Source organism: Diabrotica virgifera, chromosome 6 (assembly GCF_917563875.1).
Source record: "Diabrotica virgifera virgifera chromosome 6, PGI_DIABVI_V3a".
Lineage (NCBI taxonomy): Eukaryota > Metazoa > Arthropoda > Insecta > Coleoptera > Chrysomelidae > Diabrotica > Diabrotica virgifera.
The window spans coordinates 195,012,745-195,156,923 of NC_065448.1; the positions used below are offsets into that span (position 1 = coordinate 195,012,745).

The 144,179-nt window shown below is 33.0% G+C and overlaps 1 protein-coding gene across 1 annotated transcript; it reads right to left on the bottom strand.

The window, feature by feature from the left end:
* Positions 1 to 638: 638 nt before the first annotated feature.
* On the bottom strand, positions 639 to 65,334 carry LOC114334503 (inositol polyphosphate 5-phosphatase E). The gene is made up of 8 exons (XM_028284553.2): positions 64,888 to 65,334; positions 55,942 to 56,062; positions 55,704 to 55,878; positions 48,768 to 48,925; positions 46,733 to 47,005; positions 24,725 to 24,951; positions 11,308 to 11,531; positions 639 to 838 (listed from the first exon to the last, which is right to left on the bottom strand). The coding sequence occupies exons 1-8, from the start codon at positions 65,119 to 65,121 to the stop codon at positions 724 to 726; spliced, it is 1,527 nt and encodes a 508-aa protein (XP_028140354.2). The 5' UTR covers positions 65,122 to 65,334; the 3' UTR covers positions 639 to 723.
* Positions 65,335 to 144,179: the final 78,845 nt, after the last annotated feature.

Consider the following 144,179-nt stretch of genomic DNA (forward strand, 5'->3'; position numbering starts at 1 on the left):
TCTGATTCTATACTGGTTTATGTTCGTGGCGAGGTCCGAAAATTTTTCTAAGTATTTTTCGTTCGAAACGTCTGAACTTTTCCTCGTTTACTTTGGTCGTGGTCCACGTTTCGCATCCATATGTTAGTACAGGTCTGACGATGGATTTATAGATTTTCATCTTGGAACTTCTTGTAAGATTTTTTGATTTTATAAGCTTATCCAGTGCGAATAGACAGCGATTTGCCGATTGGATTCTGTTTTTTTATTTCTTCAGTAACATCGTTGTCAGCTGTGATTACGGCCCCGAGATACTTAAAACGTTGTACTCTTTCGAAATTGAAGGTGTTGACCGTCACATTTTGTCCTATCCTGTCTCTACGTGTCGTTCTATTTATACACATATATTTCGTCTTCTCTTCATTAATCTTCAGCCCTACTTCACTTGTTGCCCCTTCCACCTTGTTGAAAATGTCTTTTTTGGATAGGATGGAGTCTCCAACGAGATCAATGTCATCTGCGTATGCTAGTAATAGCTTGGGACCTTGAACCGATAGCAGTTCTGTTTTTATTTCGGCCGACCTCATGGCTTTTCTCTAATACAAGGTTGAAAAGTAGTGGAGAATTTCTTACTTTGGCAATGTAAAAATTACTACATGTTAACAGAAAACATTTAATTCAAAATGGAATTTCAATATACAGCTAACATTTGGAACAATTTCATTAATATACTTTCATTAATACTTATTGTATGGAACATATTAATGTATTCGCTTTCGTACTATTTAAGGTAGTTGCACGTCTTTTCAAGCCTTCTAGATAAACTTCTCTATTAAATAATCCAGCTGCCAAAGGAATCCTAGAAGAAATACATTTAATTATGTACTGAATTTTTTATTATAAAATAGTTTAGTACAGAATTTTGAAACTCTTTTCTTGCAACATTTCTACATTATGCACTCTATTTAATGGGAATAAACCATGTTTAACTAAAATTACGTTAAAGGGTACATAACCTCAAATTGCTCGAATTTTTTGTGTATTTTATCAAAAACTATATTTCTTTTTTTTACATTTTTATGCAAGGTGCGCCACCTTCAAAAAGCCGAAAAACTTGTTTTTAGGAGTTTTTGGGGATTTCTCCCATTTTATAGACTTCAAGGGGTATTCCCATCTCGGCTCACTATAATCCTTTAGTCCTTTATAATACCCCAGGTACGTTTTAAAAACCCCCCAGATCGGCTCGAAGATTAACAGGTAGGTATTTGTACCTCATTAGTAGGTATAATAATAATTTTATAAAAATAAAAATGTATACCATTTTTATTCATTCAGTTGCGGTGCGAAACCAAAACTGTCTTAATTTTTACTCAGATCAGAGAGTGCAGCCAGCACTCTTATCGACGATTTCACCTCTTGTTAGAGGTTCATCAGAGACTGCATAGGCTGCTTTTCTCTGGCCCAGGTAAAAATTTTCGACATATCCATCTCCCACCGCAACTGACGAGATGGTAGTAGGTGCCTAGCGGCATCTGCTAAATAAAAGACTAAGTTTTTCAACCTAATAAAAATATTTGTAAATTAAATATTTTTAAAAGATTTTTAATTGAAAAACTTTATTGGCCCATTTCCTGGTGACAACATCCAAGGCTTCTACAATATGCAAGCCAAATGGATGCTGCAGTGAAGACTAAAGGGAAGGAATTCTACACTATGCAATTCACAACCCCCGTCTGCAGCGTGGTAAAGTTCCAACGGAAAATGGACCTAGTTACTCTATAGGAGTAATACTAATATAAAAATAAAAATGTATACCATTTTTATTCATTCAGTTGCGGTGCGAAACCAAAACTGTCTTAATTTTTACTCAGATCAGAGAGTGCAGCCAGCACTCTTATCGACGATTTCACCTCTTGTTAGAGGTTCATCAGAGACTGCATAGGCTGCTTTTCTCTGGCCCAGGTAAAAATTTTCGACATATCCATCTCCCACCGCAACTGACGAGATGGTAGTAGGTGCCTAGCGGCATCTGCTAAATAAAAGACTAAGTTTTTCAACCTAATAAAAATATTTGTAAATTAAATATTTTTAAAAGATTTTGAATTGAAAAACTTTATTGGCCCATTTCCTGGTGACAACCTCCAAGGCTTCTACAATATGCAAGCCAAATGGATGCTGCAGTGAAGACTAAAGGGAAGGAATTCTACACTATGCAATTCACAACCCCCGTCTGCAGCTTGGTAAAGTTCCAACGGAAAATGGACCTAGTTACTCCATAGGAGTAATACTAATATAAAAATAAAAATGTATACCATTTTTATTCATTCAGTTGCGGTGCGAAACCAAAACTGTCTTAATTTTTACTCAGATCAGAGAGTGCAGCCAGCACTCTTATCGACGATTTCACCTCTTGTTAGAGGTTCATCAGAGACTGCATAGGCTGCTTTTCTCTGGCCCAGGTAAAAATTTTCGACATATCCATCTCCCACCGCAACTGACGAGATGGTAGTAGGTGCCTAGCGGCATCTGCTAAATAAAAGACTAAGTTTTTCAACCTAATAAAAATATTTGTAAATTAATATTTTTAAAAGATTTTTAATTGAAAAACTTTATTGGCCCATTTCCTGGTGACAACCTCCAAGGCTTCTACAATATGCAAGCCAAATGGATGCTGCAGTGAAGACTAAAGGGAAGGAATTATACACTATGCAATTCACAACCCCCGTCTGCAGCGTGGTAAAGTTCCAACGGAATGCCGCTAGGCACCTACTACCATCTCGTCAGTTGCGGTGGGAGATGGATATGTCGAAAATTTTTACCTGGGCCAGAGAAAAGCAGCCTATGCAGTCTCTGATGAACCTCTAACAAGAGGTGAAATCGTCGATAAGAGTGCTGGCTGCACTCTCTGATCTGAGTAAAAATTAAGACAGTTTTGGTTTCGCACCGCAACTGAATGAATAAAAATGGTATACATTTTTATTTTTATATTAGTATTACTCCTATAGAGTAACTAGGTCCATTTTCCGTTGGAACTTTACCACGCTGCAGACGGGGGTTGTGAATTGCATAGTGTAGAATTCCTTCCCTTTAGTCTTCACTGCAGCATCCATTTGGCTTGCATATTGTAGAAGCCTTGGAGGGAATCCTTGGTTGTCACCAGGAAATGGGCCAATAAAGTTTTTCAATTAAAAATCTTTTAAAAATATTTAATTTACAAATATTTTTATTAGGTTGAAAAACTTAGTCTTTTAATAATTTTATCTTGGAATTATAGATTAGGAAAAATTTCTTATTAACATAAAAAAGATCCTACCCTCAATACCCCTTCCTTCAATATTGTACAGAAATTTCGGGTCCTTTGCCAATTTAAGAAACAGTTTCTCTTGGTTGGAAATGTGGGCCGTGGAGTCGATTTCGCTACTGATACATAGGATAAAACTTTGGGTACCTGCTACGCCACTGCTCATGTAGTCAAAAACAATTATTCCTAGTTGAAGGTACACTAATGTCACTGTTTTTGCACTATGTTTTACAAAGCACGACAAAATACAGAACGACGATACTTGCTCGACACGTCGTAGTGGAATCAATTTATCTTTCAATTAACTACTAGTTCAGTATCCAGACAAAATAGAGTATAATGATATCTTTAAAGCCAGTTTAACCAATTTGACAACAAATGATTTACATTGTGCAAAAAATCTGTATTATCTTCCGACAAAAGCTCGTCGGAAGTTACAATCAGCTTTACCAAAATACATTTAGGTGTAAAATTATTTGATAGTAACAATTAATATCACATGAGCCGAGCTGGTATATTCGACTTCAAAATATACAAAAGAAAGTTTTTTTATAGGTTATATATACCTAATTTGAAGTAATTGAGTCCTTTATGACATTCAAAAATGAGAGAAACATATTCAAACCCCACAAAAACCTGGTCATTTTTTTGGGGGTTGAACGTATTTTGTCCAACTTCTGAATGTCCTAAAGGACTCAGTTACTCAGCAAACAAAAAGTTACCAACGATGAGGTACCTTGGCGCAGGAGTAAACAAAAAGAACTACTAAGCACGATTAAAGAGAGGAAAATACAATTAGTCGAGGAAATGAAGCATTTTGGCTCGCAATTTTTTCGTCCAGCATGGATTTACTTGAAATTTTCACAGAAGGTAGGGAATAGTCCAAGGATCATTTTCTATATCATGCCGCTGTACGCTAAAACCTTGGGGGTGGTTGCCATCCCATCTCAGGGGTGGGAATTTGTTATTACATTTTAACCATGTAAATCGATGTAAAAAGTATTTCTAAGAAAAAAATGTTTTTTACATTTTCTTCGTAAAACTAATATTTTTCGAGTTATTCTCGCTTGAAAGTAACGGTTTTTCGTCGAAAAAATCCACTTCTTAGAGGGTTTTTTGAGAATACCTCGAAAAATATGCATTTAATCAAAAAAACTGCAGATAACAAAATTGTATCTTTTAGTAGCACAAACTAAATTCTTTTTCTATAATATCTTTAAGACCAATACAAACCGAGATACGGCATGTTAAAGGTTAGCTTTTCTCGTCAAATGCATAATTTGAAATATTCAAAGCCAAATAACGGGAAAACTTTGCATTTTCGAGGAAAACTTAAAGTATCTATTTTCAAGTATACAATTAAACCTTACAAAGAATAATAATAAAAAATTTCTAACATGAAAATAGAGCGATTTATGATAAAAAAAGTCGGTACCTGCTTTTCTCTACGAAAAAATCAGTGAAAATAACGCCCTAACTACCCTCCTAATTAAAAATTGGTCTTCACCTTTCTGTAATTCCTTGTATATTTGTATTGTCAATACACCCAATAGTCCAGGAACCGAAGCATTTCACCTCGCAATTTTTACAGAATGGATCGATTTGCTTGAAAATTTGAGGATAAGTAGTGGATAGTTCAAGGATCAAAATCTATATGATGCCGAAAGGCGCTTTTACCATGGGGTCGGTTTCCACCCCATCTTAAGGGTGGAAATTTTTTATTATACTTTGACTGCAAAAGTTAATAAAAACATTCATTCTAAGCAAAAAATGTTCTATACATTTTTTTGATAAAATTAATACTTTTCGATTTATTCGCTATCGAAAGTGTTAGTTTTATATAGAAAAAATCAATGTTTTTCGATATATACTCATTTACCATTCACTCAATTTTTGCCCTAGAAAAAATTTTTTCAAACCAAGTTCTTGGGAATTAAATAACCTACAATTTCATATTAAAACATTTTTTCGTATATCTGATGCTAATCTTTCTATTTTGAAGAAAATGGCATTTTTTACCAAACTACAAAAAGTCGTTATTCGCTTTTAACTCTAGTTTTTTAAAAACTAATCATTCTAAGCCAGTCAAACTTTTAAAATCTATTAATAATACATAAATAAAGAAGAATTAATAAGGCCAATGACTAAAAGCGAAGCTAACATTATTATGCTTCCAATTGGATTTCTTTTTTTTTTTTTGAAAAAAATATATTGATTTTTTAACCGTAACCTCTTTAATTTTTATATTCGAAAGTTTGTTAAAAAATAATTTGGTAGGTTTTTACAAGATCTATAAGACTGTTAATACCAAATCCTTTTAAAATCCTCAGTCGCAAGAAGCGGTGACTTTGAAAGGGTTGGTAAAGGTGATTTTTGCATGTTATTACAAGTTTTAATTGTCAATAGCTCACTCAATTTTTAACGTAGAGAAAATTTTTGCAAACCAAGTTCTTGTGAATTAAATAAGCCACAATTTTATATTGAAATATTTTTTTGTATCTCTGATGATAATCTTTCTATTCTGAAGAAAAAGGAATTTTTTACCAAACTTCAAAAATTCGATATTTGCGTTTGACTCCATTTTTTTAAAAACTAATCATTCTAAACCAGTTAAACTTCTAGAACCTATTAATAATACATAAGTAAAGAAGAAGAAATAAGGTCAATGACTAATTTTAAGCAGGGTGGTGATTAGGGGTTTGCTTTCAATCACTTTTTCGCTGAAAAATATAGGGTCTGACATTCTTTTCATTATAAGCCACGTAATTTTTGAGCTAAAGACTTTTTTTTTATTTCTGAGGATAGATATTTTTAAATGCTTCAAATTAGTTTAAACAAGTAATCCTCGAAAAATGCATAGTTTTCCCGTCTTTTGACTTTGAAACTACAATATTTAACATTTGCCGAAGAAGACCTAACATATAAAGTATAGCTTGATTACTATTGGTCTTAAAGAAAATTTAAAAACACGGTTTTGTTGTTTTTTTCAATAGGTACATTTTTTTAAGCAAAGTTGTTTTGATAAAACAAAAACTTTTTGAGTTATTTGCAGAAAACTGATTAAAAACATTAATTTCTTTAATATAAAACTAACACTTTCGATAGCGAATAAATAGAAAACTATTAATTTTATCAAAAAAATGTATAGAACATTTTTTGCTTAGAATGAATGTTTTTACCAACTTTTGCGGTCAAAATATAATAAAAAATTTTCACCCCCGACATGGGGCGGCAACCACCCCCATGGTAAAAGCGCCTTTTGGCATTATATAGATTTTGATCCTTAGACTACTTATTCTCAAATTTTCTACACTACTTATGCTCAAATTTTCAAGCAAATCGATCCATTCTGTAAAAATTGCGAGGTTTTGTCCTATTTTAAGCTTCATTACTTGGACTACAAGAAGTTTCACCTATTTAAAAGGCCAAATTTTAGAAAAATTGGAGTTTAAAGAAAAATTAATTTTTTGCACTTTTGTATTTTTCACGTTTTACTTCCAAATATCTCCGAAAATACTGGAGATACGAAAAAAATGATAGACTACTAAATTATAGCTTTTTAATAGCTAAAATTATATTGTGCATAGATTTTCATTACAGTGAATAGTTAGCGAGATATAGCTGTTTAAGGGCACCCAAAGTCCGAAAATTTAATTTTTTAACTTTTTCGGGTTATGATTGAAAATTATTCTCTGAAATCTTCTCTCTCCAACGATATATAACACATTATAGTATAAAATATCCATGGTTACAAAACTATTTGTTTTCTGAACGTCTGCACTCAACTTACCGTGTACCGGTAGCTTTATAGCCTATTAGAGTGTTTTATGTTTTTGCGATTTCCCGAATACTAGGTTTTTAACTTTTGATGTCAGATATCTTTGTTTCCTGAGACGATAAAAGGTCCAAATTTTTACAGTAATTGTAGATAGATAATATCTAGTCCCGCGTAAATTTTTATTGAAAAATGTACAAAAACAAGTAAAATAAAAAATAAAATCTAAACTTTTTTGGGTTTTTTTTTGTAAGAGTATTTTAAAATTTTTTAAAATAAATGTTTCTTTCACTCTAACTTTACAAAAATCTACGCGGGACTAAACAATACATGTAGTTTCAAAATAAAACAAAAATTAGGTCTCTAAGTGCTTTGGTTACAGAGCTATATGACATAATGTTAACATTGTCGTTAAATGGGACTTTGGGTGCCCTTAAAACCTCTATTTACGAGCAAACACCCCCTTATTCGAGCCCTTTAAACCCACCCCAATTAAAAAGTAAGGGATCTAACGGAATTTAATTTACACAGTCTTATAGTTCTTCAAAAATCCTACAAAACCATTTAAAAAAAAACGCGTTTTATAAAAGAGCTATATTTATAAAACGCGTTTTTTTTTCTTCGAAATATTCGAATAGTTCACTTGTGGAACATTTTCAATGCATGTATAATACCACAGAACTGGTTCGTATACTGGAAGATGACTTAAAAAACATGTGTATTTGTACTTCTACATATTTGTAAATTCGTATTTTTGTGTAAATAAATGTTTTTGTAATTCTTTAATTCTACTTTTTTTCTGTATAGATCTATTAAATTATCTACTTATAAAAGTTAAAATGTTCTTAAGGGTGGTTTTTAAGGGTTGAAATATTATGATATATCCTAAAGCATAAAACAATCATTCTTTTTAGCCAATCAAAACCAAATTTTACCCATATTAAAGTTTACAATGTTTTTATATAATTTTTGACAATAAGGGGTAGTTTACACCCCTAAAAATAATCGACGCCCTTAAGCATGTCATAGAATATGAAGTACAGGGTGAGATGATCCTAATCCCACATTTTAATGTAAATCGATGCAAGCTGAAATTATTCTTTTAGGATATGTATTTTTTTATATATAGCTCCAACAAGGGTGGTTTTAAGGGTTCAAATATTATTATAGTATATCTTAAAGCATAAAACAATCATTATGTAACTAATAAGAACCAAATGTTAACAATATTAAAGTTTAAAATGTCGTTTTATAATTTTTTACAAGTAGTTTTTTTAGGGGTCGTTTTCACCCTTAAAAAACCAAAAGCGTACAACGGCTCAATATAGAAAATGAACTAGAGGATGAAATGAGGCTAATCCCAAATTTTTGTACAAATCGATGCTGGACGAAAAAATTGCGAGGTTTTGCCATTTTTATACTATTAAGAGGCCAGAACTCATGGCTGAAGGACCTGAGGAGATGGTTTGACGGCTCATACACAGAAATTGTTCGTGCAGCAGTTTCCAAGGCTACAATTGCCATGTGGATCGCCAACCTTCGACAGGAGAGGACGCAATAAGAAGGTTTTGGTAAATAAAATTAACTCCTTGCGTCGCAAATTCCTTAGTGAAATGTGTTAGCATTTGGTTATAAATATTAAAATAAGTCACTAAAAAGAAAATGCCAACATTAGTAAGTCAATAACTTATGAAGCACACATAATTTATTTTTTAAACTACAGTAAAACCTCGTTATAACGGACTAATTGGGGGGACGGTATGTCCGTTAAAGCCGAAAGTCCGTTATATAAAAATAGGTTTAAAATCAATCAATCTCTTTTAATATATGCCGCAGTACTTTAGATACAGTGTACAAATCCCTAAGTTAAGAAAGGAATTAAGTTTTGTTTGGTACTTTTTTACTTCTCGACTTCATCTCAAAACTTTTTACAATATACTCGTTTGGTTGTCAAAATTATTTACTGATCCATGCGTTGAATAAGCTATGTATTTTTTGAAAAAAAAAAAACGATTCAATTAAAGTTATCATCTTGTGAATGACGAATATTTTCAGGCAGGAGTGTTGCTAAAATCAATAAACAATTCACCTCTTTCGGCGGTATTTCCGGTTTCTTCTCTTGAAATTTTCGCACTGCAGTTACAAATTCTAAAAAAAAACAATTTCTGAAAATATCTGTGGTGAACCATGCCTTATTAGAGCGATAATATGAAACGGGCAGATGATGCATTATATCTTTGACAGCTTTACATAGATTTACGAGATTTGCCAATAATTATAACAGTCAATCCATGCGATCGTCTTGAGTACAAACTAGTGCCGCGATCCTTTCCTTGCAATTTTTCTTCCAGAATTCGATTTTTCATATTTTTTTGCATTGAATTTTTCTTTATTCGATCGGATTTTTTGTCCGTTGTATCCGAAGTCCGTTAAATAGAGGTCCGTTCTATCGAGGTTTTACTGTACTTTTAATATCAGTACCTAAACTAAACATAACAGTATTTTTTTCGTTTTTTTTCCTCACGATTTACAATGGGATTCTTAACAAGAAAATTTTACTGATATGATTAGATGTATTTACTAATAAAAAATATTCTCAAGTTGAAGTTAATTTTATGTAATTCAATGAACCAACCTCCAATAAAGTCGTCTCAGGAAAGCACCGCAAAAATATTGACAATATCAAGACATATAATTAAAAAGGATACCTTTGTTTCTATTATTAAGTGACTAAACAAAATAATTTGTTTAATTTGTATTTTAAGAAGGATTTACAAGGTCGAAATAAAATCAATTAAAATGGTAGTTTAGTTCCATTAAATATCGTACTAAATTTACTATATTTAGATAAGTTAGTAATAATAGAAAAATATGATAAATGGTAATCCTAATTTTAAAGTCGACCCAGAAATTTCATCTTTTCTAAAATAATCAGATTTACCAATGATACGTCGATATAGTCGTCGAACCCTAAGATATGAGGTGGCTTAAGTAAGTAAGTAAGTACGTCGATAATAGTTTTATCTGACCCAAAATAATTCTGTTATGAATTCTCCGCCGAGTCGAATCCACTGAGCCATTTTTATCCTGAACCCGTCAACCTTACGTATGAACTTTTTCTGTTATCTAGTTACTTAATGAAAATATACCAAAATTTAAAATTGTGGTCTCCTGCCATTAGATATAGTAGATAACATACAAATACCACAAGAAAATGTATTGAGACCCATATTAAGCAATTTTCTTATCTTCAAGAACTCAATCGGTTAGTTCCTTTTCTTCTCATTATGCAATGGAAGAACATTGTCAAGATACGAAACAATTCATATTATTTGAAAAATCCTTATTTCTCCAAAAACTCATACTTGTGTTCCAGAAAAATTCGTTATATAAATTCGATGATATAAACAAAAGGAAGGCTACTTCTTATCCCCCACCTGAAATCCAACTCTGCACTGTTCACCTTTTTCGTCTCTTCGTGGCCCTTTCCTCATCAGGGGTTGGCGACCATCAATTGGAATTCCTTCTATCTTGTGCTAATCGTATAATTTTGTATTTTACTTATTAGTGCTGGTCCTCTATATATGTTAAATGCATATATTTGTGTAAGTATTTTACGTTCAAAGCCGGCAATCTCCATAACATTTCGTCAATGTTATTTTTCTGCTTATTGTTAAAACTTTGTTTAATCGAAAATAGGCTCTAGATGCAAGATATATTCCTCTGTTAATTTCTAGATTTTTGAATTATTCCAGTTGATTGGTTAACCTAGACATATAAGTTACACCTTTGAACATGTATGTTCCGATATGTAGATCTACATCTTTCGTGTCATTTCACATTCATATAGTTTGTGTTGGTTAACATGTAACTTCATTATTTAAATTACTGCTCCTAATTCTGAGACAACTTGGATGAGGCTTGTTTTTCTTCCTGTCATAATGTCGATGTTATTGGCGCATGCTATTAATTGTATACTTATATCATTTATTAAGCCCCTTGTTAGTAGTCCCGAATTCCTTGCAAGCCATTTAAAGAGCAATATTGAATAGGAGGCATAAGCTAAATCCTTATGATAATGTTTGTCTGCAAATCATGAAGTTTTCATCCGGATCTCATACAAAGTACCTGCCTTGGAATGCTACTCACCTTCATTAAGAGACTTGATAAAATTATGACATACATTTTAAATTGGTAAGTTTTGATATTGTTACCCAATTTTACATCCAATAATTCAAAAATTTATACTTACGTATCTAAACCAGGCCGAAGATGAGCTTTAAAGACTCCCCAGACAGGTTTATGATCGGAAGTTGTTATAGAAGGAACTGAATCGTATACCAAACATTGCAGGGGTGGATTTTCGAGAGCACCACTAAATCTCCGGCAGTTTTTTTGCTTGAATAATATTCGGTCTGTGTACGCAGGTGTTCGATTTTTAGATGATGAGTCGAAATTTTGTGTTCCCGGGTCATACTAAAATAAAAACAATGATACACTTGAATATTTTACCTGTAATAACTCTATCAACATCGATATCATTAATTATTCATTATATTTGCTGCCTAGCAAAAATAAGTGCTTTTGTACTCAGGTTAGACCAGGGATGAGACATGAGGCAGAGTGTCGAAATTGTACTGGGCCTAATTATTTAAAAAAACTTTTAATAAAAAAAATAATTATGACCGAATGGAACCCTCCGAGTGGCAGAATAATAATAGCTTATTTTAAGTGGAAAGTGAATAATAGCAGTGACCCCAGTGCTATGATATGAAGTTTCAAAAACAGAATTTTACACCATTCTTCGTAGAGTGTTAAAAAGAATAAACAAAAGAGATATCACAATAATAAGATTTTGGAAAACCTCAACAGGAAAGATAGCAGTGAGAGCAAACGACTGCAGCATTCAATCATGGTACTATTGACGATTAAAACGGAATCGGGAATCTTTTAGTAGACTTCTGCCATGACCTAGTCATCTCTGCAACATAACTGCCGTAAGATGACTACAGTTGCCCCTGACCATATAACCCAAAATCAAATACCAAGACCATATAGCTGTCAACCTCAAGTTAGGAGTGAATGCATATTGTAGTTTCCCTCTTGTCTACTTCATTTATCGTTCGTTTGCTTTCCAAATTGTAAAAAGCGCGGATTTAGGTTTTCATCAGAAAGTTGGTTCTAACGATGGAAGTTTTATGCCTGGTTGCAGCAACAAATCTTAAGCTCCAGCTTAGTCCAGCTCAGCTTATAGATAGAGCCGCTGCAAGTCTCAGTTAAGCTGCATCATAATTTTCGATTCTTATCTAAAGGCGCATTCTCACGGTTCGATTTTAGTTGATGAACTTTAGCGGTACCACTAAAATCGAATAATAATAATAGCTGTGAGAACAAATGTTTCAATTTTAATCGGTCAACTTTTGTCGATTCCGGTCAGATTGATCGAGTCAAACTTTATCGTTCAACTTGATATTTTTCAGACGAGTTGAATCGTCTTTGAAGCGTATGAACATTTGTTGGTCGACTTGAATCATTCTTGTCTGGGTAAATTGTTTTTTTTTTCATTTTATAATGGCTTTGGCTTAGCCAATTAGCCAGACTATTTGTTTTTTGTATGGTATTACAATAACAATTAATTTAATTATCTAAGCCTACTTATAATCTCAATTTACAGTGTGTTATAATACTCATGGATACATTTTTCAGTTTTGTGTGATATGTTTACAATTTTTAATTTTATTACCTAAGCCTTTTTAAAATTAAAATTTACAGGACGTTACATATTTGTAAAGACATTTTAGCGTCTGCTTATTGTTTGAAAAAATAATTTCATTTAAATTAATAGGTAAAGGACAATTTAGATCAACGAACTTTTCATACATTATTTTAATATTTTGTCTGTACTGTCCACACTCCAATATGAGGGGCTGTAGATCTCCAATTTTACCACAGGCGCAATATGGGTTATCACTGATATGCTGTGTTTGTATGCTGGGGTTAGTGCGTGATTTGATTTATTATATTTAATGTTTTTATAAATAACCTATTGGACTCATGTTTAAACCATCTCTCATTGGGAATTAGTGGTTGGCAATTTCTAAAATTTATTCCCGTTGTACTTTGGTTGTACAAACGTTGCAAATTTTTTTTGCAATTGTTTTTACTGATATTATCTATATCGGTTACTGGTAGAAGTATGTTGTTTATGTTTCGTTTGGTTAAAGCTGCAGATTTAGCTAATTTGTCGACTTCTTCATTTCCTAATATTCCAGAATGTCCTCTAACCCAACAAATAATAATTGAACCGCCCGAGGAAGTAATATCATAATATAGACTCTTAATTTCTATCTCAATGTGGTTTAGGTTTTTTGTCGATTTGATAGAAGTGAGTTTGTCCACAATGCTTCTACAATCGGTGAAAATGATATAACTGTCCATACCAACAGAGGCTATATATTTTAACGCAAGTAATAAAGCTGAAAATTCGGCAGTATATATTGAAGCTTCATTAGGCAATCAGCATGATTCTTTGTATTCAGAATTCCAGTGATATATTGCACATCCGGTTTTATTTTGAATTTTGGAGCCGTCAGTAAAAATATATTGAAACATAGGCCACCTGTCTTTAATTATTTCGTTGATAATACTGCCTGGAAGGTTTGAATCTATGTAATATGTTTGTATTACCTTGGAAAAGAGAGTTTCAGGAGGTTTAGTGTAAATTTGAGGTTAATAAAATAAAATTCAATTGTGGCTTATTTTCCATTGAAAATAGTTGATTATAAAAATGCCACAAGGAAATAGCTTCAGAACAACATTAAATTGGAGGTATTTTATTTTTGTACATTTGGTCTTCATACATTGTCAGTTTTCTGTAGCTTTCAACGTATATGGGGTTTTTTTAGTACACCAATATTTGTGGCTTAAATCTAATATATTCAAGTTACGAATAGCTCTTAAGTAGCTGACGTTTTTTGAGATAGCTCTAGCTACAAACTTATCTGTACAGAATTGTCTGCGTAGAGTAAGTGGTGGTTCCTTAGCTTCAATTTCAATAATAGTAATAGAAGTAGATTTTAAGTAACCAAGACAGAGTCTTAAACATCTATTCCTCTGAATTTCAACTCTATTAAAATATCCTGTTGACGCAGACCCATATAAATGACAACTATAGTATAGTCGAAAATTGGTCGAATCATTGAGCGATAGAATAGCAATGCAACATTCGGGTCAGCTCCCCAACCGGTTCTACAAAAAGCTCTAAGGATATTCATAGAATTTTCGGATGTCTTTATAATAGAATGAATTTGATCCTTCCATAACAATTTACAATCCAAATACGTCCCAAGATATTTAACATAATTTTTGATCGGAAATTCTATTTTACCTAATTTGAAGGTGCCTTGAGGAATTTGGCGTTTTTTTTTGATAAAAACAAATTTCAGTTTTTGTGGTTGATATGGATAAGCCTAGGTAGTCTACCTTGTCTACAAGGTAGAAGGACTCAAAGAAACAAACAAAAATAAAGAGTATAAAGAAAAGATAAGCATTAAACTAGAAAACAGACCAAAACATGAGAACCCAAATAAGGAGTGGGAAGAGTGCAGAGAAATCATAAAAGAGACAGCTAAAGAAGTATTAGGCATAGAAGGTAAAGAAAGAACAAGAACGAATGACTGGTTTGACGAAGAATGCCAGATTATAACAGACAGAAAAAACAGAGCATATTTACTGATGCAACAGGGGCACAGAACCCGACAAGCAGAGGAAGAATATAAACAACTACGCCAAGAAGAAAAGAAAACTCACCGAAGAAAAAAGAGAGAATATATGAACAAAGAACTTCAAGAACTGCAAGAACTAAGTAGATCGACAGAACCAAGAAAATTTTATCAGAAACTGAACAAAAGCAGAAAAGACTTCAAACCGAGAACGACGATGTGTAGATATAAGGAAGGTAATATATTGACAGAACAGCAAGAGATACTAAGAAGATGGACAGAACATTTTACGGAAGAGCTTGAAGGAGATGGGAGTGAGACGAACCCTGATATACCATTAGACCAAGCAGACAACAGAGAAAAGGGTCCACCAACAATAGCCGAGATTAGAACAGCAGTAGACAAACTAAAGAACAATAAATCACCGGGATCGGATCAAGTAGCATCGGAATTACTGAAGGAAGGAGGAGACGCACTACAGAAAACAATACATGAATTGATAACAAAGATATGGTCAAATAAACAGCTACCAGCGGAGTGGAATAGTGGTATTATTGTACCACTACATAAAAAAGGGAATCAGCTAGAATGTGGAAACTACCGTGGAATCACGCTGCTGAATGCAGCATACAAAATAATGTCCAACGTCATTTATGAAAGACTTAGACCACACGCTGAAAAAATAGTTGGCAGGTACCAAAGTGGCTTCTGTAGACAGAAGTCAACAATAGACCAGATATTTGTTCTGCGACAGATCCTCGAAAAAACAAGTGAACATAACATCGGCACACATCATCTCTTCATAGACTTCGAAAGCGCACATGACAATATAAACCGAGAATTCTTAATAAAAGCAATGAAAGAATTTAATATACCAACACAACTAATAGAACTGATAAAAGAATCTCTAAAAGTAGAAAGTAAAATCCGGATACAAAACGAACTAACGGAAACAATAGATGTGAAAAAGGTACTACGCCAGGGAGATGCTCTATCATGCATCTTGTTCAACATCGTGCTCGAGAAAATAATGAGGGACACAACAGTCAATACTCGAGGAACAATAATTAATAAAAGCGTGCAAATACTAGCATTTGCAGATGATGTTGACATAATCGCAAGATCAAGAAGAGAAATGCTAGGGGCATTCAATCAAATAGAACGAGCTGCACAAAATAGTGGCCTTAAAATCAACCAGAACAAAACAAAATATATGCAGGTAAGTAAAAACACAGAAATAAGGCAGCCACAAAATATAACAATAGGAGAATACAACATTGAGGGGGTAAAAAACTTTATATACTTGGGATCCCTAGTCACATCTGATAATAACGTAGCAGAGGAAGTGAAGAGGCGAATATTTATTGCCAATAAAAGTTACCATGGCTTAATTCGGCAACTAAGATCAGATAACGTCGCAAGGAAAACAAAATGCAAAATATACAAAACCTTAATAAGACCGGTACTCACATACGGCTCAGAAACCTGGACACTCACTAAAAGAGAGGAAACATTGCTAGCCACCTTTGAAAGAAAAATCTTGCGACACATATATAAGGGCACAAAAAAAATGGAATTTGGCGAAGAAGGTACAACTTTGAACTATACGAAATATACCAGGATCCGGATATCATAACATTCATTAAAATAGGACGGCTGCGTTGGATGGGACATGTAGAAAGAATAGAAGAAGGCGAAATACCAAACAAAATATTCAAACAGATGCCAGTTGGAAAAAGAACAAGAGGAAGACCGAAGCTGAGATATTTAGAACAAATAGAAAATGATATAAAAACCTTAAAAATAAAAAACTGGAGAAAAAAAGCACGAAACAGATCAGAGTGGAGAAGAATCCTGGAACAGGCCAAGACCCAGAAAGGGCTGTCAAGCCAATGATGATGATGATGGTAATCATTTTTTACACAATCTAATGTAAATTTACACATTTAATGTAATGTCAAATTTTTAATTTAAAAATGTTTAATTTAATGTAAAAATTTCCACAATTTAATGTAGCTAATGTAAATTAATGGGTACATTGTTATCGTTTACATTAACAAAATGAGTTTAAAGTGGCCAGAGAGTGTTATGTTCACATGTTTATATCCTTCTGTATCCCCCACAACAAGTTCTTTCTGAAACACCACATTAATCCCTTCTTTCAATCCAATTTCGTATCAAGAAACGACGTTTTTTATGTTCTTTATTCAACTAAAATCGAACCGTGAGAATGCGCCTTAAGCAATCAACGTGGTAATCTATTGTGGAAAGCTGAAAATTCATCTAGATGCGCATTCTCACTATTCGACTTTAGATGATCAACTTTGGTGCATCAAGTAAAATCGGTCAAGTTTGTTGTTCACACATTTCAAACAAAAGTGATGAAAGTAGATAGTTTAATAAAAATGGCGGTACATAGTTTAATGAAAAGTGTAGTTATACGCGAAAGTATAAATATTATTAGTAGCTTACTGATTCACCAACTCAGCAGAATTATGTTAAGACGAAATAAAGAACATAAGATACCCACAAGGAAAAGTTTTCCTGTAGTTGGCTGTTTACCATATAATACAAAAAAACGAATAAAATCCTTTATAAAGGGTATATATTTAAAAATCCTAAAAAAGGACTACATCACAGAACTAGTTTTCGATTGGATGACCAATCATCATCAGTGCTTACGTGATCTAACATGCTAACCACCAAAATACCATATTATAAAAATATATGGGTAAAAACCCTTTAAAAGTAATTCGTCAAGAAAACATTGATGAAATATGCGAACTTAAACATGGATGTTCAAAATATTCCATGTAATATGCTCTAGGTATCATCTGAGCTCTAACTCGACTTGTTCACATGACGGCAGTATGGTAACAAGTCTTTTTTTTAACATAAAAAACGTTACATATAATATTTAATGCATTTTCTCTAGCTTCTTTATTTTTGTAATACTCCAGTTTATAATTCCAAAGACAGTCATGGCTATGATATAATTCTATAAATCTGAACATAACACTTTCTGACCACTTGAAACTCATTTTGTTGATTTGAAGGATAACAATTTGCGGAGACCGCAGACTGATGAGATACGAGTGATTCCAGTCGACCAACAAATGTTCATATGCTTCAAACGCTATTTAACTCGTTTGAAAAATGTCAATTCACTCATAACTTGAACGATACAGTTTGACTCGATCAATCTTTTATCGAATCAACAAAATTTGACCAATTAAAATTGAATTGAATTGATACGTTCTCACAGCTATTCTCATTCGATTTTAGTTGATTCACTAAAGTTGATCAACTAAAATTGAACCGTGAAAATGCGCCTTAAGACTCAATGTTGCAACGCGTATGTTTCGTAAGCTGAGCTTAATGCACGTCTTAAGCTTAAGATCTGTTGGTGCAACCACACATTAGATTTTCGGATCTAAGACTTCTCATGGTGACAAAAATATGTCTTACTAATCTTACATTTAAACAAGTCGATAAATGGCTGACTTATCATGGTTAATCGGATTGTGGTGGGCTCTAGGTACTCGGACACTTTGAAACTCTCAAGAAAGATTGCCGGCGGACTCGAAAAATATTGTGACACTTACATCTTATTGCAGAATGAGAAATGAGAAAAGATTTGAGGATTTGATTATATTTATATTGGCAAAAAAACCTCGACCAAATAATGGCTTTAGACTGTAATTACAGGAACGCTTGGGTTGTTGACTCTCGGTAGTCGAAACATGCTAGTGCTGTTATTTAGAATATTTCCAAATAAATACCTAACGGGATTTTTTATTACGGTAGAAATTTTGTAAAGCAGATATAACATAATATCGTCAGAAAAATTCGAAAAGAAATGACTGACTATACTGGATGTCTTACCAAATTTAGTAAAATAAAAACATAAATACATTTTAACGTGGCGGTTTTTTGAACCGTTACAGACTAGACGCATTAATGCACCTGTATTAGAATAATTACATCTGATATTAGCTGATCTTTCATGTTGTTGTTTATTTGGGTTTATATGACTGCGGACACTAAATCCATTCGCCAATTTTACTATTTTTTATTTTATTAGTAATTTTTTCGTATATTATTCTAAAACTAATACTAATAATAATCTCTAATAAACAATTCTACTAATAAATAATTATTTTTGTATTTTTTTTATAATTTTTTATAATACATTTTTTTGCATTTTTTTAAATGATATTCTCAGAGTTCCACAGTAAAAACAGCAACATTTTTCTTTAGCCCTCTACTTAATTCGAAAGCTTTTTACTATGGACTGTCCAAGTTCGAAATTCATTTTTTTTTCTACATTTTTTTATATATTTTTGAAGTGAAAACTTCTTTAGGGACGTTGTGCACTTTCTTTGGATAGTTGAAAAAGCATTGAATTCGCGACCGTCATCGCGACCGTCATCGCTCATGCTATATATTATGTGTATGTATATATACATTGTGTAGACGTATTTAAATTTATAATAAATGTAAAACCTATTTACGATGGGGAAAAAAGATTAATTTCGCGACCATCATAGCGACCGTGATCTCTTCGGCGAAATAAATTTTGTATATATATATATATATATATATATATATATATATATATATATATATATATATATATATATATATGTATATATATATATATATATATATATATATATATATATATATATAATAGATGAAATAGAGAATGTGGAAAAATCCCCTTACGAACATTATATATATATATATATATATATATATATATATATATATATATATATATATATATATATATATATATATATATATATATATGTATATATATATATATATATATATATATATATATATATATATATATATATATATATATATATATATATACAGGGTGTCCCAGACTAATTTACCCACGCTATATCTCTTAAACGAATAGAGATTTTCGAATGGGACAAACGGTGATATATTCTACTTGTAATACACTTTAATATGGCGTACAAAAAAATCATCCCCTAAATATTCATCCCTTAGTTACAACCCCTAACTTTAATTTTTTAATAGCACCCTGTATATTTTTTTATAGTTTTGGATGTGGTCTTCTATCGTCTATTCAACACATTTTTTGAAAATAAAATCGGTTCGTAAATAACTAAGAAAATATCAGTTTAGTTTTGTTAATTATATGTCCCAGACTAATTTTTCACGGCTATATTTCATAAATGAACAAAGACTTTCGAATGGGACAAAAACTGATCTATTGCATTTGTAATACACTTGAATATGGCGTGGAAAAAAAAATATCCCCTAAATAAATATCCACTCACCAGTTACAATCTCAAACTTTATTTTTTTTTAAATAGCACCCTGTAAGTTAGGGATGAATATTTAGGGGATGAATTTTTTCTACGCCATATGAAAGTGTATTACAAATGGAATAGATCAGTTTTTGTGCCATTCGAAAATCTCTATTCATTTAAGAAATATAGCCTGGATAAATTAGTCTGGGACACACAATTTAACAAAAATAAACTGATAGTTTCTAGGTTATTTACGAACCGATTTTATTTTCAAAAAATGTGTTGAATAGACGATAAAAGACCACATCCAAAACTATAAAAAAATATACAGGGTGCTATTAAAAAAATTAAAGTTAGGGGTTGTAACTAAGGGATGCTTATTTAGGGGATACTTTTTTGTACGCCATATTAAAGTGTATTACAAGTAGAATATATCACCTTTTGTCACATTCGAAAATCTCTATTCGTTTAAGAGATATAGCGTGGGTAAATTAGTCTGGGACACCCTGTATATATATATATATATATATATATATGTATATATATATATATATATATATATATATATATATATATATATATATTAATTTATTATGTGTATGTATATATAAATTGTATAGAAGTATTAAATTTAAAATAAATATAAAACCTATTTTACGATGGGGAAAAAAGATTAATTTCGCGACCATCATAGCGACCGTCATCTGTCCGGCGAAATAAATTTTGTAGGTACAATATATATTTTATGTGTATGTATATATAAATTGTGTAGAAGTATTAAAATTTAAAATAAATGTGAAACCTATTTTTGGATGGTGAAAAAGGATTTATTTCGCGACCGTCATAGCGACCGTCATCTCTTCGGCGAAATAAATTTTGTACGTGTATTTATTATCTGTATGTATACATAAATCGTGTAGAAGTATTTAAATTTAAAATAAATATAAAATCTATTTTAGAATGGGGAAGAAGGATTAATTTCGCGATTGTCATCGCGACATCGCTTCGACGAAATAAATTTTGTACGTATATTATCATAATATACGTATAATAATAGTAATATTATCTATTTTCTGATTGAACTCACGAAATGTAAATTGCTTGTTGAAGTGAAAACTTCTTTAGGGACATTGTGCGATTTTTGGATAGGGGAAAAAGCATTGAATTCGCGACCGTCATTGCGACCGTCATCACTTATGCTATATATATTATTTGTATGTATATGTAAATTGTATAGAAGTATTTAAATTTAAAATAAATGTAAAACCTATTTTAGGATGGGGAAAAAGATTTATTTCGCGACCGTCATAGCGACCGTCATCTCTTCGCCGAAATAAATTTTGTACTTTTCTATATTACGTGTACCTATACATAAATTGTATAGAAGTATTTAAATTTAAAATAAATGTAAAACCTATTTTTCGATAGAGAAAAAGGATTTATTTCGCGACCGTCATCGCGACCGTCATCTCTTCGGCGAAATAAATATTTTGTACGTATATGTATTGAAGTTAAAACTTCTTTAGAGACGTTGTGCACTTTTTGGATGGGGAAAAAGTATTAAATTAGCGACCGTCATCGTTTCAACGAAATAACTTTTTGAAGTGAAAATTTCTTTAGGGACGTTGTGCACTTTTTAGATAGGGAAACAGTATTGAATTAGCGAACGTCATGGCGACCGTCATCGCTTCGGCAAAATAAATTTTTAAAGTAAAAACTTCTTTTGGGGACGTTGTGCACTTTTTAGATGGGAAAGAAGTATTGAATTAACGACCGTCATCGCTTCGGCGAAATAAATTTTTGAAGTGAAAACTTATTTAGGGACGTTGTGCACTTTTTGGATGGGGAAAAATTATTAAATTTGAATGGGGAGAAAGTAATAAATAAGCGACCGTCATCGCTTCGACGAAATAAACATTTGCAGTGAAAACTTCTTTAGGGACGTTGTGCTCTTTTTGGATGGAAAAAAGTATTAATTATCGACCGTCATCGCTTCGATGAAATAAATTTGTAAAGTGAAAACTTCTTGAGGGACGTTGTGCACTTTTTGGATGGGGAAAAATATTAAATTAGAGACTGTCATCGCTTCGACGAAATAAATATTTGAAGTGAAACTTCTTTAGGGACGTTGTGCACTCTTTCGATGGAAAAAGTATTAAATTAGCGATCGTCGTCGTTTCGATGACATCAATTTTTGAAGTGGAAACTTCTTGAGGGACGTTGTGCACTTTTTGGATGGAGAAAAATATTAAATTAGCGACCTTTATCACTTCGACGAAATAAATGTTTGAAGTCAAAAATTTCTTTAGGGACGTTATGCACTTTTTGGATGGGGATAAATTATTAAATTAGGGACCGTCATCGCTTCGACGAAATAAATATTTGAAGTGAAACTTCTTTAGGGACGTTGTGCACATTTTGGATGGGGGAAAAGTATTGAATTAGGGACTGTCATCCATCGCTTCGACGAAATAAATATTTGAAGTGAAACTTCTTTAGGGACGTTGTGCACTTTTTCGATGGAAAAAGTATTAAATTAGCGACCGTCATCGCTTCGATGAAATCAATTTTAGAAGTGGAAAGTTCTTGAGGGACGTTGTGCACTTTTTGGATGGGGAAAATATTATATTAGCGAACCTTCATAGCTTCGACGAAATAAATTTTTGAAATGAAAACTTCTTGAGGGACGTTGTGCACTTTTTGGTTAAGAAAAAATTATTAAATTAGCGACCGTCATCGCTTCGACGAAATAAATTTTTTAAGTAAAAACTTTTTTAGGGACGTTGTGCACTTTTTTATGGAGGAAAGTATTGAATTAGGGCCGTAATCGCTTCGACGAAATAAATATTTAAAATGAAACTTAGTTAGGGACGTTGTGCACTTTTTCGATGTAAAAAAGTAATAAATTAGCAACTATTATCGCTTCGACGAAATAAATATTTGAAGTGAAAACTTCTTGAGGGACGTTGTGCACTTTTTGGATGGGGAAAATTATTAAATTAGCGACCGTTATCGCTTCGACGAAATAAATTTTTGAATTGAAAATTTCTTTATGGTCATCACTTCGCTGAAATAAATTTTGTACATATATAAATTATGTGTATGTATACATAAATAGCACAGGGCATACGCATCGCGTATATCGTATATGATATAGGTACAGCACTTCTTTTAGGATGGGGTAAAAGCATTGAGCTCGTAATTTATATACTATAAGAAGTTTTCACTTCTGTCGGCACTCCCACGAGTGCCTTCAATTTTTTTTTAATTATTATTTTTTTTCTATTATCTTCTTTATAAATATTTTTTTATATATTTTTTTATATATTTTTTTATTATATTTTTTTAATATTTTTTAAATTTTTATATAAAAGTCTGCGTAACTTGGAACCATATGGGAAACTTTTTTAATATCAATTTTAAGAAAAAAAGTCATTCTTTATAAAGTGCTCTGCATAGTCTAAAACCTAAGAAATCATCAGATATCAAATTTTGTCAACAATATACGAGGTATGTCAAAAAATATGAATTTCGCTCAAGAGCAAACTACCTTTATATTTCAAAATATCAAAAAATTTTATTATGGAGTTATTTGTAATTAAAAACCATATTCAAATATGCAATAACAGCCTTCTACTTGAAAAAAAAATTCTGAAATTTTCCAAAATTACCGATTCCGAACATCATTTTCATTTATTAGACATGTAATAACTCTTTTATTAATAATTTTAGGGAAAAAAGTGATTCTTCATAAAAATCTGTGCATGGTCTAAACATCAAGATGCAACCATCAGTTATCCAAGTTTGTTAATTTTATACGAGGTGTGTCAAATAATACGAATTTAGTGCACAGATTTTTATGAATTATAACTTTTTTTCCTAAAATTATTAATAAAAAAGTTATTACATGTCTAATAAATGAAAATGATGTTCGGAATCGGTAATTTCGGAAAATTTCAGAATTTTTTTTTTCAAGTAAAAGGCTGTTATTGCATATTTAAATATGTTTTTTAATTACAAATAACTTTTCATAATACATTTTTTTGATATTTTGAAATATAAAGGTACATAGTTTGCTCTTGAGCGAAATTCATATTTTTTGACATACCTCGTATACTGTTGACAAAATTTGATATCTGATGATTGCATCCTAGGTTTTAGAGTATGCAGAGCACTTTATAAAGAATGCCTTTTTTTCGTAAAATTGATATTAAAAAAGTTTTCCATATGGTTCCAAGTTACGCAGACACCCCTGTATAACAATTTACGAGAAATATTTATTCTATATTTTACAATTACAATTTAATTACATAATTTTTTCATCGATTGTCATTTGTTTCGAGCTTCTGTCAAATGTTGTATAATCTGTGTATAATATTAATATACACGGATTATACGACATATGACAGAAGCTCGAAACAAATGACTGTGAATGAAAAGCCCTATAGTCGGTATACCAACTCATTGATTTCTAATGTTAATAAATAGTTTAAACTAATGGGTTGGTGGACATCAGTCAAAGAATACAGTGGATTTAAAAACATATTAACGTTATTAGAAATAAGAGAACAGGTCAAAATTTTGTGTTGTAGGTTACCCCACTGACCACAAAAATCATGATCTTTTATGAGATACTATCTTACCAAAAACTTACTTTGTACGTTGGTGGAAAACTAATTTTAGCTTCATTAAAGCCACGAAATGCTGCACCGTCTGCTAAAACCGAACAAAGTTGGTCGTGATGCATGTATCCATGAGGTAGATGTGCCGGTAGGGGAAAACTAGTATTGGATAACCACTCAAGTACTTTTGCTCTCGGTGTTGCTAATCTAAAGTTTAAATCGCCAAACCAGAAGACGTAGTCGAAATTCTGCGTTATATCTAAAATAAAAGACTGCTAATTAATGATTCGGTGTTGATTGATATAAATGTAAATGTAATAAAGTGTAAATGAATCAACAAAGTCAAAGTGGTGCCACTTCGGTATGCGGTCTACCGTCTAATATGTGGTCTACGGCAATTTAGCTGATTCGGCATGCGGTCTACGTACAAAAACAAATTAGAGAAACTATTACAAACATTACTATTTTATTATTACTAACAGCTTCACTGTTCAATTGGTAAATATACAAAGAGTCTACATTCTACCACATCCAATACTATTTTAATATTAAATATCATGCAACCGCAGTAAATATCGGTTTTTGCCTGAAAGGAGGAAGACCTAACCCTTCGGTCCAAACCCAACTTACGGGTATTAGAGTGAGAGAACCGCAGGGCATTTGACCGCTGCGCGCAATCACAACCCACCCTTTTTATTATCACTAAACGGTCTTTTCAGCGTTTTAAATTAACACTCAAGGCCCATTTCGTTGATTCAAGTTTATATAGGCAACCCAAATTACACGCCGCTAATCCTCGGTTCGGGATTTAGACAGAATAACACGTGAAGTGTGAAGTAAAGCACAAGTATGACAAGTCAAGTAAAGTATAAATATAAATAATAAATAAAAAGTTTGTAATAGTTTCTCTAATTTGTTTTTGTACGTAGACCGCATGCCGAATCAGCTAAACTGCCGTAGATCGCATATCAGACGGTAGACCGCATACCAAACTAGAAACTCTGCCGTAGACCGCATACCGAAGTAGCACCGTCAAAGTTTTTAATAATGAATCATGAAGTGAAGAAGTTTAAAATTCTTTAAATGTAATTTTGAGTCTTCAGATGAGTCCATGGTTCTTCACCCGTGCGTCATCATTTAAAGCATCCGAAATAAATTGGAAATTTACTCCACGCAACAGCAAGTGACAGAAAGTGGCTATTGCTCCGATCACGGATAAAATTTTACGTTATCAAATAAATAGAATGTAAAATGTTAGTTTGGCTTTAAAATTTTGGTACAGAATTACAGCTACTTACATTTGAAGTAGCTTAATAAATTCTTTTAAGGCTTGTGAGGTAAAAGTTTTTCCAGGCATAATCTAAAAAAATCAATAAAATATTTTCGTTTTGTAATTTCTTTCACTTTTGCGGAAACTTAAACAAAACCAGTCCTTAACTGTGTGAATGAAGTTAACTTTGTATGTAAATTAATGGCAAAATAACTTACCTACCATAAAATTTCATACTTCAATATAAAATAATGAAAACAACTGTTTGTGTATTATAAATAACTTCTAAATGCAGAAACAGGACAAAAAAAGCAAAAAATCCAACTGAGGGCTACAAGTAAACAAACCAGAAACGTCACAAATTGCACAATTGCACAAAATGTGAAGACGTTCCTAGGCGTCTTTTTGTACCTATATCTTTTCGATGTAGTGAGTCTAGAGCGTTCATAAAAACAACATGTGTCTTTATTTAATAACAGGTGGTAGCTGGTTTGTCTTTTTTCTAGCAATGATGCTAGATAAAAAGTATGTGTTTTATTTCAGCAGGTATTAATGACGGACCGGGTAAAGAACCATGAAATTGTAAAAGATTATTCTTGACGAAAAATAAACATTTCAAAATTCCACCTTGTATTATTGCGAAGACACCACGGCAAAAGTCCGTCAAATGGGGTCGAAAATTGTATGCCGGGTTTAATCCAACAAGGTTCGACACCAGTTCGACACCCACATCTCGAAGAGGTAATAAATGAAGAGGCGCAGAGGCGCTGTTGTCAAATCTACGGATTGAAATTAAATGTTTTCTTTCTTCTATTAATAAATACAATACAGTTGCAGGTGCATATTATGATTTATACAGGCTGTCCAGAAACTCTACCGACAAACGAAGACAGGAGATTCCTCAGATAATTTTAAGACCATTTAACCCAATTCCTCTAGTCCGAAAATGCTTCCTAAAGGAGCTAGAGCTATTTGAAGAATGCGTCTGGTAATTAGTTTTTCTTAAATATCTCCAGAACGCTTCTATTTAGAAGAACGAAAATTGGTACACTTATTTATCTTCCAGGGATAAATCGATTCCATTAATTGCAAATTTCTAGTACCGCTCATAGGCGTCCGTTTTGAGTAGGGCAACAGTTATATTATCGTATAACTTTTTTGTTTTCAATTTTTAAGCATTTTTGAGTCGGGATTATTAACATATAAGGTATTATAGTGCTAAGAAGTATTCTTACTTTAAGTCGATAGGGTACACCGTTTTCTAGAAAAATCGATTTGAAAATTTTTCGTTGTTTGAATATCAAGAAAAAAATTCAATAAAAAAACTATTTAGAAAAATGAAAATTGGTACATTTATTTATATTCCAGAGATGAATCGATTTTATTAATTGTGAATTTCTAGTACGGGTCATATGCGTCCGTTTTGGGTAGATCAACGGTTATTTTATCGCATACCTTTTTTGTCTTTAATTTTTAAGAATTTTTGACACTAGATTATTAAACTATGAGGTATTCTAGTACTAAAAGTTACTCTTGCTTGATGTTGGTAAAATACACCGTTTTTTTTTTGAAGAAATTTTTCAATTATTTTTCAAATTCAGGAAACGAAAAATTTTCAAAACGATTTTTCTAGAAAAGAGTGTGTCCTACCGACTTAAAGCAAGAGTACCTTTTAGTACTAGAATACCTCACAATTTAATAATCCAGTATCAAAAGTGCTTAAAAGTTAAAGGCAAAAAAGTTATGCGATAAAATAACCGTTGCCCCACCCAAAACGGACGCCTATGACTGGTACTAGAAATTCACGATGGATGGAATCGATTTATCTCTGGAAGATAAATAAGTGTACCAATTTTCGTTTTTCTAACTAAAAGCGTTCTGTAGGTACTTAAGAAAAACTAATTACAAGACGCCATCTTCAAAGAGCTCTAGCTCCCTTAGGAAGCATTTTTGGACTAGGTGAATTTAGTTAAATTGTCTTAAAATTATCTGAGGAATCTCCTGCCTTCGTTTGTCGGTAGAGTTTCTGGACACCCTGTATATGAAATAAAACTCACAAGTCACAGTGCAAAATTTTTTATTAATTAAAATGTAGTTTCGACAATTTTCTCATCAGACAAAAAAGATAGAGAGATAGATATCTTTATTTCAAATAGGTAACCTAATATACAAAAAAAGAGTTCTAACTTAAATAAATTTTTTAAATACATACTTATAAAAAAATCAATCAATAACAAATTGAACAACAAATTGAAATTAGTAGAATGTTTAAATAAATATACCTACAAGAATATTGCGTAAGTTCACTGTCAATTCCAATATCACTTTATATTCCAACGGAAAACATTTAATTAATTCTCAAAATCAATAACAAATTGCAATCAATTCAACATACAGTTCAACAACTAAAAAAAGTCAATAAAAATAATGTGCACATTCTCTGCCAATTCAAATATTAGTTTATATTTTTAAGCAAAGCCTTAGTTAAAACTTATAATTTTTTATTTTTTACTTGTAATAAAACAACAGAAATTACAAGAACTTAAGTTTTATTTTTCTTGTAACTGATTTGTTGATGATAGCAAAAAACAAATAAAACATTAATATTGTATATTAGTTAAATTTAGAAATCGATACCTTTACTGTAAATTGAATTAAATGGGGTTTTTTATAGATTTGACTGCAGCAAATTCTTTTATAATATCGTCAAAGTCAATTTTATTGACAAGCTCTTACTATCTAATATTGGCAAACCAGATAATCTTTCCTCTACCATAGTAGACCCCAAAAATTTTTAGTTAATTTTAATTTTGAAAATGATCTCTCACCAGAAACGACAGGCACAAGTAAAGTGAGGAGAGTTCTTAATGAAATAATAATATTTGGTAAAGATGAAGTTAGATATCTTCAAATATGTAGCGAAGATTATTAAGAGGATTTGACGGGTTTTATCTCACTAAATAAATCAGTTGTAGCAATATCCGCCTCCTTTTTTACTGGATCAGTTAGATTTTGTTGAAGAGCAAGACAGTTTTTTAAAAATATCATCGTCACTTAATGTAAAAATATCACTAAAAAACCAAACACTTAATTAAGTATTACTTAAGTAATTGATAAATTATTGAAAGTACTTGATCAATTATTCTAATACTGTCTACGTTTTATGTTAAAGGTATGTCTGCTATATCTATAAGATTCTTACAAATTTTAATTATATGATATTTGAATAGCTTTACAGCTTCTATTTTCTATACTACTCAACCATCTTGTAGCACTTAGGGGTTTCAAATTTAACTCAGGAACATGTAGTTTTATAATAGGTATTCCATCTTTTTGTGGAGGGAGAGAAAAATACGTAAAGTTCTTTTACAATATTAAAAAAGAGATGTTGAATCGGGTTTATGTCTTAGCGTAGTAAAACAAAACAATTAATAAAAAATAATAATAAAAAAACAAATTAAAAATATAATAAAAAATACAAAAAAATAAATATTTGTAAAAAAATATTTACAAGCAAAACAGTGTATTATTTAGGTAATCATTGTAATATGTTAGTTTGTTATGTATTTAGAGTTACAAATAATTCCTCTGATTGAAAAAAAAAATTGTTTTTAAAATAACAAAACGTCTGGCTGATTGGCTCGGCCAAGGCCATCAAATTCACAAAAAAAAAATATTAAAAAAGTTTACCATTTCAATTGACGCTTTAGCAGCATCATTCACCAATAAATCTAAACTATGTGCAGCGCGTGAAACAAAAAAAAATTCTGCAGTACTGCAGTATAGAAACTAGTTTCTCTGTGGTAAAATTGTAACAATTTTGTTGAATGCACGGTCACACACGATCAAAATTTTTGTCAATTAGTCAAATTCGACAAAATTGAACAACGCCGCAGTATCGTGAGTGGCCGGCTTTAAGAAAGATTTTAATTATTTTTTCGGTACTAACACAATATTTGATTTTTGAGATTTTTCGAGGTGTTCATTAAAAAACTAAAATTAAAATCGTATAAAAAATGATTCTCATTTAAGATAAAATTTTTTTACCAAACCTTCGGTCTCCCGCCCTTTTAGGGTTGCGCCCGCGTCCGTCGCACGCGTTGCACGCCCGGTTACGGGGGCACTGAATACAGAGATATTTAGATGTAAACCAGGATATCGATGGCTGCTTTCTAGATTATAACAATGCATTCGATATGGTGAAACATAATCCGTAAATAAAACTACTGAGAACAAAGAACATCGACACACGGGATATAAGAATAATAAATAATCTGTATTATGAACAAGAAGTTGTCATAAGAATAAATAATTCAAAAGGTTATAAAATAAAAATCAAAAGAGGTGTTAGACAGGGCTGTGTCTTGTCGCCATCACTGTTTAATGTATACTCAGAGAAAATATTCAAAAAAACATTAGATGATGAAGATATATTATAGACTTTTTTTAGTTGTTGAACTTTATGTTGAATTGATTATAATTTGTTATTGATTTTGAGAATTAGAGGTTTTTCTTAGGAATATAAAGTGATTATGGAATTGACAGTGAACTTACGCAATATTCTTGTAGGTATATTTATTTAAACATTTTATTGATTTCAATTTGTTGTTCAATTTGTTATTGATTGATTTTCTTTTGTTTATATGCAAAATTTTTTATTTAAGTTAGAGCTCTTTTTTGTACATTAAGTTACCTATTTGAAATAAAGATATCTATCTATCTATCGCTTTTGTCTGATGAGAAAATTGTCGAAACTACATTTTAATTAATAAAGAATTTGGCACTGTTACTTCGAATTTTATTTCATACATAAATAATAATAATGATGCAACCGTATCTTATTTATTAATACAATAAAGAATGAAATTTTAATTTTATTAAGTAGATTTGGCAACAGCGCCTCTTCAGTTATTACCTCTTCGAGCTGTGGGGGTCGAACCTTTTTGGATTAAACCCGGCATAAACTTTTCGACCCCATTTAGCGGACTTTAGCCGACCCCACATATTCTAGTTCCTCGAGATCAGATTGTTAAGGAGCTTTAAAAACCAAAAACATATATAGGGTGTTTCCCTAAAAATAAATATTATGGACTATGCTAGACTTGCGTGAATCATCATGTACATTTAAATGCATGTTTAAAAAGTTGAAATTTATATTTAAAAGTAGATGTGTCTCAGCGTTTTTTATAATTGAAATAAGGACACAAACAATTTTTTTCCATAAGTGGTTTTTACAAGTGATTTTTTAATAATCTCAAATTTTAAAGCACTTATTCAATCCGATTATGTATCTGTAAAAGTTTAAGAAATAATAATATGGAGTAAGTCAATTTTCACCACCATGTGGTCTCATGGTAGGCACCATCGGGCTTAAGGAAGGTAAATAGGTCCAAAAATACGGTAGTCACCTTAATGCATGGTTAGTACTATTTCCCATTTTATCTTACCAATGAAGATGAAACTCTCTTTGCCAGTGGTGAGAACGCAACACACCGTCATACCATAGAAGCTGATTTCTTACCTATCAGTATAAATATATATTAAATTTATTTCACCAGAGTATATTATATAACATTCTACTCACCATATTATCACTTTTTTTGTATTAAGTATTATCCAATTTTAGGGAGAATATGACATCTGAAAACAAAGAGATAGGGTTATTAGGATAATTTTAACGAAGACGAAAACGACATAAACCATTCAAAGCTTTTTAGGTTTTAAAACATAAATACATAGTGTCAAATTGGAGGGTATTAGGCGGTGTTGTGTAAATAAAAGGCTTAATGTACAGCAGTAAACCTCAAACAAAAAGTGTAAATAAAACTTTTAACTGTAATAAGAAAATACTTATAGTTGTTCCATTTTATCTTTTCCCATGCGTCACGATTCATTTTCAAACAAGTTAAATCAAAAGATTAATTGAAACGTACGTCGATATGTAGTATCATTGATACATACGTACTGTCAGTGGTAATAATTATCCAGTGGACGTATTTTATACAGTTATTTTATTTAAGTGTTTAATCTTTTTGCACTATTGAGAAGATTGATCAACTTCACATTAAACAGCCTGAACATCATACCGAGTATTACTAGTACAGAGATAAATATAGACTGGTAATAAATAAATTAAAAAAAAACAACCAAAAGGTAAACAGTAATCTCTATCTAATATATAAAGACTAAAAGTTAAATAACTTGAAAGACCAATAAATAATAAATTCAAAATAATAACCAACACTTGAGCTAATGACACTGTCACTTAAAATCATAAATTCAGAGTAAACAAAATAAAATACATCAACGAAATGCCATGTTGTTTATCCTTGTTTAACTTATTGTGTTTTCTATGGACAATGGACAACCGGCTTAATTTAGTTTCTGTGAATAAAAAAGAGACCTAGCATACAAAGTAATTCGTGAATAATTTCATGCATGGGAAAAGTTAGTGTGGAAGTACTATATAGGGTGTCCCTGAAAATAGTGCGTTCCTTAAAGGTATAGGTAGAAGGCACAATGTAGACCAAAAAATTCCTATAACATTTTTTTCTAAATTCAGCCGTTTGACCAAAAAACGAAAATACATTTTGATATGCAAATTGAAGTCTGGCAACAACGCGCAAGTCAAAAATCTAAAGATTAAAAATGTAGGTTTGTAGGTCAATTGTATCTGGTAGGTAAAGTAATGTAAATATCAACCAAACGATATCCACTTCTGCAGGGGTCTAGTTTACATTTGTTTACATTTTTCCACCCTGTAGGTGGTCGTCCCCTCCAACCAAGAATTTGGTTTGTTTGATGTTATTGACATTGAATATTTTGCGTAAGTGGTTATCTAGTTTTATTCTGTACCAAAAGAACGGGTATTTCTTATTTCTTAACAAGTAGGTATTTTGGGCATAAAACAAATATTATATCAGTTACTTTGTAAAGGATACAGAACGGGTAAAGGGTGAAATACTTTATGCATTACCCAGAACACTAAATGGAGACGCCTATAAATTTCTTGTAAAACATTTTGCCGGTACTTCTTGAAGTGACTTTGCAATCACGACGTGAAATGTGGTTTCTTCACGACGGAGCCCCAGAGCTGTGAAAAATCTTCTGGATATTGTCCTTTTCATGAGCATTTTTCAGTGCGTAACAAATGATAGGAAAAAGGGTAAGTCTGTGATAATACACATTTATGACATTTATTCTAACATGACATTTTAGTTAAATCTGACAGTTGTCACATTTTATTTTCAATTTGGAATAAAAACAAATCAAAAGTGTTTCTTGCATTTATAAAATGGTATTTTCTTTGATTTGTATAGTCTTATAAATTATACAGATTATATTTGTAATATCATTATCTAATAGAAAAAAATTATTTTTTTTTATTATGGCGCCATCTATCGACAACTAGAATAACTAGAATAAATGTTGTAAATGTCTGTAAATGTTGTAAATGTCACGGACGTGCCTTTTTTTCTGTCACATACAATTTAATGCGTTAGAAAGAAATCGAAAAACTGTGACGCACTGAAAGATGATCATGAGAAAAAGAATACCACTTATCCTCATCGTTGAATTGGTAGGGATGGACTCATTCTGTGGCTATCAACGAAGTCCCGAATTCAATGTACTGGATTTTTATTTTTGGGGACATCTGGTTTCTGCTGAAACAAGTCTTCAGTAGGAGAGGGGAAGTCTTCGATCTTGGGGAACTTTACAGTGACTTCGTGAAAACCTATGGGAGAATCGCAACGGACTATACTCAAAAATGGCCAATGAGTCAGATACACACACGACATCCGTGAGAATTAAGGTGGGGCAAATAAACTGTATGAGAAGTACCACCGTACTTCATGAAGTACGGAAATTTGCAGAAGACCAGAAATTGGACATTGTGTGCATGCAAGAAGCATACACAAAACAGGGTAAAATACAGTTTATGCCCCTTAAAGCACAAAAAGCGAGTATAGGCGATAATCCCATGGCAGTCACAGTACTGTTCAACAACGAGATGAAACTTTTCCTGCTGAGGCAGTTCAGTGACGAGCACTGCGTATGCGTTGAAGTACTAACTAAGGTTGGTAAAGTAATAATTGCAAACCTGTATTGTCAATTCAACGATGACATAGAACCTTACATAGAAAAAATGAGAGCGATATTTCTAGCATATAGAAATGAGAAAGTTGTGGTTGTGGCGGACGCCAACGCGAAATCAGTATTGTGGAACTCACCACAAACGGATGAGAGAGGCGCATTAGTTGAGGACATTATTAATGAACTGCAACTAATTGTGCATAATAGACCCGGGAATCCGCCAACCTTCCAGAACAGAGCAGGCGCAGCCAGCAACATAGATATCTCTATATCAAATGTGAAGGCAGCTAACCTGGTCAAAAACTGGAAGGTTGTAGAACATGCGACCACCAGCGACCACAACTTTATCGTTTTTGAACTTGCAAATACGGCAAATAGCACGTACTTGTCATCGAAGAAGAAGTACAATCTAGGTAAGGCAAATTGGGAGCAATTGAAAGCTGAGTTCTTGCCACCGCGTCCTATACTGAGAGGATGCAACGTACATGAGGAAGCCAAGCACTTAACAGCAGCAATAAGAGCAGCTATGGATATAGCAATACCGAAAGTAGCTTCCGCCAAATCGGTAACAAACACAGCTTGGAAGGAAAGCCTGACGAGATTGAGAAGCAGAGTTAGATTAGCGCGTAAGCGTTACCAGCGATGTGGAATCTATCTCGAAAGGCAGAGACTTCTGCAAGAATACAGAGACATAAAAAGTGAATATAAAAGGGAAATAGTGCAAACCAAGGCGAAGAGCTGGGAGATGTTCGTATCGAGAAATCTGGAACTGGACATGTGGGGTGTCCCATACAAAATCGTATCTAACAAAATAAAAAGCCCAATAATGCTTTCAACTTTATTGAAGGAAGACGGCTCGTTGACAGAGAGTTGGGAGGAATCAGCTGACATATTGTTAGATGTGTTGCTGCCACCCGATGACCTAGAAAACGAGACCGAAATACAAACTCAGATCAGAGAGGCAATGATACAGAGGTATGAGACGCCTGGCGTGCCAGTGACAGAGGAATTCACAGAAAACGAAATCAGAGAAAACTTAAGAACGATGAAGAAAAGAAAGGCCCCTGGGCCTGACAATATTCACGTTGAAATATTACAAGCTCTACATGAGCAAGTAGTACCCACTCTCGTGGCCTTATACAATGAATGTGTAAGGCAAAGAAAATTTCCCAACAATTTCAAACAAGCTGATGTTATAATAATAAGCAAAGGTGAAGACAAAGATCCTACACAGCCAAAATCCTACAGACCCATTTGTTTACTTAACACTATGGGAAAACTGTTCGAAAAACTGCTGTGTGCAAGACTAAATCATGTACGGAGCATAAACGGGTTACACCCTGACCAGTATGGATACAGGAGCGGGAAATCCACGGAAGATGCTATTAACAAGGTATACGAAATCGTCGACAGTAGTGAAGGAAAATATGTTGTGACAGTGTTCATAGACATTTCTGGAGCCTTCGACAATCTCTGGTGGCCTGCGTTCTTTGAAAGACTTCGGAGGATGCGGTGCCCGGGGGACTTGTACGGAAGCTTCAGAAATTATTGCCAAGATAGGTATGCGAGTCTGAGCTGTCCAAATGCCAAAAAGACCAGGCACATCACAAAGGGATGCCCTCAAGGTTCAGTATGTGGTCCCATTTTTTGGGATCTCATGCTGGAAGAGTTGCTTGGCGAAATGACTGTGTGTCCTGACGTGCTAGGGTGCATTGCTTATGCGGACGATCTCCTGCTAATAATAGACGCTGATTCGAGAAGGCAATTAGAAGGCAAAGCAAACGATGTACTACAGATAATTAGTAATTGGACATCGAAAGTTAAGCTTTCGATATCCCAAACCAAAACCGTTTACAGTTTGATAAAAGGTAGGCTGGAAAGAGATCCTATAATAAGGATCGATGGAAGGCCTATTAGAAGAACTAGTACAGCGAAATACTTAGGAATCGTTATTGATGAGCCTAGGCTCTTCAGTAAGCACATTACCAGCGTCTGTGAAAAGGCAACGAGGTTGATGCATGGCATAGCGAGCCTGGCGCAGAGGGACTACAGGGTACCGTTCCGTCAAGTAAGGGTTTACCTTAGCTCAATTCTAGCGTCCATAATAGGGTATGGAGCCAGTACGTGGGCACACAGGTTAAAGAACGTGAAAAATCGGGAAAAAGTGGATAGAGCACAGAGAGGCTTCCTTGTTAGAATGACAGGAGCCTTCAGTACAACGCCAACAGAAGCCCTAACAGTGCTCACAGGAGTTTTGCCACTTCATCTAGAAATTACCAGAAGAGGAAGTCAATATTGGCTTCGAAAACATAATCCTGACAAAGTAATCGAAATTCTGGGTGTACATGTACACACCAGAAATGAGATAAACAATGTAATAGAGAGGAAGAGGCAAAATGAATGGGATGCGTCTGTGAAAGGGAGAAGACTCTACCAATACATACCACGTTTGAATGAAATTCCACCATACTTCAATCCAAAACCTGGGTTAGTGCACTTCTTAACAGGTCACGGCCCATACCCTAGTTATTTGCATAGATTCAGCCTCAAGCAGGATGATCTATGTGAATGTGGACAGGTAGGAACACCCGAGCATGCGATTTTCGACTGTGACATTTACGAAGATGTCGGTGATTTAAGACAGCGATTACAAGCAAGACAAATAGCAGAAATTTTAAATGATGAAGAACTTTATAATAATCTAAACGACTTGACAGACAGAGTTTCCAAAAAACAACTGGAGCTCTACAATCAAAGAAGAAACATACAACGAATTCCCTAAAGCTTTTGTTATAGAAATCTTTATAAATTGAGAATTGTTTTTATACTTTCAAATTTATATTTCAAAATTTAAACTTTAACTTTACACTTGACCACGTAGGTGGATAGTAAGATAGCTAAAACTAAATAAATTAGACCTCATTGTTAAGCGAACTTGAGAGTTGGTAATTGGGTGCATTGCGGAACTCTCTGGACAAGGTTTTGGACTAAGGGTCTAATGGCTCACCAGAACCGCCGGAGGGAAAGCAATGCACCAATAAACAATTTAAAAACTTCGAGCGAGTTCGAACTACGAAAGTAGTTAGTAGGCTAGGAAGTCATGATAGCAGGCCGCACTCAAGGTTGAGGGTGAGCAGCTCACGTTTTGGGTGCGGGCTGAAATCATGACTGGGATAATTATTAACTTAGTAATAGATTCTTAGGTGTAGTTTGGCATGTTGTAGGTCAATGCTGCATGAATGAAGGTTTGACATCGCATGATGTACAACCTTCAAATAACTCTACATTAGATGATTAGGACCTACTATTTTATAGAATTAGTATTTAGTTAATTTGTAGTTAGATATTAATTATAAATAAAAAATTGTAACTGTTCAAATAAAATAAATTGTTCAAATTCCGGCTAGGATTAGATTCCAGATGCCTGGCCTTGTTATAAAAATAAAACTTGAAAAAAAAAAAAAAAAAAAAAAAAAAAACTTGTCACATACAATTTAATGCGTTAGAAAGAAATCGAAAAACTGTGACGCACTGAAAGATGATCATGAGAAAAAGAATACCACTTATCCTCATCGTTGAATTGGTAGGGATGGACTCATTCTGTGGCCATCAACGAAGTCCCGAATTCAATGTACTGGATTTTTATTTTTGGGGACATCTGGGGACAACAACTAGATTCGTCGTATCGATGCATGTGTTCGCGCAGGTGGAGCTCACTTTGAACAATTATTATAAAAATTATTGTCAATTAAGTACAAACATCTAATTTAATTTTAGATCACAAGTAAAAAAACTACTTGAACTAAATTAGAATTATTAAACGTTGTCTATTGTATTTGATTTCCACTATAAACTATGTAATTCAGTAAAAACCCCTTCTATTCAACACCTTGTACTCCACACCTTTAAAGCTTAATAAATACATAATACTAGTTAAATAAAAGGACAAAGTGTTTCTTATTGTAAATAATTGACACTTTATCAATTCGTTTAAAATTATTCCATATTTCAATAGAATTCAGAAAAAAATTAGGTACAAATAATTTTTCCTATGTGCATTTACATTGTAGGAATTAAACCATAGTTACTTAAGGGGAACGGAGCAAAATGTAAAATTTATTATTATTTATTTATTGTAAAATGTAAACGTTTTTATTTTTTTCAAATCCTGAGAAAACTAATAAGTATTTTTGAAAAATTTAAATGCAGAATGAAAGACTACTTTATTACCGAGGGACGAAAGTCCCTTAGAATAAAGAAAAAGTTTCTTTTGAATGAAATATTTGCAATTAAAAATGACACTAAAATTTCTTTTTTGTTGTCACCCCTGTAACTTATTAAAATAAACATTATAGAAGTTTTCAGGGACTTTCGGCCCTCGGTAATAATGCAATCTTTCTTTCTCGTTTAAATTTTTCAAAAGTATTTAGTAGATTTCTCAGGATTCGACAAAAATGAATACATTTAAAACACATTGAAAATTTTGCTCCGTTCCCCTTAAGTAAAAGTTATAATGTATGTATAATTGCAGCCTTAATTATAAAACCTTAAGTCATTCAGATGCAAAAATGACACATTATTAAAGCAAGAAATAATTATTTTGCAGGTAGGTACCTACTGATGCCCACAACCCCAAAAATCACACCTCAAATAGCAAATAAACAATGGGTTGGATTAGGTTAAATTTCCACAGTCACAAGTTCTTCTACAACACGTTGCCATGTCATTTAAATTTATGAAAATAAAAATTCACTTATATGGAGAAAAATGTAATTTTTTTCTTGGAAATGGTTAACTTTAGAAAAAAATGTTATAAAGGAACGCACTATTTTCGGGGACACCCTGTATAACAGTTTATTTTCTATATTCATCACAAGCTCGTGGTTTCTTTTTAGAATCTCACACCAGAGTAGACAGGCAATTAATACTTCTAATTCTTTCCCGTTTTTTAAATTATGAGATTGCATTTATTTATTAAGGCTTTATTGCTATAAATCACTTTGTGACTTATAATAATGGTACATAGAAAGTTTAGCAATTCACAGAAAAGCAGTTATAGACCACACCAGAAGACAGATTGGCTCAAAGGAGAATGGGTCATTACTTGGACTGATTCTCAAAGACAAGTTTGAAATGAGTAAATAAGAAGAATGACAGGCGTCACAGATGTCATAGAGCGCATAGTATGGATGAAGTGGAACTGGGTGGGCTCAGAATGACGGGCGGTGGACTAAAAAATTACAGTGTGGAGATCATGAGCAGACATAAGAAGCAGAGGTAGACCACCTACACTATGGACAGTCAAAATAATCACTGGGAATTGGCTGCAGGAAGCTCAAACCCGACAGATCTGAAAGAAATTCGGGGAGACCTATGTTCAATCATCATACGGTGGGAGACCACGTTTATCATTTAGACGATGATGATGATGATGAATACAAGACATGATGCTGATAGAAAAGGTATTTAGACAATGACAAGAGCTTCCCTTTTCATTATTAAGAAGAAATGTGAATGTTTAGATAGATAAATTGAGTGACAAAAAAGGATAAAATGAAGAATTACCACATTGGGGGAATGGATTGCACAAATTGATGCCAAAATGAGGGAGTAATAGGTTAAGATGGTTTGGGAATCTTCAACGTCGAGATGAAGACACACGTACGAAGAATCACTGATCTGCTATTTTTGGAAGGAGCAGCGGAGGAAGAGCAAAGACGATCTGGAGGAGACACCTAGACAGGACATGTTGGTAAAGGGGAATGATAGTGGTATGACTCAAGATAAAAATTGAAACAAAGGCAAATAGTTGCTGATGATGAGATAAGTACCTAAAGAAAAGTAACAGGATATAAAATGTATTCCCATTTAAGGGCATAGCGGAAAATGTCGCCTGTCAAAATGTTCAATGTGTTTTAAATGTATTCATTTTTTTTTTCGAATCCTGAGAAAACTAATTAATATTTTTGAAAAATTTAAACGCAGAATGAAATATTACATTATAGCTGAGGGCCGAAAGTCCCTGAAAACTTCTATAATGTTTATTTTAATAAGTTAAAGTGGTGAAAATAAAAGAGAAAATTTAGTGTGATTTTTAATTGCAAATATTTCATTCAAAATAAACTTTTTATTTATTCTAAGGGACTTTCGGCCATCGGTAATAACGCAATCTTTCATTCTGCGTTTAACTTTTTCAAAAATACGTATTAGTTTTCTCAGGATTCGAAAAAAATTAATACCTTTCAAACACATTGAAAATTTTGACAGGCGACATTTTGCGCCTTTCCTCTTAATAGCGTATTCTAAAAGATAAAAATCATGTGCATTAAATATAATAAATACTATTAAAAGTGCTGTTTTTCAATCTGAATATTTATCGTTGGTTTTCTAATAACCATTGACATGATCCGATACTCCGACAAATCTGAAAAAATTATATCACGGAACTCCAAAAATTATAAATATTTTCAAACACAAATAATAAATATTTTTAGTGCAATAAGCACCTTACATGTCCCTACTTTGTAAGGTTTGCCATCAACAACAGTCATTTAACAACATTAAAATGTGCAGGTTAGTTACAGGGCTGGAAAATAGGTGCATTCAAATAAAAACAAACGGATGAAAAGGGCCGTATATACTTACTAAGTCTAATGAAACCTATTGCACTTATTAGCACTATAATCACTACTTATTCAAAGAAAAAGTTTTTTCCTGAATTTAAAAGTATAACATATCAATTGGTACGAGTATAACATATCAATTGATATAACTTTTGGGATATATAAGTACAAAGCATAAAGATTTCTCATTGAACATAGATTTACAAATAGTTTTCAAAAGTAGGTATTACCAAAACAGATCAAAGTAATTTCTCATGCATTCAAACCAAATTTTAAAGCACTATTTTCACTCCGAACAAGATAATTTCAAGAGATGAGCCGCTTTGAGCCAGAGTGGTAAAGTTATACTTAACTCACTTTCAGAAAATTTTACATTCGTGTTTTAATTTTCGAAAAAATTATTTTTGAAGTTATACTTCTTTACGGGCGTAATGACGGTGAAATTTTATATGGGAAAACCTAGCGACCGGGCGCATGCGCATTATAACTTTGTTCTGATTGGATGTTCAAATGACATGACAAAAATTATATCCAATATGGCAGCTGTGGCACAGCTGTGGGACTGTATGGTTTGGTTATAATGTATGCTTCTTGCGTTTTAAAATTTGCTGGAAGAGAAACAAACAAACAAAAAGATAGTTAATGGTTATACTGCCTTTTTAAATAGTTTTCATATTGTATTTTTGGACTTATTTACATAGAAGAGATGATTGTTGCATGCCAATGTGAAAGCTCATCAAACTGTGACTAGTATGAGTGCCGCAGATCTCGCTTATTCAAAGCTAAAGAATCTTTCACTGGTAAGTGTTTTATAAATAGTTGATCAAATTTTGTTATGATATTTGAACATAGCCACTTTGCACGACGCAAGTGATTGCGAAATTTATTAGTCGTTATACGGGCTCCGATACCTACCTTGAACGTACCAAAATACATAAGTAGTATGTAATACTTTTATTTAAATAATATTCACCTAATACCTATATTGTTTTCTTACTCTATGTTTTGTTGTATTTTTTCAATTCTAAATCATTTCTATTCAAAATCAAAATAATTTGATTTACATAAGTTAAAAATGTCAAAAGGTTAATCTGTTTAGTTAGACGATCTTCGCACATAATGACAAGCTGTCTCTGTGGCGAAGTTTTAATGCGGGTGACTCCCAATACAACGCAAATACCAGCCGCTTGGTAAGTTGGTTCGAATCCCAATAGAAACTTTTATTTTTTTATTTTTTTTTATACATTTTATGATTGTAAGTATATTTATTATATAATTTTATTTTCAGAAAATACGTATTTAGTTAAAAATTTTTCCGACAATTAATGTTCAGAAATCATTTGTGGCATTTTTAATGTACTTGTGTGTGTTTTATTTTTTTATTATTTTAATTTTTGGCACTGTTTTAATAAAAATGTTTGAGAAGTAGTAAGTATAAATTAATTTAATATTTAAATAAAATATAAATAAAAAGTATATTAATTTCGTTTATAATCATATAATCATATAATAGAAGTATAACTTCTTACGTGCGTACAAAGTACACACACATTCTTTTTTTAATTTCGCTTCAAAATTTTGGCAACTTTAAATAGGAAACTAACCGAGCTTTCATAAGTAATCGAATAATTAATTTTTTACGTAAAGGATTTTATAGAATCGAATTTTAAAATGGAATATGTACCATTTTTCCGTTTGACATCTCTAACAAATATACGTTCCAAAAAGAGAATTCCTCATGTTATCAAAGTCGAAGGAAACAAATTTTTGAAAAATAAGAACTATTTCGGAGCCATAAGTACCTACAGTTATGGTATAAAAGTGAGCAAGAATATTGTAGATTTCTATATCAGTCGGTCTGAGGCCCATATCAGCGTATGTAATCTTTGGGGAGCCGTAGAAGATTGTAGTACCGCGTTGGATTTGCTTCAGCCCATTTGCGAGGACAATTTGTACAAGCGAGCCCTATGTAGTGGCCAAAGAGGTGAAGCTTTGTGCAAATATGGCAACCGCAGACAAGGAAATGGAGAACTTACATAAATATAGCTTAAGCCTTATTGATTTGGAATACTATATAGAAGTTTTGGAGATTGAAGAGAAGCTCAAATAAGTAAACAAGCGACAGAGGACAAAGAAGGAAATAAAGAAAGATAAATAAAATAAACTACGGTACATTTAAAAACATCATTGAGAATGGGTGAATAGGTATTTGGGTGAATATTTTGTTGTGTTGATTTTCAGTGATATTCTAAGCAGCTTCTAGAATATATGATTTTTATGGATCGTTTTATATCGGTATCCAAGGATTACAAAGAACATTTTATTATCGTTTTTGAATTTTTTTAACATATAAATTAATGAAAAAGTGGTCATTGACCACCTATTCATTGCATTGGATTTATTTCTCGTTTTTTCTTCGTATTCTTATATTTTGTTCTGGCGTTAATCTACTTTACTTATTGTTTCGTTTATTTCAGTGTTTAATTCTTACCATCTTTCGTTTTTGTTTGCAGGTTGACTCATAAGGTTGGATATACTTACATTCACCTCCTGTTCAATTTTTTTTAGGCTTTTAAGTTTTATATCAGCCTCATGAAAGAGTTGTTGCTGTAAATTCCTGTGAATTTTTGAATCTGCGTTCGTTAGAATATTCGCTTGTTGAATTATCCTTTATACTGGGCGTGCAGATCGTGTTTCAAAAATATTCTTCTCAAGTTTTTTAATACTGCAACGCCACTGATAGCTGTTTCTTTTGTCTATATACCATAAAATATTTCGTGGAATTGCTGGCCACTGCGTTTGAAACCACTGCACAGTTTTTCTGTGAGCTTATTATATTTTTTGTACACGCCGCCGCACTGTGGTTCCAAATGCCGAAAAGGTGGTCATGAGCCTTTAACAGTATACAGTCCGTCTAATTTACTTAACGTTGCACGTCATTATTTACGTTAGAGATCTAAGTTGACATTGTTGCCGAATTACAAAAAATTCTTGAATTCATTTTAAATCAAATACATCACACAATTTTTGCAGAAAGCAGCAAAGATACAGCAAAACAAATTAATATTCAATGTAAATAAATAAAAACTTTAGAAATAGAAAACAAGAATTAAGTTATAATCTTACGTTAAAGTACATAATAAAAACAGTAAATATAATGAAACAAATACTTATAGCAAAGAATATAAACAAATATGAAGTTTCATCACCGCAACTGTCAAATAAATGTTACCAATTTATGCCAAAATATCACCTTCGTTCGATTATAGCTACAGTGTATTCCAAACAAATGTGCTTCATAAAAACGCTTTATAATCCATTTATACAAATTAAATGAAACATATTATTGTGTATTTCTTTAAGTTAACATTAATGGAAATCTTTAAATATTATTTCTACGCTTATATAATAAAATATGCCTAGTGGCTGTAACGCCAGTGTACTCGGCAAAGTGATTCTAAAAAAGAACACAACTACCGCCTAAATATTTCGTGTTGGTATCATGTGACGTCTCGGGCTATGACGCGGACGACGTGCAACGGTAAGTAAATTAGATGGAGTATATATTATTCATATACTTTGGAATTACTTTAGTACTTAAGGGTTTTTGGCATCACTGATTACGAATCTGGCATTTAAAAAAAAATGGCAGATCCAACATGGCGGGAAAAAGGAAAATATCAATCAAAATGCAAATTTTTTTGTTTTTGGTAGCTGGTCACTGATTACAAATCGAACATTATTTTTTGAAAAACAAAATGGCGGACCCAATATGTCCGAAAGAAATTCGAAAATTTTATAAACGCATATTTTTTTCAAAATTTCATATTATAAGGGACTTTTGAAATTGCTGATTACCATTCGCTGTGTGTAAGTACTTGGAGGGGATACGAGAAACGATCGTGCGCTAGTAGCGGATAAATCTTGCAACTGTCTTAACATATTTCTTAAGGGTCGCCCATGTTTTCCCAACTGTTAACGACTAACTTCACGTGTAACTTTGATACGAGAATTATAAAAAAAATATGCATTGAAATCCAGATCCCGTAATTTCTTTAGGGTTATATAGTGAGTAAAAAGACATACATAATCCTTTTTTTTGTAATTACAGCTTCAATTTACCGTACACTTCTCGTATACTCTGCCGATAAGGTAGAGTCGTGTTGAGGAAACCTGGCGTGCCCATTTCTTAAATAATAATTCATTTTGTTAACTGAAATTGTCAAATTGACGTTTATTTCATACCTACTGCCATTGAAGAAAATGGGATTTCGCAAATGATGTGTTATAAATTGTAAAAATTATATGTTATTCCACAATATTGATACATATGATATGCAATTACTAAAGTGAATTTAATTAATGGTATCTATTTTGCTTGTAATACAATGTTTACCTTTTAATAACATAACCACAATCTTACTTTTTCTTCTTATTCTTTTTTGGGCTATGACCTTGACAATTATCCAGTAAACAGGACTAATATAATTGGCCAATATAATTAAAAGTGCTATAAATGTTGCCGAGCTATGAAACTAGGCTTCGCTTTTCCGAACTTGCACGGTCCCAATACCTTTTCTTTTTTAACTACAATATTCAGAACCTATTACTTATGTACAACCGCCGATACATACGCAACAATCGCCAGAATCATGTAATATGGGTCATTTCAGACTATTATATTCAAACAACTGCCAGCAATGCATAGGTAGTTATGGGCGCTAATCCAATGTGATTCTGTATCTTGTGACTGTACATTTTGAGACTACAATGTGATTCTGTATCTTGTGACTGTACATTTTGAGACTAATAAACATTAATCGCAGAATTATGCAGAACTATATACTTTTTGAATGTATTTTTACGAAACTTTGAATATTTCAAGTATAGTTTTACAATTTTACATTAACAAATCTTTGCATTTATTGTTATTAAATCTTTAGTCAACTTGTATCTTACATTAATACATACTTGAAAAAGTAGAATCTGATTTGCAGCAACAAAATTGATAAACTACAAAACGTTTTACAGCATTTTCAATCTAAGGGTTCTTTTTGACTTTCACTACCGGCTAAAATAAGGTCGTACATAGTTTTCTCGTCACGGAGTTATGAATAAGCATAGATCCGGTCTGATCCTTATACTTGCGTATTACAATTCTACGATAGTATGAGAAAACAACTGTAAACATGAAAATAGGGACCTTCTAAATAGGGACTTTTTATTTTACCTCATGACCACGTTTTCAGCATTTGGAACCACTGTGAGCCGCCGGTAACATGGCAATTTATTTTAACGTACTCTGTCTCTGATAATCATATCTATTACTTAATTAACTTTGGCTTTGTTCACTTGTATTCGCTAAGCCTATAGGTAGGAAGAAACTTTATCATCTCTTGTGCGTTCTATCATGCGATGGCGACCGATACATCTGAAATAAGAGTAGCGAGATAGTGAGAATAAAACTAGTGTTCTATTCTTCCTTGTAATCCCTGCTCGACCAGATTCACAACTCAGCCAAACAGGAAAGTATTTAATCAGATTGGACTTTTGGATTGGATAAATCATTTACTTGACATACTTTTTACCGACGTTTAAAAAAATGTGAAAGCTAATAATTTACCATACCAACCAATATTTATCTTTCAACATTATCTTTTTGTATCAAGAATCGTATAAATCTTATCTCAATATATCGTTTCACAACCAAGTACAAAAAAACACTATAAAACCAATTTAAAGTATTGTTCAAATATTAAAGTTTAGATATTTTTAGATTCTGCGAAAGAAAAGTGCTCGTTTTCTTTGTCATAAGCAATAAAAACAAGCACTAATATGCAAATGAACTACAAACGTTTCATTATTATAATGAAAATAACGAATATTGATGTATAAAATTTCAAAATAACAAAAATTCAAACACCAAAAAATCGATAATTAAATCATACTGCATTTAAAAGCATAAATAAAACCTATATAACAAAACTAATATTTTTAACTAGTTTATCAACTTTATTCTTTAACTTATTTGATTTATTATATGTATATCTCACCTTCGCTTTTATTTTTACATGGCAGTACCTTCGGCAAGTCCATACAATGTACAATCTTTTTCACGTCTGACACCCTCTCTTTTACCTTTTCTTCGTGGGCAGTCAAATGTGCAGTTACAAATAAAAACGACGTTCCAAATATCATAAAGGAGGTAGCAACTGCACCTTTTGTTCGAAATGCTGTTCCTGGTCGTACTGACAAGCTAGATTCTTCGGGTACTGAAACGTACCATATCAAATCTCGTCTTATAAACGTTGCAAGATGTATTGTACCTTAAAATAAAAAAGTATTAGTGTATACATATATATTTTGCGTGAAACTATTCTATACAGGGTGTCCCGAAAAGATTGGTCATAAATTATACCAGAGATTCTGGGGTCAAAAATAGGTTGATTGAACTTCACTTACCTATATACAATAGTGCACACAAAAAAAGTTACAGCCCTTTGAAGTTACAAAATGAAAATCGATTTTTTTTCATACATCGAAAACTCTCAGAGATTTTTTATTGAAAATGGACATGTGGCATTTTTATGGTAGCAACATCTTAAAAAAAATTTCAGTAAAATTTGTGCACCGTATACAAATTTTATGGGGGTTTTGTTCCCTTAAACCACCCCAAACTTTTGTGTACGTTCCAATTAAATTATTATTGCGGCACCATTAGTTAAACACATTATTTTTAAAACTTTTTTTCCTCTTAGCACTTTTTCGATAAGCCAGTGTTTATCGAGATATTTTGAATATTTTTCGAATCCACCACATATTTGTATATGGTTAAGTACGGTTATAGAGACCTGTTAATAATCTGAAAATTTATTTATAATTTACATTTTTAGGTATATTTTGAAAAAGAAGCTACATCTCGATAAAAGGTGACTCATGAACCAAAGACTAAGAGGCAAAAGTTTTAAAAACACTGTGTTTAACTAATGGTACCACAATAATAGTTTAATTGGAACGTACACAAACATTTGGGGGCTTTAAAGGAACAAAATCCCCATAAAATTTTTACGTAAATATATTTAAAAAGAAGCCGCATCTCAATAAAAACTGGCTTATCGAAAAAATACTAGGAGGCAAAAAAGTTTTAAAAACGTTGTGTTTAACTAATGGTACCACAATAATGAATTAATTGGAACGTACACAAAAGTTTGGGGGGGTTTGAGGGAACAAAATCCCCATAAATTTTTTATGGGGTGGACAAATTTCACTCTAATTTTGTTTTAAGATATTCCTGCCATAAGAATTATACATGCCCATTTTCAATAAAAAATCTCTAATAGTTTTCGATATATTGAAAAAAATCTATTTTCATTTTGTAATTTCAAAGGGCTGTAACTTTTTTTGTGAGCACATTTGTACTAAGGTAAGTTAGGTTCAGTCGAACTATTTTTGACCCCAGAATGTGTGGTATAATTTATGACCAATCTTTTCGGGACACCCTGTATATATATATCAACTGAGGTCAGAAGTTTGTGTGAGACATGGATGATGACAGAAAACACAAAAAAAAAATAATGAATGAAGTTTTTGAAAATCATTTTTAAGGAAGATCTGTGAGCCAATCTACGAAAGCGGGATACGGAGATGTAGATAAAATCATAATTTGTACCAATGATTAAAAAGAAATATTTATTTTACAATTACTAGACTCCAGAGACATCCAGAGATGGCATGTATTGAGGATAGGTGGTGACACATTATTGACAAGAAGAGCCCTAAATTGTAAAATGAAGGAAAGAAAATCAAAAGGGAGACTACGTAAAACATAGGAGAGAGCATTTATAACTGAAGTGGCAAATTTATTGATCGTAAGAATTTGGAGGCAAGGGGGTGCATGGCCGCGTATATGGAGAAACTGGATCAGACAAACAAAAACAGAACTCGGAACTATGTCGGAGATTTGACAAATTGTTGTTTCCAGAAATTCCACATCCACATTATCTTCAAAATGATCTTTGATAAGATTGATTTTGAAATATAATAATACTTACAAAGGAAAATTCAACCAAATGTTTTAGAGTTACCTACCTAACGATATCGAATGTAAAAGTAGATGTGATGGTCCTATAGTTTCTTGTAAACTGGCTTCCCACTCAAACCTTTCTGAAGTTGATTCCTGAGTCCCGAAAGAAAGAATGTCTGGGACGTGTTCCATGCTAACCGGTAGGACAAAATCATTCAGTTCTCTGTAAAAAATTATAGTTTTAACAAATTAACAAAATGAGCAAAAGATTTATAAAAAAAATAGATAATAATCTATAGTGCATTCCTCTTTATCTCCTGCTCTCTACGACTTATAGCTCTTTTAAACCAAGATATGTGTGTTTATGTACATGTTTCTTAAACAGATAAAGGATTTTTTTCGATAATTGGACTATAAGGAAAAGGGCCATTGTTTTCGTATCATAACCATTTGATAACCTCATTTATAGGCCTTATATTTCCGTAAATTCAACCAATTCCTTTATTTCAATTTTTTGCTGTCTTATGAAGCACCATACTTGTGTATTATGTCCATCACTAGTGCTTTTGTGAATATCTCCCGGTAATCAGGTTTTTCTTTCTTGGCAAATTGATTATTTCTCTTTTTTTCTGAATTATTTTTATTGTAATCCATGATGTTTATGTTGTCCACATTTTTTTTATATTTATTGTTCTCATTCGTACGACAGCTTGGCCTTCATAAGTGTTCTCAAGCTTGTTTCTATGCTACTTTCATTGTTACGGTTTTCAAATTCCATCATCTGCTTGATCTATCTCCCTACTTAAATGGCGTACAAAATCTTATCGAACATCCTATTAAGTAGGCTAACACCTTTTGTAGAAAATTTTATAGGGGAATACCAAGCCGGATTCAGAATAGATCACCAGATTTTTATTCTAAGGCAGCTGCTTGAAAAAGGAGGGCAATTCAATAGAACCAAATATATTAGACTGTAATACATACAACTCTCGACATTTCCCATTAATTTTGCGGAAGCAAACAATATAGCACCATCTAGTGGTCTGCGTTGATAACCACAAACTATGCATTTAAAAGAAAGGTATTTTTATACGATTAAATCAAAATACAAATTCAGTTGTGAGCTATTTTCTTTAATTTAATATTGCTGCATTTTAATTTACATAATGTTTGCTTTTTACTATCGTTAATTTTATTTACATAAGCTTTTATTAATAGATTAAACTATTTATCTATATAAGTTTTGTAACAATTTGTAGATACATTTTGGAGAGTTTCTTGTAAGTAACATCTTAATTTTAATTTATATTTAACGTTTTCAACACTCTCTTGTGTATAATTTTGAAATTGCCTTTTAAATATAATCATTAATTTTATCTGCAGCTCCCTTTATAAGTTATACCTAAATTTCACACTATCAGGTGTATTTAGCCCTAATAATAGAAAATAAATTTTCTATACAGTCTTGGATTAGCCTTCTTGTTAAAAGAAATTGCAGCTCATCGGGGTGAATGGGGGCAAATAGTTCAACTCTAGCCGACAGAGGCGCTAGTGGAAACGTGCTTCCAGATTTCTGTGGGAGTTGGATGTATTACAGTCTAATGTATTTGATAGAACTATATAATCTCTTCAGAGATTTCCAACAAGCATATGACATTAAAAAGAATAAAATATGGAATGCAATGACAGAATTTGCAGTTCCAAAAAAACTTCTCCAGATTGTCAAGATATGCGTAAATGGATGTAGACCCAGAGTACAGATAGGTAACAAACTCTCATAATCGTTCGAAATAAACAGTGGTTTGAAACAAAGAGACGCACCGTCACCTCTCCTTTTTAATATAATCCTGAAGAAAGTAGTAATAACAGCACAAATTAGAACAGAACTACTGACAGTAAATGAACCAAAATTACCACTAGCATACACAGATGACATTAGCATTGTGGGAAACGACAGAAATGAGAATACTGAAATGAATTAGAGTAAACAGACTGAGACATCGAATAAGGAGTGATAAGATAGAACACAATGTATGGATGGAACACAAAGAATGGAACAATTACATCAATAGAATGACAGACACAAGAGTTGTTAAAATAGCAAGGTACAAATCACATAGTGGTAGAAGAAGTATCAGTCAACTGTGCAAGAGAGTGACAATTTTTCATAGATGTAACAACCCATCGATGAACAATCAAAATTGCTTATACAGGGTGTTGCATTAACAATTGTCCATACCGTAACTGGAGAAACCTTAGCACAAAATATGAAGATTTAACCCAAAACACTTAAATAAAATATTCTTCCTTACCGAGATACAGAGTATTTTATTACAAATATTCTAAAATGATTTTAGCTCGTTGTTTTAACACCTTCCAATATTTTTTGTTCAAACTTGACAAACAGTTTACACATGTTAGGATAGGTACTCTAAAAGGCCCGGCGCAAATTGAACCTAAGCGAGACACAACCTGCGCCGGCGGGATGGGTGCCCCGTGCATTTATTTTTCTAGCGCACCGCATATTAAACCCAACCCGACTCAACCGTTGGCTGTCGGCGTGGCGAATAGAGACGGGCAAAATCAGTGCGGACGTGTAACGGTTACTTTTGATACCGCTTCTCAGTGGTACTGACCACAAATAGTGATTACAAAATACTGATGTATCTGATCCTTGTACTGAACTGAGTAGGCAACTTTAAATCGATATTTCCGTAATTGTAACTCGTAACGTTTTAAAAACATCTTACACGTCCCTAGTAGTTGTAGCGGTATGACTTTCGAAAACATCGAATTTGATCATAAGCGGGTGCATAATAAGATATCTTACACTGAGTATTTTATTTCTGCACATAATACCTACATATTTAAAATAATCTCAGAGTTATTTCGTAATCCCTCCGCTACTGATCGGTCATAAAAAATAACACTACAGTAGAACCTCGATTATCCGTCAGGGCACCGGACCAAAGGTATGACGGATAATCGAAAAGACGGTTAACAGAACATTAAAAATAATTAAAAATTTATAGTACAACTCTCAAATTTCATTTGTATGGTTTGTTTGACAATATAAGAGGGATTTGTGTTCGTACAATCGAATCAATTTAAAATATTCTGAAATCTGTGTTTGTTTTACTGTTGCTTCACATTTTGCGACGGCTGAATTTCTTAATCAGCATAAGATCATGCAATCTACTTTATTGGCTTCTTCTTGTTGAGAATACCACTCGATGAATTATTGCAAATGCAATGCAGCTTCTCTAGATTATTTACACAAATCTTTGTCAGTTACAATAGGTTCATCAACATAGCTACAGTCAAATTCCAAGTCTGTGTCAGCTTCTAAATCTGTTTGGTTCACCTTTGTTGCCATTTCAACGATTTCTTTATCTGTCAGCAATAGATAGCCGTTTGCGTCCTCATCACAAATCAAATAAACTTTTTTTTTTAAATTGTTTACATTAAAATTTTTGATTATGTAGTCAATACAACTTCTGTATGTACCCTGACGGTTAACAGAGGTGACGGTTAATGGAGAGACGGATAATCGAGGTTCCACTGTATCTGCATATTTCGTTTTTAATTTTTAAGCATAAACAAAAATGTAATGTGCCGACAAGTTGAGAGTAATACGATATTGTATTTATTGTATACGAACATGAATCATTTTTCACCTTATTTTTCTAATAATGTTTTATTGTAAAGGCATAACTTTGATTATTAATTTCGTCTACCGAAATTATTTAGTATATAAGCTTATTTAGTCTACCAGAAGTTATCAGAATTTAATAACAAAGTTCACTCGGGGTTTTGACTATGCTAATATTTTTATTTATCACAATAAATTGTTCTTAGGTAATACCATCCGTATTCAATCCAGATACATCCATCTCGCAAACAAAAACAAATAAAAATAAACATCTGGCAGTGAGTCACGCGTCCCACGACCCAAGAAAACTGTACGCCGATGACAAACGTTCCCAAGCGAGACCTGCGAACGCATGAACTGATAGCAGGATGCGCAAAACTGTCTACGCAGTTCGCCGGTGCAGGTTGTGTCTCGCTTAGGTTCAATTTGCGCCTGGCTTAACTAGCGTTAAAAGATAGTTTTCCATTGTTACCAGAGGCGTGCTGTAGGGATATATACTTCTTTTTCGCCCCTTTCCACCCTCACAATGTAGCAACTGTCGTAATAATTATTTCAGCATGTTTTTTTGATTCCTTGTTACTTTTTACATAAATATCCTTTTGTCTTAATGTGATAACGTAAGTATTTTTCAAGTTATTTGTGTTTTAATGTAATGGATTCAATATGATTATGTATTTTAAACACATAATCTTATTGAATGTAGTTTAAAATACATATACTTCGTCTAATTTACTAACCGTTGCACGTCATCCGCGTCATAGCCTGTGACGTCACATGGTACCAACATGAAATATTTAGGCGGTAGGTGTGTTCTTTTTTAAAATCATTTTGCCTAGTACACTGGAATTACAGCCACTAGACATATGTTATTATATACGCGTAGAAATAATATTCGACGATTTCTATTAATGTTAACCTAAAGAAATACACAATAATATGTTTCATTTACTTTGTATAAATGGATTATAGAGCGTTTTTATAAGGCAGATTTGTTCGGAACACACTGTAACTGTAATCGAACGAAGGTGACATTTTAGAATAAATTGGTAACATTTATTTGACAGTTCCGGTGATGATACTTCATATTTGTTTATATTCTTTACTATAAGTATCTGTTTTATTATATTTACTGTTTTTATTATTTACTTAACTATAAAAAGATCCTCTACTATAAAAATATAAATTTCACCTAATTTTATCACGACTTGGAATAATCGAGGTATCTGACAACTTTTTTAGTTGTTATTGTAGACATATACAAAGAAACCTACCGGCTTCATGCCAAGAGTTCGGAGCCGTTTTTTAATTATTAACAATGCAGTGTAAAAACGCTTGCACTGCAAATCTTAAAAGATTGTAACTTAATTCTTGTTCTCTATTTCTTAAGTTTTTACTTATTTACATTGAATAATAATTTGTTTTGTTGTATAATCCACGTTTACAATAATTATGTGATATATTTGATTTAAAATGGATTCAGGATTTTTTTATACTTTGGCAACTATGTTAACTTAGATCTCTGGCGTAGATAATGACGTGCAACGGTAAGTAAATTAGATGGACTGTAGTCTTATGGAACCCATTATCTTTAAACGCAAATAAGACCAAATCGCAATGAGACAAAAGGATGATATTTATGTAAAAAGTAACAAAGAATCAAAAAACATGCTGAAATGATTATTAAGACAGTGGCGTAGATTGTGAGGGGGAAAAAGGGGCGAAAATGAAGTATATATCCCTACGGCACGCCTCTGGTAACAGCGGAAAACTATGTTTTAACGCTAGTTAGAGTATCCTAACATGTGTAAATTGTTTGTCAAGTTTGAACGAAAAATATTGGAAGGTGTTAAAACAATGGGCTAAAATTATTTTAGAATATTTGTAATATGGCTAACATGTACATTGCACGTAAGCACTGATGATGACTGGTAAACCAGTCGAAAACTAGTTATGTGAATTGATGTGGCCCTTTTGAGGGTTTTTTTAAATATACCTTTTATACAGCATTTATTGTTTTTGTATCACATGGTATACAGCCAACTACAGGAAAACTTTTTTCCTTGTGGATTTTTGTAATAAAACACTCTGTATCTCGGTAAGGAAGAATATTTTATTTAAGTGTTTTGGGTTAAATCTTCATATTTTGTGCTAAAGTTTCTCCAGTTACGATATGCGCAATTGTTAATGAAACACCATGTATAAAGGAAGAAGAAAAATCAGAATTAAGGGCCGGTTGTTCGAAAGCTAATCAACAATGATCACTATCAAATATTTAATTACTGTCAAAACTGTCAATGCCAACTTTGGTTGGGTTGCTAAAAACATAATTGATTACAATTCTGAGACTATAATCAATTAATATAACAATAATTATTAACATAATTGATAATCAATCTCATAATTTTAATTAATTATGTTTTCAGCAACCCAAACAAAGTTGACATTGACAGTTTGGTGACAGTAATTAAATATTTGATAATGATAATTGTTGATTAGCGTTCGAACAACCGGCCCTTAAACTGAATATTTACCATGAGGTCATTTATGAACTCAAGATTTATAAATGTGGTATTCTTTTTCTCATGATCTTTCAGTGCGTCACAGTTTTTCGATTTCTTTCTAACGCATTAAATTGTATGTGACAGAAAAAAACGCACGTCGGTGATTACATTTCGTCGGTGACATTTATAACATTTAGGGCCGGTTGTTCGAACGCTAATCAACAATAATCACTATCAAATATTTAATTACTGTCAAAACTGTCAATGTCAACTTTGGTTCGGTTGCTAAAAACATAATTGATTACAATTCTGAGACTATAATCAATTAATATAACAATAATTATTAACATAATTGATAATAAATCTCATAATTTTAATTAATTATGTTTTCAGCAACCCAAACAAAGTTGATATTGACAGTTTGGTGACAGTAATTTTGATAATGATAATTGTTGATTAGCGTTCGAACAACCGGCCCCTATTCTAGTTATTCTAGTTGTCGATAGATGGCGCCATAATAAAAAAAATAATTTTTTTTAATTAGATAATAATATTACAAATATAATCTGTATAATTTATAAGACTATACAAATCAAAGAAAATACCATTTTATAAATGCAAGAAACACATTTGATTTGTTTTTATTCCAAATTGAAAATAAAAGTGACAACTGTCAGATTTAACTAAAATGTCATGTTAGAATAAATGTCATAAATATGTATTATCACGGACTTACCCTTTTTCCTATCATTTGTTACTCACTGAAAAATGCTCATGAAAAGGACAATAAATATGATTTGATGTACCGTTTTTGTAACTTTCACGGTAAATTCAATTTTTATACTTACTGTGGTGGAGAATGTCCATTCATATTCCAAGTACCTACAAAAATAGTTATTTCACGATTAGGACATACTCTGTCCAATTCACTAGGACCTAGTAGAGAATTAGCACCGATTTTACCCTGCAAAAAGTTCCTTTGTCTCGCTTTACTTATAGGAATTAGGTGAAATGGATTAAATCCTAAAATATTTTAGCAAATTAAATTAGTTAAGAATAAATTAAAAGTAACTAAGTGATACTTACCTTTATGTTCCAGTAGGTTCTCATGTGATATTGATTTTTCCCTAGATTTGCCAGCTGGTATTGCATCATTGCAATTACCACACACATTACTGTCAGATAAACTGTTGTGCCTATCCAAATTCTAAAAACAAATTTAAAGTAAGTATCTTAAAATATCATCAACAGTAAGATCAGTTATAATTACAAAGTATGTTTTGATTGAAAATTGTATATTTTTTTACAGCTAAAGTAGAATAAATAGATCTGTTTTTAGAATGTTTAAGATTTAACAAATGGTAACATTATGATCAATAAATGGGAATCGGTATCTATGACTTAAATTCTTGGAATAACATCACTAGAATAACCAGTGGCGTAGCGTGAGTGTCGGCTGCCCGGGGCGGAAGACAAATTTGCCGCCCTCTTATTTAGCTATTTTAATTTAATGGATACTATACAAACTATACATTACATACGTTAATCATAGAGAACTTTTTGGCGAGAGCAGTCATCATTGCTTTGCATTATACAGGTTAGATTTTAAATAAAAAAGTTTATCTAAGCTTCACAATCACGTTTATTCATACAAAAATTCTTTTACTTTAACCAACTAGATAAATTGATATAACTTACAGTCGAAAAAATACCCATGAACGAACATATAAAACACGCTGTATTTTCCTGTCACCGTGTCACAAAGAAAATTGTCCAGCGCAAGTACATGTAATAATAATTATTACATGTACTTGCGCTGGCCAATTTTTTGTGTGACACGGTGACAGGAAAATACAGCGTGTTTTATATGTTCGTTCATGGGTATTCTTTCATTATTCCGACTGTAGGTACCTATCACTTAAGATCAGGTACACCTTGACAACCGACAAGATTAAATAAAATCAATTTTTAATTAGCACTAGAACGATACTATAATGTTATATTTTTATTGAAAAATAATATTAGTATTTGTTAGAATTAAAAACAAAACTTCCGTCTTCAATTAAAAATGTATACGTCTACTTTTTTTAAGAGCAAAGTCTTTTATCGCACTGTCAATGTCTATCGCATCACACACCTCTTTCTCAATAGACAAAATAGCCAAAATAGTCGATTTTAAATAATTTTTAATCAACTTCAATTTTGAAAAACTTCTCTCACAGCTGACATTGCTTATAGCAACTGCAAAAAATATTCGGAACATTATTAAAATATTGGGCAGAGTATCTTCCAGCTTGGATTTAACAATAAATTTAAATAATTCAAGTGAGTCTGCTTGAAAGCAATTTATTTTCGTTGCCTGTAGCAGCAACGAAAGTCCGCAGTCGAAGCCTTTCCAGCTTGAAATCCTGCTCGCCAATTTCGTCAGATGCGTAGTCTAGATTACATTCAGTGTTGTCTAGATCTAATAATATAGCCGCCGTTAGATAAGCAAACTTATCCGTTAAATTCTGTATCTGTTGAAAATGCTCACGAACTTCTACAATAACTCTATCTAACGGAGAAAACAGCTTTCGTCTCAACTCATTTTCACAAGACAAGTTAGCATCTCTAGTTCCGTCATCAAAAATATGCTTTCTTGTTATGCGCCTCCGAGGTTTTATGGAATCCAAGTTATTCACACATATTTTTTGCATATCCTACAGCGCCATTTGCCCATGCCTCTCTTTTCTCTGTCAATATCATTTGCAAAGCATTTACTTTCTGAGCGCACAATCTTATGTCAAGTCCCCTTGCTTATACCTATTTTTGTGCATCATTCACTTCATGTAGCACCGGTTGCCATAGGCCCAAAAAACAAGGAAAGGAAAATGACTGCATCGAAACTAGTACAGACCAATTAAATGTTCGAACAAACCACCCTTTTGCAGTGAAAAAAACCTAATCGATCATACAATGCAAGTTTCATTGCATTCAGCTGATCTGGCTGTACCCGACTGCAGAGTTAAACAATTTTTTCTTGCAATTCGTATTCAAACAATTAAGTGTTTTCTTTGTTCCACACACTGAATAACGTATACGCTCTGAGCTTCGCTGGTGTCGCTCCTAGCGGATTACTAATGCGTAATTTATTTAATTGTTATCGCTTAAGAGGGAACAGTAGCGATCAACAGGTAGCAAAAACGCGTTCCAAGATTGCGGCTGTAATTTTGAATATTTTTTCGAGATATTTGGCACACGTATTCGTAATATAATAAAGAATGGCGGTACAGAGCCCAATTTTAAAAATATATTAATATGTGGAAATTACTCTGTAATTAAATACAATATTAAAAAAACGAGCCTGTACCGCAAGTAAGAAGAACAAAAAAATAGGTAGTAAGAAGAACAAAAAAATACACTTTCTTCAAATAAACTTTTTTATCCGATGCCTAGATTTTGTGTCATTTTGGAACTACTAAAATTTTTTATTTCATTAGTAGTTCCAAAATGACACAAAATCTATGCATCGGATAAAAAAGTTTATTTGAAGAAAGTGTATTTTTTTGTTCTTCTTAATGGCGGTACAGGCTCGTTTTTTTAATATTGTATTTAATTACGGAGTAATTTCCACATATTAATATATTTTCCAAATTGGGCTCTGTACCGCCATTCTTTATTATATTACGAATACGTGCGCCAAATATCTCGAAAAAATATTCAAAATTACACCCGCAATCTTGGAACGCGTTTTTGCTACCTGTTGATCGCTACTGTTTCCTCTTAATATTTACAACGCAAAAAAGTAATTAAGTTGTAATCGATTTTTTAAAGATTTTGCTAATCATTTTAACGTTCTATTAATGAAATATTAATTTCTTACTTCGGATACTTTCACAATTACCGTGTAGATGGTGCTTAGATTAATTTATAATTACATATTACGAAATATTAAAAAAAACTTAATTTCAGTATTTAAAACGTAAGTATATTTAAGGTAAAAATATACACCACAGCTTTGACCCACTAATATTATTTCCTATTAATGTTTTTAATTTCAATGTTTTAAATTATTCACTTTGACATTTATGTCAAATTTCCAGTAAAAGCTTACAGACTTGTCATTACTGGCACTGGCGCTCGCGAATTTTTAATTATCCCCTCTACCTACGAGCTCATAGCGTATAGGGTAGTAAAATAATTGCCGATGTATGTAATAGAAGTCATTGTCGCTGATTGTTAGTCATAAGCGGGGAATTTCCACAAGTCAGTATAGACGTTGTTGCCAGTCGCTACAAAATATCATTCAAAGAAAAGGAATTCCCCGAATTCGTCACAAAATAAGTAATAACCAATTCCGTGCTCCTTTCAATCTGTCCGAATTTGTAGTTGCGATAAAAATATAAAATGGTTTAAATATTTACAAAATATTTTTATTATTTATTGTTAAATTTTGCCGCCCCCTAAAAAGTGCCGCACAGTGGGTGCCGCACCCACTACGCTACGCCACTGAGAATAACTATAGTTACCAACTACAGTTTTTCTGTTTTTATATGTGGGTGTTTGTGAGTGGTCTTTGATGAGCGTTTCAGTTTTGTAAAGAATATTGTAGAAGTTTTGTTTGCAACGAATGAACAGGGCCGCCGCTACCATGTGTGCAAAGTGCGCATCGCACACGGGCGGCCGATTATAGGGGCGGCCAAAAGCAAGCCACTGATGATAACACTTTTTTTTAAAACAAAAATAAATTAAAACAAGCTGAAAATGCGAGCATTGTCATAACGAAAACTTTGTATATTTACGTATTTTAATTCATAATATGGAAAATTTCTATTATGAAAAGTAGTTTAGAATTAATAATTATGTTTTAAAGTGCAATTATATCATTCTAATTTAAATGTTATGAACTATAAAGGTAGTTTACTCTTGATCGAAATTCATATTTTTTATATACCTCGTATAAAATTAACAAAATTTTATACAAGGTTTCCCAAAAGTAGTGGAACGGTCGAATATTTCGCGAACTGAACATCGGATCGAAAAACTGAAAAATACGTGTTCAATCATTTTCAAAAATCTATCCAGTGACACCAAACACCAACCTCCACTACACCCCCTGGAGGTGGGGTGGGGGGTAACTTTAAAATCTCAAATGGAAACCCCTAGATTTTCTTGCAGATTTGGATTCGTTACGTAAAAGTAAGCAACTTTTATTCAAGACATTTTTTCGAACTGTGGATAGATGGCGCTATAATTGGGAAAAACGATTTTTCCTGATACCATTGGTAAATAGAAATACACTTCTCGAGAAATACACTTCCAAATGAGAAACCAAACAAATTTTTTTAATACTTTTCGAAAACCTATCGAATAACACTAAACATGACCCTCCAACCCACCCCCCTGGAGGTGGGGTGGGGGGTAACTTTAAAATATTAAATAGCAACCCCCACTTTTTATTACAGATTCGGATTTGTCATGAAAAACTAAGCAACATTTATTCGAAACATTTTTTAGAATTGTTGATAGATGGCGCTTTAATTGGAAAAATACGATTTATTAGCGCCATCTATCAGCATTTTTAAAAAATGTTTCGAATAAATGTTGCTTAATTTTTCATGACGAATTCGAATCTGCAATAAAAAGTGGGGGTTACTATTTAAGATTTTAAAGTTACCCCCCACCCCACCTCCAGGGGGAGGGTTGGAGGGTCATGTTTAGTGTTTATCGATAGGTTTTCGAAAAATATTAAAAACCTGTTTTTTGGTTTCTTATTTGGAAGTGTATTTCTCGAGATATTAGACCGTTTCTATAATTTACCTATGGTATCAGGATAAATCGTTTTTCCCAATTATAGCGCCATCTATCCACAGTTCGAAAAAATGTCTTGCATAAAAGTTGCTTACTTTTACGTAACGAATGCAAATCTGCAAGAAAAACTAGGGGTTTCAATTTAAGATTTTAAAGTTACCCCCCACCCCACCTCCAGGGGGTGTAGTGGGAGTTGGTGTTTGGTGTCATTGGATAGATTTTTGAAAATGATTGAACACGTATTTTTCAGTTTTTCCATCCGATGTTTAGTTCGCGAAATATTCGACCGTTCCCCTACTTTTGGGAAACGGTTGCATCATAAATCTTAGAACAAGAAGAGCTTTTTATGAAGAATAACTTTTATTTGTCAAATTAAAAATAAAAGAGTTATAAATGAAAATGTTCTTGGTATCCATAATTTGAGAAAAATCTTCAAATATTTTATTTTTTTCCATTAGAAGGATGTACACAGACACAATACTGGCTAGTGATTTTAGTCAATAATTTTGCCAATTCGACAAAAAAATAATTTCTAGATAGTTAATAATTATTACTAAATAATTAGTAATTTTGCCAATTTCGGCAAAATTCTCAAAAAACCAAAAAAATTACCTTCTACAATCACTATCCAGTTGTGTCGAGTTTAGGGAAGGACTAGGTATACATAAAATTTTAACTGTATAGCAAATGGAGCAGTCCATTTATCATAAAGGGGAGGCCGTATTTATACTGGTATAAACCTTTTTAAAACTGTTAATAAATTATTGCTTTTAAAATATTTATACTCAAATTGTATTTTTGAACATCTTATTTATTTTATATAATAATTAAATTCACTATCAAATGTCATTGATGTTTTATTAATACTTAATTTAAAATTTCGTTTGATATTCACGAAGTGTCAAACTCAAATGTAAATAACCTATGCTTGGCAAATCGAGATTTAAAAAAAAAGTAGCCAATTTCCTAATCAACCATTTGAGCTGACGTTTAGTGCGTCTGTACGAGATAACCGGATTGTGACGTCACATTTTAGACTTTGAGGTCGATTATATCGAAGACGGTTAGATATATCGAAATGCCGTTTTCAGATTTGGATTCAGAAGGCAAAACTACATAAGAATCCATCGATACACCTGCTCTAAGTATTGCAGGAGCGGCAACGCAATAACACACAGACTTTTGCAAATTTATAAACGAAAAGTTTTCGTTGAAAAATAAATAGTAATGATTCAGATATTTCTATAAACCCTAATATTCCAAACAATCTAAACAAAATGCCAGAAAATGATCAATTTAATTAAAAAACTTGTTTTTATTCAATACCTAATTCTTGATACCACTCAAGATATTTCAAAACACAAAACACGATCAGCTTAATTTTGTTTTCCGTTATGTAAAACTAACTTGCGATGAAAATAATTTATCTTCCAAAGCAAAAGTTGTTGAAAGTTTTTTGGGATTTATTCGCATTTTGGACCAAAGTGCAGGTGGTCTTGTAAATAAAATTTTTCTTGTAAATAAAATAAAAAAACCTTTCCGTACACAACTGAAGAGCAAAGAGGTATGCTGGGACAAGCGTTATGAGTGGTGTATATTCAGGAGTACAAAGGCGCATAACTGACATTGAAGAAACAGCTTCCTATGTTCATTGTGCATCCCATAATCTGTACCTACTATTCAATCTAAAATACTCAACTTTATTAATCTAACATCAAAACTTTTGCAATCTGAAAAGGCAGAGTTAACGGTTGCCCTTCAACTTTTTGAAAAAACTCGTGATAATCTTAGAGAAATGAGAAATTCGTTTTTCGAAACTTTGGCAATAGCAGCAGGAATAGTAGAATAGTAGGGTAATAGGTATACCAGCATTTAAACATAAACGGATAAAACATATAAAAAAAAATTTACGATGAGCTCAGCTGTGACGAAAATATAACTTATAGCAAAAAAAGTTTTGAAGTTAATGATTTCAATGTAAATTTAGATATTGCAATAACTGGCTAATAGGTTTTCATGTATATTCCCAAAAAATCTATTAACACTAATGGATGAAGAATTATTAAAGAAAGGATAAATATTGTCCTCTACACATATTTTAGTAATTATACTGTTATTTGGTGTCGTTATGTTTATAATACGGGGCCCACAAAAATTGTCGCGGGGGGCCCCCAATCTTCAGCTACGCCACTGGAAGGTTGGCTATAACTACAGCAAATTGCTCTCTATCTTGAGCTGTTAAAACGTTACATAAATACTTAAATATAAAAATTCAAAAAATCCTCAATCAATATAATTTGAACCATATTACAAAATAAATCAAATATTTTCTAAAGAGTTGGAAGACTAACTTGAATCATGTTTAATGACAGCAAGTAAAGTACATTATGGTCTGACCTGCAAAGATATGTTGGGACTAGCCTATCAATTGGCTGTAAGTAAATTGTTACGTATAACAATTTAAATTTATCTACTTGGAATTTTTATGTTTCAGGTTCACAATGGCCTAAAAATCCCGAAAAACTGGGATAATAATAACTCGGCGGGAATAGACTCGTTAGTAGGATTTCGTAAGAGGCATCCCATACTATCTATCCACAAACCTGAAGCAACAACCTTATTAAGAGCCGCAAGCTTCGATCTGACTAATGTAAATGCTTTCTTCTAAAATTTAAGTAAATTATATGGAAAATTTGGAGATGCCATATCTATCCTCCGATTTGATATATAATTTGGATGAAACTGTCCACCGAATGTGCTGTCACATTCAAAAAAAGTTAGCCAGGTAACATCGGGTGAGAGAGGAATGCTGATTACTGCTTGTTGCATTAGGAATGCTGTTGGATACAGTGTTCCACCATTTAGTTTTCCCAAGGGCACATTTCAAAAATCAAATGTTATTTGGTGGCCCTGCAGGCTCAAGTGGCAGTGCAACCAAGAGTGGTTGGATGAAAGGGGACATTTTTTAAGGATTTGATTCATTTTTAAAGATATATTACATTTAAAAGAAAATATATGTTTAAAAGAAAACTCTGTGATACTAATTTTTGACAATCACGAATTTGCAAAACAAAACGGGATAATTATGGTAACGTTGCCACCACATACAAGTGCGAAACTTCAATCTCTTGACAAAAGTATTTATAAAAGCTTAAAATCTAATTATAATTCTGCTTGCAACAACTGGATGATCTACAAGCCTGTAAAAGTCATTTCCATCTAAGTATGATGTTGCTGCTCTAAGCATTTCCTAAAGCATTCTCTATCTCAAACATAGTCAATGGATTTTCTTCCACAGGCATATGGCCTTTAAATCGAAATATATTTATAGACAATGACTTTTTGTCATCCAGTGTGACAGACCGCCCTCTGATTACACAACTTCATTGCAGACTTCAAATAGAGATCAACCTCAGCACAAGTTCTTTGTGACGTAGCATATGTGCATACATTACATGTAACAGATTCGAATCATGAGACTATAGTTGCAAAGTTTCTAACTAGTTCTTCCACTTCAACTGTTTCAGCCAAACAACTTTAATTTCACTCATTAAACCTTTTCCAAAAGCCCCACCAAGGAAAACAAATATCACAGGAAGGAAAAAAGGAAAAACGATGACGCTAACAGACATCAAGGACGAATAATTAGTAAATGAATTATTGAAATGAAGTAGAAAGAAAGCGAAGGCTGTAAAGAAAAAAATCATTAAGGAGAAAAAAGATGCCGAGGGTTTTGAGGAATCAAAAAGTGAAGGTCGTTATGCTGAAAGTGATGCTAGTAACAATTTGGAAGACGAAGAAATGGAAATGGATTATTCATCAGTTTCAGTTGGTGATTATGTGTTTGTTGCTGGAGGGGTGTCTAAAAGTAAAATATTTTTTCAGTGGGTTTATTCGAGGAAGAAGAATATGTGCTTACCTATCTACATAAAGAGTAGATTTATTAATGAATCACTCTATGATCTAAATTAATATTTAACACACATCCTAGAAGAATATCTAATAAATGAAGAAAACTAAACTGTAAATAATTAAATTAGGCGAATAATCAAAAAAGGCAAGAATGAAATAACTCAAAAACCAGAACAACATAAGTCAAATTTAATAAAAATAATTGGGGTCCTTTCTTTTCATACAAATATAACAAATACAAGGAATAACAATGTATTGTGCAACAAGTAATCAATCTGGTAGTGTTTAATTGTAAATATATATAAAAAAAAATTAAGTATTAACACTTACATTTGTTGTCAACTTTTTAATATCCTGCATTTTTTTACGTTTAACATCAAAGCTTAAGGGTCTTCTTGAAATGGCTAAATCATTTGTGACTTCTGAAATAATTACATGATCCATACTCTGCTCTCTGGCACTATGACTTCTTGTAACAGATATTCCTACCTTATTGGAGGGCTTGCGTGGAAGAACAAAGCTAGCAAATCCAGCCTTTTTACCCAATTTGATTTTGGGATTCATGGCCAAACAGTTGATTTGCTTTTATTGATTTTCTAATAATAGAATAGTCTTTGATAATATAACACGAAGGCACACATCTTTTAAATGCTTTTGATTGTTGATAATTTGTTATCGTAAATATTAAATATATGAATATGTAACTGTGTAAAATTTCATAAATGTTTGTAGTGTTAAGAGAAAGAATGTTTGTATTTGTAACTCACATTGTATTGTCACTGTCATAAGTGACGGATGACGTAGTAGCACGTGCAGCTGACACGGAACAACTACAGGATAAAGTACAACTTCAGAGTAGGACTCAGTGACTCGGGGATATATTAAAATAATTGAAATTTGTAAATTAACAATCCATATTATTTCTTCAGTTTCATATATTCAGAAACATTAGCCTTCTTTGGACATATAACACGTACCAATAATATTTAGAAACTATGCTTTGTTTTTAAACCACGAGGAGTAGGGGAGACCTGCGAGACTTTGGCCACTTTTTGCATTAGGAGACCTGAAATCCATAAAAATGCTATTTAAACAACGACGAACTGCTGTCCTGTTTTCATAGTCTCATTCCAAAATCTTAAGAGCAATCAAAATGATTGCAGAAAAAAATCTACCGTGCAGGTTGTCCATTGTCTCCTCCACCCGAGGAGATAATGGACTAGAGTCAGGGAGAAAATGGACAGTGGAAGTATATTAAAAATCTTTATGTTTTAAAGCGAATATATATTTTTCTGTTAACTAAACCTGATCTCAAAAAGTATATAATAAATAAAAGTAAAAAATATTATTGATCTTGATCCTAGAATTCAGTGAAACAAGTTATTGCAAATTAATAAACTCCTTCAAATCAATGTTAAAATAGAACATTCCTTGAAATCTTGGCCTGTTGTCCTCAATTGGTTTTGGCAGTACAGTCACAACTTCTTTGAAGCCAACTATATATAGCCGCGGACTCGGAGGTAAAACTGAATCTATTTGACGGAATATTTCTCTTAAGAGATCTTACTTCATATCCCTTCTCAAATATGTCATCAACAAGTGCAACGTGTTTTCGAACGCAAGCTTTTCTATAAACATTCGCAACTACATAGTCGCCTTTACAAATATCTCTATCCTCCCAATCTTCTTTAGAGTCGAAATTATGCTCTGAAGAATGATCTGCGTATTCTAACAGATTGCTTTCATCCTCAGATGACTCATCCTGCAAAACTTTCCTTGTAACAACTTTCCTCTTTTTTGCTTGAATCTTATCTTCTTTTTGTTTTATCTTCTCTTCAAGTAAAATTTTCTCTGGGGTGTCCGTTGCAATCATGCATCTGCCGGGTTTTCATTCTCTATTCGAATTTCCTTTTCTAGCAGGCGCTTTTAGGAAAGGATAAATGATCTTTGGAGATATGAAGGTACGTTCTGCTTGCTTTGAAGAACACGGTGTTACGTTGGGTAATTCATTCTCTGATCGCAGTAGGACTGAAGCAGTTAGGGACCTGTCATTCGAGTCCAACGTCGCCTGGTGGTCCATAGCTGCAGTTGCGGAATGTATATTGACAGGTTCAGATATCGGGCGATCCGTAACAGCAAAAGATAAAAATTCCTCTTCGCCGAATATGTTTCAGTCAAATGGAACAATCCCCATGCACCTAAATCCAGACTTGATGTTCACTGGATTCGCTGTCCCATCCCATGATTGAAGACACATCAGAGGCAAATCGTATATAGTTAAAGTTTGTCCTGGATGAGACAGCATCCAAGAATCTGCTGCTTGGTTGAAGAAAGTCTTAAATGGGCCAAAAACTGTCCTTTTCAACGGTTGGAGTTTGTTGGATATGTGCGGTGGGAGGGTGAAGATGACAATCCTATTATCCCTGCAGAACTCAACGGCATTCAGTGACACATGCGATTCATGGTTGTCCATGATTAGCAGAACACGGTCATGTGAGTTACATTTAACGTGCTTCACAAAATGTTCCAACACCTTCAGAAAATTGTTGCAGGTCATCCAGCCACTGGGATATGCTAACCCCATAGGGTCATCACTGGAAATTCCATTCATCTTCCTAGCAGTGTCAAACCTATGACGCGGAAAAATCCATACAGGTGGTAGAGCTCTCCCTTCTGAACCAATTATCCCAACATGAGTTATTAGTTCACCTCTCTGTCTAGAAATCACTTTTCCGATCTGATGCTCGCCTTTTTTCCCACGATCTTCTGAACCCTCTGCACAGTTGTGACGCCCGTCTGAAAGAGAAAGTAAAATGACAATATTCTTTTCTTTATGATGAAAAGTCGAAATTACCTCATCAAGATTATAAATTTGGGCTGGTGTAAAGGAATACCGACTGACGACATCTTGTAACTTGTTTTGAAAAATTTCCACATTAGTCTTGTTAAAACTGGCCATTCGAGCCAAACTGGTTGCCTCGGACTTTCTCACTGATAGCTTCGGATGTCGGCGCATAAAGTTAGTGAAGCAAGACTCTGACGCCATCTTGTCCACTTCCCATTTGTTAGGTACTTTTCTCGAGTTTATAGAAGCATATTCAAATGCCAGGCACCTCACCAATTTGAGCGTGAGGCCATAAAACATTGCTGCAGGTTTGAGTAAGTATTCTTCTAATGCTGTCTCCATATCAGGAGTGAGGATTTGGCTTTTACAAAAGTCGGGTTTAAATTCCATGTGCTCGGTACCAACATCTTTTGCCCTTTTTACATACATAGCAAGTCTGCTTTTTTAACTTCATTATGCGCTGCGCTTTTCTTTATGCTCATGCTATTAATTAATACATCATTGACAGCTCGTTTCATATCCTCCGGATCGAAATCTCTTTCTGTTTTTTTTTTTATATAAATGTTCGGCATGTTGAAATTATTAAATTTACAAAATAATAAATAGGTAAATGGCAAGTTAGTAGGAGACTTTAAACACTGTCCATTGTCTACTTTGTATGCACAAAATATTACTTCAAAAATAGTAGTCAAGGTGATGGTATTTGAGCAGTTATTATCGCATAACCTCAAACAGTAGACATTTCAGGAGCACCGTACAAAATATGATATGTCTCCCTATATCAATGATCAAAATATAGAAATATGCCTTGTAATATGAGAATCCAAAATCAGACTTACCGAAAATAGATATTATTTTTTCACAAATTTCTCTAATGTCGCACGGTCGATCTGCATACAGTCAACAATGTAACGGCTAATGCGCCATATAAGGAAGGAACTAAAATTCACGTGCATTGTCTTCTCGTGTCCAAAGTCTCCCCCAGGTCTCCCCTAAACTAAAAAGACAGATTCACACCCAAGAAAGTCACTAGAAAAATCACTAAATACCTACATCTTCTTTTTTGGTTGATCATGTCGGTCTTTGACGGTACTCCAAAAATATTATATTGTATTAATACGTCGCTAAAGAGCTAAAACAACTGCTTTTTTATATAAAAGCAGACTAAATAGGTATCTAAAAATTGAAGGAATAACGCAGAAAACAAAAAAAAAATCACCGATATAACTTAATTAACCTATGAAATGCCAATAGTGTAAAAATTTCATAAATGTTATTAGTGTCAAAATTTCATAACAGTGGAGTAAACTTACCTGCTGAGGTTGGACCAATTACAAACAAGCATTACGGCGCGGTACATTTTAATTATTCCTTCTGGTTTAAAAACAGTAGTTCAAGGAAAAGAGGAAGGAAGAAGAAATCGAGAGCGATCACTAAACCGATGATTACCGTGCGATCACTAAACCGTTATTAAACACAAACTTCGTTAATGCGGTAAGTGCCACTTAAAATAGGGATCTATGGAGAGACAGCGTAAAATTGCAATAGGTGGCTAGGATAACTGGAACAAACGCAGCTTTTAAGCTTGTTACTGACGGGGAGCTATACTATAATATAATATATTATATCTCATATATTACATCTCATATCGCTTACTATCGTAATGAGTGAGCCTGCATAATATTTGTTCCGTGTATGCAGGCTCACTCATTACTATAGGGAGCGATATGAGATGTAATATGTGAGTTATAGTATAGCTTCCCGTCAGTAACAAGCTTTATAGTCACTACGTATTACGTATCTGTTAAGATGTAGAGATTGGAAGGAGGTAGGAATATTCAGATTGTCGCTCCACCTTTTTCGAGGTTGGCCTATACTTTTTTAATTCCCAACCATTAATATCGTCTACCCTACATATGTATTCCTTAAGTTTTCACTTGTTTCCCTGCTAAAAATGAAGTTCCTTGATTTCTGTTGTTCCAAGTAGTCTTTTGGTTTTTTTTTTGTTTCTGGTCTAATCTCTGCGGCTTTATATCAGCTTTGTATAGTCTGGATTTAGCTTCAATTCCAATGATTTTATTACGTCATATTGTATTTTTAGACAGTCAGCTATTTTTGTTGCTCTCGTTGTTTGCTCTCTTACTTTTGCTTCAACGTCGCCATTGCCTGCTAGTTCTGTGCCTAGGTATTGAAAGTTACCTATTATATTTAATGTACTATTTTAGTTGCGAATAAGCCACAATTTTAGTTTGAAATTAACTTTATTTGCCGTTTCGATTTCAACTTCGGAAATCGTTATCAAAATACAAAACATTTATTGCTTGGTAAAAAATTCTAATAATTTAATTTTATCTGACTCATTCATATTGAAAATTCAGACATATTATACATTTTAAAGTAGATGACTTTTGATATTGCCAATTTTTATGAGTTGCGTTCCTGAAACGACTTTATTGAAATATAGTCCATTCGATTATACATAAAATCAACTTTAATTTAAGCATATGCGTCAGAAAAATCATACCACGTAATTTGTCTTTATATATGTATATGTACAGCTGGTTCCAAGAAAAACTGATACGACTCTTAAAGCGTATTTTGTAGAAAATTGAGCAGTGTATTTTGAAGGATAAATACTTATTATGTACATGCTGTCACTGTCACTGCCAAATCTTAAAATTTGTCAGATAACTTATTTTCAGTAAGCTGGGCGAATTATCCCGAGGGATATAACCCAATAAAGGAAGAAGAAGAAGAAGAAGAAGAAGAAGAAGAAGAAGAAGAAGAAGAAGAAGAAGAAGAACTTATTTTCAACCTCAAAAAATGGCTGTTTTTTTGTTTATTTTATTATTTGTCTGTCATAATAAATAAAATATAATGTCAGACCAATCATACACTGCTCAAAATGATCAAATCTTACTAAGAGTCGTATCAGTTTTTTTAGGAACCAGCTGTATATATTTTCAAAAAACCTTTTTACCACATAGTGGTGTAAGGCGACAATACAGTACATTATGTTACTTCTCTTCTTTACGTGCCATCTTCGCGACGAAGGTTGGCAATCATCATTGCTATTCTCACTTTCGACACTACAGCCCGAAAGAGTTCAGTTGAGCTGCATCCAAACCATTCTCTGAGATTTCTCAGCCAGGACATTTTTCTCCTACCTATGCTGCTCCTTCCTTGAATCTTTCCCTGCATAATTAATTTTAGGAGTTCATATCTGTCACCACGTGTTATAAGTATGTTACATTATAATACAATACAAAAACAACTTAATCTTAAATTTAACTTATAACTGCTATACATTTATATTATGTACAAATTTGACCCATTCTTTCTTATTTCTAGCCAGCGTCCTCGCTTCTTTCCACGTTGTTCCCCTTTTCTCGAATATTTTGCCTAGTGTTCTATCCCATGTTTGTCGTGGTCTACCTTTCTTCGTTCTTCTTTGAGGTTTTGCCTGCCAAATTTCTTTCACCGGTTTTGTCTGATCCATTCTCTGAAGATGACCCCACCAACTGAGTTGCCGTCTCTCTATAAATTCTAACGTTGACTCGATTTCCAAATCTTCTCTTATTTGAGTGTTCCGTAGTCTATCTCTTTTGATAACTCCTCGAACTCGTCTAAGGTATTTCATTTCTACTGCCTGTATTTTACTCTTTTGTCGTTCTGTTAGTACCCATGACTCGCAACCAAAGGTTAATACAGGTCTCTATATCGACTTAAACACATTAATTTTTGTTTTTCGTGTTATTTTTTTTATTTATGAATTTATTGCTCATTGCATGGTACAGGTTCATTGTTTTTTGAATTCTATTATTAATTTCTGTTTCCTGTCTTCCGTTGTCTTCTAATTCTACTTCTAAGTATTGAAATGTTCGTGCTTGTTCTATATTTACTTCTTCTATTTTTATGTTTATCTTTTCTTCTTCTTCCTTTTCTCCCATGACCATAACTTTTGTTTTATTTTTATTAATTGTCATTCCATATTTTTTTAGTGTTTCATTCCATATTTCTATATTTCTTTGTAGTTGTTTCTCATTTTCGGCTAATATGACGACGTCATCGGCGAATGCTCTTTCTGAAATGTCTACTCTTCTTAAATTTCTATAACCCACATGCTGTGATTTGTCTTTAAAGATATGGAAAACCTAAATATCCGAATTTCTGATTATTAAGACTTCATAGAAAAATCCAATGGCGATTAAATCCAATAGCGACAAAAATGGAAAACCGGCTGGTCCATAAGGTCTTGTCTATAAGGGCTGGTCTATAAGGGCTGGCCTATAAGGGCTGGGCTTATAGATGATTTAATTGTTAAAGTTATAAAACTATTGAACGAGGAGAGTATAAAACTTGCACTTGGTTCTTTAACAGAATACAGAGTACTGGAAAGATATCCAGGCAATGGCTCCAAACTACATTTATCAATTGTCACGCTACGTCGTATAAAAGCTAACTCAAAAAGATGTAACGACTAGATACTTACCGCTTATTAAGTTTTATATGTCATTCACTAAAAGCATTCCTACGAATCCCACCCTCTAGACCAGCGATACTCAACTTTTTTTTTCCTGGGCCACATAGTAGCTATTGCCACAGCTTGTGGGCCGCAATCTAGGTGAAGTAATATACAGTATGGTGCAAATGAAAGGAATAAATTCGTTACTTCGTGAGCCGGAGTCTTTAAGGAAAAATCCTGAAACAGGTCGATTATAGGAGTATAGACTAGTGTTATACTACTATCCATCTGAGTGTGACGACGTAATCGATGATTTTTTTAAATGAGAATAGAGATCATGTGATAGCTCATTTGAAAGGTTATTCAATGCATGTGGATTAGTACAGGGGTATGAAGAAGCAAAAAACGTGAGGAGCAAGTAAAAGCGCCACTTTTGAGAGTTTTATTTATAGTTATTCGGTACTAATTTCCAGAATTCTTTATATTGATTTGCGTCTCTTTTTTCTTTAAAAATTGCCTTCAGATTTGTATCATTTTTAAAATCAATTAGTTCATCTGACAACTTTACGCTACTAAATCCCAATGCCGCAAGTTGTGTAGCAGCGGCTACTTCTAAGTGCCAGGAATTTTCCACTAATAGATGACATTTCCTAATTTTTCGCAAATCATTAAATCTTTCCCAAAATTCATTGCTCAAGGAAACTAAGTGATTAGAAATAGTAGCATAGTTTTCTGGAAATAGATCAAATTCATCTTGTTGACCTTTTACCATTGTCGAAAAGTTATGCAGATTTTTTATATAACTTCTCGATGTACCGTCATCTTTAGCATGTCCTCGAAAGCAAAAACTTTATTCGTCAACTGCGGAATAATTTTATATTTACCTTTTAATTTGTAAACGACGATTAAGTTCGCCAAGTTTTTCTGTTATGTCGCAAATAAAAGTACTAAAAGCCACCACCAACTATCTTACTTAAGTTCAAAATAATTTGATGGTTTACAGAGCCCTTTAGTTAGCCTTCGGGCCACATAAAAACGCAAGAGGGACGCTGGCTGAGTATCACTGCTCTAGACTATAGAGAAAAATAGGTAAAAATATACCAAAGTGAAAGCCAATTTGGTTTTTGTAGAAATAGTATGAGCAACTGAGATGATTTATTCATAATGAAAATATTGATCCAACAAAGTCTCGATTAGCAGAGGAATGTCTTCGCATTTTATAGATTATGAAAAGGCAGTCGATAAAGTGAAGCACCACAAACTTATAAATCTGTTAAAACAAATTGGGTTAGATAGTACAGACATAACGATTATCAAGAACTTATATTGAAACAAGTCAGCTCACATAAAAGTGTGACAATATGACAACACCGGATATTCAAAATCTCAAAGGAGTCAGACTGGGGTCTTTACAATCGCGACTCCTGTTCAATTTATATTCTGAAATATGAATAAAGATGCATGAAAAACCTATTAATAACATCCGATATACTCACGATATGCTGGTCCTCCTTGCCAATGATGAGAAGGAGTTACAGTTCCTAATATAAGTCAATAATATAAATCAAACCTTAATCTTAAAATAAATATAAAGGAAATAAAATTCATGGTCATCAGCAAACGTGATATATAAAATATAATTATTATTGTCAGTCTCTTCTTCTTCTTTTTGTATAGACATGACTCTGTCTGTTTTTTCAATGTACCTCTAGTAAGTTGGCGTTCCTTCGTTTTCGTGGTCTTCCCACTGATCTTATTCTTATTGGGAACCGCCTCTCGCCGTCCTTACTACTCTATTTTTGTTGTCATTCGGCTTATGTGGTCATTCCATTCTATTCTTGTGTTTCTTACCCAGTTATTAATGTTATCCACCTTGCATCTCCGTCGTATATCTGTACTTCTAGCTCTGTCCATGGAGTCTTAGCGGGTTTTCAACTCCGCTGTTTCGAGAAATTTTTTTGTCCTCTCTGTGTCGGATCGTGTTTCTGCCGCGTATGTCATTATTGGTCTGATGGTTTTGTAAATTCTGGCCTTTCATTTCTTTTCCGATATTTTTATTTCTCCATATTGTGTCATTCAGGCAACCTGCGGCTCTGTTTGCTCTATTCACTCGATCTTCCACTTCTGTTTCGAGCCTTCCGTAGCTAGATAGCGCGATGCCTAGGTATTTAAACTCCATCACTTGTTCTATTATCTGACCTTCCAGCTCCAATTTACATCTTATTGGATCTGCTGGTATAACCATGCATTTTGTCTGTTTTGGGGAAATTAACATGTTAAATTTTCTGGCGGTTATGTTAAATTGGTGCAGCATACGTTGTAAATCATCTTCACTTTGAGAGAATAGTAATGCATCGTCTGCATAGCAGATTATTTTAAGGTGTTTTTCTCCCATTTGGTATCCTTTTTTAGTTCTTACTTTTTTTATTATTTCGTCCATGATCAGGTTAAACAATAAAGGACTCAAGGAATCCCCCTGTCTTATCGCATTGCCGGCGTCAATTGGGTCAATAAAGTTCATCTTCTAGTGAATGTCAGAGTATGGATAGCAAATCAGGACAAAGAAAGAGTAATGAGATTTCAATACTTGGGATGCTGGTTAAACGATCAACGGAATACTGATGATGAAGTCAAAATTAGAATTGAAAAAGCCAGGAGCACGTTCCTTAAAATAAAAGCACTATTCTGCAATAGAGGCCTGCGACGGATAGAAAGATTGCATGAAGATAAGGAACTATTGACAACAGGTAAGCGAAGAAAGGTAGCTTATTTTGGCCATATCTTTAGAAACGGTTTTCTGCAGTTGATCTTGGAAGGAAAGATGGAATAAATACGAGACATCGGACGAAAAAAATGGGTTGCCTATCAAAATCGTGTCATAGCTATGCTTAAGGGGGGCCGTAGGGGTTAAAATTAATATTTCAAGCACATTTTTTTTAAAGTATGGTAGAATTATTTTATTTTTAAATTAAATAGGCATATTCAGTACAATTCATAGACTAGGTATTTAAGAAAAAATTACATAAAAAATATTGAAAAATAAGCCAACGGTGGCAAATTTTTAAAGACACCTCAAAAATCAATGAATTTTGCAGTGGACATCAGAACTCATCATTGGATCATGGTAAACAAAAAATTCAAAAATATGTTATTAGCTTATGAGTTTTTTGAGGTAACGCTGTTGAGTTTTTTAGTTTTATTGAATTTTGACTTTTTGATAGGTATTACTCAGAAGTCAAAACAACGAATTTTTTTTTGCAAAAAATGGTGAAAATCAACATATTTATTATTGTTAAACAAAAAATAAGCATAAAACAAAAATATCTCGACAGCGTTACCTCAAGGAATGTCTAAACAAAATTTCAGGTGGGTTGGTCAAGTAGATTTGAGTTGCAATGTCTACAGTCTTTGAAAAAGGCAGTTTTGAGAAGAACGCGTTTAAATTACAGTCGAACCCGCTTATTGGAATAGCCGTCGTGCCAAGAAAAAGTATTCCTTTAACAGGGATATTCTAATATCCGATTAGTCTAAGCCTAGTAAAAACGGTTTGGGACCTCAAATTTCTATTCCTTAAACCGGGATATTCCTTTAATCGGTATTGTAATAAGCGGGTTCGACTGTATTGTCAACTTTTATTTTCATTTTTTGTCTGTCAAAGCGTAAAGTGATGCACACCGGAATATGTTCTTGAATCGCGGAATAATTTACAAACGAAAATGAGAACAGCTGTTGACCGTTTCTCACTACGCTCAAGCGCGCTGCAGGCGCGAACTTGCTGCAAAGCGAGTCGAAGGTAGGGAGGTACGGAGATAGTGTTGAATATCCCTACCTTCAACTCGCTTTGCAGTAGATTTGCGCCAGCACGCTTGAACATAGTGAACAACGGTCAACAGCTGTTCTCATTTTCTTTTGTAAATGTAAATTACTCCGCGATTCAAAAAAATATTCCGGTAAATAAATACAGGGTATTTACAAAGTTATAATAAATTTTATATGAAACTCGTAACAAGTTCAACTCCCTATATAAATAAAAATAAGCACAACGGCAATGGTTTATTGATGCCATATTTTTTACTTATTTTCAAAATTTTCATAAATGATTGATATTCCTGATATTATATTGAATACAGGGTGAGTCAAAACGCAAGTACACTATTTTCTCAGTAATTTTAAATGAAACACCCGCCTGTATTTTATATCACTATCGAAAAGTTCTATTACCTTACTTTAATTTATATATAACATTCTCTATGTCTAAATTTATTAGTTTTTGAGATATTTTCATTTTTCAGAGCAAATTATTAATTACGGGTCTAAATCTTTCCAAATATTAGGTAAGCCATGACTGAATTGACTAAAACTGACAATTTACGATTACTGATTATCAATCTGTAATCAAAGTTGGCTATAATTTTTGTTATTAACTTTTATTGCTATCTATTACTATAACGGATCTACGGAGCTTTTCCCCACTAATCAATCACCCTGAATGGATAAATCGGTTGTTTATCTTTCTTTAATTTTTTTAATAAATATTTAAAAGTTGATATACTTAAAATTCATATTTTATTCTTTCGAAACATGTTGTGTCCTGTATATAACAAAACTGTGCTATTATAAAAAGTACTTTTTTATTATAGTGTAATTTTTGGAATTTAAGGCATTTTATATCGTCAAATTATTTTACATTCTCTCCTATAAATAATAAAAACGTTTTATTATAAAAAATATTTTTTATAAAAGTGTAATTTTTTTAAGTGTTTTATATTTTGCCATTTATTATACAATATTTTAATCAAATAAATTTAATCTTCTGAGGAACAAAAATGCCGGCCCCCGTATCTCTGAAGGCCTTAAATCCTCTATATTCGACAGGTGCTGCCACTAGTAGGAGGTGCACGCAACCTCTGTGTCTGTGCGGTCGCCGTTGCCCTGTTCTATGTTTATATAAAGACAAGACAGAAAAAACAAACATGTCGGTGTCGTAGTATGGCGTCGGGTAGGGAAAGTGCGAAAAAATTAGGTGGCCCTTCCCCTGTGCCAGACGAATCATCGGAAAGTGATGGAGAAACGGAACCGGCCAAATCCTTTCATAGACGATTGTCAACTAATCGCGAAATTAATCATTCGGTATGTGTTTCATCCAAATTTCGATCAACAGTTCTTTTTTTATAACCTTGTGTGAGCAACATATAATGGCATGCGTGTTTTGTTTATTTTCTCAGCAATATACATATCAAAGTAGGTGTGATGCACCATGAAGAGAAATATTCGATAAGCACGTTTTTTATTATCCATATAAAAAAACTCGCTTTTGGCACGATCCCATTTTGCTTATTCTTTTGACCTAATTGTTGCATTTTGGTTTATTTTTATTCGTAGATGTTATTGTTAAGAATTTTTTGAATAAATGAGTTATTTTTTAAATAATACTTATTACTTCATGACACCTGCTTATCCCGAGCCAACCTGGATTCTCCTTCCTGTCATTGTTTGCACGTTTTTATTGTCATAATCGTGTATTGTATAGCGCGAGTAACAGGTGTGCGCCTGGAACATGTGCCAGGCGTAAAGCAGCGTAAACAGAACAGACTGGAGACAGGACAGCGGTAGCCGGGTCGAATCGATATTTTCCGCAGCGTTGCCGCTACAATATTTATGGAAACTCAAATATTTACCAAAGGAAACCCAAACCTACACCTACACTATACAGTCTACACAAGTACACAATACACCACGCATCCTAAAAAATGTATTGAATAAAAGCCTTAATTTAGTTTAACTGACACCTATCTTAAAAAGCACAATTAGTCGAGGTTGTGAGGTCGCTCCCGTAGGAAAAATGTTTCGGCTTCTTTGCGGATTTCTGTTCAATAATGTCGCCTTTAACACTAGAAAGTCGGGATTAGCTTACCTACCTAGAAAGCCGAAAGGGATAATTTTGGCCCCACGTTCTTTAATCAATTAAAACTCAGTTTAAAGAAATTAAATCTAAGTACTCTAGACGATAGAATCTGATTTTATTTTTTACTTTCATTGTTTAACACATTCGCTGGCTATCAAAAATATTCGGAACACCATACAGTTTGCAGTTTTTTTATATTTGCCACACATTGCCTTGTTACAGCCGCGGCAATGATTGGAAGTATGATTTCCTTTACAAAATATTTTCATCTGATATTTTTTTCGTTTTTGGATAGTAACAGTGATAGTTGTTGGTGGACCTGGTGTTACTAGGCGTAGTTCCAAATTTCGGGAGGCAAGTTATGGGGCCCATAATTCTTCACACAGCCGAAGAATAAACTTACAAAGACCGAGTCTACTTCCAGTTATTTCTTTATAAATAATCCATGCATTTATTGCTTCCAAGTAAAGCGTATTATAAAACACGTACATATTAGGCCATCGTCTTGAAGTTACTTTTGTATTATAAATAAAGACGCGTCATTTGGTCCCCTACACCCACAATTGTATCTTTGTGTTCACTTGTGTTCACCAACAATTTTATCTTTATTACGTAGATAATCAGTACCAGTATAAGGGTAACCATTTACAATAAATATACATAAATATAATTTTACCCATCCGACAGGAATTTGAAAGAAAAGCGCGTCTAATTTCCCAGAAAACGATACTAACTTACACAGGGCCAATGTGGCCCCTTTAGGGCGATGCCACATTATGCGTTTTGACCGGATGCGTTTCCGCCGCATCCGGTGAAAACGCATAGTGTGACAGATCGGTCCGGTTGCGTTGGAAACGGATGCGTTTTGAGTCATCGGTACGCGCTTACAAACTGCACCAGACTAAACGCATAGTGTGACAGAAACGGATGCGTTTTCAACGCATCCGGTCAAAACGCATAATGTGGCATCGGCCTTAGACTTCTATGGTAAATTTGTTAGAAAAACCATTTAATAAATTTAGTAAACAATATTTCTTTGTGTTAAATAAGTCTTTGTATCAAAATATTAAAAGTCATAAAATATGAAATTATTATTGTCTCAAATAAAAAACTACAATAACTTCAAATCGCAACAGGGGCCAAATTGGCCCCTCCGACTTTCTAGTGTTAAACAAATCAGCCGGGCGAAATTTTTGGGCAGATATTATTTAAATCATTTTTTTACAACAAATTTCAAAACTTACCTCTATGTGCTCCGTAAAACAGTCTTTTTTTAGGTTGTTTGGATCATTTTAAACAAAAAATATCGCCTGTTATTTTTCTCCAAAGTTGACAGATAGTTTATTTATTTAGCGTATGGCTATATCACAGTTTTTGTACTTATATAAATAAAGATAACAATACATTATAAATAATAATTAATTTTTATAAACGAAAATTTAGTTGAAATTGGTTTTCTGTGTGTGTTTCTTGCATTGCGACCAGATCAAATATCGTCATACTGTAATAGTCTGTATAGAATTTGACATTTTGCTCTACGTATACCTTTCATTATTTAATTGGCAAACTCTTACATTGGGTCCAATTTCTTTTGTAATTTGTTCCTTGGAAAGTCCATTCATTGACTGTGTCATCTTTAATTATTCTAAAAAAACTGCGATATACTTCTGCCAGGAGATCTTTGGAAAGATTGTCTGGCGCCTCTTGTGCTAGTTCTTTAGTTTTTACCCAGGTGAATAATTGTCGAGATATAAGCGAACTAAAAGCTAAAAAATGCAAAAATACGCATTTTCGTGGCTTGAAAACTCTTATTTAAATTATTATTTTTGAGTGAATATCATGATTCTAAAGAGTAATTGGGGCTTATTTCAAATTAGATCGTTATTTTTTAATTGTTAATTATGCACGTCCACTCAAGTTGTAAGCCGCACTATATGGAGCTTCTCTGTCGCACTTGCCAATGTGCTAATTAAATAAGCCAATCATCACAATATTATAAACGTATTGTTTTTCCTCTTTGTTAAATATGATCGATACACCGGAGGGATTGCAGATGTTCGGATATAATTAGCGTCTCTTTGTAAATATAATCACGTCGACTTTACTAAGAAACAAGACATTTACTGAACATACACTTTACTCATTACAACTGATTGCGAAATCAACCAACTATGCTAATGGCCTCACTTCTCGAGGTATTTAAGCCAAATTAAAAAAAAAATAATAATATTTTAGTTATTAAAAAATGTTAATAATAAATTACCAAATTTTAATAAATGTCAAGTATCATACAATTATAGTTTTATTTACAATTGATACAAATAAATATACAGTGAGCACGTTAAGGTTGGAATAAATTCATTTTTTCGTGACCTGATGAAGTTTTCCGACTTTTTGGCTTACTCCGTCTAATTTACTTACCTTTGCACGTCATCCGCGTCATAGCCCGTGACTTCACATGATACCAACACGAAATATTTAGGCGGTAGGTGTGTTCTTTTTTAGAATCATTTTGATGAGTACACTGGCATTACAGCCACTAGACATATTTCATTATGTACGCGTAGAAATAATATTTACTCACAATCGGTTAGTAATTTATGGATTTCTAACCTTTGAAGTAATCAGGAAGCGACTTATTACTTACTTTACTTTCCCAGCTAGCCATGAAAGTATTTTCCCGGCTAGCATCTGTCAAAGTACATTCAAATTCACTATCAGACATTTTTGTAAAATAAACACAATTTGATTATATGTACAATTAATGGCGTCGTGTATCGCCTAAATGTCAGATTCAACAAACTTGTTTTGTTACCTAGCAACGATCTCACAGGTTACTTAAAATAATTCATCTTATCACATAATGAAAATGGATACAGATATTTGAAACGAAATTATTCTTGGTAGATTGTGAGTATTAGAAATCCATAAACTACTAACCGATTGTGAGTAAAATAGTATACAAACCTCGCGGGAACTCATTCTAGCCTCGCGTCTGTAATTTACCTCGGTGCTTCGCACCTCGGTAAACTGCCTTGCCGCTCGGCTGAAATAGAGTACTTTCCCGCTAGGTATGTAATATACCATTAAAGATTTCTATTAATGTTAACTTAAAGAAAAAATACACAATGATATTTTTCATTTAATTTGTATAAATGGGTTATAAAACGATTTTATGAAGCACATTTGTTCGGAAACCACTTTAACTGTAATCGAACGAAGGTGATGTTTTGGCATAAATTGGTAACAATTATTTGACAGTTGCGGTAATGACACTTCATATTTGTTTTTATTCTTTACTATAGGTATTAATTTGTTTCTTTATATTTACTGTTTTTATTATGTACTTTAACGTAAGATTATAATTTAATTCTTGTTTTCTATTTCTAAAGTTTATGGTACATTCCATGTCAAATCACTCAGGCAAAAAATTTTGGATCTCCGATTTGTCTGAAAATTGGTACCTATATAGCTTCTTCTTTTTTTCTCAAAATGTTATTTTATGCGATTTTACAGCAATTTAGTGTTTATCTAAACAAATTTGCATTTTCTGTAGTAAAGTATCAATGAAAAACATAATATTTTAATAGAAAGGACTCAAAAATGTCATTATATGGCATTATAACAAGTTATTTTGAATCAAAACAAGTTTTTGATCAAATTTTATAGTGTAAAAAACGTTAAAATACCGTTTTTTACATTTTCCTCCATTCCCAAAATACATCATCATCGATTTGGCTAAAAATTTGCCCACAGATAGCCAAAAGATAGGACTTTAAGTGGTTAGAAGGATTTGAATTACGTTACAATACCAAAAAAGTTACATGCAGTAATATCAGACTCAAAAGTATATATTAGTCCAGTCGGGATAGCATTTGACCTTGAATGCCGAGCTGCCCAAAATTTTATTTTTCTGATCTTTAGGGGAGTCAATAGTGAATCTACGTCAAAAGAACGCGGAAAAAAGGACGCGCGACAAAAGGACGCGGAAAAAAGGACGCGCGACAAAAAGACGCCTATGAAATAAGGACGCGCGACAAAAGGACGCTTATCAAAAATGTAAATGTAGCATGGATATTTATGTACTTATGTAATAGAAAAACTTAAATTCTACCGAAATCTCCCAGTTGCTTATTATATTACAGCAATAATTAGGATTTACTTTCTTCCAAGAAGGTTATAGTAAATCTTGACTCGGTCGTTTACTCGATATACAACAATAACGAGGGTATAATACATCGGGCAGACTGCAATTGCGCGCAGCGGTCCGGGAAAGGAGGAAGACCTAACCCTTCGGTCCTAACTTAACTTTCGGGTATTAGAGTGAGAGAGGTATTTGACCACAGGTCCATTTTTGGTACGCGTCCTTTTGTCGCGCGTCCTTATTTCCTAGGCGTCTTTTTGTCACGCGTCCTTTTGTCCGCGTCCTTTTGTCGCGCGTCCTTTTTTCCGCGTCCTTTTGCCGGTACACCAGTACAGTCGGGATAGCATTTGACCTTGAATGCCGAGCTGCCCAAAATTTTATTTTTCTGATCTTTAGGGGAGTCAATAGTAGCCTAAATTTAAAATCACGAATGAATTCCTCCGTTACGTTAGTTGCCATCTTGATTTTAAAGGAGAATCTGTTTTGCTCAAAAACTCCGCCATTTTTAACTTTTTGACAAAAATGGTAGGAACTGAAATTGTTCCAAATAAATCGTATTTACAATTATTACAATTTCTTTTTAACAATTTTTGTCGTGGGGTCGATATTTTCGAGTTAATTGTACTTACAGTAGACGCCTATATTTTTGACTATAATATTGCAAGTAACTTTTTTGGTATTGTAATATAATTCAAATCCTTCTCACCACTTAAAGTCCTATGTTTTGTCTATCTGTGGGCAAATTTTCAGCCAAATCGATTATGATGTATTTTGGAAATGGAGAAAAATGTAAAAAACGGTATTTTAACGTTTTCTACACTATAAAATTTGATCAAAAGCTTGTTTTGATTCAAAGTAACTTGTTATAATGCCATATAATGACATTTTTGAGTCCCTTCTATTAAAATATTATGTTTTCCATTGATACTTTACGATAGAAAATGGAAATTTGTATAAATAAACACCAAATCACTGTAAAATCGCATAAAATAACATTTTGAGAAAAAAAGAAGAAGATTTTTTGACCTTAAATATCTTATTTTTACGTCCTGCAGAAGCTATATACCAATTTTCAGACAAATCGGAGGTCCAAAATTTTTTTTGCTCCAAAATTGAGTGATTTGAAATGGAATGACCCTTATATTTATTTAAGTATATTTGTTTTGCTGTATAATCCACTTCCGTAGAAATTATGTGATGTATTTGATTTAAAATGAATTCAAGAATTTTTTGTAATTGGGCAACAATGTCAACTTAGATCTCTAACGTAAATAATGACGTGCAACGGTAAGTAAATTAGACGGACTGTATATCATATCAGTGACGTCATCCATCTGGCGTGATGACGTAATCGATGATTCTTTTAAATGAGAAAAAGACAAAATTGAGACAAAAAGAAGAATATAATATGTAATTTATTTAATTCAAAATACATTTTACTACTGTCAGAAAACAGGAAAAATCATGTTTATTTGACAAATAAATGTGGTTATTCGCTAAAATTCAATATTAAAGCAGCCAACCACCTGCTTCTTGCCAGTGTGAACATTTAAATTAAGCGAAAAGCAATGATAATTTTTCAAATAAATTTTTTTTTCTGATTTCTGAAAGCAGTAAAATGTATTTTGATATAAACAAATTAGATACATTCTTCTTTTTAAGCTAATTAATTTAATTAAAAAAATTGTTTTTGGACACCGTGTATAAATAATTATGATAATTTCTATATTACTAAATAGAGAATTAAATAACCTTTCAAATGAGCTACCACACGACCCCAATTCTCATTTAAACAAATCATCGATTAAGTCATCACGCCCAGATGGATGACGCCACTGGTATGCCAAAAAGTCGTAAATTAAAAACAAAAATTGACCTGTTTCATGATTTTGTTCCAAAGTCGCTCATTCATGAAAAAATGAATTTATTCCAACCTTTACGTGCTCACTGTATATTTAATAGATAATAAGTACTTTGTACCGCTCACATTAAAAAGAAAATAACAATATCCTTTTGACATTTTGACCATGCATATCTCCAGGTACAGTAGGAAAAATGAAAGAATACCCATGAACGAACATATAAAACACGCTGTATTTTCTTGTCACCGTGTCACAAAGAAAATTGGCCAGCGCAAGTACATGTAATAATTAGTGTTACATGTACTTGCACTGGACAATTTTCTTTGTGACACGGTGACAGGAAAATACAGCGTGTTTTATATGTTCGTTCATGGGTATTCTTTCATTTTTCCGACTGTATACGCCCTCCACCAGGTATACTATCAATGTTTTTGAATAGATTAGTTAACCACATAATATCTATTAATATGTTGAAAGTGTTCAAAAATGTTTTCTCGGAGTCGGTGTTCTAACTGAAATTATATTTATATGTCCAGTTTCTTCTGGACTCTTTTAACTGTGCAACCTTTCTCTCTTGTCTGAGAATATATCTACATAAATATTCGCTCTATTTGTCATGATAAGCTGTTGCCCAAAAATTATTTATTGAGTTATTCATTTTCAGATAATTTCAATTTACATTTTCTGTTACATTTACCGTTACCTCTAGGTCCCAATTCCCACATTTTCGTCTCAAATTTGCAGTTTTTCTAGTATATTTTTGGCCAGAGTTCCTCAGTTTCTTTAAGATATTTATTTTGCAAACACTTGTATCCCTTTATAGTTTTCTTCCAATATTTTTATTCTTCGTGTATTGTATTTTTTTAGCAGACGTATCTAATGAAGAACTTGTACCTTTGGTGCATGTAGAAGTTTCTGCTGTCGATCCCAGGGGAGTTTTGGGAGTTAACCCTCCCCTCCAGGGCATATAAAAAATATATAAAAAATAGTAGGAAAATGTAACTTGTCTTTGACAAACAATACAAAAAAATTTCGGTGTCCAAGCCAACCCCCCTTCAGAGGAAAATGCTAGGTGCGCCACTGTGTCAATGTATCTTGAGCGTGCAATCCAATGTGAACACCAGGTATCTTATTTTTTATCAGTAGAAGTTAGTTCGGTTAGAAATGTAAAGTAATTATTTTTAAGATTAATTTTACATTAAATCCGTAAACTTTAATATCATCCAAGGCGAGGAATTCCCCACTCTTCCTTATACCTCGTTATACTCTTTTGTTTACTCCAACAAATTTTTGAAAAATGTGATTTGTCAACTGCTCCTACACAAGAATGTACTCGTTCAAAAATATTAAGGAAAATCATAGTGATTGTTGGTGAATAGCAAACTTTTATGATTTTTTTTTTATTTTTAAGTTCGCTCCAAGGCTCCATAAAAATACTGTTTAAAATGGAAGCATGTTATGATTCTATCAAAGAAAATAAACTACATAATATAAGTCGTACTTGTCAAATTTTTTTAAGCATTCATTTTGAAGTAATCATTTTACTTACTCCTGGCATAATGCACTATATCTTTGTTTTTGGACTCCAATTGGATGGGCCTACACTCTAGCTGCGGGGAATAGAGCATTATACTCACTACCTCATTATTAAAATCTAAGCTGCTAAAAAGACAACCTAAATTAAGACTGTACATGACAATTATTCGCCTAGTTGTTAAATACGGAAGTGAAACATGTACTCTACATCAGAGCACGCTTATAGAAGAAGTACGCGAGTAGAAATAAATAAGCTGCTAGTATTTGAAAGGAAAGTTCTCAGAATGGTATTTTAATGGGATATTTGGGATAATGGGATATGGGACATTTGGCCCTCAAAAAGATGAATTGACATGAGGGCAGAAAAGGCGCCGCAATGCTGAATTGGTGACTCTGTCTAGTACTGAAAACATCGCCAGACATATAAAAGCTAACCGGGTAACAGGGGCCGCTCATGCGGTAAGATCAGAGGAAGACAAAATGTTGAAGACATTGTTTTTTGAGAGACGAGAGGGTAGAGGATCAGAGGAAGACAGTATTAGAGACATCGTTTTACCAGACGGTAGAAGATCAGTAGGCCGTCCTAGAAAAAGATGGAAGGATTAGCGATTGCAATCCAGCAGCATTTTCAGTGCAGCTGTATTTTTGCAAGATTTTCCTGAATCCAGCTGGATTCAGAAAAATGTGGAATCAAAATAAAAACACGATTTTAATGTTTTTTTGTCTGTATTCCAAATTTCTAAACAACAGAAATATGAATTATTTAGCTTTTTGGAAGCGAGACCTTAAAAAACATATTTAACTATCGTCTAATCGCCTAACCTACTTCGCACAGAACTGCACATATAGCGGGTTGCGGAGAACCCTTTCGGGCTCTATGCTGGTCGGTTTTAAGGTCATCAAATAGTCATAGACCATGGACAAATGATCGCCTTCTAGTCCTTTGGTTTCAAAAACGGTCATTTCCTTTTCAAAAATCTTTTCATAATCTTTTTGATAACCAGTTTTTTTTGGTTATAAAAGTTTTCTCTTTCTCCTTTCAATTTAATCTTAAGTTCTTGTTCCAAAGTAAAATTCACGGGCTCCGGATTAGTTGGCCCATCTTCTTCCATGTCCTCTTGCACTGGTTCCACAATCACTAGTTTATTTAGACGACTCAACAAATTTTTCATCTCTTGTTGCATTGCATTCTTTTTCGGTATGGGGAAATAACCAGGATTGTTTTGTTTAGTCCTTCGTCATACTTTTTTGGATTTTGCAAGTACATTAATGTACCTGTAATTTCAGAGAGGTACCCTTCCGCGATTCTGTTGCGTAGTGCTTCCGATATAGAATAGAATAGAATAGAATAATTTATTTGTCCTGCAAGATCATTTACATGATATAGGATACGTCAGTTTAAAATACAAATATATACATACAGGGTGTTTGGTAAAGAATGGGCCATAGCTTAACCTCAGGTTCCTGAGGTTAAAATAGGCCGATTTAAGCTAACTTACCTTAGTACAAAGTTTATAATAACCGAGATACAGGGTGTCAAAGTTAAACATTTTTTTTTATTTATTATTGAATATTTCCTGGCAGGTATGAGATAACAACATAAAATTTGGTATGTGGGAGTTTTTTGGGCGTGAAAACTAAATTACCTAGCAAAAACTATGTATTGTCCAGAGGGCGCCACATACGCCTTTCAGCACTCATTTATTACGTTCATTTTTTTTATCCCTCACTCTGTATAATTTTGACATTAAAATTTTTATTCTCCTATTAGTTTTACTTAAAAAAGGTATACTTCTTTCATCTCCCTAAACTCAACCGTTTTCGAGATAAGCGCATTTTAAATCTGCGATACACCATCATTGTTAGCATAATATCATTGTAGTTACACCCGAAAATAACTTAAAACCATAAAATTATCCAAAAATGTATCGCAAATTTCTTCAAATGGAATTTGCGATGCAATGACATAAATTTGAGAACTGGCACAATTATTATGGTTTTAAGTTATTTTTCGGGTGTAACTACAATGATATTATGCTAAAAATGATGGTGTATCGCAGAATTAAAATGCGTTTATCTCGAAAACGATTGAGTTTAGGGAGATGAAAGAAGTACACCTTTTTTAAGTAAAACTAATAGGAGAATAAAAATTTAATGTCAAAATTATACAGAGTGAGGGATAAAAAAATTGAACGTAATAAATGAGTGCTGAAAGGTGTATGTATGTGGCGCCCTCTTGACAATACATAGTTTTTGGTAGGGAATCTAGTTTTCGCGACCCAAAAAACTCCCACATACCAAATTTCATGTTGTTATCTCATACCTGTCAGGAAATATTCAATAATAAATAAAAAAAAGTTTAACTTCGACACCCTGTATCTCGGTTATTATAAACTTTGTACTAAGGTAAGTTAGCTTAAATCGGCCTATTTTAACCTCAGGAACCTGAGGTTAAGCTATGGCCCATTCTTTACCAAACACCATGTATATAAAATATCACTTAAAAATTATTATAAGATAAAATACAAACAGTACATAGAATCAATTATTTACATCACCCATATGTTCGCTTACACTATAGAAACAATTTTGCAATAGGTACGATATATCACCACTAAGGCTAGAGTCCTGGCTATTTAGTTTGTCTAAGACAGATTTCATGGTTATGTCGGCCGTTATCAAAGTGTACTCTCTTCTGCAAAGAGGTTCTAAGTACAGCCAGTTTCACCGGTTAGGTTAAAGAGTGGCGATCAACTCATTGATTATTGACCACTCGCCAGCAGAGAATGTAAAAGCAGAATCAATGTCTATCAACGCTTTATCGATGCACACTTTTAGGCGGTAGAAACTTTCCAGCATACTGAGCTACTGCTAGTAGTGCAGCCGATATTATGTGAAACAATTGTGCATTTAATGATAGAAGTATATAATTTGGACCACATATAATGCACATATAAAGGTTCAAATTTAGATATGAGGCCATTTCAGATTTTGCCTTTTACAAAAATTGTGGGGATTCAAAATGGCGACTATATATTATTGTGTTTTCAATTTATCAATCAAAGGCAAAATGAAAATTAAATTAAATTTTTTTATTTAAAAACGCGGGCACATAAATTTGATACACCCTGTATATTGAGCTGTAAATATTTATTAGAATTTAGTTTGGATGTAAGTGGATTTCTCTTTTAATGAGCTTTCCGATGAACCATTAAAGACTTTTGTGAATAATTAAAGTGAAAAGGACGATGTATTTAGATTTAAAATGGAAATAGATTGTTTATTACGAGAACTATAGAACCCACAGGTAGATGTAATTATCACTTTCTAGAAAAGGTGGTTTAAAAGAAAGTTTGGAATTTTAATATTTGTTTCAACCCGAGTAAATGTTGTAGAGTTTCCCCGAAAGTAATTAAGGATGGTGGGAATAATTTTGAAAATGACTGTTTGTTTGTCGAATGGAAAAGATTGTTTCTGATTCTTGGCAAGTTGGAAGGGGAAAAGTGGTTTGAATGATTGAGAGAGTTTGAAAAAGAAGTCATTATGTTTTTGGCATCGCTGAGGAGCAGTTCGACGTTTTCGTGGATAAGTAGTTAGCAAGTACCAGTGGCTATTTGACAGTGGAGAATAGTGTTGAAAAGTGGAACGAGAGACAGATCAAATTGAGACGAAATACCTCTTTGATTCTGTATTATTGTGAGAAGGAGAGCAGAGAATTTTTGGAGTTTTGTTTGAATCGAGTACGTGTCAAAAGAGGCCCGGCTTGTTGGAGAATTGGTGCTGGTATGCTGATAGTTTTGAAGCTGGAGAACGGAGAGGGTTTTGATGAGTAGCCTTTAACATAGTCAACGAGGGAGAGCTGTTTTGGGTCACGAGAAGACATCAGAGTGAGTGAAGAAAAAGGTCAGTCAACTTATGTGAAAGATATTTTTATGTTCGGAAACTAAAATTTTGAGTAAAAAGCACAGGAATTAAAATTCCAATATTTCAAAAAGTAAATAGGAAGTATAGCTAATCTTGCGAATACATAATTTGGTTTTGTTTATTTTGTTGTACCAAAGTCATCGGGAACAAACCGAAAAATTGTTTTTTTTTTAAATAGAATAAATTTAAGTGGTAAAAATTTCATTCGGACATCTGTGTCCACAGGTTTTAGATTTGATAGATTTTAGAGTACTGATTTTGACAAATAAAAGACAATTCTGTATGTTTATTTTAATATTTTGCTTTATTTCTTTTCCCTATTTTATCCCGATTAGGATCAACTAAAAGATACTGAACCCACGAGAGAAGATAAGTATAACGTGAGATAATTTAGATTTTTTTTTAATAGTATAAAAAGGCACCCTGAGATTTTTTATTCATTTTTATGTATGATTTGCGACAATTAAATAATTAATCAGATAAATAATAATTAATATAAAATTAATAAAAAGCAGATCATAACAATATATTGTGACTAATAGCACGATAACTTTTGAACGAGACTTCAGATTTCAACCAAATTTGGTATATAGGTTCTTTTTTTGATGTATAAGGTCGAGGTCTTGAACCGCAAAATCGGTATACCAGAAGTTGTGTTTTCCTGGTTTTTATGTAAAAATATGCTGTTTTTTTTTCAATTCTTTCACCCTGTATGTATTAATTTTTCAAAAAGTTAATACCACCATTGAAAAGAGCGTAAAAATATTTTTTAGGAAATATTTTTAACTTTTCAGTTATGGTAATTTTACCATTTAATAAATGCAAAACGTATCTTCACATGTACCTATATGCGGCAGATTCGTGCAAATATTATAAGAATTATTGTGCATTTAATGGTAGAAGCATATAATTTGGACCACATATACTACCCATATAAAGGTTTAAGTTTAGATACGAGGCCATCTCAGTTTTTGTTCCTTTTACAAAAATGGCGGGCATTTAAAATGGCGACTATACATATGTGACTAATAGCACGATAAGTTTTGATGAACGAAACGTCAGATATCAACCAAATTTGGTACATAGGTTCTTTTTTTTTATGAATAATATCGAGGTCTTGAACCGGAAGAATCGGTTTACCAGAATTTGTGTTTTTACTGTTTTTTTTTATGTAATAATATGTTGTTTATTTTTCAATTCTTTCACCCTGTATATATAAATTTTTCAAAAAGGTAATAACGCCATTGAAAAGAGTGTAAATATATTTTTTAGGAAATATTTTGAACTTGTCAGTTGTATTATTTACCATTTAATAAATGCATAACGCATGTTCACATGTACCAATGGGCGGCAGATTCATTTTGAATGCCCGCCATTTTTGTAAAAAACTAAATCTGAGATGGACTCATATTTAATTTGAATCTTTGCACGTGTTGTATGTGTGGTCCAAATTATATGCTTCTACCATTAAATGCACAATAATTCTTATATTATTATTTGCACGAATTAGCCGCACATAGGTACGTACATGTGAAGATACGTTATGCATGTATTAAATGGTAATTAATATAACTAAAGAGTTCAAAATATTTCCTAAAAAATATTTTTACGCTCTTTTCGACGCCGGCATCACCTTTTTGAAGAATTAATATATACAGGGTGAAAGAATTGAAAAAAAAACAACATATTTTTACATAAAAAAAAAACAGTAAATCACAAATTCTGGTAAACCGATTCTTCCGGTTCAAGACCTCGATATTATTCATAAAAAAAAACCTATGTACCAAATTTGGTTGAAATCTGACATCTCGTTCAAAAGTTATCGTCCTATTAGTCACATATGTATAGTCGCCATTTTGAATGCCCGCCATTTTTGTAAAAGGAACAAAAACTGAGATGGCCTCGTATCTAAATTTGAACCTCTATATGTGTAGTATATGTGGTCCAAATTATATGCACAATAATTCTTATAATATTTGCACGAATCTGCCGCATATAGGTACATGTGAAGATACGTTTTGCACTTAATAAACGGTAATTAACATAACTAAAATGTTAAAAATAATTCCTGAAAAATATTTATGCTCTTTTTAATGGCTATATTAACTATTTGAAAAATTAATACATACAGGGTGAAATAATTGAAAAAAAAACAACATATTTATACATAAAAACCAGGAAAAACACAACTTTTGGTAAACCGATTCTTCCAGTTCAAGACCTCGATCTTATGCATTAAAAAAAGAACCTATATACCAAATTTCGTTGAAATCTAAAGTCCCATTTAAAAGTTATCGTGCTATTATTCACATATGTATAGTCGCAATTTTGAATCCCCGCCATTTTTGTAAAAGGCAAAATCTGAGATGGCCTCCTATCTACTTTTGAACCTTTATATGTGTAGTATATGTGGTCCAAATTATATGCTTTTATCATTAAATGCACAATTCTTATAATATTTGCACGAATCTGCCGCACTATAGCGCGATAGAATGGCAAACTGCCGGCTCACGGGTTTAAATAAAGAGGCTAATGAAGACATTAAGTAACTTTATTTCGAATTTGACATGTTTGCGGATCCGCGTTGCTGGATCCAGCACGGTTTGCTGGATGCAGCATGTATTAAAAAGCGCTGGATCCAGCTTAATTGCTGGATACTGTATCCAGCAATTGCAATCTCTAGAAAAGATAATGTAGAAGCGAATTTATCTCTAATCTTTTAGGATTGGCGTACAACAATGGGAAATAAAGCGCAAGATCGTAGAAGATGGACGCCTATAATGGATACGGCGAACTTGTAAAGCCAGTCCAGAAGAAGTAGAAGAAGAAGAACCCACAAAAGCAGAATCACACGCACTCTATTATTATTGTATTTAAGGTTCACTCGCCATACTAATGATTACGAAATTAAGAGAAACTATCCCAAAGGTCAGAGAACAGAGAATAATAAATAAAAAATATGACGTTGCCAAACTAAAAAACAAAGAAACCGCCGAAAACTTCCAGGCAGACGTGACAGCAAAACTACTTCAGAGCGAAGATCAAGGTGACATTGAAATGGAGTGAGGAATAATAGAAGAAGCTATGAAGGAAGCAGCTCAAAAGCGGTTAGGTCAAGTTAAGAAGGGGAGAGACAAATAATTTTTTGAAACCGATTGCAAGAAAAGCCTTAACACACGGAATGAGGCAAGACTAAAATATATGGATAAACCAAGTGAAGGAAACAGGAATGAATATGAAGCGGCGAAAAAAGTGTGTAGGAGTAAGAAAAGGGAGCATATGGATAAAAAGCTTCAAGAGATTGAAGAGCATTATATTAATAAAAATGTAAGAAACTTCTACCAGGAGGCGAAATGGAGCAGTGACCAATGTGCAAAAAACAGAACTACTACAAGAGCAAGGAAGGGCACCTAATAGGAGATAAGCAGGGGAAACTAAGTAGATGGCAGGCTCATTTTAGAGAGCTACTTAATGAAGAACCTGATGGAAGTGATGAGGAGCAAGCGGAAATGGTAGAGGAAGTCAGAGACCCGGCGGAAACAATGGAGACTCCAACCGTGGAAGGAATAAGAGAAATCATACATAGCATGAAAAACAACAAAAGTGCAGGCAGCAATGGTATTACTGCAGAATTAATCAAGCATGGGGGAGAAGCACTTATAACGCGAATATGTAGCCTGTTGACGAAAATCTGGGAGCGAGAGGAAATGCCGGAAGTATGGAGAGAGGCCATAGTATGTCGCATTCATAAGAAGGGAGATAGAGCAGTGTGTGAAAACTATAGAGGTATCACTCTCCTAGACGTAACACATAAGATACTCGCCAGAGTCGTAAGAAGCAGACTGAAAAGACACTTAAATGAGCAGGTTGGTGAATACCAGAGAGGATTCAAAAACGGCAGATCCACCATAGACCAAATATTGGTGTTGAAAATGATTCAGAGCAGTACATACTAGCCACAGTTAAAGTTAAACCTCCTCTTTATAGGCGTTTGTACCAGGCCCTAAGAGTACTTGGAATTCCGGAAAAGATGATCAGACTCGTAAAAACGACGACCTTAGTGAAGACCGACAATAGAGTAAGGATAGAAGGAAGCCTGATAGGAAAATTTGAAGTTAAAAGGGGATTAAAGCAGGGAGATCCGCTGTCCACAGTACTCTTCAATTTCTTGTTGGAGGTAATATTGAGAGAGAGAGGAATACGAACGAAAGGTATGATCTTTGGCAACAGAAACCAGGTTCTGGCCTTTGCGGACGATGTAGTGCTAATGGCAAGAACGGAAAGGGAACTGCTGAGGATTTTCAAACTCTTGTAAAGGCTGTAAAGGCCAAGCAGTATGGACTGAGAATTAATGAGAAAAAAACAAAGTATATGGAAATGGGACAGACCTCAGATAAAGATACACAACTGAAAACAACAACCACAAACAACGAGAGTATTGCTTCAAAAAGGTGACGTAATTTGAGTATTTAGGAGTAACGCTAATAAAAAGGGGAAGAAAGCCAAGAAATTGAAAAACGAATTTCGAGAGGAAGAAAGACAGTCGGAGCCCTACACACACTACTGAGAGCCAAAAACATCTCCAGAGAGGCAAAATTAAGACTACCGAACAGTGATCCAGCCCACAGTTCTTTACCGGAGGGAAACATGGGTCATGAACAAAAATCAAGAAAATATGCTGCTAACATCTCTGGGAGCGGAGTGTCCTAAGGAAGATATTCGGGGAAGTAAAAAACGATGAAGACGTTTGGAGGAGACGAACAAATGCAGAGATCAGAGAGCTGTACCGGAAACCAGAAATAAGTCAGATGGTCAGAACAAAGAGACTAAGTTGGTTAGGTCATATTGCGAGAATGGCTGACGGAAGGTGGGCAAAGGACTCGCTGCTGAGAGGGGAAAGAAAGAGGAGAAGAAGACGACTCAGGAAAAAGTGGCTAGAAGCATGTAAGGAAGACCTGGAAACAATCGGGATATCAAATTGGAGAACTGCGGCCATGGACAGGAGAAAATGGAGGAAAACCGTGGAGAAATTCCAAGCCATGGGCCTTTAAGGCCTGTTGAGCTATATTATATATATACGTTTCACTCGCCGTGAGAATAAGAAATTCGAAGTAAAATTTGTATATTTTTTATTAGAATAACGAATAACGACCTCGTAATAGCTCAAAAAACCTTACAGAAACCAACTTTGTTTATATTGGGATTCTTTTAGCTTTTAGGAAATTTATCGAGATGTAATATCGCCTCTCGCGATCAGCTGTTTTCAAAGCTTCGCACCATTCAGTTAAATCACCGCTTTGCTGCTTTGCTTTTTAGACGGTCTAGGATTGACACAGAAATGGCGGAGTGCTGCGTTGGTAATTGATGGAGCTCTGAAAGCACTCTCGTGTGAACCAGAAAAACAACAATCTAGCAATAGCATGAATAGGGAGATTATTCAATTGATCGACTTTACATACGCATTTTGCTGGTAGCTGGCTTTTATCATTTTTTATAGAACGAAGCAGCAGCAGCCAGTGGTTTTTAAAAGGGCTAAAGCGAAGGATTCAATTTTCTGTTTTTAGGCTAATGGAAAATATTTTAGTTAAACCGTGTACACACGCCCGGACAACCTGACTTCCTGTCTCGACAAAATTCCTCGACCATTTTTGTCGGGGTCGGCTCTACACACGTCCTGACAGAAGTATCTGACGAAACGTAAAATTATTATTTTACTTACATTTTGTCTAAACATAATGTGTATAAACCGTAATTTTTAATTACTAACGTCATAATCTGGAGTACAAAAAGTGCAACGTTTTAAAATATACAGATCTACTTAGTAAATTCTCATAGTTAACACGTCATTTGTTTAGAAATAGATCATTAACGAATTGCGCCAGTCAGTGGGAGCAAGAATAGGATATTACCTCCGAATTCTATCCTACTGCATGGATTTTATTGAAATTTTGGGCCTAGCCTTTACTTATCTACTAATTCAAAGTCTACTCTATGCCGATGTGTGCTTTTATCTTGTGGAAAATCTTTTGGTTAAAATTATCACGGAACTCACTAGAGAACCTAATTTCGAAGCAAAAAATGTTCTATATTTTTTTTTGAAAACTCATTACTTTTTGAGTTATTCGTGGTTGAAAATTGGCCATTTTCATTGAAATATAATACATTTTCGAACGGTTTTTTGCGAAAACCTTAAAAACTATGCATCTACCGAAAAAAACTATATTCAACATTTTTGTAAGTTATAAAAAAACAAAGAGACACTTGCCTCCATAACTCCTCTAGTTATAATACAAAAAGAGATATGGTAGGTGAAAATAGTTTGTTTTTTGTTACATTTTCAAATTGGTGTATTCAACTTCAAATAACAGAGAAACGGTCGATTTTAGGTGTATAATGCTACTAATATCTTTTGTAGTGCTTGAAAAGACCTTTAAAATGAGTTATATTATAGGTCCATTACACTCAAACTAAGCGAGATATGCTGCAAAAAAAATTGAAGACTAATGTATTTTAAGAAAAAATGAGAAGTATATTTAACCCTGATCGACTAGAATTTAAATGCATCGTTTTTCTTCTATAATACCTTTTACTATAGTGATATTTCTAGGTTCAGAAAGTTGCACGGGTTCTGGTTTTCGAAAAAAAAAAGATCAAATTATAGAGAGCATTTTTAAATTTTCTTAAAAATCTTCCCTTTTCTCCATGTAACTTGACAATGATAAGAGATACAGTAATGAAAAATACAAAGAAAATTTTTATCTAAAAAAAACCCTACATTTTTGTGTGGAATCTTTTTTTCGTATCTCTTATCATTTTCGAGTTACAAGGAGAAAAAGCAAGGTTTTTAAGAAAACTTCCAGTCCAACATTTTGAAAATTATAAATAACACTATACTAAAATGTATTGTAGACTGAAAACGATGTATTTAAATTCTGATGGATGAGGGGTTAAATAAACTTCTTTAAAATACATTAGTCATAAACTTTTTTGCAGAAGATCTCGCTTAGTTTGAATGTAATCGACATTAAGCATTGCTCATTTTAAAGGTCTTTTCAAGCACTATAATAGTTGTAAGTATCATTATACATGTAAAATCAACCGTTTCTCTGTTATTTCAAGTTGAATACACCGATTTGAGCATGCAGCAAAAAAAAAACAAACTCTTCTTACCTACCATATCCCTCTTTCTATGTTAACTAATAGAAGATTTTTGAAGGAACGAATCTCTTTGTTTTTTTATAACCTACAGAAATATTTTATATAGTTTTTTTGTTAGATGCATAGTTTTTAAGGTATTCACAAAAATCCGTCCGAAAAGGTTTCATTTTTCAATGAAAATAGCCAATTTTCAACCACGAATAACTTAAAAAATATTGTGTTTTCAAAAAATAATTATAGAACAGTTTTTGCTTAAAATTAGGTTCTCTAGCCTCTTCCGCAGCTATTTTAACCAAAACATTTTTCACTCCCGAGAAGGGGTGGGAACCACCCCCAAGATAAAAGCGCACATCGGCATAGGGTAGACTTTGTTTCATGAGGTATTCCCTACTTACTGTGAAAATATCAAGTAAATCGATGTAGTAGGATGGAATTCGGAGCCAAATACCCTCATTGACTGACCTAAATACGGAAACAAGTAAGTAGGTAAACAACGTATTACGAATTTAGGGTAAATGGTATATTATTCAAAATTATCATTTGGCTTGAATTTTTTCTGAAGTACAGTGGAACCCCGATAAGTCGGCCTCCGATAACCCGGAAGTCCGGCTAACCCGGACCGATTTTGATCAGACAAACATTTCAACAATAAAAATGTATGTAATATAATATTTGAGAGATAATTGGTATTTGTGTAATTTGAACTACATATACGATAATAAAAATGACTCATGGCACACGACGTTCATTGTCGTGTTATCGGAAACAACAGGTACCTGTAGTATCCTTTATTTATTTTAAACTGTCTTAGCATTGTTTAAAAAAACTAAAAGACCATTAAAAAATTCTTTTTTTAAACAATGGTCTTAGTCTTCACTGTTATTAAATAACATAACATCGTTGCGATTGAGACCTTATAGTGTGTAGTACAGTCGTATTGTTCGCTTCCGTTCTGTAATCATTCGTAAATCTATTCAGATTTTGTGTTTGCGTGTTTTTTTGTCTACGTAATGGCAACGAAACGTAAAAATGTTGTAGTGACAATGGGAAAAAAACTAGAAGCATTAGGTAGAATTGATAAAGGCGTAATTGATACGTAATTTAGATGTGTACTGTGTATATATATTTCATGTTATTTCAATTATAACGGAGTTTATCTGTAAGTATACCGTATTTTATTAATTTTTACCATTTTCTCCGGCTAACCCGGATTTTCGATAACCCGGATCGGCCGCAGTCCCGATTAATCCGAGTTAACGAGGTTCCACTGTAGTAAAAAAATGCTATATGTTAAAACATACAGCACCAGGTAGTAAATTATGTACTCTGTATTAATAGACCTTAGCATAGTTAACACGTAGTTTGTGTCCACCGCTTTACAAAATCAATCAGTACAGATGACTAACAATCCGTGTTTCAGTCAGAAATCATAATCTAAGAGCTAGTGAACCCTCCGAGTAACGGTTTTCCTGTAAGGCTAGAAATTTGTATAGTGATAATTCATAGCACACCAAGGCTAAAAACCATGACCTGGCAGCCATCAGCCCTGCACGTGTATCTAGCTACCAGGTGAATCGAAAAGTGCATAGTTTAGGAGAAAAGTAAACTTCCTCCTGTAAAGTTTAAATTTAAGTATGTGTTTGAGTAAGTCATTTAGAAGAAATGTGTACAATCACAGGCGATTAAGCAGTTGAGTGTACTGAACAGAATAAGACCTTGCCAGGCGAGGGGAAAGATTAGGGGTTTTTCCTAAAATTATTTTTTTTAATCGAACAAAGTTTTTTTAGGTTTTTTGAATCAATCCAAACAGAAAAGGTCTTTAACAACAGGGTTTTCGCCCAAACAGATCTACAATAGACGCTATTTTCATAATGCGGCAATTAGTTGAGAAATCAATAGAATTCGACAAGCCCATGTTCACATGCTTTGTAGATCTGAAACAAGCATTCGACAGAGTACGATTAAAGGACGTGCTCAGTATCCTTGAAAAGAAAAACATAGGTCAGAGGTATAGAAACATAATCAAAGAGCTCAATAGATCCAACAAAACACGAATTAAAACCACACACGGGCTCACGGAAGAAATCAAAATCAATGCAGGCATTAGACAAGGGGACAGCCTCAGTCCATGCCTATTTAATTTAATAATGGATGAAGTTATAGGTAGTGTTAACATAATGAATCAGGGATACAAAATGGGTAACCGAACCATGAGAATACTTTGCTACGCAGATGATGCAATCTTAATAGCCGAGAACGAAGATGACTTACAACGCCTACTACAAAAATTCAAAATAACCGCCGAAAAGTATAACCTGACACTATCCAAAGAGAAAACCCAATCGATGGTAATATCCAGGAACCCAATTAGATGTAAGTTAGTAATGGACGACCATATAATCGAACAGGTAATGGATTGCAGATACTTAGGTGTGGAACTATCTAGCGACAGGCATCTGTGGCAAGAATCAAAACAGCAGGCAATGAAAGCAGCGAGAATATCTGGTTTCCTGAGGGATATAATCTGGCGGAATAAATATATGAGCACCGAAAGCAAAGTCCGCATTTATAAGACATGTGTTAGACCCGTACTGACATACGCAGCTGAGACAAGGGCCGAGACAACAAAGACCAAACAGATAATGAGAACAACAGAGATGAAAACCCTAAGATCCATAAGAGGTATCACACTCAGAGATAGAGTACGAAACGAAGACACATTGAGAGAGCTAGGCGTTCAGGACGTAGTGAGATGGACAAGAGCGCGACGACGCATGTGGAGGGACCACGTAGATCGGATGGACCCTGAACGTATGGCGCATTGGGCGAAAACACAGAAGCCCAACACCAAGCGACCCATAGGAAGACCCAAAAAACGATGGTACGAGAGTTGGAGCTCCGGATCGCAGCAAAGACTGTAACAGAAGAAACAGGACATAGTCCTATTACAAGAAGAAGAAGAAGAAGAAGAAGAAGAAGTATCGAAAACCCTTTGTTTTTTAATTGCTAATCAAGTGGGCGCGACACTGTAGTATAAGTGAGGACGTTTGAGTTTGCATAAATTCATTATCTCGAGAATGGGCAAATTTAAAGAGAAATCCTCACAGGTCGATTTTTATTTTTAAATTAGGACTTATTTTTAAATTAGGGTTACAACTAGCCGATTTCGCAATTTTCAAAATTTTTAATTATTTATATAACAAAAACTATTAACCTAAGAGAAAAGTCACTAAAGACCTTTTCTGTTTGGAATGATTCAAAAAAACCTAAAAAAACTATGTTCGATGCAAAAAAAAATTAGGAAAAACCCCTAATTTTCCCCCTCGCCTGGCAAGGTCTTATGCTGTTCAGAATCGCCTGTCATTGTACATAATATGTACAATGACAGGAAATATTATTTCTTCTAAATGACTTACTCAAAACACATACTTAAATTTAAACTTTACAGGAGAAAGTTTATTTTCCCCTAAACTGAGCACTTTTCGATTCACCTGATAGATACACGTGCAGGGCTGATGCCTGCCAGGTCATGGTTTTTAGTCTTGGTGTGCTATGAATTATCACTATACAAATCTATGTACAAATCTTCTAGCCTTACAGGAAGACCGTTACTCGGAGTGTTCACTAGCTCTTAGACTATCAAGCCAACAACGTTACACAAGTCCTGACACGACAAATTTGTCAGGATGTTGGAATAGCAAGATCACTCGAAAATATCGGTCAGCATGACTGTCAGGATGACTCATTCTTGTCGTGTGACAAGCCTACACACGCTCTAATAAATAGTCAGACCCAACGTTGTCCGCCCCGGCAGTCAGGTGGTTTTGTCAGAGCGTGTGTAGACGGTTTTAGATTATGACATTTTTTTGAGTTCGTTATTATTTTTTTTTGAAGGCCTGCAGTACTTCAACACTTAAATATCTGCAGCGACTGCCAACATGTACGATTTATATTATTTCGTTTTCACCCATTAAAAAAAGGGGAAACCTTGAATTATGTCGATCTGTCTGTCCTAGAGACTTGTAAACAAAACTACTCCGTCATTAGACCAGATAGAATGACAAATGAGGTATAGAATAAAAGCTTATAACCCAAGGATGGTATTAAAGGTGAGAAATTTGACCTAGGACATCCGGTTGTGCAGTTGCAACCGGAAGTATGGTTTTAAAGTCGCCGAAATAGTACAAGCGATATATTATTCGACGCTCCTTAGCAAGACGAGATCAAAATATATACTTTCGGTTTCATGCCTGTCTGTCTGACCACTATAGAATACAACTCCTCCGTTATTAAAACAGATAGAATGACAAATGAGGTGTCGAATGAGAGCTAAAAATGGTATTAAAAGTGAGTAATTTAACCTCGTACTGTTTTAAAGTCGCCGAAATGGTACAAGTGATAGATTACTTGACGCGCATTAACAAGACGAGAATAAATTTATACTTCCGGTTTATATGTCACTTCCAGTTAAAAAGGTGTTATAGTCGCAAAAATAGATGTGATATATCAATCATCACGTGCGTCGTCCCTACCACTTCCAACTATCGAATGTGAAAAATCGGGTTTTTCAGATTCGATACCTTGCCCTCGCATTATACGTGATACATCTTGTGGCAAATTCTCGTTATTGTAGCTTGATTAGGAGCGCGGGAAATATGCCGTTTAAACCATCGAATATCAACATTTTTTCATTTGGTTTAATGCAAACTGACGTAAATGGTTATATTCGATACTTTTGTTTTGTATTATTTGTATAATTATTACTAAAGGTATATGTGTCACATTCGTTAGTTTGTGTTGTAATTTATTTAACAGTTATTCAATTATAATCTGTAAGCTGTCGAAAATGCTAAACTGCTGAGAACAATAAAATGCAAGTGTTTACAATTTGTGCGAATTTTGTTTCAGTATCTCTTCCAAGAAATTCTTGTGAGGCAGTTTATGATTTCATTTTAACGAATTTTCATTATTTGATTATACAGTTATTCGCTATTACATATACATTCGCTACTTTGAATCATCGGACCGAAACAAATCTGTGATTAATACAAACAGCAAAGTAACGAATTTGATTTTTTGGAAAGAAAAAAATGATAACCAGTTCAAATTTGTTATCAATCTAACAAGGATTAAACATTACATACAAAAAATAATAAAAATTTTCCCATTTGTCAATGCGCTGATTTAGGAGTCTCTAAAAAGGGTTAGTTTGCTCTCCTGAAAAGTACCACTTTTCACATTCGATAGTTGGAAATGACAGGGACGACGTATCGAAAATTCGAGCTCAAATAATTATAAAAAGTTATGATCGGAAGTTTGGCAAATGACTTAAAATTTGTGGTGAAGTCGTATATCATTCGACGCAAAGTTACACGAAGATTTCAAATTAGGGATGGGAAAAACCTACCGGTTTAAACCTAAAACCGGTTTTTTTGCTTCGCAATAACCGGTTTAATCGGTTGTTCTTTTGTCCCGGTTATAACCGGTTTTTTCTTTTTAAAGTAAAAACCGGTTATTAGGTTTTTACGGTGACTAGGATTAGGTTAGGTATTATATCGGATCCCAATCATAATTATTATTCTCAAGTAATTACTCCAAACAAAACCATAATTCAAATTTTATTTTATTTTATAAAATACAGAAGCAAAATGAAAGTGCAATCTCACATCAGCCAGAAACAATTATTAAGTTTTATTATATTTCCTTGAAAAGGTATTTGTAATCATAATATTTACATAAGAAGTGATCTCTTTGAATTAGACGCAAACATCATTTTTTTTCACACTTAACTCTTGACATTGAAAGTGGGTGAATGACTTTTTCTAATTACCAAAAATAATGCTCTGACTATGAATATCGAATTACTGATTATGAATACGAATCTCCAAGAATTTCGCTACGTTTTCAAAACGATACACTCATACAGGAATTATTAAATGAGTTAAAATGTACCTATTCTACAAATATACAAACGTGTTAAAAGTAATACATGCTCTTTCGATAGTACTAATTTTGATCATATTGATATCGAGTCGAATGGAGTATCGCAAACCAAAGTGTATGTAAATGTAACTTTGTAACCTATTGGATTAAAAAAAACCGAAAACCGGTTTTTCCAAAAACCGTTTTTTTTTGGCCGGTTATAACCGCCAGGTTAAACCGTAAGCAAAAAAAACCGGTATAACCGAAAACCGGTGTTTTGTCAAAAACCGCCATCCCTAGTTCAATTATCGACTTCCAGTTCTACTTGCGGCCACGTTGGGTGAAAACCTAGGAATTATGAAGTCAAATTGCTTGTTTTTTAAGTTTTTTTTTCAATAAATTCACACAACTTTCATTCTCGTGTCAATGCTGTACTTTCGGGAAATCCATATTTTCCTGGCAACACTGCCTCTAGCGCTCGTGTTCCCGGCCGGTAACGACGTCATGCACAGACACAATGACGATGAGAGCAAAGCAGGCGATGCGAGACTAATAAACTACTCTACTATTACTATGCTGGGCTTCTAGCCAGGCGGGAAATGTTTTTGTTTTAATTTAATACACTTGGCCTTTCAGTTTTTAAGTGAGTAATAGCTGTCGTTTTTCTTTATACACGAAATGTAATAAGCGTTAAAGCTTTTGTTTCGACTAAATAAATCTTGATGATTGATATCTTTTAGAGCGTTAATAATTGAAACACTCGCTCGCAGCTCTAGGGCTCTAAATGGTAAGAATATCTATGCAGTGATGAGCGCGCTAATAACCGGCAAAATAGCACAAAAGATGGAAAACGTATTAAGTTGTGAGATAAAAAGAAATGAAACTAGTCGAGCTGGGAAATTTAGCGATATTAACCCTTTCATCGGCAAAATAGAAATAGGGGGTTCAACTTTCTGAAAATTTTGGTTTCGGGGCAATTTTGCTACGTGAAACACGAATGGAAAGTTCATTTTTTGATATTGTTATTGACTCAGCCACAAAGTGAAAAAGAAGAATGCCGGCCGTACGTTCTACAGGGGCCGTAGTATATCGTTCTACAGGCAGGCACGTAGCTAGGAAATGTTCATGAGGGGGGTCCAAACACAACTCTAATTTTTTGTTAGATTAGACGGTAAGGCATTAAAAAAATATTCAGAATAAATTTTAGAGCCGTATGCAAAATAAAATTTAAAAAAATTATTTTAATATTTTAAAATTGCAATAAGAAGTGTTTACTACATACTTTGCTAAGAAATAACATATATATGACGACAATCTCACCCTAATAAAGTTGTTTTTAATAGCTTATTTCACCATTGTATGTTTAATATCATTTTAGCGTCCCTGATGATGTTAGTACACCTGACACCTGGTCTTCTATTCAGCTGTCTACCCAATAATTTTTGGTTATTTGATATATCATCATCATCTAGCCTTCTGCATCCAAAGTTGAACATAGGCCTCCCCTAATTTCTTCCAGTTCTGTCGGTCTTGGGCTTTCTGCAACCAATTCCCAGCAATCCTTTTGACGTCGTCTGTCCATCATGTAGGTGGTCTACCTCTATTTCTTCTGCCTGTTTGTGGTCTTCACACTGTAGATTTTTGGGTCCACCACCGTTCTTCAGTCTGGCTACATGGCCCGCCCAATTCCACTTCAGCTTTGCTATTCGCTGTAAGACATCTGTGATGATGATTTGATATCTATATATCTGGCTCTCGACGTCCAATGAACGTTTCTGGATAAAGCTTTTACTCGCTTCATTGTTGAGAACGAAGGTTCTACACTGGCCGTTGTGACAGGTATAAATAGTTGCCAAAATTGTAAAGAATTTGTAAATGTTTGGAAAAAATCTTATTACAATGTTCCATTACGTGCAGAACTTCGGTATTTGATTCCAAAGGTGATATTGTATTACAGTTACTCCATAACATATATTCAGCTTTTATTGCTGTGAGGAAAGTGTCGTAGAAGTAATAAACAGCCAAATTTTCTAGCAATTTTGCTTTTTCTGTAGAGACAAATGCAGGTAAAAGAATTTGAAATGCTGATAGAAAACTTTCGTTTTTGCTAAATCTGATTTTTAAATTGGATACAAGTTGATCCGTACACTGAATAAAAACAGAAATAATCCTAGTAAGAAATTAATTATAACTTGGGGATAAACTCGCTGCCTTGGTACAAAATCCGAGGCAGTTTTGGGAGGGGTCCGGACCCCATGGACCCCTCCCTTGGCTACGTGCCTGTCTACAGGGGAAAATTAACTAGTTCTTTTTTTATTGATCGTAAAAACATTTAAATTGTTATTGATATAAACTTGATAAAAAAATTAACAGGTAAATACTAATGAAAGAAATATGTTAACGACGGACGTAGTAGTATTTCCAACAATTCTTGGCACCGGAATGACATACATGTAGTTGACATTTCAGGCAGAAAGTGTGTGTTTCTGATTTCTTGCAGTATTTGCAAGCCTTTTTACTACCTGGAATCCATTCAGGAACATGATCTACTCCATCTTAACATACGTCTTCAACAGGATGCGCTGATTTATACCAGCTTTAGTACTATTAGTAGTGAGCGGTGAATTTGAATGTCGACCAATGGGTCTTTTCTGAACAGAAGAGCACAGAGCTTGAGCAATTTTCACACGAAATTGGAATAGTCTCATCTTTTTTTCTTGTGAAGCTCCTTCTTCTTTGAAATCTGCTTTCGCAGCATCTTCATTATATTATGATCTGATACAAAATGAACGCATTTGTGACAGCCATATCCAGAAAATGGTAGAAGATGCGTTTCATTGCATCCATTGTTTTAATGCGCAATTCACTTCGCCCCATATGAGATTCAATAAGGTCAACTCAAAGAAAGAGACAAAATTAGTATTGCATTGTGACTTTTCGTGTTTGATTAGCATGCCCGTGCCAGTGAAGCCCCCCGCTGATGGCTGATGGTACTATTTGTGGTCCCGTAGCTTCTACAGTTGGTAACGGGTATCTGGGTCTTTTCTTTGGTTTGAATTTAGTGGTTGTTGCTAGTTGTGTGGACGTTGATGCAAATGGTTCTTTTGATGCTAACGAAACGGGTGATACTGAAACGTCCATTTGAGTATCCGGATCAGTTGTTGGAACTTTTGGTGATGTATTTTCTGATATTATAAGTTCCGGCAAAGTTAATGTTGCCATTTCAGAAGTAGATATATTTGCATGTGGTTCTGAAACACCCACTAAACCTTCACTAACATCAGTGATATTACTTAGCTCCAACGGAAGGTTCGTGGAGAGCTCCAAATCAATGATATTTTCACGTAAACAGGAAAAAACGATCTCATCGTTCTCGGCTGTGAGCACATCCGCCTTGTAGTCATAATCCGGATCGGCTATGCTATCATCATCATCTTCGTAAACTATCTCGTCATCTGAATCAAGATTAGAGTTCATGATCTCGTCGATTTGTTCATCGGTTATTGTGGAAAGATCGTATTTTGTCCTTTTTTCCGCGTCTGTCAGCTCGTTATACCTTTTCGCACCATACTTTCTTCGTCTTTGATATCTATTATTTTCCATGTTCTACAATAGAAAGAAAGAAATGTATAAATAATAAAAATAAAATAATACAAATATTACTTGTAGAAAAAAATATGCAAAAGATGTATAGAAAAATATGTGACCACCCCCAAGATATGCCGAAAAGAGAATTTTAGCATAGGGTAGACTTTGTTTCTTGCGTTATTCCCTACTTACTGTGAAAATTTAAAGTAAATGCGACATTAGGACAAAATTGGAGCCAGTTACCTTCATTAACTGCACTACGAGTAGATTAGCTACTTGCACTAATCGCTACTTGCTTCTGATGTTCTCTCTCTGAATTATTTCGCATATACAATATTGAAATCTGTCAATATTGTGATTAATGTCTCCATGTTTCTCGAAATTTGCATCTACCCTAAGTAATTGAAATGGCTCCGTGTCCTAGATTACGCAGTTACTTACTAAGTATAAGAATTAGATATTTTTGTTCTTATGGGGTGTACTTTTCAAACGTCATAATCATAATTGTCGCCTTTTTTGTCGATATTTATATCACTTCCGCGTATATCAGTACTTTCGTCAACTATAAAATAAATTGAGTTATTGGCAACAATTTTTCACAATTTTTCTTATCGTCTCATCATAGCAAATCATGATATATTTATTTTTAGTTAAGGTCCGTTTATCGGAATTGTTAAATTTAGATTATTTCTGTAACAATAAGGCTAAAGTGACATTGTTCACTTTTGAAATTTTAATTCCCGAAAAAGTCGTCGTAAGAGTTCTGGTTGTTCAAAAGTTGCTGCTCGGTTTTTTGAATCTCTAAGCACTGTGCCACTGTCAATTGCCCTTTTGAATTGGACCGTTCTAAGAGTTTTTTCACATTTTTGAAGAAGTGAAAACTTCTTTAGGGACGTGCGATTTTTGGATAGGGGAAAAAGCATTGAATTCGCGACCGTCATCGCGACCGTCATCGCGAGCGCCATTGCGACCGTCATCGCTTATGCTATATATTATGTGTATGTATATATAAATTGTGTAGATGTATTTAAATTTAAAATAAATGTAAAACCTATTTTAGGATGGGGAAAAAGGATTGTTTTCGTGACCGTCGTCGCGACCGTCATCTCTTCGGCTAAGTAAATTTTGTACGTAGGTATCTATATTATGTGTATGTAATTTAAAATAAATGTAAAACCTATTTCTGTATGGAAAATAGGATTTATTTCTCGACCGTCATCGCGACGATCATGTCTTCAGCGAAATAAATTTTGTACGTATATTTATTATATGTATGTACCTATATATAAATTGTGTAGAAGTATTTAAATTTAAAATAAATGTAAAATCTATTTTGGATGGGGAAAAAGGATTGATTTCGCGACTGTCATCGCGACCGTCATCGTTTCGACGAAATAAATTTTGTATGTATATTATTATGATGTACGTATAATAATAGTAATATTATTTTAGGGACGTTGTGCACTTTTGCACGGTCGCCATTTCGGTGAAATAAACTGTCGGTTTAGGGACGGTGTGCACTTTTTGGATGGGGAAAAAGCATTGAATTCGCGACCGTCATCGCTTCGGCGAAATAAATAATATACGTATATATTATATGTATGTATATAAATTGTGTAGAAGTATTTAAATTAAAATAAATGTAAATCCTATTTTTGGATGGGAAAAAGGATTGATTTGGCCGCGATCGTTTTCGCTTCGGCGAAATCATATTATGTGTATGTCTATACAGTGCGGTGGAATAAGTGTTGCCCCCCCCCCTATTAACTTGTTTATTTTAAGAATATAAGCAAAACACTCGGACAGGTCGATTGTTAAACTAACCATAGTATATTATAGCATCAACGTTTCGAACTTTACGCGATCCCTCTTCAGGTGACAGCCATAACTTTGATTTTTGTAAATGGGAAAGTACATCATGTGACACCTCATTTAAAAGCTCTTAAATACTAATTTCAAAAATGTATAATACTTTAATCCTGTTTGAGAGCGTAGGCGCAAAATTTCGGTCGAATTCTTTCTAAATGCAACCATTTTTCTCGAATCCTGAAAAAACTAATAAATATTTTTGAAAAATTTAAACGCAGAATGAAATATTACAGTATTCTCAATGGTCCAAAGTCCCTGAGAACTCCTATAATGTTTATAAGTCACACTGGTGAAAAAAAGAGAAAATTTAGTGTGATTTTTAATTTCAAATATATCATTCAAAAGAAACTTTTTGTTTATTCTAAGGGACTGTCAGCCCTCGGTAATAATCTAATCTTTGATTCTGCGTTTAAATTTTTCAAAAATACTTATTAGTTTTCTCAGAATTAGAAAAAATAAATGCGTTTAAAAAGAGTTCGACCGAAATTTTGCGCCTACGCTCTCAAACAGGATTAAAGTATTATACATTTTTGAAATCAGTATTTTAAGAGCTTTTAAATGAGGTGTCACTTTTAAATGATGTACTTTCCCATTAAAAAAAAATCAAAGTTATGGCTGTCACCGAAGAGGTATCGCGTAAAGTTCGAAACGTTGATGCTATAATATACTATGGTTAGTTTAAAAATCGACCTGTCCGAGCGTTTTGCTTATATTCTTAATATAAACAAGTTAATAGGGGGGGCAACACTTATTCCACCGCACTGTATGTATATGTAGAACGCTCGCATGGCGTAGATAATATATGTAGATATAGCCTCTAATTTGGATGGGGAAATAGAATTGATTTCGGCGAAATAAATTTTGTACGTATATATATTATGTAAAAACTTCTTTAGGGACGTTGTGCACTTTTTAGATGGGGAAAAAGTATTATATTTCGACCGTCATCGCGATCGTCATCATTTCGGTGAAATAAATTTTGGAAGTGAAAACTTATTTTGGGACGTTCTGCACTTTTCAGATGGAGAAAAAGTATTAAATTAGCGACCGTCATCGCTTCGGTGAAATAAATTTTTTAATGTTAAAACTTCTTTAGGGACGTTGTGCACTTTTTAGATGGGGAAAAAGTATTAAATTAAACACTGCCATCGCGACCGTCATCTATCGGCGAAATAAAATTTTGAAGTGAAAACTTCTTTAGGGCCGTTGTGAACTTTTTAGATGGGGAAGAAATATTAAATTAGCGACCGCCGTTGTGCACTTTTTGATGGGGAAAAAGTATTAAATTGGCGACCGTCATCGCGACCGTCATTGCTTCGGTGAAATAAATTTTTGAAGTGAAAACTTCTTTAGGGACGTTGTGCACTTTTTAGATGGGGAAAATATTAAATTAGCGACCGTCATCGCTTCGGTGAAATAAAGTTTTGAAATGAAAAATTATTTAGGGACGTTGTGCACTTTTTAGATGGGGAAAAAGTATTAAATTAGCGACCGTCATCGCGACCGTCATCGCTTCATCGAAATAAAATTTTGAAGTGAAAACTTCTTTAGGGACGTTGTGCACTTGTTAGATGGGGAAAAAGTATTAAATTAACGACCATCATTGCGAACGTCATCGCTTCGGTGAAATAACGACGGAAGTTATAAAGGTTAGAGAAAGGATAGAGTGTGTACACGAACGCGCTTGGTTCGCCAGAAGTTTTCACTTCTGTCGGCACTCCCACGAGTGCCTTATTTTTTTTTTAAGGGAGAAGGTATCTTTGTAAGCTGATCGATAAAACATTTTCTAAAAATATTTTGTATCAGCAGAAATCTGAAACAAAAGCCAAAGATAATTCACACGTTTTTAAACGAAACATGCATTGACAAAGGCTTGCACTTATTCTAAAATGAAAATATTTACATACTTACAGTTTTAGAGCACCCTGTGACGATAATATAATTTTATTGTCTAGAGTAGATACGCCTATGTATTAGACAATAGTATATTGTACAACAATTGAGAAAAAAAAACGAGCGCAGAAGTTTGTTGGCACGCGCCGAGGCACAAGGTGAGGGCCTCAAATCAAGCGAGGGAGAAATATGTCATTTTCTCATGTGTTGTACACTGTGCTTTTTCTACGGATGCGGTTTTGTTAAGAGTTCAAACTTCAAAATTAAATAATTCAGGTGCTTTTAGCTATATTATATGCGTAAACTGAAATAAAGTACATATACATGTAGGTATTTAATATTCTTAAAATTTACATACCTTATTTTTTAAAATTCTTATTAACAGTTATTTTTGAACAATTTTGAAAGGTTATTCCTGGTAAGTTTTGCTTTAACACATTTATTTGACAACATTAATTGTCTTTGTATTGTGCATGTTACTATGGAAACATCGATCATAATATGGAAGACCGTAGGAGAACCCGTGACAAAAAATATTTCTCGCTGCAATGGCCAACTTTTCTCACTGCGTGAGGAATTGTTCATTTTGAATGTATATACGAGTAAGTAGTGAGAGAAGTTGCATATTGTAGAGCATCCATAGAAAAAACGTGTTTATCTACTCTATGTCATATTATGTATAAGTTTTTAGTTTGTGAAAACTGTCATTATAGATAGCAGTGCGTGAAGTAACAATGTATTTTAAATGGGATTTACTTTTTCGCACTGTTTTAACCTTCGCGTTGTTATGGTGACAATCCTTAACTTTCGCGTTGTCATGGTGATGACAATATGAGCAATGAATTGCAACAAAAGTTTTGACAGTTTTGTGGTTTGAAAGTAGTTAGAATTTTTAAATGTCAAAGTTCTAAAAATTGTAGAATTGAAATGAATTCCAGTGACGAAGAGTTACAGCTTTTTTTATTTGTTTATCGCAGATAAAATATTGTATGAAACTGTGCGTGAAGTACTTTTTGCGAACTTACGCGATGTATAGCACTCGCTCCGTTGTCGCTCGTGCTCTAAAAATCGCGTGCGTTCGCAAAAAGCATACTTCACGAACTGTTTCATAAATAACTATTTTATACCGTCTCTGACAATATAAAAAACGGAACGAAAATCCACTGCGGCGCTGCGTCCCCAAATGTTGATCCAAGAACCGTTTCCAAATATACTGGTGACATCTTGGTGCCTTCGCTGGATATAGTTGATTCGCCACGATTATACTTACAATCCTCAGCTTCTGTGCTACAATATAACAATCTTCTAAAGCCCCTGCTCCACTAGCAGTTTTGCTTCTCCACCTGCATTACACTTTAATGCCACCCCTATGCTCCCGAAAGGGAGATTCCGTACCTTGAAGAAGCCTAAGCCTGTAACGGGGTTTAAATAACGTGTCTTCAATCATTTCATCAGAGCATTCTCTGTGTGCTGAACGGAGAATAACTAACCAGTTATAACAGGTGAGTTAAACGTGTCGCGACCATATTCAGAAACATTCCGAACCCCGTCAATTTGGCGTGCTGAGCGAAATTGACGAATCTCGATCCATCCTAAGCTACGCGTGGTCAGCGAAGGGATCCTTACATTTTTTTTACCATCTTGCGAGTAGAGCGTTGAGGAATAAATACGATTCCTAATCTTAGCGATCGTCGTTTATGATCATTATTCATTTATCAAATATCGTCACACCAACCTGAGGTTTACGAAAGTCCGATATATAGATTGTAATTATATTTTGATAACGAAATTAACAAGTAATTGATGCTCATTTTCTTTTCTTTTCTATGTTTGGTTTCAACATAAATTAACTAGTTTTGATGGAAAATAAGCCACAATTTTACTAAAAAATGATTTTATTAACGTTTCGACGCCCAAATCGGATGTCGATGTCAATATACAAAAAATAATAATGAATTAAACAAAAATGTTGTTGCATAGTAAAAAAATTCTTGTAATAATTTATTTAATCTAATAATATTTACCAACTCATGAAAAAGAACAATATAGGGTACTATGTAAACTTGAATTGGAAAAGTCTAATAAAATTGAACAGAACATCAACAAAGAGGAAATGAAAACTTTAAAAATTTAAAAAAATGATGACTCCATAACAATCCTACAAGCGGATAAAGGAAATGCAACTGTAATAATGGATAAAATACAATATGAGGACAAAATTACAAATGAACCTTATACCAAATTAACGATGGATCCAACGAAGACACTGGAAAACAAGATATATAGAACTAGATTCAAATTTAAAAATGATTTAACATACTATCAAAGAAAATTAATGACACCTCATTACAGTAAGACACCACATTTCTATGGAGTGCCGAAAATTCATAAAGCAAATATACCACTTAGACCCATTTGTAGTACCATCAATTCTCCTCCTTGTAGTGAACTATCAAAATTCTTACTAAACATTATAAAACCATTTGCTAATAATAATGACACATTTATAAAAAATACACAACATTTTTTAAACAAATTATTAAATATTGAATTTAATCCAAATAATATTTTAATAAATTTTGACATAAACAATTTATTTACAAATGTGCCATTAGATTATTAGATAAAACTTTAAACATAATCAAAACGAAATTAGATGCCAATGTTAATGTTTGGTTCCCAAATTTTGACAGTGAGAATCCAGTTGACTTTCAGCAACATATAGCCAAGCTTGATAATCCATGCAGGATTTTCACGGATGGTTCAAAATCAAGATTGGGAGTTGGATGTGCTGTATATATTCCGGATCACCAAGAATCCTTGATGTTCAAGTTAGATAAACAATGTTCCATATACTCTGCAGAAATGTTCGCGATTTATCAAGCTCTAGAATGGGCTGTCAACAAAAAAATTTCTAACAAGCAAGTTGTAATTATGTCAGATTCAAGATCTTCGTTATTAGCTCTAGAAAACACACGTAAACATTTATATAAAAATAGCCTTGTCGTCAAAATTTTAGAAAACCAACTAAAGCTACTGGAAAAACAGACTTCTGTAACTTTCGTCTGGGTAAAAGGACATTTTGGTATTTCCGGTAACATAAAAGCAGATTTTTTTGCTAAAGAGGCAATCTTAAAAGGATCGGAAATAACTTGGCTAGATAGAAGCGATCTAACAGCTACTCGCAAGAAAAGTTTGAAACAAAATTGGGATATTGAGTGGCACGCTTTCTGCAATCGAAGCAACAATCTCTACACCAAAATTCATCCTAGTTTACCTACTGAGCCTTTTTCTATCAGAAGTTATCCCAATAGAAATATATATGCCATGTTTATTAGATGTCTCTTTAATCATACCACTGTCAAGTCATACCTCTATAGATTTAACCTATCCGAATCAGATCTTTGCGATTGCAATGGATATGTTGACGATATTAATCATTGGTTGTTTGGATGCAAACATAATGATGTTGCAATTAAATTTTTGATGAACAATCTGGTTCAAGAAGAAATACCTTTCCCACAAAATAATGCTTCTCTTTTATATTTGTCTCGTAGAAATTCTAAAATTAAACAAATCATCTGGGAGTTTTTAAAAAGGACTAAGAGGAAAATTTAACTTGCACTGAATGAGTCCGGTTGAATGTGTTTAGCAATACTTATTGTTTTTTTATGTTTATCCTTATTATGTAATATTGTCTCCCTGTGAAAGTTCATTAAGTAGATTTTGCAGGGAGGTAATAAGAATAGAATTGTATAAAAGTTTATATTGAAAAAATTAAAAAAAAAAAAAAAAAAAAAATTATACAAAAAAATATGTATACAAAAAAAATGTATAAAAAAAATTAAATCTTAAAAAAAAAAAATAAAAAAATAAATAAATAAATAAATAAAAAAAAGTATAATAAATTATAAAAAAAATAAAAAAGAAAAAAAAAAAAATTAAAAACACAAAGAGGGTGTAAACCTCCGCGGGGTTGATCCGGGTTGAAGCCTTATCGCTGTGTAAAAAAAAAACATATATTTATTAGCACTTAGTATTAGTATTTAGTATTAGCATGTAGTTTTTTTTTGTCGATTTAATTATTTGTAAATTAATTTAAGTTGGTTAGGGCCATGAATGAGGAGTATACCTACTGGTCAATTAAATGTTTCCACTTCTACATATGTATGTATGTATGTGCGTGCATAAGTATTATATGTGCGCACATGTACCTAATGTATTATGTAATGCAATGTATTATATTTGGAATATTGTAGCAAACAGTAATTTATTATCTATCGTGGCTGAATGGATCAAGTAATCCAAAGCCAATAAGGAAGAAAAAAAAAAAAAAAAAAAGAATGATAATACATTGACAACTAGAACAAGACTAAATGTATCAGCTATAATCGAGTTATTGACATTATGTACTAATAATACTTATTTTCAACTAAATAATGAATTCTATAGACAAAATTTTGGTCTAGCAATCGGCTCTTCTTTATCTCTATTATTGGCTAATATATTTATGGAGGATTTCGAAACTAATATCATTTCTAAACAAAATTTAAAACCCACAGTATGGTGGAGATATGTAGATGATGTGTTTTCAATATGGCCTCATAGATCAGAATTGTTGTATACATCCCTAAATATTATAAACTATCAAGAAGAGACAATAAAATCTACAATGGAAAAGAAATATAATAACACCCTACCTTTCCTCGATGTTTTAGTCTCAAAGAAGGATACTGGATATGAGACTCAAGTGTATATAAAACCAACACATACCAACAGATATCTCAATTACAAATCAAATCACAACATCAACGTTAAGAAGGGAATAATTAAATCCTTATATGATGGAGCCAAAATTACGGACGGGGTCGAGTTCGCTCCCAATGGTAAGAATTTTACCTGAACTAAAAAAGGTAGAGTCCGAATTGGCTCCCATAGACAAAATTTATTTTACCTAAACATATCGAAAATATCACCCAGCGTTGTCACTTCTTTAAAATTTTCTCTTTTTGTTAGAAACAGGTACCTTCCTAGAAATATCTATGGGAAAGGAGGAAGACCTAACCCTTCGGTCCTAACTTAACTTTCGATTATTAGAGTGTAGAGCGCAAACCGGCCGATTCCAGGTAAGAGCGCAAAACGGTCGAGCGCATACCGGCCGACACCGATAATTTGTGTTAAAATTGCCACATATGCCAATGTTGAACTAAAACAAACTCTAAAAGTATTTGTCTAAAAGTATAATTTTCCTATAAAAAGTCTATATCACTATGTAAATTTCCTAAGCAGTATAAATATTACACGATTTGGCAACAATGTCTAATGTTTCCGCGATTGGGAGCCAATTCGTACCCTCCTAAAATATACCTGAACGAAGCGGAGCGAACTCGACTTCACCCAAAATTACTTGTTCTAACGAAAATTTATTCTTAGAAGAAAAACAATAATTGTTAACATCTGTTTTATTAAAAAATGATTATTCTTTATCGTTTATAAATAAGGAATTGTCAAGATTGGATCGAATGGAACGGAACAACTTAGAACGGGATCCTATAGCATTCACAAGAAATAATACGAGGAAAATATCAATACCATATATATAAAAGGACTATCCGAGAAACTTATACCAATAGGAAATAGATTCAACATTTCAACAACATTCAAAACAACAAACACCTTGAGATCTATTCTATCTAAAAATAAACCTAACAGTTAACAAGAAAGAACAAAGAATTGTATTTATAAAATACCTTGTGAATGCGAACAATTTTATTTAGGTGAAACATCAAGACCATTAAACCTTAGAGTAAGTGAACATCAGTCTTATATTAAAAATAGAGAATTTGATAGATCTCAAATATGTCAACACGCATGGGATAATGAACATAGCGTTCAGTGGAGGGATTCAAGTATAGTCCTGAAAGAAACAGATAGTAAAAAGAGAAAAATCAAAGAAGCGGCTTTAATTATGCTAAATGAAACCAATTGTGTCGCAAATTCCTCGGTAGAATGCAGTAGGATGTGGTTACCCATACTAAAAGAGGAAGTCAATAGAAAGAAAATACCAGGATTAGTGAGTCAATAACATATCGAGTTAGTACATATTTTATATTTTAGTATTGTTTATATATCTATGTATTATTAATATTATTTATAATTTAAAATAACATATTGTACATATTAAGGTCAGAATTTGGTATTAGTTTTGAGAGCAAACTATAGTGAGACTTACGTAATACTTACGATGTCGGGATAGTATCCACGAGGTTTTTCCCTGGTTTTCCCTCGTGACTTACTATGGAATCTCTAGCGCGAGAATTTTACTGTCACCATTGCATGTGGTTGTCTTTTTAAAGACAGATTACATGTTATGATTTTTTGTTACGGATATTCTTGAGTTGGGGTTGATTTCATGTAATCGAATGAACTATCTTTCAGTAAAGTCGTCCCAGGAACGCAACTCATAAATATTGGCAATATCATTTTAAAGTCTTCTACTTTAAAATGTATAGTATATGTCTGAATGGCCGATATAAATGAGTCAGATTAAATAAATTATTTGAAGAATTTTTTACTAAGCAACAACATTTTTGTTTAAGTAATTCATTAATATTTTTTGTATTTTGACAACGACACCCGATTTGGGCGTCGAAACGTTAATAAAATCATTTTTTAGTAAAATTGTGGCTTATTTCCCATCAAAACTAGTTAATTGCCAAAATGCCACAAGAAAATAACCTCAGAACAACTTCAACATAAATGTCTTATAAAAACGAATCCTGTTTTCGACTGAATTTTTTACTCGAGATTATCACAAAGCTCGACAATATACTTTTCCTCCAACCAAGTCACGGGTTACGTAATAAAATTACAGTATAAAGGCACTTCTAAAATGTGCCTCAATAATACACACGTTTACACCATTTGACGCGAAATCCCAAATGAAACTGATTTAAATTTTGGAGATTCATACAACCTAACAGCTTCACCGACATTTCCGCCCTTTTTGGATTTCGGAAAAACGCGTCACACTAAAAGTGTTTATGTATATTTCATTTTGTTTGTATATTCAGGGGCGTCATTTGATAGGGGGCAGGGGGGCACTTGCCCCCCCCCCGACCCTGAAAATTACTGAAATTTACAAAAAATAGATCAATTTTGTATTATGTTTGCATATAAATGTATTGTATATATAATGCTTGCCCCCCTATCAAAATTTCAAATGACGCTCCTGTGTACATATATTAGGATTGTTAATTATTTACTAGGTTACCTAAAACATTTTATTACAATAACAGGTCCAAAATTATTCAAAGATACATCTTTTATTATTATACTCGAGGAATTTGAATGAGCAATTTCGAGAAAAGGCCATCAAGAATTCAGACGGACATTCAGAAAACATTGGCATTAGACGTTTTTTTTATATAAAATATGCAGGAATATGCAATTTCTTGTAAAATTATGAAATTTATGCAAAATATGCAAGATATGCAAAAAATGCATTTTGCAATATATTCCGGGCTATATTTATAACTTAAAAAATAAAATCATGTATATCAATTTTAGATAATATTATGTATAATGAAAATAACGCAAACCAGGTTTACCTGTACCCATCAGTAAAATCTATATTCAACTTCTATTTCAATTATGCAGGAAATAATACAAACACACAAACTTCACCAAACATCATAGTCCATTAAAATGTTATATTTTTTAGGCCGTACCTTGCATTTCTTAGAAGAGTCAATTTTATTTCTTTAATGTGTAGGGGGATCAGTAGAAGCTTAAGTTCAAGTTTTTGGGGTCGCCATCCTTGTCCCCCGGTCGCCATCTTGGAAATGGGTGCAAAGGGGTTTTGCGCTATATCTCGTAAACTAACAACCCTACGTAAAATCTAATTAAACATAAAATGTAGCAAATTAAATTTTCCACAATTTTGTTTCTATTACTTTTTATCGTCAAGTAACTAACAAAAAAATATAACCAAAAATATGTAAATTTTTTTTAACAAGTTTCCTTTTGGATGTTATAACTTTTTTTTCAGTTCTATTTAAAATAAAATAACATTATAGCAATTTTGTAGAGGGTTTTTCAGCGAATAATTTCCACTATAAAGTTGTTTAATTCTATTTATTTATATAAGTTTTACAGCGCTCCAAACTTGACCAGATTCTCGAATGCTCATAGGGATACAATTAAACAAAAGTTAGGCTTATTTTCTATCTATATATATTTTTTATTCATACAATTTATTATGATTTTAACATTCCTATGCTATTATTAATCTGTTTTTGACCTTTCTTTTCACTGTAAAACTTATAACTCTAAGCATATATAGAAAAGGCCCAAGAAGTTGTTTGAGGACAAATTCGCCGCTTCAGAAGAAGAATGACGCAACCGCAAAATGCAGAATTCTTAAGCAGAGCAAAAAAAAAAAACGATTTTTGATATCAAAATCATAAAGTATGATAAAAATTAGCCATTCACCACACCGTGGTCAAGATCTCGAGATATAAGCGTTTTTTGGGGTGTGCCGCTTGTATATGAAGTAACATAACTTTTTTCCTATTATATATTTTGACTTAAAATTTTCCAAAAGACTTCTTTATGAACTATATTTTATTGTTGTGTTGGTTAAAATTATAAACTAAAAAGTTTGTCACTTAACTTTTTTAAGTAAACATGAAACTAACGAAATATGATGACAAAATGTTAATAAATTAACAACTCCTCTTTTAATGTGTTTAAACATTTTGGACAAATTTCATTGTTATCTACATACTTCAAAAATGACACAATAAAATTTTTAAAAGGAAATATTTACAGCGACCAAAGATACAGCGAGGTAAATTTGAAAAATCATCAAATTTATTTTTTTTAACATGTTCTACCAACTCTAGATAAAAATAAACTTCATATTTGGATTCAGCGACCTCGAAAACATAAAAATAGACCAAAATTGATCATTCACCTTAAATTCGATTTTCGTGGTTGGCATAACGGTTAATGCCACTCGTCTAATATATAGATAGAAAAGCATTATTTTTCTACGAGAATTCGAGAATGTGGTCAAGTTTGGAGCGCTGTAAAAGCTAGATAATAAATAAAATTAAATAACTTTATAGTGAAAATTATTTATTGAAAAATCCTCTACAAAATCGCTATGATGTTATTTTATTGTGAAATGAACGTAAAAAAGTTATAACCTCCAAAAGAAATTTCTTACAAAATTTTCTCTTATTTTTGTTTATAACTTTTTTGTTGGTCACTTTACGATAAAAAGTAATAGACATAAAATTGTAGAAAATTTAATTTGCTTCATTTTATGTAAAATTAAATTTTCTGTAGGGTAGCTAGTTTATGAGATACAGTGCGAAAGCCCTTTGCACCTCTTTTTCCAAGATGGCGGCCGGGGGACAAGGGCCTCAACCCCAAAAACTTGAACTTAAGCTTCTACTGAACCCTCCTACACATTAAAAAAATAAAATTGACTCCTCTAAGAAATGCACACTAAATGTGACATTTCAATGGACTATCATTCGTTTTCAGACTATTATTTTTAATAAAAATATAATGTACACACAATATCTGCAATAATCAGCCGTGTGATGGATGACCGAAGTTATCTTTAACGTAAAGTTATCCTGTAGTTAAGTTATAATCCTCGGACTGGTGTGATGTATCATATTTAACTTAACTACTTGAGTTATTTCTTGACAGTTCTTGAGTTATCTGATATATCAACTGTCACTTTATAACGCGATGTTAAACCTCAAGTTATGAGATAACTCGGTAGTTATGTAAGGTTAGGTTCATCTTTTGACTTGTTTTTAGACAGAAATCAAATGAATTTAGAAGCTAACAATTTAATAAATAAGAGTAGAAGGGTAATACAATTTTAAAAATTATACAAAAATCAAATCGAGAGATATAAGTTGAAATTTTATTTTAAGTACCTACTGAGCTTTCTATCCAGAGTTGCCAGATGATATTTTATAAATCCCCCCACTTAGAAACTGAAATTCCATCAAATTGAAGCTCAAATACCCCAAATTCAAATTTTTGCCGCATTTTAATAAATTAATAGTCAAATGAAGAGATCAGTAAACCAAAATTATACTACTTATCAACGAGGGCCCTGGAAATAATTCATAGTTCCTATCGTCTTCGATTATATGGGAGTATTATATACAGTTCTATGTACATTCGCATATTTAATTTACCATGACCCCTTAAAATCCTCCATAATTTTCCGCCTCCAAAAAATCCCATCACAATTTCTGCTTAGAAAAATTTTCCTAGACGCTTTCAAATTACCCCAAAATTGTGTTGGTACCAATCTGGCAAATCTGTTTCTATCTACCGTTTGAAACACCACCGAACCCGAACAGCTGTTTGATGTTCGGTCATCGGCGCGGCGGTGGCCGACGATGGGTATTTACTTTTACGGTCATCTACCCATCCTGTAGCATGTTCCTAACAATCTCTCGCGCTCACTCCAACTTGTACTATTTCTACATAAGGTTCTCTTTGTTACTTCAAACTTTGTTCCTCAAATGTTATTTCTAATATAACGTTGAAGAAATAACTATCTCATAACTGTGAAGAAGACATCACACCGAATTTTACCTAAATAGTTATGGGCATCGTTATACCTGAGAGTAATCTTAACTTTAACTCAAACGTTAAAGATCGGTCATCCATCACACGGCTGAATATCTCACATTACTCACATAATATCAATATAAGTTAAAAGCCGAAAATATACATTGTTTATTAAAAATTGTTGTAAATTTATTGTCAATTTTAAATTAATTCTTGACATCCAAATTTCACATTAAAAGTATAGATTTTCCATGAGTAATTACTTAGTGAAAAATTACAGCACCTTCCCTAAAGAAGAAGGTAATGGAGGACTAGGAAAAAGCAATTTTGTTTATAGATTTTCATGAAATGGACGGATAATTGGAGGTGATTTTGGTACGTTACGTAATTTATCACACATAAAAAATAATCAGTAGTAATTGCACAAGAGCTCTGAAATTCTATATTAATTTCAGAGGTCGAGTGCAATTTGTTGCGATTATTTCATGAATAAAACTGTTCAAAACCAAAATTTTATTGTAATTTAAGTACCATTAAACACACAGTTTTTATAAATACTTGACGATTGAAAGTCATCACTTTTATAATTTTTAAAACATTAATTGTCATTAATGTCACTGAATGTATTTTTCGTAGCAACGAAGGGCATCTGACGTAATATACTTAACGACGGGAGATTATCAAAAATTATCGATTTAATTCAGATTTCTGTAGCTTTCTATTGGTCAGAATCTCCTATGAATGAAATAATCTATGTAATAGTATATTATGCAACGAGCATTTAATGATAGTCATTATGAAGCGAGTATGAGGGTTAAGAAACGAGCCGTATGCGGCGAGTTTCGTATAGAGTACGAGCTTCATAATGATAATTAAATGCAAGTTGTATACACTATTTTTTCTATGATCATTCACAACAAAAAATATATTCAAATTTATTAATTTTGTAACACAAATAAATTCAGTAGTTTGTCAGTCTGACGGTTTGTTTACATATTGAGAACTGTCAAAGCGTATGCATTTGTCTCGCCATTGGCCACTGCGCGTGTACCACCTTTATCGCGAATGCCATATCGCGACTCTATTGGTTAAAAATCTGTATTTTAATGAAAATCTGTATCATAATGAAGTTCATTATGATACAGGTAGTGACATCATAATTGATATATTATATTGTTTGTTTTTTTAACCAAGCGGAGTGATTCAAATTTACCGCGCCGTAATGCTTGTTTCTAATTGGTCCAACCGCAAGCAAGTTTACTCCACTGTTTTTTTTATTTTTAGATTTTTAGATTTTTAGTTTACTTTTATAAAAAACATTTGTTTTTAGAACTCTTTAGCGATGTGTTAGTATAATAGAATATGTATGGATTATCATCGAAAGCTGATATGATCAACGAAAAAAGAAGATGAATTTGGTGACTTTTCTAGTAACTTTCTTGGGTGTGAATCTGTCTTTTTAGTTTACTCCTCTTGGTTAAAAAATCAACTATAGTATGAGAATAGAAAAACTATATTATTAAACTAAATATTTCCTTGTTTTCAATTTGTTACTACTAATAGGAATGTCGACTTATTTGCTTTAATTTGATATAACTGTAGGATTCATTAAAGACACTCGTAATAAAAGTCCGTATGATGCTTAACAGTTTTAATTAATAAAATAGGCAACTAAATTATTCGCGGTGTGCAAGTACTTGGAAGGGATACGCGAAACGATCGTGCGCGAATAGCGGAGAAAAATTTCAACTTTTTTAAATAATTCATATTGTCAATTGAAATTGTCAAATTGACGTACATTTCATACCTATTGTCATTTAAGAAGAAAAATTATATATTGCCCAACAATATTGATATGATATGCAATTATTATATAAAGGTAAATATAATTACTTAATTGTATTTTCCTTGCAGTACTGCATTTTAATAACTAATTTTATTTACTACATACAATTATTTACGTTTTAATAACATAACCTAAATCTTATTTTTTCTTCCTAATATTTTTTTTACTATGGCCTTGACAATTAGCCAGTAACCAGGACCATATGATTGGCCAATATAATTAAAAGTGCGAATAAAAGTGCAGAGCGTAGAAACCAGGTGTCGGTTTTCCGAACTTAAAAGGTCCCAATAGGTACCTACTGATAAGTTGACGAAATGTAATAGACTAGAAACCTGTATTGGTGAAATTTGCTAATCATTTTAGGCACTATAAGACCCTATAACTTAAATAGTAGAACCTAAAAGAAAACGTATGAACACTGTGCCGTCACTTTTTAGTGGCAGGTGCGTTGACAGTGGCGCATCAAACTTTCAACTTATAGACGGGATAAATAAATTAAAAAGTACCCCCAGTTACCCCCAGAATTCAATTTTTTTGATTTTTTTAAGTTCTATGTGATAAAGCAATTAGGCTCAGCGTAATTTTATCCCGCCACCTCCTTCCCCCTTCTCCCACCATCAAAAAATTCATTTTTCGTTTTTATTTTTTTAATTCGGATACAATCAATTTTAAAATTTCAAAAAATTCATAGATATAGTTGAGAATTTTCCGAATCATGTCTATTTTTTATAGATCAGTAGGTGAAGTATACATAACCTCAAGAATTTTTTAAAATATTTTTTATTTTTTAAAAAGCGTGTAACTTTTTTTTGGAGGTGGCTGGAGGACTTTTTTTTTCTATTTTGTGTATTTTATCAAACACTATATTTTTATTTTTTTTTAGATTTTTCCATAAAGTTCGCCCCCCCCCGAAAAATCCAAAAAACTGTTTTTTTTGGGGGTTTTTGGGGATTCTACCTAGTTTATAGACTTAAAAATAGATCAAATCAATGTTATTGTATACGTTACATGTAAATTAAATTAACTGAGTCCTTTGTACCGTATATAAACGGGAGAAACACGTCCAGCCCCCCAAAAACCCCATAAAAAACAGTTTTTTGTATTTTTGAAGGTGGCGAAACTTACGGAAAAATCTGAAAAAAATTTAAAACATAGTGTTTCATAAAACACACAGAATATGAAAAAATAGTCCTCCAGCCACCTCCAAAAAAAGTTACACGTTTTAAAAAAAAATATTTTAATTTTTTTTTAAAGTTATGTATACTCAAACTACTGATCTGTAAAAAATAGACATGACTTGGAAAATCCTCAACTATGTCTGTGAATTTTTTGAACTTTTAAAATTGATTGCATACCACCTAAAAAAATAAAAAACAAAAAATGCATTTTTTGATAGTGGGATAAAGGGGAAGGGGGTGGCGGGATAAAATTACGCTGAGTCTAATTGTTTGATCACATAGAACTTGAAAAAATCAAAAAAATAAATTCTGGGAGTGAGGAAGAGTATCTTTTAATTTATTTATCCCTTACATAAGTGAAAAGTTTGATGCGCCACTGTCGACGCATGTGCCACTAAAAAGTGACGGCACAGTGTTCAAACGTTTTCTTTTAGGTTCTACTATTTAAGTTATAGTGTCTTATTGTGCCTAAAATGATTAGCAAATTTCACCTATAGCGGCTCTTAGTCTATAAAATGATTGTGTAATTGCGACTAAAATTTACTGGTTCTCACAAAAGAAAATGTCTTTGAAATAATCGCGTTTATATACTTAATATGACCGGCTTGTCAATATATAAGTACGTCTTAAAGCATCGTCACGTTAATTACAATTATCACAAATACAACCTCTTTCGTTCAGACCTCAAAATCGACTGCCTCCTATTGATTTCCACACTCACCAAAACCGTCTCATTTCTTCACCCTCTTCATGCTTAAATCCGAAACTATTAAAACTCTAACTGAAACAATAATCGCTATCTATTAGTAATAAAATTGGTTCAAACAGTGACGTCTTACGTCTTACTACGATTCAAAATCCACAGTAGTTTTCTAGCCCTACTAATCCCCAATTAGGTACACCCCACAAAACAATTATATGTTCTTAGTAGATTCATAGAACATACTTTTCAGAAAAAGTATATGCTGAGAATATGCGTAATTACCATTACGAATGTGCAGAGCAGATGCTGTGTGTATACTATATTACAGTACTTAAACGTTCTATGTATATACTTAGAATGTAATACCGCACTTCTTTTCAGTATATACCAAGAATATACTTTTTAGAATATTCCAAGGAAGTGCTATAAACCTTATATTTATATACTTAGAATATACTGCCGCACATATTTTTAGTATGTGAGAAGATTATACTTTTAAGAATATTCCAAGCAAGTGCTATATTGCTCAAAAGTATGTTTTCAGCGTCACCTAATCTCATCCTAGGTTGTACCAACTATCATATTTACATATTCAAATTGCATACGAGAATGTAATTAGTACATTTTACAATATTACTTAAAAAGTAAGTAGGTACATATAAATTTTATTTATATAAATATTATATACAAGTATATTATATTATAAGTAGGTAAGTATATTATATTTAGGTATTATGTGCATATCAAAATAAACATGCTGAATACATAAATATAATACCTAGATATAAATATTATATAATATTTAGTGAAACTAAACTATAACTAAAATTTATATATTTTGTACTTACCTACAGTCGGAAAAATGAAAGAATACCCATGAACGATCACATCAATCACTTATTTTGTATTTGCTGGCTTTTTCGATAAATAACAAATGTTTGTTATAGAAAAAGACAGCAAGTATAAAATAAGTGATTAATGTGATCGTTCATGGGTATTCTTTCATTTTTCCGACTGTACTATCTAAGTAATATTGTTTAGTGTTTAGTGTTTGTGTTTGCGTTTTCATTTTAATAAAACCTTTGTTAATTCCTATGCAGGTAGAAGGAGAAGGCTCATTCCGTTATTCCATTTACATTATTCCGATATTTTACGATCTGGTAATGGTATATTCTTTTATAAACAGCAATTGAATGTATGTATCTACTAAATTCCAATGATATAAAAATACTCAAAACGATTTTTTTTTCTTTAATATAAATTAATTTTTAAACTTTTTTACGATACCTACAATTAAAACAATTTTAAGAAATGAATTCGTCCGAGATACCTACATACATACATTTTATTAATTATTCTAAAAATAATAAGTTGATAATCTATAAGGCTAACATTATTCTTCCTATACATACATATTCTTTTTAAGATATTTTAAAAGTATATACGTACAATTATGTGTTAAGCACATACTTTTACAGTATATTCGATGAAGGTGTATTCCAAGAATATACTTTTACGAATATTCTGAGGTACTACGTACACGAATGTGCTCAGTATATTCGGTACCAGAATATTCTTTAAAGCATATGCAAAGAACATGACATTTAGAATGTTTTGTATGGTACATACTATGCTTGTACTACGAATGTACTAAAAAGAATATACTCTGTCAAATGTTGGTAGTATATGCTTTGAACATGATGCGAACATCATTGTTATGTGGGACACACATCTGGGCCTATATACCTACATGTGTCCGTATGCGTGGGACCTTTATTTCGTGGTCGTAATAATAATTAAAAAATTACATACAAGAAACTTAAAATTTAAGAAACAATATTTACAATTCCACATAAGTATAAATAAGAAAACAATAAAAAGCTAATACAAATTAAAAGCTAAAAAGAAAGTTTTATGCCATGTCCACCACAGAATCACTCGAGTAACTCTATCATATGCTTTCTTAATATAAATGAATACCATAAGAGAGATTGTTTTTTTATTTCTGTAATTTTCCAACAAATATCTTATATTGAAAATTGGATCTGTTGTTGATCTGCCATTTGTCTACTATGTGTGTACTGAAGATAAGCCAAGACGCCAGTTTTAGACGCTTGATCGGTGAGAGTGTCTTGTCCGAAACTGGCATCTTAGCTTATCTTGGGAACAAACGCAGTATAGTAAATCATTTTCTGGTTATATTTGAATTTTACCTTAATTATGATTATTTAGAGAATATGTTACGCATACAGTGTACTATACTATGGAGTGGAATCATGGACGTTAAATGTAGAGACAATGAGACGACTTAAAATGTGGACCTATAGAAGAATTATGAGGGTTTCCTGGGTAGATAGAGTTACGAACAAAGAAGTACTGAGAAGAATCGGTAAAGAGAAGGAAGTTGAACTTACAATTCGTCTTCTTAGGGTGCCTGTCCGTTCCGAACGTTGGCGATCATTCTGGCTATGATGACTTTGTTAGTTGCTATACGGAATAGTTGTGTTGAGGTCTTTCTATACCATGCTCTCAGGTTAGCAAGCCAGGATATTCTTCTTCGTCCTGGAGCCCTTTTTCCTTCAATTTTACCTTGTAAAATGCATTGGAGTAGCTCGTATCTGCCTTGATTTCTTATTATATGCCCCAAGTACTGCAGCTTACGGCCCTTCACGATGTTGACTAAATCTGCGGTTGTGTTCATCCTCCGTAGTACTTCTTCATTGGTGACTTTGTCTGTCCATGGTATCTGCAGGATCCTTCTGTATAACCATAGCTCAAAAGCTTTGAGTTTCGATAGAGTTTCCGCCTTCAATATCCACATTTCTACTCCGTATAGAAGCACTGAGTACACGTAACATTTAAGGAGCCTTATTTTTGTTTTTAGAGTGATGTCATTGCTCTTGAACACAGAGCTCATAGCCAAGAATTCACTCTTTGCCTTTACAATCAAAGAAAGAAAACTACAGTATCTCGGACATTGATGCGGGGCGAGAAGTATGGCATCCTGCGACTCATAATGCAAGCAAAGATAGATGGCAGAAGAAGCATCGGAAGAAGACCAATTTCATGGCTGAAGAACCTGAGAGAGTGGTTTGGATGCAGCTCAAAACAACTATTTAGAGCTACTGCCTCAAAAAATAAAATAGCTATGATGATTGCCAACCTCCGTAGCGGAGATGGCACATAAAGAAGAAGAAGAAGAGAAAAGATAAAACCATAGAATTTCGTGAAAAATTAACTGTAATATTCGAATACAGATTAAGCATAATTTTCACACTCTGTCGAATTACAAAAGAAAAAGTTTTAATGAAAATTTTCACTGGAAGAATTGAGCATCTAACTAAACATAACCTTTAAATATCAAATGTCGATCCAATACAGAAATGAATCTTGAAACTTTATTAACTATGAAAATCTAATCTAAAATTAAATGACAAGTTTTAAAATGAAATATTTTGCAGAATCTAGAAATATCTTAAGATTTGAAATAAAAATAATTGCATAAACTATTTTTAATAAATGACGATATACCTACACATGTAGGTATACACTTTAAATCTGAAAAAATTATGGAAAATATTTATTTGGCGATAAAAAATGCCAGAAAAGAGAAATGGAATATATTCTTCTAAAAACTCAAATTAATATATTTTCGGATAACTAAACTAAGATATTTTGGTATTTTACTTATAAATCCATTGAACGTTGAAGGCCAGATAATTTTTGAGATAAAAAAATAGTAACAAAATGGAAGCCATCTTAAAAAAACAAAATATAACAAAAATTAAAGGAACAATAATTTACAGGAGATCTGAAGTTACTAAGTCCAATAGGTGAGTTTTTAAAGCTAAAAAATTATTTATCTACGGCTGATACATAATATATGTATTATACTTGTTGTGTTTGCAATATAATGCCATATAATAATCCCTTAGGGATTAATAATGCGGGATTAATAGCTATTAATCCCCCTGGCACAACAATCACAAAATTCACCACGGAAATAAAATAATCAACCTCAAAAAGTGTCACTGTCAAACGAATAGTATATTTGACAGTTTGTGTTGAGATGGACGAAAATGAAGAATCTTTTAATTGTACACCACCAGAAGTTGTAGAACTAGCTACAGCAACAGCATCTACCTTAATACCTGAAACATCGAAATCCATTTATAATAAAACGTACGCAACCTTCAACGAATGGCGTGTTCGAAACAACGCGAAATCATTTTCCGAAAATGTTCTGCTGGCCTAGTTCGCTGAATTAAGTGCAAAATATAAACCGTCTTCATTATGGTCATTCTATTCAATGATTAAATCTATGTTGAGAATAAACCATGACGTTGATCTGGACTACAGCAGATACTATCGCTAAAGAGATAAACAGTAATGTACCATCTTCTTGTTCTACAGCAATCGAGATCCCAAATATTTGTATTAAAAACTCTACTAAAGTTAATGATGTTTCTCAACCAATTCAGTTTATTAATTGTACTATTACTAATTTTAATGTTGTTAACAAATAAAGTTGTTCATTAAAAATCTTAAATTAATTAATTTGTCGTAGATAAAGTAGAGTATACTACTCGCAATAATGGCTCTCATTCCCTCGGAATGTTACTCCCTCGCCGCTAACGCGGCTCGGTTCGTAAATATTCCTCGGGAATAATAGCCATCATTATTGACTCGTGGTATAATCTACTATTATTACGATTTCAGGTTATGCGACATAGTCTAATGACAAGTCCAATGAAAAAAAAAAAAAGAAAAAATGATAAAGTTGTAGATAATGACACACTTTTACACTTTTTTCAAATAACCTTAAAATTTATGCAAAAAATTCAAAAAACCGAGTTTTGCTTTTTTTATATTCTACAAAAAAATTTTTTTAGGTGAAAACTTTTTCATGTCTTAAACACACTATAATTTGTTTGATTTGAAATATATTTTTTCTTATTTTGATTTACTTAAAATGATTCCTGTTTAAAACCTGTTTAAAAACGGAAAAAATACCTGTTTAAAAAAAGTCTGTATGCGTTTTTGTTGGTTAATTTTCTCAGAAAATGGAAAACACACAAAAAAGTTCAAATTCGAAAATATATTCTTAACCATTATGTAAAATTGTGAGCTATTTATTATAATTTACAGTTTAATTACACGAAAAAGTAAGATTTTATGTTACATTGATATACGAAAAAATTGCAAATTCATGAAATATAGAGATTGCAAAAAATTTGGGAAAATATTTATTTTCTAAATATTAAAGATGATTAAACAAACTTTTATCTAAAAAATGTAACTGGTACATTTTTTTTCAATAAAAATGTACCCAATTGTAATAAATTCTAATTACAATTATGTCATAGAAAATCTCATAATATAAATATAGTAATAAGATAATTAAAAAATTATAGTATTTGCAGTACGATAATACTCAATGGACCAAAAAGCACTTTACCGAAAACTCACTAGACCGAACAGCATTAGACCGAAATGGTACATAAATTAAAAAAGATTGCAGTAAATTATGCTGATTTTGTATATCTATCTTTTTGTTTACTGTATTTTTTTGAATTATTTTATATATAGACTGTCTAAATTGTTACTCTGTACAGTCTGATATGAAATAATTTTCATCCGTTAAACAAATTAGTAAAGGTAAAAATAAATTAAGGATAGAGTGACGTTAATACCATTTTAATTGTCTCTAATAACCATCCAAATAACATTTAGTTATAATTACATTAAATGTTTGCCTTACCTCTTTTACTCAACTAAAAAAAATACAAAAATAATCAAAAACAAAGCAAAAACAACCTCTAACCTCGCCAGTACTTTGTGCTCCCAGTCCTAACCCTGGATAAAGGGTAAAGGGAGGTTGATGTTACCCTTGCTCAGATTACAATCCTGTTTGAGCACCCTGTATTAAGTACCTAATGCTTTACTGTTCGGTCTAGTGAGATTTTGGTAAAGTGCTTTTCGGTCTAATGAGTTCGGTCTACTGCTTTCGGTCTAATGATTTCGGCCTCTTTACAGTAAACCCTTTTGACTTGAACAGGAAGAGAAATAAATATTTTTAACCAAAAAAATTAAAAATGTGATAATAGTATAAATACAAAAGTTGGAGATCTTTTTATTAGCTACAACTTTGCTTTTTAAATTTTTTCCTTTAGACTCATAGTTTTGCCGGAAATCGTAATAAACCCTTTTTACTCTTTAGTCCATTGAAATGTTACATTTAGGGTTGCATTTCTTAGAGGAGTCAATTTTATTTTTTTAATATGTAGCGGGTTCAGTAGAAGCTTAAGATCAAGTTTTTGGGGTCGCCGCCCTTGTCCCCCGGCCGCCATCTTTGAAAAAGTGGTACAAAGGGCTTTCGCGCTGTATCTCTTAAACTAGCAACCATATAGAAAATTTAATTATACATAAAATGTAGCAAATTTAATTTTATACAATTTTATATCTATTAATTTTTATCGTCAAGTGACCAACAAAAAAGTTATAAACAAAAATAAGAGAAAATGTTATAAGAAGCTTCCTTTTGGAGGTTACAACTTTTTTTCCGTTCATTTTATAATAAAATAACATCAAATCAATCGATTTTATAGAGGACTTTCAACGAATAATTTCCACTATAAAGTTGTTTTATTTTATTTATTTATCTAGGTTTTACAGCGCTCCAAACTTGACCAGATTCTCGAATTCTCATAATAATGCAATAAAAACAAAACCTTAGGCTTACTTTTCTCTCTATATACTTATGTATTTATTTATTATGATTTTAACATTCCTATGCTATTATTAAGCTATTTTTGACCCTTTTCCCTGCCACCTATGTGGTAGAGTTTGGAGGCGCGTTTTTTGTGTGGTATTCCCAATAGGCCTAATCCACGGACAATTTCTAGACAAAATAATATTATTTTTTATTTGTATATGTTGAAAAAGATCTATCATAGTTATTATTTTTTCATTTTTTTTGATGGTCCAGGCTGCGAGTCAAGATCTAAATCAGTATCAGAGGTGAATTTTTGTGGTATAATTAGAGTTAGAGTTCGCGTCATTGTCGGTAATTAATCTACCAATTTATTTTCTTCAATAATTAATGTTGATATGTCCACGATGTTGCTGCAACTTTCACCACCACAATAGAGGCACACTGCTGAACATTTGAGGCCTGCTTTTCGGCAACCACATGCACTTGCAGTTTCCATTGCATCTGCTAAAGATGAATTTCATAAGCTCGGGGGTACTGGAGGCTTGGAAGTTTGGATTGGTATCCAAAATTTTCCATGTTTCCAGCCCCAATTTTCTGGATCACAATGTTTACCGAGTCATGACTGAATCTGGTGATACACTCGGAGTCTCTGGAAACGGGCTGCATCTTGTGTCGGAGGAAGTGAGAAGAGATTAAATGCATTTTTTGTCACTGTTTTAGCGAATCGTTTGTATCTCAGGGTTTCCAGAGAATCGTCTTTATCTCCCACATATAAAGAGACGAAAAACGTGTCCTGGAATAAAAGAGATAAAGATTTTAATAAGTATTGCAAGATAAATTAATAGATGTAAAATAATATCCAATATTGAACTGGGTCAAGATTGTGTAATATCGACTAACATTTACCTTCATTGTTTGTTTAAATATTAGGTGTTCTAAATATTGAGCCATGGGTGCTGAATAAGCAACCCGTGGATGATTGCAAGAACATAGTTTGATTGTCAAAAATAATACAATGAGAAATCAGAATAAACTTGGTGTTCATCGAGTGAATATGTTTTATTCTCCCTTAACTACTTAACATTGAAAAGAGCCTCACGTACACATACCAGTATAAATACAAGATATATTAGATGGCGATCCTGCCAGGATCTAATATTATGCCACCATAAACGTTCGCCGATAACAGTGAGTAAAGATGGCTCGACTTTCCCACTGACAAATAATTTTCCCTAGACGTTTCTTACAAATAAAATAACCACCACTCAGGATGCCCTCTTACAAAAAACACAAAATGCTTATCTAATCACAAAAATATAAATTTTACCCACAAGACTCTCAACAGTAGTATCTATAAAACTCAAAATACTTTTCACAATTTTTAATACGACTGCACGTGGCCAAATAGGTAGCACATCTGTAAGAATAAGTTAAGTAGAGGGGGACGGACTGCTGTGCCACTTAGGATAAATTATAATAATAAAAGTATTAGCAGGCAGATATTCAGTCCGGTACGAAAGAAAAATGACGTTACTACAAATTTTGTCAATTCCTGTTTATTGCGCAATTAACTTCTAAAATACTATGTAAAGATGCTACAAAAAGACCGAACTGTAAAAATGTGCTGAGCCACTATAGGGTAGTTGCGTCGTTACTGAAATACGCGCTATATTAGACCTTGTTTCAGATGCATAATGACGCAACTCCAGATAGAGTTTTTTAAAACGGGGCGATTAAATTAAGATAATGAAATTCGAACTAATATCGATGATTACTCTTCATTTAATCTCTATTTTAAATATTTAAAAATCATTTTTATTGCTCTTCTGAAGAATTTTGCAGTTTGCAGTTGCGTCATTCTTCTTCTGGACCGGCGAATTTGTCCTTAAACAACTTCTTGGGCCTTTTCTATATATGCTTAGGTTTCTCAGTTTTATAGTGGGGAGAAAGGTCAAAAATAGATTAAAAATAGCGTAGGAATGTTAAAGTCATAATAAATTGTATGAATAAAAGAATATTAAGATAGAAAAGTAAGGCTAACGTTTTGTTTTGATTTTGTCCCTATGAGCATTCGAGAATCTGGTCAAGTTTAGAGCGCTGCAAAACGTAGATTAATAAATAGGATTAAATACCTTTATAGTGGAAATTGTTCGCTGAAAAACTCTATACAAAATTGCTATAATGTTATTTTATTGTAAATTGAACTGAAAAAAGTTAAAACCTCCAAAAGGAAATTTGTTAAAAAAAATTACTTATTTTTGTTTATATCTTTTTGGTTGGTCACTTGACGATAAAAAGTAATAAAAACAAAATTGCAGAAAATTTATTTTGCTACATTTCATGTTTTATTAGATTTTCCGTAGGGTTGGTAGTTTACGAGATATAGCGCAAAACCCTTTTGCACTCCTTTTCCAAGATGGTGGCCAGGGGACAAGGGTGGCGACCCCAAAAACTTGAAATTAAGCTTCTAATGATCCCCCCTAAACATTAAAAAATAAACTTGACTCCTCTATCAAATGTAAGGTATGGCCTAAAAAATGTAACATATCAATGGACTACTTAAAAACTTCACCCCCTTCCTCTTGCCGATCATATATTGTCCATAATATTTTTTTTACATTTTATCATTTTCAAATGATTCGGTCCTGCTATATCCAGGATTATCCAATTTAACGTTGACGTTGAATTGGACGTTGTCAATTTCACGTAATACCGCTTGCTGAGAATATTAGTGACGTAATCCAAAAGTTTCAGTTTCTAGTAAATTGCGTTTAAAGTTTAAAGTGTTAAAGGCCAGTAAATGAACGTGAAATGCGGCGATGCCGTGTAATTTTCCGTGTCACCACCGAATTACAAAAAAATTTGAATTTAGGTTCCTTTTACCCTCTACATTATTATTATTGGAATTGAGCCCAGAGTTGCTTTTATTTAGGGGGTGAAAGCCACTATTTCTCGGGAGTGAAAAAACATACGTGCAAGATAAGTTTGGAAATGGATAAACTGAATATTTTTTTCCTTTTACAGTACACAACTGGCACTGCAAATGTAGTTTTTGTACATCGTGATCTATGTGTTGTTGGTCTTATTCGCCTGTGCAGTCTTAACCAACTTCGTTTTTTGTCATAATATATATTTTTTACACTGAATTACATTATGATCTCTTACACACAGGGACGCGATAAAACTTAAAACAAGGTTTTAATGAGGATTTCCCAAAATCTGATTATTTTTTTGCTTATTTCACGTTGAAATATTCGATTTGGAATTTGACAAACAAGAAGCCATTTTTCATGAGCTTTACCTTTGTTTCTATTAGATTCTTAGGCTTCATAAATACATAAATTTTTTTTGTTTTTTGGATTTTTTGGATTAAAATAGTTACATTTTGAGTTATTATATTATATTTAAAATATGTTTATTTAAAAATCGTTCAAAATATATTTTTCTATTTATATCTTATTCATATACATAATTTTATACATTTAAAGGGGGTGCAACGCTAGTTCGCGTCCGCAGTATAATACTGCACGTGCACCCTTGGTAAACTAAAGAACTAGCACAAGAGCACAATCTATTTCAAGATTTCCTGACAGAAGAAGTATATCGAAGTTTTTTTAAAGTAATTATAAATGACAAAGTTAATGAATGGACTTTCCAAGGAACAAATAACAAAAGAAATTGGACCCAATGTAAGAGTTTGCCAATTAAATATAGAAGGTATTATAAGTAGAGCAAAATGTCAAATTCTATACAGACTATTAAAAGATAACGATATTGATATGGTTGCCATACAAGAAACACACACAGAAAACGAATTCCAATTGAATTCAAGAGGAATTTTCCCCGGCTATGATCTACTTGGTACCAACTAAATTTTTGTTTATAAAAATTAATTATTTATAACTAGTATGGTATGGTTAGACCCAAACCCAGACCTCCAAAGTGAAAGTTATTCTCCAACACCAAATTGTTCTATATGGTCCACATATTGTTCAGTAAAAAGTTACACCATTTTGAGCGTCCGGTTTGGGGGGGGGGGGGAGATGGGGGAGAAGTCGGTAAGTTAGTAGTTTTTTTAAGCTTTTCGTCAATATTTCTAAAACTATGCTTTAGCGTAAACAATGTTCTATACAAAAATATTCTACATAAAATTTCAAACAAAAAAGGTCCTATACATAATTGTTATCAACTCAACATTTCCAGAGTTAGGGAGGCTGAAAAGTGGAGATTTTCGAGACTTTTTATATTTTTTGGGCAATTTCCTACTGATTTTCTTTAACAGGATTGTGCTTTATAAATCAAATTTGCTATCTCACTGGCCGATGATATGTTAGAGATAAGTCCTTGAAGAAACGTCAACCTCAACACCCAAAATCATCATCAATTGCCCAAAAAATATAAAAAGTATCGAATACCTCCACTTTTCACCCTCCGTAACTCTGGAACGTTGATTTTATAACGATTATGTATAGGACCTTTTTTGTTTTAAATTTTATGTAGAACATTTTTGTATAGAACATTGTTTACGCTAAAGTATAGTTTTAGAAATATTGACGAAAAACGTAAAAAAAAAACTACTAATTTACCGACTTCTCCCCCATCTCCCCTCCCAAACCGGACGCTCAAAATGGTGTAACTTTTTACTGAAACATATGTGGACCATATAGAACAATTTGGTGTAGGAGGAAAACTTTAATTTTGGATGTCTGGGTTAGGCCTATTTTTGGACCAATTATACTACCTCCGTAATTTTAGAACCGTTCATTTTAGAAGGATTATGCATGGGACCAATTTTATTCCAAATTTGATGTAGAACATTTTTGTATAGCGGGTTGTTTAACAGCACAGTTTTAGAAATATTGACGAAAAACGTAAAAAACTACGAATTTACCGATTTCTTCCCACTCTCCCCCCCAAACCCGACGCTCAAAATGGTGTGACTTTTTTCTGAACAATACGTGGACCATATAGAACAATTTGGTGTTGCAGGATAACTTTTACTTTGGATGTCTGGGTTATGCCATGTTTTGGATCAATTCTACCATACTAAACGTATTGTTATATTTATTTATATACAAAAACTGTGATAGCCATACGCTAAATAAATAAATTTTGAGTTATTCACGAAAAACCGTCTGCAAACGTTTTTTTTAAGAAATATTTTCACCCGTAAATAACTCAAAAAGTAAACAAATGAAATAGAGAATGCGGAAAAATCCCCTTACGAACAATTCAAACATCCACTAATTCGGGCTGGGAAAATTTTTTTGAATAGAATCAAAGATCTAAACACCAGTTCTTAGAAATGTGTTTCGCCCTCTTCAACCTCTCTGGGCTCATCAGTGAAGATGAGAGGTTGAATATCTTCAGACACATTCGAATCAAAAAACAACATTCGAGACCTAGAGTACGAGTGGTCGTCCAAACCAGTAACTTTAGATCTTTTGATCACTGAGTGTGTTTCAAAGATCTACATCTTTTGTTTTTAACTCAAAAAGTATTTATATATTATACAGTGATAGTCAAAAGCCCGTACCCACTCGTATCTTTTGAACGGTTATACCTATAATAGTTAAATTTCGAGGGAGGTAATAAACGGATGTAAGCTTCTTAACTAGTCATGACAGGTGACGTAATAGTGACAGATGACGTTGCAGAGCCACTGTGACAGATAATTTTAAATGGGACCTTATGGCAAGTGATGCCTCGTTTGAAAGGTATTGAAAATACCTATTCAGTCATACTAATTTTGTTTGAGTTTAAGCTAATTTTGATGAATAAATGAAATAAATATAAAATTGTAGTTTCGCATTAAATTAATAAAAATTCAAAATTCCGCCTATGATTACTTGTCAAGAAGGTTGACGTTGACGTAAAAACTACTAGAGAATTGAAAAACGTCAACTTTTTTGACAAAAAAACCATAGGGGGACATTTGAATTTTTATTAATTAAATGAGAAACTACAATATTATATTTATTTAATTTATTCACCAAAATCAAAATCAACTAAAACCCAAAAATATTAGTATGACTGAATAGGTATTTTTAATACCTTTCAAACGAGGTATCACTTGCCATAAAGTCTCATTTAAAATTATCGGTCACAGTGACTCTGTAACGTCATCTGTCACTATTACGTCACCTGTCATGACTAGTTAAGATGCTTACGTCAGTTTATTTCCTCCCTCCAAATTTCACTATTATAGGTATAACCGTTCAAAAGATACGAGTGGGGTACGGACTTTTGACTAGCACTGTATAAACTAAATTATATAGGGTGTCCCAAAAGTAGCGGAACGGTCAAATATTTCGCGAAATGAACATCGGATCGAAAAACAGAAAAATACGTATTAAATATTTTTCAAAAATTTATCGAATGACACTAAACACGACCCCCCACTCCACTTCATAGAGGAAGGGCGGGGGTAACTTTGAAATATTAAATAGAAACCCCCATTTTTTATTGCAGATTTAGATTTCTTAATTTCACCTCCAGAGTGTGGAGTGGGGGTCGTGTTTGAAGTCGTTCGATAGGTTTTTGAAAAATATTAAAAACGTGTTTTTTGGTTTTTCATTTTGAAGTGTATTTTTTGAGATATTATACCGTTTCTGTAATTATTTACCTATGGTATGACGATACATCGTTTTTATCGATTATAGCGCCATCTATCCATAATGCGAAAAAATGTCTTCAATAAAAGTTGCTTACTTTTACGTAAGGAATCTAAATCTTCAATAAAAAATGGAGGTTTACATTTAAGATTTTAAAGTTACCTCCACCCCGCCTCCATGGGGTAGAGTGGGGGGTCGTGTTTAGTGTCATTCGATAGATTTTTGAAAAATATTAAATACGTATTTTTCAGTTTTTCGATCTGATGTTCATTTCGCGAAATATTCGACCGTTCCCCTACTTTTGGGACACCTTGTAATATGTAGAATAAAAGTTGCTTAAAATTAGTCAATTTATCCATTTTCTAACTAACCTATTATTAACGTATATTTTTCACCCCCGAAAAGGGGTGCCTTTCACCCCCCAAGTTAGAAACAAGCCTGGGCTCAAGTCAACTAATGAAGTAAAAGATAAGAGGAACCAAAATCCAAAATTATCAAGCAAATCTGTCGTGACTAGGAAAATTACACTCCAAAACGGTCATTAAGGGCCGGTTGTTCGAACGCTAATCAACAATGATCACTATCAAATATTTAATTACTGTCAAAACTGTCAGTGTCAATTTTGGTTGGGTTGCTAAAAACATAATTGATTACAATTCTGAGACTATAATCAATTAATATAACAATAATTATTAACATAATTGATAATAAATCTCATAATTTTAATTAATTATGTTTTCAGCAACCCAAACAAAGTTGACATTGACAGTTTGATGACAGTAATTAAATATTTGATAATGATAATTGTTGATTAGCGTTCGAACAACCGGCCCTTATTCTATTAGCCAGAATTCAACCTTTCATTGATCGGTAGTGGACTAACGTATTTATATTTTCACTTTTATTCATCAAGGAAGAACAAAAAAAGAATACCCAATGGGAAAAAAAAAACAAATTAAAATAATCTGCTATGCAGACGACGCAATACTAATCTCTCAAAGTAAAGATGATTTACAACGTATGCTGCACGAATTTAATATAACCGCTAGAAAATTTAACATGTTAATTTCCCGAAAAAAGACTAAATGCATGGTTATAACAGCAAATCTAATAAGGTATAAATTAGAGCTGGAGGGTCAAATAATAGAACAAGCCATGGAGTTTAAATATCTAGGCACCACACTATGCAGCTATGGAAAGCTCGAAGAGAAGTGGAAGATCAGGTGAATAAAGCAAACAGAGCCGCAAGTTACCTGAATTAAACAATATGAAGAAATAAAATCATCGGAAAAGAAGTGAAAGGTAGAATTTACAAAACAGTCATCAGACCAATTATAACATACGCGGCAGAAACACGACCTGATACAGAAAGGACAAAAAGAATGCTAGAAACAGCAGAGATGAAAACAGTGCGAAAAATCGATGGTAAGACGCTGTGGATAGAGCTAGAAGTGCAGATATACGAAGGAGATGCAAGGTGGACAACATGAATAACTGGGTAAAAAGCAGAAGAGTAGAATGGAACGACCACATAAGCCGAATGACAGCAAATAGAGTAGTAAGGACGGCCAGAGACGGTTCCCCAATAGGAAGACGATCAGTGGGAAGACCACAAAAAAAGGGAATGGCAACTTACTGAAGAGACTAATGGCAACTATTGAAAAACAAAGGGAATGGCAACTATTGAAAAACAGAGAGAGTAATGTCTATATAAAAAGAATAAGAAGAAGAAGAAGAAGCTTTTAGTCATCAAAATAAAATTTCAGTTCACGGAATTTAGTTAGCTGCAGCTTAGCAGTGGTAATTTTTACAATTTTTGCTTTTAAGTTACGTTATTCATTTTTGGGAAAAATTGTTAGCAGTTATTGCTGGAATCGAATCATAGGATTGCATATATTAGTAATAACGGTTTTCAAAGTCCGCAGATAGTGCGCTATTTTGTTCGTAAGCAAATTGGCGCTCTGAAATCTTCTTTTTTTTTTCAATTATTGCTTTAAACCAAAAACACCCGATTTAAAATTCACCCTAATTTAATTCTGCAAAAGATTACCGCTGGAATAAGTATCTGTAAATGATCTTTATCGATTGTTAGCAGAACTGTGACATCAGCATATCTTAATAGGCGAGGTAACGAAGCATTAAACCTAGGGATTTTGTGCAGTAAGATGAATCGTCATGGAACATTTTGCATTCGATTCGAGAGAGTGTCAGGCAATTTGTGAACTAAATTGATCTCCGGCAAAACATTTTTAGCACGAGAAAATGCAGTTTCAAAGTGCATCTGGAAGAGATGGTAAATGAAAAATTTAGAACTCAGGAAATATTGACGGAAATGAGTTCAATTTTTACATTTAAGGGTTTTCGAGGTCACTGAACACGAATTCCATAACGGCGATGGTCTCCGAGGTACTTGGTGCCCAGGATGGAACTCATCTCCTAGGATGATCCAATAATTTGCGAAATGATGATTAGATCGAAAAACTAAAAAATACTTGTTCAATATTTTTCAAAAGTCTATCGAATGACACTAAACACGACCCCCCACTCCACCCCCTGGAGGTGGGGGGACGTAACTTTAAAATCTTAAATGGAAACCCAAATTTGTTATTGCAGATTTGGATTGCTTACGTAAAAATAAGCAACTTTTATTGAGACATTTTTTCGAATTGTGTATAGATGGCACTATAATCGGAAAAAATTATTTATCGTGATACCATAGGTCAATTATAGATATGCTCTAATATATCGAGAAATACACTTCCAAATAAAAAACCAAAAAATACGTGTTTAATATTTTTCGAGAACCTATCGAATGACATCAAACACGACCCTCCACTCCACCCCATGAAAGGGGAGGGTAACTTTAAAATTAAATAGGAATCCCCACGTTTTATTGCAGATTTGGATTTCTCATGGAAAATAAGTGACATTTATTTGAAACATTTTTTAGAATTGTTGACAGATGGCGCTAATAAATGGTGTTTTTCCGATAATAGCACCATCTATCCATAATTCGAAAACATGTCTCAAATAAAAGTTACTTATTTTTATGTAGGGAATCCAAATCTGCACTAAAAAATGGGGCTCCTATTTAAGGTTGTAATGTTACCCCCCACCCCACCTCCAGGGGGTGGAGTGGAAAGTCGAGCTTAATGTTATTCGATAGGTTCTTGAAAAAGATTAAATATTTATTTTTTGGTTATTTATTTGGAAATGTATTTCTCGATTTATTAGACCTTTTCTATAATTTACCTATGGTATCACGATTAATCGTTCTTTTCCGATTATAGTGCCATCTATCCACAATTCGAAAAAATGTCTCGAATAAAAGTTGCTTATTTTTACGTAAACAATCCAAATCTGCAATAACAAAGGGGGTTTCGATTTAAGATTTTAAAGTTACCCCTGCCCCACCTCCAGGGGGAGGAGTGGGGGTCGTGTTTAGTAGCATTCGATAGATTTTTAAAAAACATTGAACACGTATTTTTTAGTTTTTCGATCCAATCTTCATTTCGCAAATTATTCGATCGTCCCGCGAATTATTCGATCGTCCCAGGCGACGAGTTCCACCCTGGGCAACAGGTACCGTGGAGAGTATCGCCGTCATGAAATTTGTGTTCACTGACCTTCAAACCCCTTAAGTATAAAAATTGAACTCATTTCCGTCAATATTTCCTGAGTTCTATATTTTTCATTTTCCATCTCTTCGAGATGCACTTTGAAAATGCATTTTCTTATGAACAAAAATTTTTGCCGGAGATCAATTTAGTTCACAAATTTGCCTGACACTCTCTTGAATCAATTCCAACAAGTTGCATGACGATTTATCTTACTGCACAAAATTCCTAGGTTTTTGGACTTTTTAGTGCTTCGTTGCTTCGCCTATGATTTCTAGATGACTACTCCTTTAGCAATTCCTTCTGTTTTGCCTTTAAAGCTTATCTGAAAATATTTTTTTAATATAAATGGCAGAGAGAGAGCAAACATACTAAAGAGGAATAAATAGCCATGTTATATCCAAACAATTTTTGATGTTTTTAATTCTTACAATTGTTCTTCTGTGCCACTAAGAATTTGTGTTGTTCATTCATAGTCCAGGAATCGAAGGATTTCACCTCGCAATTTTTACAGAATGAATTGATTTGCTTGGAATTTGAGAATAAGTAGTGGCTAGTCCAAGGATTAAAACCTATATGGTGACTAAAGGCGCCGTTAGGATGGGGGTAGTTGTCACCCCGTATTGGAGTGGAAACACTGTAACAAATTAACAGTTTTCGGTTTATTCGTTATCGAAAGTGTTAGTTTTATATCGAAAAAATCAATGTTTTTAATTCACCATTTAAATAAATTATTACAATTTTTGTTTTAATTTCCTTCAAGACTAATAGCAACCGAGCTAAACTTCATCATAGTTTAGATCTTCTTCGACAAATGCTAAATTTTGGAGTTTCAGTCCCTGTTTTTTTTTTTCACCTAGAAAGTGAGCTTTTTAATGAATGTAGAATGAAGTGAGTCAATCTAAATATAAAACTATTAAAAGTTAAAATTTGTTAAGACCTATGTGCTACAAGGCGATTAAAGATATTAAAATTATTGGGTGATTATATGATAAAATCGATTTTATAATTTAACTTGATTAACTGATATGCTTGTCAAACTGTGTAAGGGCAACGTGTCGAAACAATAATTAATCAGGAAATTCAATTTGGTCTATTATCCCTAAATTGATCATTTTCTGAGAAATTATACTAAAAGCAGTTACCAGCTAAAATAATTATATTATCAGCACCCAACAGCTAAAGATAAGTGTTGATTTTGGGCTGATAGGAACAGACCTAGCAAAATTTAAACAGTTAAATGCATAAATTGAATATTGTTCTGAAGCTATTTCCTGGTGGTATTTTTATAATTAACTATTTTCATTGGAAAATAAGCCATAATTAAATTGAAAAACTAATTTTATTAACGTTCCGACGCCCAAATCGGATGTCGTTGTCAAAATACAAAATATTACTAAATTAAACAAAAATGTTGTTACTTAGTAAAATGAATGACTAAAAGCTCCAAAGAAAATATTCGGCGAAGAACATTAACTTTTCATGAATAAACTAGAAATTTTGACTGTTTCATAGTTTGGTAGGTAGGTAGTATCAAATTGTATATTATAATATAGTACAAGACTTTTCACTTAAAAATAGTATTTGTGAATTTGTGAAAGAAAAATATGATAACTAAATTTTTAAAATTATTTCCATTTTGTATTATTCATTCTTATTCTTCATGTGCCATCTCGTTTAAGAAGGTCGGCAATCGTCATGGTAATTCGCACATTCGATACCGCTGCTCTAAAGAGATCAACAGAAGTGCAGTTAAGCCAAGCTCTCAAATTGTTTAACCAGGAGACGCGTCTCCTTCTACGACTCCTTCTACCCTGTATTCTTCCTTGTATTATTAATTGCAACAAGTGATAACGCTCGTTCCTCATGACATGTCCCAGATATTGCAGTTTTCTAACTTTAATTGTATTCAAAACCTCTCTTCCTTCTCCCATTCTCAACACCTCAACATTCGTGACTCTATTCACCCAACTTATTCTTAATATTCTTTTATAGGCTCTTCACTCGAAGGCTTCTAAGCTGTCCGAAACATCTTTATTTAATGTCCAAGCTTCCAACCCATAAAACAATACGGAGAACACGTAGCATCTCAAAAGTCTTATCTTTAAAGAAATTGTAATGTCCATGCTACGGAATATTCTTCTCAGTTTGTTGAAAGCATTTCTTGACTGTCCTATTCTTGCTTTAATCTTTTCTGTGTATTAATTATTTTTATTATTTATTGTACCTAAATATTTATATTTTTTCACTTTTTTAATTTGTCTTTGTTTCGTTATTAGGGTCTTAATATTTTTGTTTTCTTTTATTGGGATAATAATACTGTAATACTAGTGGCTCCAAGGTGAATGATATTTGTCTAATCCAATATACCTATTTTAAAACGTTTTTATATACTTGGCTTGGTTGTTGTCACGGTCTCCGCAAATTTTGTAATCCATTTTAAAAATAGTTCTAGGCTACCTAGGTACCTGAAATTTTCAGAATAGCTTAGAACGAGCTAACAATGCAATATTTAACTGCTATTATCCGTTAAAGTAATGGATAGCGAAAAAAGTTAATAACAAAAATTGTAGCCAACTTTGAACTTCACATTACAATCTTAGTTAGAATGTTACAGGGTGTTCGATAACATAGTGATAGATCAAATTAATGTTTTTTTTTTTTAAATAGAACACCCCGTATTTTATTTTATATTTAAAATATTATTAACTTTTCCATTACAAAAATATAAAGTTTAACTCCCTGTATAAATAAAAATAAGCAAAACAGCAATGGTTTATTAATGCCATATTTTTTTATTTATTGTAAACATTTTCATAAATAATCGATATTGCTAATTTTCTTTTTATTGAATACAGGGTGAGTCAAAACGCCAGTACATTATTTTCTCAGTTTTTTTAAATGAAACACCCTGTATTTTATATCACTATCGAAAAGTACCATTACCGTTCTTTAAGTTTTATATAACATTCCCTATGTCTAAATTTATTAGTTTTCGAGATATTTTCATTTTTCAGAGAAAATTATTAATTACGGGTCTAAATCTATCCAAATTTTAGAGAAGTCATGACTGCATTGTCTAGAACTGACAATTTACGATTATTGATTATTATCAATCTGTTACAATTTTTGTTATTAACTTTTATTGCTATTAATTTTATTATCTACATATTACTATAACCTATCTACGGAGCTTTACCCCACTATTCAATCACCCTGTATGGATA

Excerpts from the sequence above, each read along its gene's own strand:
- LOC114334503 (XM_028284553.2), bottom strand. The coding sequence starts at position 65,121 with ATGAATCCCAAAATCAAATTGGGTAAAAAGGCTGGATTTGCTAGCTTT. Across the intron at positions 47,006-48,767 it reads TTTACATTCGATATCGTTAG|GTACAATACATCTTGCAACG; the intron begins GTAGGTAACTCT and ends TTTTATTTTAAG. Across the intron at positions 11,532-24,724 it reads GTTTTCCACCAACGTACAAA|TATGACCCGGGAACACAAAA; the intron begins GTAAGTTTTTGG and ends TTTTTATTTTAG.